At 45.9% G+C, this 115464-nt stretch overlaps 1 protein-coding gene across 3 annotated transcripts; it reads left to right on the top strand.

The window, feature by feature from the left end:
• Positions 1 to 6586: 6586 nt before the first annotated feature.
• On the top strand, positions 6587 to 110233 carry REEP1 (receptor accessory protein 1). 3 transcript variants are annotated; one of them, XM_032880630.1, is made up of 10 exons: positions 6587 to 6706; positions 55286 to 55358; positions 71525 to 71601; positions 77880 to 78000; positions 80721 to 80834; positions 96915 to 97092; positions 101034 to 101069; positions 106190 to 106341; positions 108583 to 108650; positions 109186 to 110233. In XM_032880630.1, exons 1-10 carry the CDS (start codon positions 6675 to 6677, stop codon positions 109415 to 109417), a joined length of 1083 nt encoding a protein of 360 aa, XP_032736521.1. In that variant the 5' UTR covers positions 6587 to 6674; the 3' UTR covers positions 109418 to 110233. The 3 variants fall into 3 exon arrangements, 2 of the variants coding, with proteins under 2 accessions (XP_032736521.1, XP_032736522.1); XR_004385348.1 differs by lacking the exons at positions 101034 to 101069; positions 106190 to 106341 and having other exon boundaries at positions 6588 to 6706; positions 109186 to 109204; XM_032880631.1 differs by lacking the exons at positions 101034 to 101069; positions 106190 to 106341; positions 109186 to 110233 and having other exon boundaries at positions 6588 to 6706; positions 108583 to 109182.
• Positions 110234 to 115464: the final 5231 nt, after the last annotated feature.

The following is a 115464-nucleotide window of genomic DNA, read 5'->3' on the forward strand; positions in this document are numbered from 1 at the left end:
TCACCCAAACCATTCAATTTTTCCTGTTCTCCCTTCCTCCTTTCCCTCCTAAACTCCTTCCTTTCTTCTGTCTAAAGTTGTCAGTAGCCCTTAAAGAAGTAACTTTGATGTATCTTCTTAACTGTTTTCTGAACCTAGAGGTATAAATTGGCAGGCAGAGTGGGGTTATTTCAAGGAAGTTTCAGAATTGCCATTGGGTATGGAAGTTGACAGGAGCTAAGCTATGTAACACGTGGGTGAGTCAAATACTCTAGAGGGGGCTCCAGGAGACGATGGAGGCTGGGAGACTGGCAATAACAGAGCTTCTTTCAGGGAAGCAGGCGGAGTTTTTAGAACATGAATTATTAAGGCTGCCATAATGTGGAGTAGGGTACGTGACTGTTACAGCTGAGACCACTGGCAGTGTGTACTAGGCTCTGTTCTCCCAGCACTGCATCAGAGATTTGGATATAGGTATAGATGGTTATTGTTGGAGTTTGAATTTTGTTCCTCAAAAGATGTTTTGAAGTTCTAACCCTTGGTTCCTAAGAATATGACCTGATTTGAAAATAGGGTCTTTGCAGATGAAATGACTTAAGTTAAAATGAGGTCATATTGGATCAGGGTGGACCCTAAATTCAATAACTGGTTTCCTTATAAGAAGGCCATGTGAAGATAAAGTGATAAAGTCATAAAAGTAAAAAAACAGTCATAAAACAGTCATAAAGGGAAGATGATCACATGAAGATAGAGGCAGAAATTGGAATGATGCTGTTACAAGCCAAGGAATACTAAAGACTGCCAACAACCATCAGGAGCCAGGAAGAAGTAAGGAAGGATTGTACCCTAGAGTTTTTAGAAGGTTCATGGCCTTGCAAACCCCCTGGTTTGGGACCTCCAGTTTCCATAACTATGAGAGAGTAAATTTTTGTTGTTTTAAGCCATCTGGTCTATGAGCATTTGTTATGGCAGCCCAAGCAAGCTATTTTGGTGATCTTATCAATCTTATAGATTAAAACACTGTTGGTTGCCTACCCAACTGCCAGTTCACCATTGTTTCCGCCTATCCCAACCCCAATTTTCTTCAAGGTCAGAGAGCAAGGTGCTCTAAGAAGTTGGTTCTTGAAAAAAAAAAAAAAAGAATGAGTCAAAGCAGAGTACATTTATTCCCCTTTTGCTAGGGATTAGTTAGAGTGACCATCTGGTCCTGCTTTGGCATCTTGTAAGGGGGAGTTCAGGGTTGGGGTGGGGAAGACTGCTTCTGGGAAATATTTCCTCCATATTAAAAAGATGAGAGGCCTCTGCACTTTCCTTCTTACCTTTGGACATGTTTGTGTGAAGGCATATTCCTTGATGGGTTGCAGCCCTCTCCTAGCCATGAGAAAGGCCAAGTGTATTGCAGAGAGGCTGACCTAAGGCTCAGATCTCACTGAGCTGTTAAATCCCTAACCTCTGCTGTACTTCTTCTTATGTGAAAAAAATGAACTCCTATTGTTTGGTTGGGTGTTCTACTTGCAGCTGAAAGCAATCTAACAGACACACTAGGAATAATAGTTAATAATACCAATAATTGGATTAAAAATAATTTGATTTGACTGAAACCCTTGCCCAAAGTAAAAAAGACAAAACAGAACAGAGATAAATGTAAAGTTTCTTCATTAGAGATAAAGATTAATTGCTGATTAGCATAAAATATAAATGAATATAATATATATTATATATAACACGTATATATAATATATAAAATTACGTTTGTCAAAAATATGGTAGATGTAAAAGGCTACTGGCAGAGTGGGAAAATTCTAGCATACACGACAGAGAAGAGGTTGGTATTCTTACACAAAGAACTTTTGCAAACCAGTAAGAAAACGGCAAAATCACTCCAATAGAAAAACGGCAAGGAATAAGAAAAAGCAATTCTCAAAAGAAGAAACATAAATAGCTGACTAACGATAAAATTCAGTCTCACTGTCCACAGTAGGGAATGCAAATTAAATACAATAAAACCTGCAAGGGCGGGGCGCCTGGGTGGCTCAGTGGGTTAAGCTGCTGCCTTCGGCTCAGGTCATGATCTCGGGGTCCTGGGATTGAGTCCCGCATCGGGCTCTTTGCTCGGCAGGGAGTCTGCTTCCCTCTCTCTCTCTCTCTCTGCCTGCCTCTCCGTCTACTTGTGATCTCTCTCTGTCAAATAAATAAATAAAAAAAAATTAAAAAAAAAAAAAACCTGCAAGGGCATATGCAGGCCTGAAACTCTTGGGAGCTGGGTCCTCCAAACTATACATGCAAAATTAAGTCTGAATGTAAATTATAAGTAAAGCTACAATGAATGAATCTTTTTATGGACATGCGTATGCCGTACTCTTTGCTGAATAAAAACATGGAATTTCTGAGTCCTATATAAAGCGTATGTTTTACTTTAAAAGAAACTGTCAAACCATTTTGGAAAAACCATTTTACATTCTCGTTGGCAGTGTATGAGAGTTGCTCCTCACTCTCATCAGAACTGGGCAAAATCAGTCTTTAGTTTTAGCCATTGTAGATGGGTAGTGGGATCTCACTGTGGTTTCAAGTTGTATTTCCTTAATGATGTTGAGCATCTTTTCACATCTTTTTTTTTCTTTTTCTGTCATTTGTATATTTTCGGTGAAATGTCTTCAGATATTATATATTTTAAGATCTTGGCTAATTCCATCATTTCTGTCATTTCTTGGTCTGTTTCTATTGATCTTTTTTCTCCTGCTTATGAGTCATGTTTTTTTCCCTCTTTTCTCTCTCTTTCTCTTTTTAAGGATATTATTTATTTATTTGAGAGAGAAAGAGAGAGAGCACAAGTGGGGAGGGGGGGCAAGGCAGAGGGAGAGGGAGAAGCAGATTCCCAAATGAGTAGGGAGCCTGAGAGTGGGCTGGATCCCTGGACCCCAAGATCATGACCTGAGTCAAAGGTAGACACAACCAACTGAGCCACCCAAGCGCCCCAGTCATGTTTCATGCTTAATAATTTTCATTTGCATGTTGGGCATTATACATTTTACTATAGTGAGTATTGGATTTTTCTGTTTTTCTTTAAATAGTGTTGAGCTGTTTGTTGTTTGGTTGGTTGGTTTCTCTGGAGCACAGTTATGTTACTTGGGATAAATTTGATCTTTTTGGCTCTTGATTTTAAGCTGTGTTAAGGTAAGTCCAACTCAGTTTTTAGTCTTAGAGCTAATTTGCCCCTAATACTAAGTCCCCTCTTGAGAGCCAGTGTTTCATGTATTAAGAGGTCTCTCCATTTTGGCTTGTGTGCAGGTAATATATTCCCAGCTCTGTGTGAGCTCCAGGAATTATCCGGCACACTGCTTTTTGATGGTTCTTCCCCTGGCTTCCTGTAATTTCACCCATGCGAGCTCTGAATTGTATTCAGTTAAAGACTTGAGGGGTTCCCTCTTTGGATCTCTGGATCTCTCTCTCCCCCCCCAACTCCTTCCTCTCTGATCTTCTGCTCCCCCAATTCTAGCCGCTATAGATCCTGAACTCTGATCTCTGTCTTTTGAGCTCTTTGGGATTGCTGGGCTCTGTTCAGGTCCCCTCCCCCCCAACCCTCCCTGTGCAGTAATACCTAGAAACTGCATTGAGACAGCAAACTAGAATAATTGTAGGACTCACATAAGTTAGTTTCCCCTATCATAGCTGTCATAATCCCTGGCTGCCTGTTGTCCAATGCTTACAGTTGCTTGGTATATATTTTTTTCCCTTAGTTTTCTAGTTGTTCACAATATAAGGACCATTCCTATGGCAGTTAATGCTTCATGGATGAGAGTGGAGTCTCTCTTTCCTATTTTCAACTTTAAAAATCCTGGGGGAGAACTTTTACCCAGCTTATGTTCAGTGATCACCCAAGAGCCGATCAAAGTAGTAAGGACTACAAAAGAAAATGATGCTTTTTAAGACTGAAGTATGGGGAGAATCATTTTCCAATACAAAATGGAGAGATCTTCTTAGAAGAAAGGGGGAGGGTGTGGGGCAAAAACAGAGAAGCAGCATCCATTGTAACAACAGTTGGTGTGAAAAAGAATAAAAAGTGAAACAACTGATAAGACCAAGAGTTCCGTTGTTGAAAAGGCTGTGTCCAATCCCTGGCCTTGTGCATTCCAAGGTCAAGGACAAACTGGAGGGGGGCTAGGGAGGAGAGATGTAATATGTGTAACAGTTGGCCTGAGATAAAATGAAGTAAAAACACTTTCTTCTCTCTCCAATCTTTCCCCTCCTCTGCCTTTTAAAATTTGCTGTGTGGAACATTTTTCCCAAACCTTGACTGAATTCTGGGGTTTGTCCCATTACTTTTCTCGTCTTTTTCAGACAACAGAGAGACCTCCAGATATTTTAATCCCATGAATGGTCTCACTTCATGAATTAAACTGTCTGGTTCTGTGTAATAGTAAAATTCCATTTATAGAAGAATTCCATTTATAGGAATAGGGGACATGCTTCAGAAGGAAAACAGTATGCGGAGAGATTCTGTTTCTCCACCAAAAGGAAATCTTTGAACCATAATATTCAACTCCCTACGATAGCTAATAGCATATACTGACCTTTCCAGGGATTTGGGGTGGAGAGGCGAAGGGCATGGATGGAGAAGAGGGGTCTCACAAAGGTCCTATTTACTTGTTACTGTCCTGATCTACCTAGTAGATATTTCAATCTTTTTCTTACAGGGTATTATCTTAACCGTGTTATCTCGGGTAAGGCCTAGTGAGGCTAACACAGATAAAGAGAGAGAAACCAGAAAGTTTTACAGTTTTGTTACCCTGCAAGTTCCCCGGACAGAACACAGCATGCCATAAAGGGTGTAAACCCTGGAGTAGGTTATAAGGCAGAGGGAGAGAGGGGAACTGTGGTTTCTGCAGCAAATAAAGAGCGAGGCAGAACAAGCAGGTTTAGCATTGGCCTCTCTGAATAATTTCATTGGGCTCTAGGGCAAAGGAGCTGTCTCTGGTAGTCTGGTACCTGATCCTGGAGCAATTAGGCCTGAAGTGTGAGAGCCTCATAAGGAGGTGGTTCGGGTGTGGATTTAATGGGCTATGCAAGAAGGGGAACTAACCAGCTTCTAGCGAGGGCCTCAAAACTGGGTCAAGACGGCATTTAACAACAACTAAACTAAGCTAAATTACAGGTATTTTATGGGTCCTTTGGAAACCTCTTGTCATAGATGTCTCACCTCCGTCCCTTTTTTATGGGTGAGGTCTTTCTTCTTCCTGCAATCTCTGTCTCTGTTTCTCTCTCTCTCTCTCTCTCACAAACACACACACACACACATACACACACACACACACACACACACACATTGCTAGCACATTTCCAGCCTCTTTCTGTCAAAGTCTGAGATCTGCTTGCCTCTGCTAGTAAGCCATGTTGGGCAGGGCTCCTTTAAAGAAAGCTTCAAGCTAGCTCTCTCTGGTGCCTCTCACATCTGACACTGAATTATACATGACATGAGCATCAGTAAAGGGGAATAGTGCTCTGGGAGAGCACCATGGAGGGGGATGAGAAAGGCAGAGGCAGAACAGAGGAACAAAGTGGACAAAGGTTTTCCAAGCATAAGGGAATAATGTATCAGAACTTATATAATAAGGGCCAGGACCCAGGTGAGGAAAGTGAGACATTTGCCTTAGGGGCAAAATTTAAGGGCGTGCCATAAAAAAGTTATCAAGATAAATAATATTTAATGCAATTTAAAAAAATATCTAAGGACCTGTGTATAGGATACCATTTCCCCTTTTGCTTAAGGCACCAAAATGCCTCAGCAGGGCACTGGTGCTATGCCGTAAGCAGCTTCTAGCTTCTTCCTGGCCAGATTGTATCCCTGAGCCAATTCTACAAAGCAATGCTGGAGCGGCCCCCTAGGAAAGGCCTTCCTCAACAAATAACCTTTTATTTGAGTCTTGAAGAAGGAGGTGAGGCATGGAGTGTATGAACAGGAAAGAGGGAACAGCATACCTGCAAATCCAAAATGCCTCAGTTGGAAAGAGTTAGATGGCTCTTTGGGGAATGGTGGTGGCAATGATTTTGCAGGCAAGGACCAGATTATGAAACAATTCTTTAGTATTTTAACTAGGGGAGACAAATGCCCAGATTTGTTTCTTATGCATATGATGCTTTGTTGGGGGACAGATTGGAGGGGTCAGGCCTGAATACAGGTAAGTTCCTTAGGAGGCTAGCGCAGGGTCCAAGTGAAGGGATGACCGCATCCCCAACCAGAACAGGTGAAGCTAGATTCCCAAGGTCCAGGTCCAGGCCTTGGTTCCCCCCATAACCCTGAGGGTGGGGCGGCACCCGGGTGTCCTGCCAAAGGGGCCACCTCGGGGTTCCATTGGAGCGCCCGGTGCACCAGGGCGCGGAGGAACCGCCCAAATTCAGCCTCGGGCTGGGGCGATCGGGTCGGGGCGGGTCCCGCGGGTGCCCGACCTGCTCACCGCCCAATCGCCGCGGGCCCGCCGAGCCCCGGGGGGCTGGGGCCACCGCCGCCGCCGCCGCCGGAACGTGCCGCGGCTGCGCTGACGCGCGAGCGCCGGGCAGGGCGGCGGGCGCGCTCAGTCTGGTGGCGGCGGCGGCCGTGCGCGGACGGACGTTGTCGGAGCGCCGCAGCCGCCCGCTCCGCCCGCAGACGAGCCGAGACGCGCCGCGCTGTCCCGGCGGCGCCCGCTCGCCCGCCCGCCATGGTGTCATGGATCATCTCCAGGCTGGTGGTGTAAGTGGCCTTCCCCGCGCCCTTTCCTTCCCCTCCTTATCCGCCCCTGGTTCCCGGGCTGCGCGGGCCCCTGCAGCGCCCGGCCCCGTTCGCTCCGGCTATTAATACCCGGCGGCCGCTAAATTTAGCAGGTACAGTAGCTGCCGAGGACGCCTGCAAGCGGGCGACACAGGACGCGGCTGCTGCCCTGCGGGCCCGGGCCCGGGAGCGGGGGACAGGCGGGCGGGGCGGCGAGGGCGGGGGCGCACGGGGACTGCGCTGGCTGCGCCCCGCAGCGCCCCGGCCGCTTTTGTTCCCCGGGTGGGTGGGATTTGCAGAGGCCCCGAATGGGCGCGCCGCGGGGACACGCGTCTGTCTCCTTTGGGAGAAACGCCGGCGGGGTCTGCCGTCGCCGCGCCGCGCCGCCGCGCTTTTGTCAGGTGAAAATGACAGAGCCCAGCCGAGCCTGGGGCGCTGCCTGGAGGGGTCGGCGCGGAGAAGGGTGGAGAGATGAAGGCGGGGCTCCTACTGGGATTGAAAGAAAACTCCTTTTTCGGTTTCTCAGATTGACAGCGGTAAAGACAAGTAGGACACAGCGGGGACGTGTAGGAATCTTGGGGCAGACGCCTGGCGGACCCCATGTCTGATTCCTTTGGCGGGGGTCTGAGGGAAAGATAGGGGCAGGCAATCTCCAGAAATTCACGGGAAATTTCTAAGTGACAGCCGCTCAGGTGGTGGCAATGACACCTCCCAGGCCTTGTAGGAGAGCGCAGAGTCATCTGGGGTGAGGCCTCTGTGAAGTCATTGGGGGTGGGTGTGGGGGGCGTTTTTCTCTGTCAAGCCCCAGAGCTGAGTAGACATTTGAAGAGCTCCTTCCCTCGTGGATTTATTTTCCTTTGGAGCTACACATGGCTGTAGCAGTTCCTCTCCTTCCCTAACCATTTTTGCCTGAGTCAGGACAGATTTGCCACCTGCTCAGGGGAGCCAGGGCTGAAATTGGCCTGGAGAGTGTGGGTGGGAGGTGCACCTCAGGCTCTTTCTTTGTCTGGGAAAGAGGGGCTCCAGACTCTGGTTCATTGTGCACCATCACTCCCAATGTTGTGAAATATCTCCCATCTCCTGTCCTTCTTTACTGATTTTCTAAGAAGCCGCCAGAGGCAGCCTTCTGAAGTCATTCTCAGCATTGTAGCCCTGCCATCATTCTGGGCTTTCATCCCAAAGCCAGTGTTTGTGCCTCTTGGCCCCCAAGTCATCCATTCTATGCAGCGCTCTCCACAGCTGTTGCGGACTGCTGGGGTTTGTGCTGTATCTCGAGGTGGCATGTTAAATATTTAGAAGATTTCTGAGGGCAGAGCTGGCATGAATAATACAGGGAAGTGACTGGAACGCCTTGCCCCACCTCATGCCTGACCAAGGCCTGTCTTGCCTTCAGGGTGGTATTTTTTTCTCCTGAACTAGTGTGTGATCTTCATATTTGGCAGTGACTTCTGGGGAGCCCTCAGGGTGTGGCCGGAGACTCCCATTGGCCTGGCTGGAGAGCTCATTTTCTATAGGTTCTACTGCACTAGGCCTGGCCCCCTGGAGAGTGAGGGCTTCTAGTCTGGGGTCCATGTGACCATCTTTAATTTTATGAGCATTCCTCCTCTCCTACTACACAAGGCAGCTGAGTGGAGTAGAGAAAAGAGGCATCTCTTGGGAGGGGTCTCAGTGTTGCTGTTATTTTTAAAACCATGCTCCCCAGAAGTGAAGCTTCAGAGAACTTAAATGACAGGAGAACTGCCCCTCAGGTCAGCCCAGGACCCTCTGCCCCAAGGGAGAATTTGTGGGATTTGGGGGGTGTTATTTCCTCCGTCAACTCCAAAAGGTCAGGGATACCACCTATCTCCTGATCACTGTCTTTATAGAAACCCAACATGGAAGTGTCAGGTGTCAATTATTAAAAGCCAATTTAGTTAGCAGTACCGGTTTCACTTAAATAATAACCTGCTCGTTATAGGAAAATCAGAAAGTATAGATAAATAGATTGAAGATCATCTACATTATCACCACACAGAGATAGCTAATGGTAATTGTGAAAGGTCTCGTCTTCAAGATGTTTTTCCTATGCATATATGCACATACATTTATATTTCTAGTTCAAGGAATTTATTGATTCAGCCCAAATTTCCGCATCCCTCTTAGCAAGGAATAGGAATACTGAATTTGGAGTCAGAAAACCCTCGGTTCAAATCCCAGTTCTGTCTCTTGCCAACAGATGCCAGTTCACAAGAGATCCTAGTTCAGGAGCTAGTTAACCTCATGTTGCCGTTACAAAGATTTCAAGAACACGTGATTCATAAATTGCGGAGCATTTCCGTTCCTCCCACACAACAGATAATTAAGAGAGGGCCGAGGTAAGAGCTCTGGAAGGGGATCTCAGACTTAATCTACTCCTGTGTTTTGCAAACTGGCTTCCCTGAGGGCCACCCAGCCTGAGTGGGTGGGCTCTGGGCTCCCAGCCCTGATCAATGGGAGTAACTCTCCCTTTGGTGGTTTGTATATTCGGGTTCTAAATAAAAAATAATTTGAGAAATATATGGATTTTAGCACTAATGAAAACCACCCATCCCTTCTCCCCTCTCATCTGTAAAACTGTAGGGGGAGTGTGCCTTGCCCAAGGACACAAGGTGAGCTGGTGAAGAAAACAGGCTCTGGATTTTTGGTCCAATGCCCTTTCCACCTGTGCCCGTCCTTGACAATTGTCTGAAATTGACCTCTTTCAAGCTCCCAAGACCTCTGCTCTGGCATCCTGTGATTTTTGTCCACCAGTCCCGTTTCCTATAAGAAACTTTTTCAAGGCTTTGTAAGCCTCTGTGACATGAAAGAACATTTAAGGAAGAACATTTAACCTATCCCTGTGTTCTGAGGATGGAAAGGGAGTGTCTTCCTTCCAACCAGATCCTTCAAGACAAGCTGATGGCGTCCAGGCAGAGCCACATGGTGCTTGTAGATACCTATCTTGCCATTGGCTCCGAGTGTTTTTAGGACTGTAACCATGGCTTATTTCCCTTTCTGACCCCTCGCTTGCTCCCAAGGCCCTTCTCTGAAGTTCCTGGCACATTGTGTTCACTCAGTGAAGGCTGGTTGTGTGGGAGGAGCTCAGAGGTCCTGGGATAAGCGGGGGAGCCAGCCAGTGTTATCCCCTGAGCACAAAGGTTAGTGGGCATCAAGACAGGCTTGCGCCTACTGGGAAAGCTCTTGGAGTGAGAACCAATTGGAGATGCTGCTTTTTTGCTAGTTGTCTTCTTCCTAACTCCATTGGCTCAGGCTAGGAAGAATTAAAGATGAAATATTCAGTGTAGTGGCAAAGCTGGCTTTGTTAGACTCTAGCTGATATCTGCATGGAACACGGGGCTCATTTATGACTGGCCTGCTTGCCTCATTTACAAGACTCAGTTTTCTTTACAAAGAACTCAAGCCTTAGGCACCAGTGAATTTTAAACTGGGGAGAGTAGGTTTATGTGCCCTGGAGGATTCACACAGAGGTTGCTTTCTGCCTTCTTGGGAGAATGCACTATCTTGAAGCATTTATTCCAAGGAGCAGGTGTTGGTCGCATTGTCTTTGGACAGAATTTTGGCTGAGGCCCAGGATGTTGGCTAAATGAATCCAGAGCTTCCCCTTTGGTTATTGGACCAAAACTCCAGTTCGCTGTGTGGGGCAAAGAGAGTTCTAATTTTAACAATTCTCCAAATAACTAAAAGCTGTACAGAAAACCCTTATTTTCACAGTGCACTTCTTTAAAAAAAAAAAAAAAAGTCAGTTTTTAGAAGGTCCAGTCTGATGTTTAAGAGAGTCTTAGTTTAATGGCTACAGATCTGGCTATGTCCCAGGACTGTGATTTGGAGCATAAAGTCTATCTGTCCCAGTCAAGGATGTACAAATAAAGAAGACTAGAAAGAATGTGAGTTGTCCTCAAGATATTCTCCAACTGTTGCAAAACAAATGGAAATAAATGAAAAGGCCATACATCCTTAAACATGGACTTGCCTTTCTTTGGAGCTTGCTTTTAAAAAGCGGAATGCAGAAAAATGATCCCATTAATTGGAGGTTTAGGTTGGTTGAGGATTTATTTCCTGGCACTCTGGCATGGTAGAGGGTAGGAGCTGGGTAAATCTTTCAGATGAATCATGAGAGGGGGAAATGTTGAGCTGGAAGTCAGAGGATTTGGGGTCTAGTCCCAGCACTGGACTGACCCACTGTTATGATCTGGAGGGTACCTGCTCCCACCCTGGGGCCCTGCTCCTGGTCTGTGAGATAAGGCTGTGGACCAGTATCACGTTGGAGGTCCTGGTGCCCCTCTAGACCCCTTTCTTGTCCCCTTCTCCCCCAGCTGGCCCACATGCACCATGTTTATAAACAAGAGGAATATCCTCAGAAAGTGAAAAATACCAACTTCAATTTCACTGCTGTTCTGCTGCCTTGGTCTTTTGTTTATTAATCCTGCCTGCCTGCTGGGAAATTGCTTCTGGGCACTTTCCTCTGTTGTGTCTTCTTTGAAGGATAGCTGACAAGTGAGGGTTTTACCTGGTTATGACTGGCTCAGTTTCCCCTTCCTTCTGAAGTGAGCTATCGTTTTTGGAGCATGTATTATTTGCAAGAGGAAGAGAATGACAGAAGAGGGAGTCAGGCCCTCAGTGGCCACCTAGTGAGGCTGCCATTTTGTTGCATCTGTGTGTGTGTGTGTGTGTGTGTGTGTGTGTGTGTGCATGCGTGCGTGTATTTTTCAAGGAGGTTCCAGAGGCCGGTGGGGATGGGAAGACAATAGTCACAGAGCGTGGCTTGTTTGGATTTTCATCATCTGGGATGAGCCACGCACATGCCCAACTGGTTGCCAGGATTCTTGGTGTCTGTGAGAATTTTTCCAAGAATCAGCAAGAGCCCAGGGGGTTTGCATTTGGGTTATGAGGATGTTTTCCTCTCACTTCTGGGCCTTGGGTGGATTGGCCCCGATGAATTGGAAGATGGATCGTTCTATATGTTTGTTTTGAACTTTCAAATCTCATGTCTTCACACAGAATCACATTGTTTTCCCTTTGGGTTTTCTTTAGTTGCACCCAGGGGCTTTTCTGGGATTACAAAAAAAAAAAAAAAAAGAAATATAGATAAAGGACCAAGTACTTGGCACCTAGTCAGGATGTCTGAAGGATCTTGGCAGGTAATCTGGTGCAGGCCTTCAAGCATGGTGCGCATACCTAGACCAGGAATTGCAAGTGAGTTTCATCTCATGATTGATAGGAGGCTGCCTGGGATACTATCGTGGCAAGTAGGACTCTGGATGGGACTCCATGGGGTAGGAGTCCCATGAATGTTTCGTGCAAGGAAGAGGATAATGAGGGGCACACCTGTTGGTTCAGTATTGGCTCTCCCAGACTTAGTCCATTTTTGATCTGAGAACCCCACTGTCAGAATTTTATACACTGTCCTCAGTTAGTAAACAGAGCTGCATTCTTTTTTTTTTTTTTTAAGATTTTATTTATTTATTTGACAGAGATCACAAGTAGAGAGGCAGGCAGAGAGAGAGAAAGGGAAGCAGGCTCTCTGCTGAGCAGAGAGCCTGATGCAGGGCTCGATCCCAGGACCCTGGGACCACAACCTGAGCCAAAGGCAGAAGCTTTAACCCACTGAGCCACCCAGGCATCCCTAGAGCTGCATTCTTTACCTAAGTTTGCATCCCCTCCTAAACATCCCACCTCCAGTAGGCCTTGTCAGTCACTGGCAGTTCTAGGCCAAAGGTGCCTTCTTCTTGCCAGTACCTGGGCTATCCAGCCTGGTGGCTCTCTCAGCTGCCTCTTTCCTCTTAGGGCCATCATTTATATACCACATTTTCCCTTTTTTTCTTTGCCTTTCTCCAGTCATTAAATTCTACCCTGGCCTTCTCTTGGGTGCTCATGCATTCACATCCTTTCTACCTCCTTGTAGGGTCCCCTTCCCTTCTTGGCAACATACCCCATCATACTGTCCTCCGCTCAGCCACAGGAGTGGGCATGTGACCCAAGCCTAGCTGCACATTTCCCTGGGCGCAGAGATTGGTCCAGAGGTGGGTGTGTGACCTAAACTGAGCCACCAGGTCTTTCCCCAGAGCATGTTGATTTGGAGCTAAAAGAAAACAGCCTTGCCTATAGGGTCCAGAGCTGGAAAGATGTGAAGGTGGGGCTGTTGGTGGCTAAACCCCCTGGCACATGGAGAAGTCCTGTAGGCCAAAGGGGAGAATTTGGCAACGCACAGGTAAATGGAGAGAAGATACTGGTTTGTGTATGTACCTCTCCTTAAGGATCATGTCTGCCTCACACCTTTCTTCATGTGTAGTGGGTGCCAGTGAGTGAGTTAGGACCTGGCTACTTAAAGAATGTCTGTGTACCAGTAGCACTGGTATCCCTGAGAGCTGGTTAGGAATGCAGAATCCCAGGTCCCACCAAGACCTAGTGAATCTGCCTCGTATCAAGATTCTCATGAAGCTCGGGAATCACTGAGTCAGATATCATCATCTCTCCTGTGAAATTAAAGAAATGGACTTGTCTGAGGTTCCCATCACTGGCTGTAGAACCAGAATTTAACCCCAAGTGAGCCATTTGTGCTGGACTGTGATTCATCCTTCCTGGTTCTGAGTGGTCAAAACCCTGACTTTTTATGCATTCTGAATGGCATCATTGGACTCCCCCAACCAAGTGCCCAACCGCAAAACTTGCATGGATGGGCTACCTAGTTGTGATTTGTGTAGAATTTAGTTTGCCTGACTTTGGGTTCAGGCTGCCAAGACAATGCCTGTCAGATGTAATATTAGGCTGAGCAGATCATGCTACTCAGAGGAGAGTGGGATACAGCCCACCTTGAGAAAGAGACATGGTAAGCACAGTCAGCTGATGCTGGGGACTTAGAGTGGACTTCAGGAACAGGCAGGGACTTTTTCTCACGAGCAGAAGAGGCCGAGAACCAGTGGTCCCCATGTGTCCCTCTTGAGGAAGCTGCAAGGATACAGCGGGATCTGTAACCTCTTCGAGCCTGTGTCCTGTGGAATCCAGTTTTATCAGGGAGCGCTCTCGGCTCTGTCTTCAGACTGCAGCTCTGTCCAACTGACTCCTCCCTCCATTGCCACCATCATGTTCCACCCCATTTCTGCTCTCCCAGACCATTTCAAAACCCTCCTAATTGTTTTCCCTGCTTCTATGCCTGTCCCTCCAATGATATATTTCAAATATAAGATAGCTTATAGCGTTCCCCTGCCATTTAAAAATTGTCCAGAGAACTCCCGTGACGTTAATTATAAAATTCAGTTTCCTTACCATGTCATGAGACTCAGCAAGGCCTGGCCCCTGCCCACTGTCCTGAACTTACCTTGTGCTGCTCTCCCCACACTCAGCTGTGGCTTCCCCACGATTCCTGGAAGGCGGCAGGCTTGTCTCACTCAAGGACCTTTGCCCTTGCTGTTCCCCCTGCCCAGGACACATTCGCCTAGGTGGTCCATGGTCGTCACCCTCTTTCCATTTAGGTCTCTGCTCAAATGTCACCTCTCTAGGCAAGAGTTTTTCTGACCCTCTTCTCCAAAATACATCTCACATACCACTCAATCCCCTTCGCACTCCCTGAAATTATGCTTTTAATTCAATTATTAACTGACTTGTGGTCTGTCTCTTCGCATAGAATTTGAGCTCTACGACTTCTGAGACTCTCATCTTGTTCACAGCTGTTTTTCCAGTGCCTAAAGTACTACCGTGCTCATACTAGGTGTTTAAAACATACTTGTTGAGTTAATGATGACTCAGTATTCCTTTTGGGGTGAGAAGATCCTTTTTTACACCCACATTGGTAGAACCTTGATTTGTGACTATGGCAAGTGACTTGACCCTCTAAGCCTCCGTTTTCTCATTTGTAAAATGAAAGACTGAATTCCTGTTTCTGGCAGGATGAAAAACTAAATGGTTTGGAAGTCTTCTCATAATAAAACTGAATTTAAAAATTTACAAAAGTTTTGGATAAAATATAAGTGTTCCTCTCAATAGCATAGCTGAGGTTTTAGGTGAATAAGGGAATTTGCCAAAAGACAGAGCAGAGGGGGAATCATTTCACAGGGGTGTAAGCTAGTGCTGCAGAAGGGGCTTACCAGACTTTACCGGATTGTCCTGAACGTAGCTGGAATCAGCAGTCATTTTGTTATCCTCTCCCTGGCTCTGTGGGGCAGGAATTTGGAACAAGATGCAGGACACATAACTCCTCTCCACTCCAAGATGTCTCGGTCTTCACTGGGATGCTGCAAATGGCAGTGGCAGACTGGACATCTCTTCCTTTTCATGTGTTCCAAGGCCTCTTCATGTGGTCTTCCTATGTGATTTTTCTAGCACGGAGGCCTGAAGACCTCAGACTTCTTATGTGGTCGCTTAGGGCTCCAAGAGTGAATGTCCAAGAAGCAACAGTAGAAACCCTAGGACTTCTTCTGACTTGGCATCGGAAGTCCCAGGATGACACTTTTGCATTCTATTGGCCAAGCACATACTACGGCCAACCTAGATTTGAAGGGAGGCAGACTAGACTCCACCTTTCAGTGGGAGGTTTAGCAAATAATTTGCAACCATCTTTAATATACCAATCAAGAGGATTGGCTTCGCTTGGCTTTAATATCAACATAGAGAAAAGAGGGGCCCAGGGGTCTGTGGAGATAATAAGTCAGAGCTGAACCCTTGCATATAGCTGAATTTTGAAGCACTATTCTGCAGTGAAGTTCTGAGTAGAAGGATAGACCCATAAGTACAGGGAAATTGACAGCGAAGCTTGTCTGTCTTGCCCTGGGTTCTTGGTGGGGGAAAAATCTCTCTCGGGACTTTGAAACCATCCATGGACCTGTCCTCATATGGGTTTGGGGTCTTAAATGATTGCATCCTGCACGGTCAGAATATCCATGGCTGAGAGATTAACATAAAAATTAGTCTGGCCAGGGTTACTCCTGGATTATTTTGCAGAAATTAATCCAGTCCCTCTAAGGGCCTACCATATACATTGGATTAGCTCAAAGACCATGAATTCGCACTTCAAAATTACAAAACACCTGAAGTAACAGCCACTGTTAAGCAGGAGTTAAATGCTACCTGCAGCAGGCTTAGCCCTCTAGATATAAATAAATGAATAACACACATATATATTAAAAAAATATATATATATAATTTATTTACAATAAGTATTACCTAGAATCCTTTGAATAAGCCTTCCTAAGTGAAAAAATAAAGAGCTGAAAATACAAGAAAACAACAGATCCTGGGGCTGAGAATGGAGAGGAATGGACCCACTGGAAAAGAAGCAATTCCAAAAGTAGAAAATAGAGCACCTGGGTGGCTCAGTCAGTTGAGCATCTGCCTTTGGCTCAGATCATGATCCCAGGGTCCTGGAATCTAGTCCCATATCAGGCTCCCTGCTCAGTGGGGAGCCTGCTTCTCCCACTCCCTCTGCCCCTGCTTGTTCTCTCTCTCTCTCTCTCAAATAAATAAATGAAATCTTTTTTAAAAAAAAAGGAAAATAAAGTATTGAAATAAAAACTCAGTGGATAGTTTTAAATGATGAGAGATTGAACACCGAGGGAGGAATGTTTTCTACACTACATCTTAGAGCTGGAAGGCATTTTAGTGACTCAGGCTTTTGTTTGATTGAGAAGGAAGACAGGACCGAGGGCTTAGGTCATTTACCAAGACCTGAGGCCAGGTCTTAGTTTCTGAAAGTGCTTAGTTTTATGTTGTTAACAGGGGTTGGATTAAGACCAGTGGTGACTAGAAGAGCAACATTTGGTTTGATAGGATAGTATTTCTAGTAATTGTTGTTTTGTGAGGCAACAAGTTCTTGGCTTCCAACCCTAAGACCTTCCAACTCTAAGACTATGATTTAAATATTTTCCCTTACAGTGGTAGAGGAAGAGGGATAAGGGTTATTGGAAAGATTCTCTTTTTCAGTGGATAGGCCTTCTGTCATTGTATAAGACTGACTGATTCATTCATTCATTGATTCACTATTTATTGACCATTTGCTTTGTGCCAAGCCCTACCCTGGGTACCAGGAATATAAAGATGAATGGATTCCAGTTCCATCTTTGAGAAGTTGATGAGGTCACATAGCCAGTCAGTGGGAAACTTGGACTTGGATTCAAATGTCCCCCACCCAACCAGCACTCTTTCCATCAAGTGGGTCTTTTATGGGCATGTGTGAGTGAGTTTTCTGGCTTTGGTTGGAAATTGTAAGAAGGAGCCCTTTCAGCAAGGGAAGTGGTGCATCTGACCTATGAAGGCATTGACCCACCGCTGCATCTGTCTGCCTGGGGAACTCTGTGGCATCCAGTGTTGGGAGAGAAGAGGCAGAGGAGAGAGAGGGTGTACTAAGTGAAGATGGGCTGGGACACACAGATGGGTGAGGTTGAGCATGCTCACCCATTATATTAGTCGGTAATTGCTGCTTTAAGAGCTATAAACTTGGTGGCTCAAAACAACAGAAATAAGTCTCTTAGAGTTTTGGAGGCCTGAATTCTGAAATGAGTCTTTTGGTGCTAAAATCCAGATGTTGGCGGGAGTTCTGGAAGCTCCAGGGGAAAATCCATTTCTTGCTTCTTCCAGCTTCTGGTGGCTGTTGGCATTCTTTGTGACCACAACCCTCCAGTCTCTTCTTCTGTCATCGCTTTGCCTTCTCTCTGTCTTCCTATCCTCCCCTGCCTCTCTCCTACAAGGACCCTTGTGATTACCTTTACGGCCCACCTAGATCATCCAGGATCCTCTCCCGTCTCAAAATCCTTACCCACACCTGCCATGTTTCTTTTGCCATATAAGGTAACATTCCTAGGTTCTAGGGACTAGGCCCTGGATATTTGGGCTGGGGGATTGTTATTCAGCCTCCCATGGCTGCTGGTTCTACTCGCTCCCACTAAGCTGAAAAAAGCTCATCTAAAAACAGACTAAAAAAAGGTGAACACTCTGGGGTTCTAAGATCTTATTTTGTCTCCTTTTCCAGACTTACCTTGACTTGTAAAATGCAACAGAAAAGACTGCTAATAAATGGTGAGGGTATAATGGGTAACAATGCAATAAACACTACTTTACTCAGTGCCTGTTGAAGAAATAGAACATTACGTTCATTGGATCAGTATACCCAACTTTTGATGGACGTTAGGGTTCTTTCTAGATTTTTGTTTTTCTCTTTCATTCTTGTGAAGAGTGCTGCAGTGAGCTGTCTTGTTTCTAGGTACAACTGTGCACAAATTTCTTTAGGAACAGAATGATTGAGGCATAGGGTATAGGCTTTTTTCACTTGCCCAAATAACATAAATTAAATTTTCATAGATGTATAAGTCTATTTCTGGGCTCTTTGTTGTGTCCCATTAACCAATCTGACCCCGCACAAGGACCACTCTGTATTAATTATATAACTTTATGAAAATTCTTGATATCTAAACTGGCAAGGCCCCTGCACATCTTGTTCTTCACAAATTGTTTTACAAGATGGTTTTCCTTCTGCGATAGATATACATATATATTTTTCATTATATATTGATTCCATACTTCAATATATATTCATATTCTATATACATTCATATATATATATATATTACGCATAATTATATATATATATAATTTCCGTTGCACCAGGGCTTTGCTGTCACTTGATATTGTCACACTTTAGAATTTTTGCCAGTCTGGTGGGTACAAAATGGAATCTCATTATGGTTTTAATTTGCATTTCCCTGAATACTAATGAGACTGAACATCTTTTCATATGTTTATTGCCCATTCATGTTCTCTCTCCTGTGAAGGGCCTGTTCAAGTCTTGCCAAATTTTCTCTTGTCCTTACCTTATTAATTTGTAGGAGTTCTTTAAATATTCTGGACCCTAATCCTCTGTCACTTAAATGTTACAAATGTCTTCTCCCAGTCTGTGGTTTATTTTTCCATTGTCTTTATGATGTATTTTGATGAACAGAAGTTCTTAATATTAAGTAATGGATTTATCCATTCTTTTCATTGATAGTTTAGACTTCTTATGTCCTAGGAAAACCTTGCCTACCTGACATAATGAAGATATTCTCCTATATTGCTCCTAGCAGTTTCATTGTTTTGCCATTCACATTTAATTTCTTGCTCCATCTTGAGATGATTTTTGTATATGATATGATGAAGGATGCCAGAATTTTTTCTTTTTTTTTTAATAATAAAATGTTGTCCTAGCACCATTTATTGTAAAGTTCATCCTTTCTGTTCACATCTGCAATGCCCAGCCTTGTCAAAAATTAAGTTTCCAAAGATGTGAGAGTTTGTTTCTGAGCTCCTTCTGTTCCGTTGAACAGTTTGGCTCTGCGACACTACCACTGTCTTAATAGCCCCAGCTTTGCGAAAAGACTTGGTGTCTGGAATGGCAAGCCCCCACCTTCAAGAGTGCCTTAGCACTTTCCTTTTTTTTTTTTTTTTTTTTTTTAAGATATTTATTTATTTGCCTGAAGGGGAAAAGAAAGGGAGAGAGAGAAAGAGAACACAAGTAGGGGGAGTGGAGGGCAGAGGGAGAAGCAGGCTCCCTGCTGAGCAAGGAGCCCAATGTGGGACTTAATCCCAGGACCCTGGGATCATGACCTGAGCTGAAGGCAGCCTCTTAACCAACTGAGCCACCCAGGTGTCCCGTTCTTTCCTCTTTTTTATACAGTTTAGAATTATGTGTTATCGCAGACATACACACACACTTGCTCTAAAATCTGTTGGGAGTTTGATTGGAATAGCGTTGAATGTATGGGCCAATGGAAATTTGATGTTCTTAACATAATGAGTGTTCTAATCCATAAACATGGTACCGATCTCTTTATTTAGGGCTTTAATTATATTCAGTAAAATTTTGTGAGTTTTGCTGTGTCTTCTATGTCGTTTGTTATATTTATTCCCAAATACTTGATATTTTTTGATGCCAGTATATTTAGCATCTTAATGAAATTTTCATCTTGCCGCTGTTTGTTAGAAAAATGAAAGCTTGCTAAACTGTAGATTCTTTTAGGATTTCCAGATAAATAGTCATGTCATCTGAGATTATAGCACAGTGTTGTGTCTTTGCAGCAATTATTCCCTTTTTTCCCTTCCGCTTATTGCAATGGTAAAACTCTCTAATGCGAGGTGACTTAAAGTGGTAAAGGCAGGCATACTTACTTTTTTATTCCTGATTTTAAAAGGAATGCATCAACCTTCCCCTGTAAAGTATTGTGCTTGCTGTAGGAGTTTCAGAAATAAACTTTATCACTCTAAGTTTCTTTCTATTCCTAGTTTCCTCTAAGTTTTTATAATGAATGATACTGTATTTTCTCTAATGCTTCCATTAAGATGACAATATATTTTTCTGGCTCTTAATCTATTAAGTGACAAGTTGTAATAATTATTTTTGCCATTAAGCCAACCTTGCCTTCTGGAATAAACTGAATTCAGTCACACTTTTTTTTTTTTTTTTGTATTGTTAGAACAATCCTGGGTTCAAATTGTTAATATTTAGTTTAGTTAATATTTAGTTAATATTTAGATTTTTTAAAAAATTATGTTTGTGAGTGGTATTGGCTATCATGTCCTTGTCTGGTTTTAGTATTAATATTATGCTAGCCTCATAAATGAAGTTGAGGGTGCATCCTCTTTTTCTATGCTCTGGGATAGTCTATATAAGATCTGATTTCTTTTTGGGATAACTTAACAGCTAGGTGCTTTATATATGGGTAGATTTTAAACTAGTTATTCCATTTCTTTAATGATTATAGATTTTCTCTATTTTCTTGAATCAGTTTTAGGTGAGGGCTTCATTCATCTAAAACATTTTTCCAAGTTATCGTTAACGTTGCTTCTGCATTCCATAACTTTTGACCTCTCTTCTAGCACACTCATTAGACTTAAGTTACATGTTCTTATTCTATCCCCATATGTCTTCATTTATTTCTGATTCCTTCTTGTGTCATTGCATTATGAATAACTTCCTTCATGTCTGTCTCCTCAACCATTTCTACTCAGCTGCTGAATATCCATTGATTGTTAAATTTCAACTATTATATTTTCAAAATTTTATTTAGTTGTTTCAGAATGGTGTGGACGTGTTTTATGGTTTGTGTTCCTTCCATCTTTTTTTTTTTAAGATTTTATTTATTTATTTGACAGAGAGAGATCACAAGTAGGCCGAGAGGCAGGCAGAGAGAGAGGAGGAAGCAGGCTTCCTGCTGAGCAGAGAGCCCTATGTGGGGCTCGATCCCAGGCAGCCAGGATCATGACCTGAGCCAAAGGCAGAGGCTTTAACCCACTGAGCCACCCAGGTGCCCCTTCCTTCCATCTTTTAAATTCAAATTTATTCCCCTACACATATATATTTTATGTTCTGAGTCCGATAATTCCAGCATCTAAATTCTTTTTTTAGGTCTAACTCAACTATCTATTGTTTCTTTTGGGTACATTGTATGTTTTCCAATTTAAAATCAATCTTCCTTTCTTTCCCTTCCCTTTCCTTCCTTCCTTCCTTCTTTCCTTCCTTCCTTCCATCATTTTCCTCATAAGCTTGTATTCTTTGGGACTTTATCTGTAGGAATACTTTGAGGCCTGGGTTAAAGGTGGGTTTCTCCAGACGTTTGCATTTGCTTCTGCTGGGTGTCTAGAGGCATTACCAATATTAGAGCCCTAGAAAGTGAATTATTGAGATTTTTTAATTTGACCACTTGGTTAGTATAAATGTGGGCTGCAGATGGGTGAAGGCAGGCTGTGGTTACAGATTACCGGAGGGAAATACTGTTTTCTCTCCACCTACTCTCATGACTGAACAGTGGGTTCTGGGGCCTCGCAGGAGTCTGTGGATCATCTTTTTTTTTTTTTTTTTAAGATTTTTAAAATTTATTTGACAGAGAGAGAGATCACAAGCAGAGAGAGAGAGAGAGAGAGAGAGAGGAGGAGGAAGCAGGCTCCCTGCCTAGCAGAGAGCCCGATGTGGATCATCTTTTGAGCACGGCTGGCTCTTCTGTACAAGTGAAAACCATTACCACACTTAAGAAAACCAACTCTAATTTTGCAGCAGCATCCAAAATGTATGTGGTCTGTACTCAGATTAACCCCAGTTTTTAAAAGTGTTTTGTATATTTTTTCTTGTTACTCGGTGGATCCAGTTCAAGTTACACATTAAATTTGGCAATTGTGTCTTTTGACCAATCTAGAACAGTTCTCTCCCCTACTTCTTGCCTCCCCCTGACTTTCTGAAGCGTCTAAGCCAGCTGTGACAGAGACTGTTCTGGATTTGTCAGACTTGTCCTCTTGATGAGAGTGTGGTCAAATATCGTGCAGATGATGAGGGGTACCTCCTACCACCTTCTGTCAGGAGGACAGAATGTCAGACTCTCCCATAATTAGTGACACTAAACTTGACCACTTGTTAAAAAGATGTACAACTTATTTAAATCGAGAATTTTTAGTTGTTTTCTGTGGGAGGGTACATCAGAACATCTTATCTGACACTGTTAGATGGTCTCTTCTTGATTCTTCGTTTTTGAAATTTGAAGTTTCTATCAGAATTCTTTTGGTTCTAAGAGGAAAAATACAATTCATGCTGGCTTATGTAACTTAAAGTTTAGATTGGCACTGACTTCAGGTGAGGCTTGATCCAGTAGCACAAGATTAGCAGTGGAGCAGCAGGTTCTCTTGGTCTGTGCCTGAACCCGTGGTTAAGGCTGGCTCCCCTCATGGTCCCAAGAGGTTGCTGGCAGCTTCCAGGGGGGTTGAGTTTCTCACTGATGTCCGGCATAGGAGAGCATCTTCTGTGGGACACAAGGAAGTTTCTTCCCCCAGAAACTCCTAGCAAGCCCCTTGCTCTCCTGACTTTGGTCACACATCTGTCCCTGAGCCAATCCCTGTGGCTGGAGGATGGGATGTGCTGATTTATTTATAACAGCCAAGACCCACTCTGGAGCTGGGGCTACGGTCAACTTCTCCAAAGCACAGGGGCTACATGGGACTCGGGGAAAGGACACAGGCAAATATCCACCAAGGTTTAGTTTCCATGACAATGTAAAAGACTCTACTGAGCACCCACTACATGACAGATCTCGTGCCAAGCCATTCTTTGTTCACTCAGCACGTGTGCTCCATCACCCGGCATTTAGTGAGATGCGACTATGGGCTGAGAGTTGGGCCACAACAAGAGAAATGGAGTCATTTTCATCAGAGCAGTTTTCCATAAGGCTCTGTGCTGTCATTAACACAGCACGCATACAATGTGAGCATTACCATCTCTTTTCCAAATGATAAAACTGAAGCCCAGAGAGCTAAGTAGGCTGCTCCAGGTTCCCCAGCAAATTAGTGGTGGAGCTGTATGCTGAGAAACATGAGGTGGCCAGCAGCACCTGCTGGCCCCGGCCTGGGTGGGACTAGGAGTGTAGATTCTGGGCCCAGCTCTACCTGCATGGGCTGGATGATCATGGAAATCTCTTCCTCTTTGTGGTGCTGGGTGGAACCTCCTGGCATGTAGGTTCTCTGGTTGTTCACACCACCCCCCTCCTCTGCTTGTCCTAGAAGTGTTGACTGCTCAGAGCAAGGTAGACCCTGTAACACCTGCTCAGCCCCTCCCCAGGGTCTCAGGGGCCCTGCAGGGTCATCAATGTTATGATGAGGAGCTGTGGGACAAGAGACTAAGGAGGAAAGAGACAGGACCTTCAGGAACTGCCTCCTCCCACCCCTATGAGGGGAGAGAAGTGGGGATGAGGAGCACTGGACGGGCTGGTGAGCTGTTAGCGTGGCTTCCATCCACCCGAACCCAAGAGAATCAATTTAAGGAGCTGCAGGATATGCTTTTGTCCTTCCTTGGTAGCAGTCTAGGCCGGTGACTGGGTTTCCTGTCCTGGCCAGCCTGGCCCGGCCCGCCTGCTCACCACACCTGTGCCCGCCTCATCTCAGAAGGGGCCGGATCCAAACTCTGAGGTCAGCCTGAGCTAGTCCAGCCCTGCAGTGGCCTCTCCGGCCTGATGGAGGCTCATCGCTTCCCTTAGGCAGCTCATCGTGCTTAATGAGGCTCTGGGTGGGGAGGTGGTTTCCTGGCAGGGCATGGGCCACTCCCCAGCTGCCATGGATGCCTGGGAGCCTAGCTGCCACCATGGGCTGGCGGGCTGGCGGGCTGGCAGCAGGATGAGGTCAGCTGTGGTCACAGCATGCCCGCAACAGGCAAGAGGCTGTGGGGCTAGGTGATGTCGCTTGGTGGGGAGCTCTGATCTCCGGGTGGGGGGGCAGAAGGGGGGACTGGAAGACAGCTTCCTGGGTAACTGAGCTCTACCAGTCCCTGAAGGTCAGTCCTTCCTTTACATGAGTGTGCTATCTGATAGTTTTCGGCCTGCTCTCATGTCCGTTGTTGGATATTGGGTCCTAAATGTGGTGGTTTCCAAGCTGAGAGCAGCCTGCATGTGCTTGTTTGCCTTACATGCTGTGTTGTATTTTATTTTACTCTATTTTATTTTATTTTAATTTTTTGCCTTGCAGTATTTTAGATTTGACTCTGTTACCAACCTTTAACATTGAGAGATGAGGCACTTCAATCTAGATTTCTGTCTTCTGTTGGAAGAAACACGAGATCTGGCACCCCAGGGTGATTCAGCTGGGGTCACTCAGCCCCACAGCTGAGCTGAGCAGGGGCTGCCCGTGGACCTCATGCTCCCAGGTCTCCTCAGCCTCTGCTTGGCCCAGTTCCTCGATGGTAGTTACCATTTCTCATCTTACACCTGGTTATTTCCATCCCCAGTATTTCCAGAGCAAGCTGGGGAAGTGGGTATTAGTATCGCCGTTTTGCCAGTGAGGTAACTAAGGCCCAAACTGGTTTCAGCATGTGATGCAAGAACATAGTCATGGCCCCGTTCAGTCATGCCACTTAATAGTTCTGTGGCCTTGAGTGAGTCACCTGCCCTTCCTGGGTCTCAGTCTCCCTATTCATAAAATGAAGTGTGTGAGGAGACAGGGGAGCAGGTAGCTAAATGTTTCCTGGAGTCCCACCTGCCCTGACACCTGTCACTCGAAGTCATCATTGACATTTTGCTGCTAGGTGCTGGAGGGACGCAGATCTGTGCCTTGTTCCCTTAACCTAAAGGTAAAACTTAGATCCATTTTACCATAATACAGATAAGCGCTTCTATTGACATGCCCGCACTCTGTGTCAGATGTTGCTTTGGCCGTGTGCATGCATTGTTTCACTTACTCCTGACGGTAGTCCTGTAGGGGAGGAAGTAGTATTTCCATTTTCCAGATGAGCCATCTGAGGTTTTGAAAGGTGAAGGAAGTTCTTAAATGTTAGAGCCTTGGATCTGTCCCGTATCACAGCCTTTGTGTTTGCTCAGTGTTGCTGTATCACCTGTGTGTGTGAAAGAATCATTCATAGTGGAAGGCAGTGAGAGTAAGGGTCCAGTGAGACTCAGGGAAACTCTGAGGTCCTGTGGGCTGGACGGGCTGGTCTGGGGAGACTGCATAAAAGAGAATGGTCATGCAGAAAGAGAACAAATGGTCATCCAAATGCACTTTGGATATCCTTCTGCAGGATGGGAGGCATGTCCCAGGTGGGATGAGGTTAGGTGGAGGGGTGAGAATGTCCTCGTTGTGTTTAAAGGACCAGACTGGCTTGAGTAGAGAACTAGTGTAGTGACGTCTTGGGAGTTCAGCTGGGAAAGGTAGATTGGAGGTTCAAAATACAAAACTTTGCTTTTAGGCAGTGGGGAGCCATGAAGGGTTTTTGTAAGGGGGGTGGTGATGTGAGAGCCCTGTATTGGAGTCAGGCTTGTCACAACAAGGGTGGAAGCAGAGTCTTGGCAATGGAAATGGGAAGAAAAGGGCTAAATCGGTGAATCAGGAGAACAGAAATAATTAATAGGACCTTGAACTACACACATGCAGAATCAGGAGTTTTGGAAGCCAGCTGGTCCTGTCCTGTTCTGGTGCAAGGACTGCTTTGGTGACATCTCTGATGGCTGTGCAGCAAGGCACTACCAGTGCGTGATGGCAGGACAGTTCCTTGTGTGGCTGTTAGCTTCTAAAGCCAGCATGTAAGGGTGAGGGTTGCTCAGTGTCTGCACTGGGGTAAATAGTGTCCCTCCCAAAATTCATGTCCACCTGAGACCTCAGAATAGGACTTTATTTGGTAATAGGACCTTTGCCAATGTAATCAAGTTTGGATGAGTTCATACTGCCTTAGCGTTGGCTCTAATCCAATGGCTGGTGTCCGTATAAGGAGAAGGAAATTTGGACACAGACTGAGACATGCAGGCAGAATATAATGTGACAACGGAAGCATTTTGGAGTGATGCCTCTACAGGCCAAGGGACACCAGGGATTGCTGGCAATCGCTAGAAACTAGGAGAAGGCAAGGAAGGATTCTCCCTCAGTCTTTGAGCATGGCTGTACCAGCACCTTGGTTTTAGACTTCTAGCTTCCAGAACTATGAGAGAATAAATTTCTGTTATTCCAAGCCACCAAGTTCAGGGGACTTTGTTACAACAGCCCTAGGAAAGGAATGCAGTGCCCATTACCTCAGATAATGCATAGTCCCTTGCTGGCCTCCCAGCATAAGACAAAACAATGGCTACCCAGCGTGACTTGTCCTTAGAACACCCATGCAGTCTCCAGGTTCTTGTCTCTTCTCTCTCATACATCATCTTAATAATCCAATGTAGAGTTGTGCTCTGGTGTTCAGGCCCTCCATAATGTAGTTCTGAATGACCTTATTTTTCACTGCTCCCCATGACCATGTGCTATGAGCTTCCTATGCTCTCACTTGAGTCATTGCTTCCTCTCTGCTCAATGACACTCCCCAGCCCCCAGCTATATCCTGTCTGTCTTTAAGGCTCACTTTTTCTTCCTAGACCATTTAATGATAGATTCTTGGTTCTTTAAGTTCAAAGCATGCACAAATAGCTATCATCAGTCATTGGACAGTATTCTACCCTGATGTCCTGAGACACGTTTTTGTACTTCTAAACTCATAAATTTGTTTTTTTTTTTTTAACTTCACCAGTATTGATGACTTGTCTCTTGGGCTCAGGTCTCAGTCCCTTGAAGGTAGGCAGCTTATCTTTTGCTTCCTTTTGTCCTCTATACACTTCGTGTGTGTGTTTTTTTTTTAAAACTCAATGTACATATAGAAGAGTTTCTAAACAATGATATATGATAGTTTTCTTTGTTTGGGAAAGATTAAAAAGAAGAAAGGTTGACTTGAAGGGAAGTCTTCTGAGCTTTAGGGTAGAAAACATACTCTGGGTCCTAGAAGGTGATGATATGTCTGTATATATCCTTGGAGCACAAATTCTTTATCCTTTTCTCTGAACGTCCAGCCTCATTTAACCAGAAAGCAACAACAAAGTCATTGAACGTCTCCTGTGTGCCTGGTTCTGTGCTGGGTCCTGAGGAGGTCATAGTAAGTAAGACAGGTATAACCTTTATCCTCAATGAGTGTTAGTTTTTCGTTTTGTAGGAATACTGACGAAAAGGAAATGACCTACTTGTGATCTCTGTCAAATAAATAAATAAAATATTTTTTTTTAAAAAGTGGGCGCCTGGGTGGCTCAGTGGGTTAAAGCCTCTGCCTTCGGCTCAGGTCATGATCCTGGGGTCCTGGGATCGACCCCCGCATCAGGCTCTCTGCTCCTCAGGGAGCCTGCTTCCTCTTTTCTCTCTGCCTGCCTCTCTGCCTACTTGTGATCTCTGTCAAATAAATAAATAAAATGTTAAAAAAAAAAAAAAAAGAAAATGAATACTTTTTGACCTGCTGCCAGTAGCGTTTCGTTCAGGTGTCAAGGTTAGTCCTGGAGGTCATGCTAGGCTCCAGCAGCCATGGTTGTGCTGAATGACCTGCCCTCTCCACTTGGCTGTGGCTGATTGGCTCAAAGTGGACATCTGACTCAGGCTGAGCCAATTATATTTTTCCTCCCCTGGCAACACAGTAGGGAGAGTTCGAGGTAGCCAGTTGCTATGGGCTGAACTGTGCTTCCACAGAATTCATATGTTGAAGCTCTAACCCCAGTGTGATGAGATTTGGACATGGTGCCTTTGGGAGATACTTAGGTTTTGATGAGGTCATGAGGGTGGAGCTGCCCCATCGTTCGAGCAGTGTCATGAGGAGAGATTCCGGAGAGCTCTCCCTCTGCTATGCGAGGACACAGGGAGAAGGCAGATGTTCGTAGGTCCTCAGCAGAACAGGGCCATGCCAGCACCGCGATCTTGACTTCCAGCTCTAGAACTGTGGGAGAATAAATTGCCCTTGTTTAAGCCACCTAATCCATAGTATTTTGTTATGGTAGCCTGAGCTAAGACACCAGTTACTCAAGAGGCAGGAGAGGTAAGAGTAAGAGTGAGGAGGTGTGAAGGCTGCGTTCTGCCATGGGGAAGGTGGGCCAGCAGAGAAGGAAGAAGACGGAGATGTTCAGAGACCTGAGGTGGCAGAGATGGCTTCTGAGGACTCTTCAGTCCCTGGTTCCAGACACTTGCAAGGCCCAGCTGCCTTGCGGGTCTTGTACTACCCCAGTTTCCTCCCCACAGATTCCCTTTAGCTAATGCTGACCTGAGTCCATTCCTGTTCCTTAACAGCCAAAGTACCTCTACCTTCCCATTTTACACAAGATGTAAATGAGAGCTTCGAGGCCCAGGGCTACACTATTGAGTGACAGAGTTGAGGTTGCATTTGAGGTCTTCAGACAAGGTCTCTGCCTTTCCGGTCCTCCCAGGCTAACAGAGAACTTGTTCAACAGACCCAGGGGGTTCTGAGACCCTAAGGAGATGGGCTGTTATTCTTCTGCAGCCAGCCTTTTAAAACGAGACTTGTGTCACACTGGAAAGTGCCTTTCCCACATCACATGTGTTTTCCCCCTTTTTTCCCTGTGATCCCACAGGGCTGTCACCACGTGCAGTTTTGCCTTTGAACCTTGCGTCTAGGAGATTCTTAGCGGTGCACACTGGCTGACGACAGTCCTTCTTCGTGTGTTCTTTGCATTTGTCTTCCTTTTGTTCTTGTCATCTGAGACACGTGTCTGTCTCGAGCTGGTGATCTTCTCTGAGCTCTGTGACAGGGAGTGCCTGACACCTGTGCCCTGTTCGGTTTCTATATTTGTCTTATGATATAGTTTTAAAGTGAGCTCGTCATTAATTGGAAAATAACTTCAGATAGAAAGGAAAACTACTATGTGCACCATTTCAGCACAGCTGTCAAAAACGAATAGTTGTCTGCCTGTGAACTTAATTTGTAAAATTATATAGTTGCAATTACAGGTAATAACAGTGTTGTATTTCACTTTTCCCTCAACATGATAATGTAAACAGTTTCGTGCTATTTCACACTTTTTAAAAGATTTTATTTGCAAGAGAGGTGGGGGGGAGGTCAGAGGGAGAAGCAGACTCCCTGTGGAGCTGGGACCCGGATGCAGGACTTGATCCCAGGACTCCGGGATCATGACCTAAGCCAAAGGCAGTCACTTAACCAACTGAGGCCCCCAGGCGCTCTATACTTACACATTTTGTAAGTATCATTTTTTTTAAAGATTTTATTTATTTATTTGACAGACAGAGATCACAAGTAGATGGAGAGGCAGGCAGAGAGAGAGAGAGAGGGAAGCAGGCTCCCTGCTGAGCAGAGAGCCCGATGCGGGACTCGATCCCAGGACCCTGAGATCATGACCTGAGCCGAAGGCAGTGGCTTAACCCACTGAGCCACCCAGGCGCCCTGTAAGTATCATTTTTAATGGCTGTATCCGTTCTAGGATGTTGGGCACAATTCACTTAAGGGTATAGCAGATCCTTTTTGGCACGAACGGACGATAATGTGAGATGCCTCTCTGGGAGACGTTTGGTTTGTTTCTGATTTTGTGTGTGTGTGTGTGACTGTAGGTAATGGTCCAATCTTTGTTTTTGTTTTTCAGATGTTTTCCTTATGTTAGGTTTCATAAAGTGGAATTATGGATAAACAGGTGTGACTCTTGGAAAGGCAATCTTGGGAGGTCTCAGTGAGACTCCTTTGTTGCAGGTAACAGAAGGCTGCTTCTGGTCAGCTTTAGCGAGAGAGGACATTTATGGGAAGGATGCCTCAGCAGATCCTGGAATATGAGGGTACAGAGTCCGTAAGTGATGAGGGAGCAGAAGGCTGGCTGGGGACAAAGCAAAAGCGGGCACCTTTCACCCTCTCTCTACCTGCTCCCCTCGGTAATATGTGTGACATTCCTCAGGCACCCCTGGCTGCCCTAAAAGAAAAACAAATAGTTAACTTGCAGAAATCACAATCCTGCAAGACAGGAGTCTCCCTCCGTCTACAAACGTCCTAGTGATTTTTTTTATTTGTTGTAAAACAAAGAAGCTATCTTATCAATAGCCCAATTTCCAGAGGCAAATAACTCAGTTCCTCAAACCCTAATGTTGCCCTCCCCTCCATAAAAACTGAAGGAGGCTGAGGTAGAAGGAAATGTAAATAAAGTTAAATTTCTTCTAAACCTAAATCTCACTAACAAGGATGTTTGATAGGAGGAATGTGACATTCCACCAGGAAACTCCCAATTGTCTTCATGTTAGTGCCTCATTAGAGGGAAAAATGGCCTTGGCTTGACAATAACCAGGCCTTCAATATCCTGACAGCCTTCTTTACCCTGATAGCCCTTCTGAACACCCCCTTTGTCCTCACCTACCCAACCCCTGTGTATATAATCAGCCACTCCTCAGGATAGCAGGGCAGCAGCTCTTCCTGCCCACGAGTCCTGTCCCCATGCTTTAATAAACCACCATTTTGCACCAAAGATGTCTCAAGAATTCTTTCTTGGTCATCGGCTCCGGACCTCATCCCACCGAACCTCACCTGTCTTCTAGAACTTCATCATAAGAATCTCACGAGGGACTGAAATCAGGAGCTGAACACTAGTGAGAAAGTGGACAGCTCCTCTCTCTCTCTCTTTTAATTCAAGGCATTAGTATCTATTCAACTCCTAACTGTATGCCGATTTTAGGTTACAATGACGAATTAAAAAAAAAAAAAAAAGACTTTAGCTCCTGCCCTTATAGAGCGCGCCTGTCTGTCTGTCTGCCTGCCTCTCTTCACAGGAAATGTTGTTTCTGCCTCTCTGTGCTCCACTCCTCTCTCGGTCTCTGTGGACATTCATTTTGGCTTTGGTGAGCATTTGGCCAGGCAGCTGCTCGTCCACAGTCTTCATTTTAAGTAACCTGCAGAGCCCCCAGCCCTGGTTCCGAATTCCTGGGGGAAAGCATGTGAGATGCTTTAAACTGCCTCCTGCTTGGAGGCAGGGTCCTTGGTACGTGCCCTGGGGTGGGGCTGAGTGTCCTAGGAGGGGAGGGGGCAGCACTGCTGTGCCAAACTATCTGCTTCATTGTTTTCCTCTTTACTAGTGTGACTGGGGGGAAAATGATTTTTGTTTTCTTTCATAATGAACTTCTTAACAGCTCTCCCGCATCATTGCGGCTGCTTGGGGGGGGGGCGGGGAGGAGGATGGGCAGGCCCATTGCGGATTTGTTTCCACTAATTAGAAACCTTTGTTGGGGAGGAGCTTGTTGGCACGGAGGGTATTGATGCCCTCCTTTTTTTTTCTTTCACTGGGCTAGTAGAGAGCCAGAGTGTCTGATTCAGTGGGTCTAAAGTAGGGCTTGGGAGCCTGCATATCTCACAGTTTCTCAGGTGGTGCTGTTGCTGCTGGCCCAGGGACCGTGCTTTGAAGACCACTGCCCTATTTCCGTCCACTCCGATGCCACCATCCGCCACTCATTCAGAATTTCTCTTTCTCTTTCTCTCCCTTGGCACGCACACAGAGTAGGCTCCAAGCGCCCCATTATCCTCTGATGTGACTATCCTCAGTCCTTTCTTATGCGTCTGACCACACTACCTGCTCTCCTCATCATGTCTGGGGGACTTTGAGAACCTTCTAACCATCTCTTCTTGCCCCTCCTCTGACCAAGAGCAGCTCACCTTATACATCCTAGCCAGACTCATCTGCCCGGCGCACGGTGCTCCCTAGGCCATGATCCTGCTCATATTCCCTGGCTATTACAAATAAAGCTGCTGTGAATGGTCAAGCAAAGTCTTTGTGTGGACATATGTTTTCATTTCTCTTGGGTAAATGCTCAGGAACAGGACTGCTGTGGGGGTGAGTAGATAGCCTCAGTTGCTCCCCCTGCCCTGGAGTCTGATTGAAATAATAGCATTTGGGCATCCAAGCCTGAAGGTTGGATTCCTGGCTCAGAGAGGAGAGAAGGGCATCACAGTGGCTTCTGAGTTCCTTGCTCTTAGAGCAGACTTATCTTTCATCTAGTTAGTGCTGTCTCTGGTAAGTTTGGATGCATTCATCTCTCTTTGCCATGAAATCTGGGGCTTGGTTGCTAATGGTTTTACAGGAATCATCTTTGTCGTGTTGGAATCCACTGGTATATTTATGCCACAGGGCAAATGTTTGACTGGATCTTTACCCACGTTCCTTAGAAGGGAACTTCTACTCACTGATTTCCTTCGGTGTCTCTCTCTCTTTTTTTTTTTTTTAAGGCTTTTAAAATTTTGTTTTATTTATTTATTTGTCAGAGAGAGAGAGAGCACAAGCAGGGAGTAGCGGCAGGCAGAGGGAGACATTAGCTTCCCACTGAGCAAGGAGCCCAGTGTTGGACTCGATCCCAGGACCCTGGGATTATGACCTGAACCTAAGGCAGATGCTTAACTGTCTAGCCCCCTAGACATCCTGGTTTCATTCAGTCTTTTAAACTGCTGCTCTAACCTCCTCTCTGCCCCTGAGCATTCATTCATTCATTCATTCATTCATTCATATTTAATGCATGTGCACCGTTTGCCAACCACTGTTCTAGAATTGGAGTTCTTCCACTTCACATCTTCAGTCACTCAGGTTTGCCACTGCCCTCTTTAATTTTCCTTCTCCTCATCACCCAGCCTTTGGATGGATGCTGGCCACATGTGCTCTGGGGAGAGGTAGCTCCTCCCAGCTGCCCCCAGCCCATGATCTGTCTCCTGTTTCTGGGGTTTGCTCATGCTGTTCTCCCTTTCTGGAATACCTCGCCACCCCCATCTTCCCCCCAAGTCTCCCAACCCCCTGCTCATTTTTCCGGATCTGCTGGAGCATCCTCTGCCTGGGGACGTTGCTGATTTGGAAGCTTAGCCTTGGCTCACAGAGCAGGATTGTGGGTGTGATGGTTTGCTTCAGGGTTGTCCAGCTAGACTTGAACTTGGCGATGTTTAGGACTGTCCCAGTCATCTTTGTATCACAACACTAATGGATAAGGGATGAAATGCTATTGTGGGCAGTAGGATGGGAGCAAAAAGGAAAGGATATAGAAGAGCATAAAAACCACTCATGATTTTATCACCCAGAGATACATTCTGGAGGGATCTTAAAGAGTTTTTGAGCACATTTTGTGTGAGGGGTGCCTGGGTGGCTCAATTTGTTGATCATCTAACTCTTGATTTCAGCTCAGGTCATGATCTCAGGGTCATGAGATTGAGCCCTGCATGGGGCTCTGCACTCAGTGGGAAGTCTGCTTGGGATTCTCGCTCTCCCTCCTCCCCTCCTGCCACCATGTGTACACACATGCACACACTCTCTCTAAAATAAGTAAATATTAAAAAATTATATGTGAGGTACAGTGTATCTTGCTTTTCTACAGACGTTAATATATTAATATTTTCTCATGTCCGGGAGATTTCTAAAGAGGATTTTAGTGACCTCTTAAAATCTTATAATCAATTCCCCCCCCTTTTTTTTTTATAGTTGGGCATTTATATTATTTTCATTTTTTTGACATAATAAAAAACCCATGTAATGTACTTGTGCCTTAATCTGTTTGCCTCTGATGATTTTTTTGGATGGATTCCCAGGAGTACAATTACTAGGTCGGAGGGTAGCAACAGCTGTTAAGACTTGAGAAATAATGGCAACTTGCCTCCCAGAAAGATTGTAGCAATCTCTGCTCCCATCCGCAGGTTTTGATGGCTAGGCTTTAAATTCTTAAAGAAGATGGAGGCAAAAAACAAGACACTGATGGCCTTGTAGTTGTCTATGTCTTCAATTTGGAGGAAACGGCAGCTCTCCCTGCTACAGGAGCTGAACTGGGGAGCAAGTCCTGTTGCTGTGCAGAACCTTGGCTGGGAGCTTGGCCTTTCGTGACAAGGGCCAATGCTGTCAGCACAGTCGCTCCTTTCCAGGCAAGACGCTGGGACTCAGGGGCCTCCTTGGGGGAGAGCACAGGTTTCTGCAGCACAGAGAGAGAGAAGCTGCTTGCTAACCTCTGGGCACCAGGCTCGAGGCAAGACTCCATTAGCCACACATCTATTAATGAGCAACTCAAGCTTCGGGAAGCACATCTGGTTCTGTAAAGCCTATCAGGAATGAAAGGAAAACAGAGTGTAGATGAAACGTTTATTGCGTCCCCGTGTAGGGAGATCACTGTTGTGCATTCATCTGCCTCAGGCCAGGGAAGCCTGGCAGCAAATGTGGTTTCTAAGAGGTCAGTCACTTGCCTGACGGGGAACTGGAAACTGAACTTGCAGCCTCTTGGACGCGTGTACATCTGTTGAAGTATTACGCGTGCTCTGTTGGTATTGCTTATTCCTGGGGACATACCGCTGGCACAGGTGCTGCTTAGAGGGCACTTAGGAAATAAAGTCAAATGGACCCTCATCAAGGTCGTATTTTCCAGCCGATGTATGTAACAGGGGCAATCTCTCATAAATTATGTTTTTAAATTGTATGTTGTAAAACTGAGTGACATTGTATTGTCACTTAGCCGATTGAAAACGTGAATGAAGGTATGTAATGTGAACAGAATGGGAGACAGTAAACTAGTACCCAGTGAGTGTAAAACTCTCCGGTGTTAATACTCTGGTCCTTTAAAACTCTCTAGTTCATTTAATCCTTAAAGTGGGAACTACTGTCATTTCTTATTTCTGTAGATGAGGAAACGGAAGACTTAGAGAAGTTAAGTAACTCGATCAAAGTCATAAATTCAGTAAGTGGTAGAAATGAGATAAGAATCTGTCCGCTCCAGAAACCCTGCCCTTCTCACTACTGGGGGTTGGTGGGCAGTGATTTTACATCTGGCTTATGTAGGAGCTGGAAGAAAGGGTGATGTGAGCTGGCTGCTCTTATGCAGCCCTAGGAAAGACAGGGCTGCGCACCCCTGGGAAAGAAAGCCTACATGGCTTCTGTGCTCTGAGAGGGGCTTAGAGCCTGCTGCAGAAGGGAAGATGGATGGAGAAGCATAACAGCTCTCAGCTTTTCTTGCCCGAGATCCTCCCTGTGGGTGCTTGGGGTGATGTGAGTTTTCATGCAAGCATACACTTTTGGTGGCCCCCTTATTCAGTCCCGGGTAATGTTGGACTGGAGATCCCCACCTTCAGTTCCGTCGTAAATCGGGTTTATTGGTGCTGCTGAGGTGTGAAGGGCTTTGTGCACACAGACGCATAACCTGCCATCGGGGAGGCCCTGGTCAGTTCCGGCGGATGTGCATTCAGGTTGGAGATATGAAGGCTAAAGGGGCCTAAGCCTTCAAGCATCAGTTGTCAGAGGTCTGAGGGGCTGTGTCTTAGTCAAGATCTCTTCCCATTTTTGTTCTTGTTTCATGAACCAGGATAGGCAAAACCAGCAGGACTAAGGGGAATTCTTCATTATGAAGAGTCAGAGAGCTGCAGCTAGACTGCGTGGTGTACTAGAACCTGGGCTGGGAAGCTGTTGGGAATCCTGGTGTTGTTACTTCCTGTCCCTACCCCCAGACCCCAGTGTCACCACTCTGACTCTCTAGCCACGTCTGCTTTATTGTGTGTCTGTCTGTCTGTCTCCAGATTTTCACTTTTCATGGGCCCCCATCGTGGCAGTCAGTCCCCCCTCCAAGTATCCAGAAATGACTTACTCAAGTTTCTCAGCCCTAATACCAGCCCCTGGGAGATAGAACCTGACTGTTCAGGATCGGGAGAAACAGATAGCCGGAACCTGGGTGCTGGAGCCCATGCCAGCAGTTGGGAGGGGAAGTTCTCAAAAGAAGGGAGAAAGGAGGGCTGGATGACAGCCTGTCATTGGGAAATAGACTGAGTAGACCAGTTTGGCTAAAGAGGTAGAATCTGGATTGGACCAAGTAATGGAAGCTCCTGGGTGAGATGAAAGAGCTCTAGCGTGGACAGGCTGCTCTGGGTGATAGCCGAGTTCCTACGTTTGCAGCAGTTCAAACAGAGTCAGGACTAGCATCCTGCAGGGGATCCAGGCTTATGCCAAGGAGGGAGGGGCAGATGGCCCTCGGGCTCCCCTGTGGTCTTGACAGTCTGGCTCTGAGTGGTCATCGCTGCTGCAGGTGCTTCTCCTCTACTACTCTCTGTGTACAGAAAAAGATTGGAGGGACATACACAAGTATTTTATCTGTAGACCAGTATTGGAGGGACGTACCCAGGATAGCAGTTTTTTGGCTACTGTTATTGCTAGTGATAGGATTGTGGGTGATTTTTATGTTGATTTTATTCTTTTCTATAATTAATTTTTAAAATAATTTTTAAAAGATTTTATTTATTTATTTGACAGACAGAGATCACAAGTAGGCAGAGCAGCAGGCAGAGAGAGAGGGGGAAGCAGGCTCCCTGCTGAGCAGAGAGCCCGATGCGGGGCTCGATCCCAGGACCCTGGGATCATGACCTGAGCCGAAGGCAGAGGCTTTAACCCACTGAGCCACCCTGGTGCTCCTAAATAATTTTTTTAAAAATAATTTTTCTATAATTAATTTTTTTTCTAGAGTAGACATAAGCAAGTAGCATAAACAAGTTATGTTTCTGTTAGCAGTAAGCCAGTTAATCCCAGTGATTGAATTTCCCTAGACCAATATGTATTGTCTACTCTGGATGGTATCGTTGCTTGTGTAAGATGAACAAAAGGTGCTCCTTGCCCGTAAGAAACTTATGGCCTAAAAGGAGGGGCTGATAGAACCGCATGTAAGTCAGGCTGACAGGAGACCCCATTAAATGCTAGTAGAATATAACGATGTGTGTGGAAGGCACACATATATGATACAACTCTCCTTCTAAGAAGCTCAGAGAAGCATTTCTTGAAAAGTGTAGCCCTGGATCTGGGTGTTGAACAGGAGTTCTCAATCAGAGGCTCTTTTGCCCCGAGGGGACATTTGGCAGTGTCTGGAGACATCTTTGATTGGCACACCTGGGATGGAGGGAATGTTACTGGCATCCAGAGCTACTGGCATTCAGAGCCTCGGGGTACTGCTGAACATCCCACCGTGCTCAGGACAAGCCTCCTCCAACAAGGAATTATCTGGCCCTGAAGGTCAGTAATACTAGGGCTTCTAATCCAGTGCGTTAGAAACGTGTGGGATGTTGGCAGACAGAGGCGGGGAGGAGCGTGACAGCAGAGCCCAGCGGCGGGAGCGCAGGAGGTATGTGCAGGGCTCGTGGAGGACACGTGGAGCTGGGGCAGGGGGTGGGCTGTGGCTAGATGGTGGAGGCCCTCACTTGCAAGGTGAGCAGTTTGGCTGTTTTCCAGAGGGCAGCAGGGAGCCACAGAAGGTTTTTGAGTGGTGCGCTTGCTCCGTCAAGAATGGTGTCCGTTCTTGTCACCCCCACTTCTCTTCCTTGCTCATCTGCACATCCACAGAGACTAACACACACCTCTGTTTTCCTGTTTTCCACCCCAGTCCATCCATTCTTTGTTTTCCTCCCATCTGAAGGAAAGCTCTGTCAGCACTCTGCCTTGCTGACCATTGGTTCCCATCTGCTGGTGACAAACGGATACAGAAAAAAAAAAGATCCCCCTTTGACCACACTCCTTCTTGCTGCAGTTTTCCGGGAATATGCCACAGTGAGAGGTGACCATTCAGGTCTATTCTGATGGCCCTGTAAGCCGCTCTGGTTTCTGGCTTATCACCATGCAGTGGGTGTGGCTTACATGCTCAGACTATCTCAGGATGCAGAGTTAGGGTGGGGGGACAGTTCGTGTCTGGACTGTGCGAGCGGCTAAGCAGAGACCGGGACCTTGGACCTGGGTCAGACTGCAGTCACGGGACAAAAGAATGCCTGAGCCAGGGGAGGGGGTGCCCCAGAAGGCCACAGCATGCTCTCCCCATCTGTTCACTGCTGGCTCACCAGCAACAGAACAGTGCTGGACACCTAGTGTACTAGGTCGGTATGATGCGTACGTACCAGGGCAGTAGGGCAGCGTTCTTCTGAATGAAAGAATGAGAAGCCCCAGGTCTGGAAGATGGGGGTGGGGAGTTGTGATGCCACAAGATCATGCTGCCAGCTGGGAGCAGAGCTGAACCTAAAACTAGGGTTCCTGACTTGCACTTGGGAGCCCTTCTCCTGTGCCACTTCCTTCAGTGCACAGGGACCTGGAGGGGTCATCCTGAGGCCTAGTGACTACAGATTCTCCTGAGGCCGGGCCCCTTTACCCCGTGGTGTATGCTCCAAACCCCTCCTGTTCCTGGAGTTCCACAGCTCCCCAAACCAATCAACTAACCAGCCAGCCCACCCTAAGAAAAAACTTGCCTTCTCTACTGGCTGCCAAGGCAGAGGAGCTGGAGAGCCACTATATGCTGAGATGTCACAGACGGCCAGTTACTTAGTTACACCCCTCAGGGGTCTCTCCGGGATGCCTCAGCCCAGGCATTTCTCGACAGACCAGCTGGGGCGGGGGTGAGAGGCAAATAGCCTAGAAGCACTCAGGCTCGGGCCTTCTCTATCATTTACAGTAAAGCCTTCTTGGATCTCCCAGGGGAACGGGAGTGGGGTGGACTTCCGAATTGTTTTCTCTCTTTATTTGGGAGGCACCCAGACTGGTGTCCTCTGAGATCCCCCAGAACCTTCTGGGAAGAGGCATTTCCCTGATGTCACACACCCAGAACCAAGCGATAGATTGGGGTGTAGAATACTTTGATGATTCTGCTGAGACAGTGGGACCCCTCCCCACAACCTCCAAAAAAGGTCTGCGTTGAAATATCAGTGTTCTTTTCCCCACACCAACCCCCAGGGAGAATCTGCCTTGTGGGCAGTGGCTGTCCTTGGTCTTCCGGCTACAGGGCATTCTTGGGTCTTATAGGCCTAAGAGCTTGACCCAGCACCACCCAGGGCTAGTTAAATAACTCCCAGTGCTGAGGGCCCTGAACCTCAGAGGTGGTTCCTGCTTTGTGGGCAGCTTAGGGTGCAGGCAAATGGACAGCCAGGCCACATTCCTCCCTTCACAGGTACTGACCAGCTGCGTGGTCAGGGAAAGCCACTGGGCTGTGAGTATGGAAGATCAAGTGAGAGCTTTGTAGCACAGTGTACAGCCCAGAGTGGGTACTGGGCCTCCATGTCCAACAGGTTTGTGGCACCTACTCCCATGGGACATCCTGGGGGAGAAGTGTCTGTCCCTGACACAGTCCTTCACCCTTGTTTGCTTGCAGCAGGAACCAAAAATTATGTTACTGCTGGCAGGATCCTTGGTGTGTGGACCTCTGCTTGGACGATCTCATTTTAAATGACCAGTCCTCGTGATCAAATGAAAAGATTTCCTCAGCAAAGCCCAAAAGTAATGTAATACACGTAATGTGTGATTTCAATATTTTATTGATTTTGTGGCATCAAAAAAGTGGGGACCTCATTGGTTCTAGCATCCAAGCTTTGAAATCTCACATTCAAATTTCAGGGCAGCCACAGACTCGCTGTGTGACCTTAGCCCAATTGTTTAACTTCTCTGATTCTTATTTCCAGTCTGTGAAGTGGAGATTGTAATCATGCCTGCTTCACAGAGTTTTCGTACAGTGGCTAAACCCGTGCCCAGCTCGCTGGGAGCATTCAGTAGGGCACTGGTTACTATGTGACTTTAAAGTAATTTTTTTTTTAAAGATTTTATTTATTTATTTGACAGACAGAGATTACAAGTAGGCAGAGAGGCAGACAGAGAGAGGGGAGGAAGCAGGCTCCCTGCTGAGCAGAGAGCCCGATGTGGGGCTCGATCCCAGGACCCTGGGATCATGACCTGAGCCTAAGGCAGAGGCTTTAACCCACTGAGCCACCCAGGCGCCCCTACTATGTGACTTTAACTTGTTTCTCCCAACTATGAAGCTTTCCTTCGTAGGCCCGCCCTATGATTGGGGGCCCACAAATGGAAAGAACGCATATTGCTTTCATTCTGAAGCAAACAAAATTTCTTCTATATCCAGCCTCAAAGCCAATTCTCCCAATCTGGGAATCTTTCTCTCCTTCTCAGTGACCTAGTTTTATCTGTTCTTTTCAAATCTGCAGAAACAAATGGCACAGTCCTTTAGGAGTAGTTCTCGGGGTGCCTGGCTGGCGCAGTTGGTGGACCACACGACTTGGTCTCAGCATCATGGGTTCGAGCCCCATGTTGGGCATGGATCTTACTTGAAAAACAAAAACCTGGGGAGCCTGGGTGGCTCAGTGGGTTAAAGCCTCTGCTTTCGGCTCATATCATGATCCCAGGTCCTGGGATCGAGACCCACATCGGGCTCTCTGCTCAGCCAGAAGCCTGCTTCCTCCTCTCTCTCTGCTTGCTTGTGATCTCTGTCTGTCAAATAAATAAATAAAATCTTAAAAAAACAAAACAAAACAAGAACCCAAAACCCCAGTAGTACTCATTATGTGGTTAGGAGGCATATCTTTATTTTCTAAACAAAGCAAACTATGTCTTATATTCCAATTTCTTAACTATTAGGTAGGTGGTATTCCATTGTACCTTGTAGAACAGTACCAAGGATTACTTTTACAAGCATCAATAACAGTTATTACCCAGACCAGGGCCTCACCGTCCTCACCAGGGTTGGGGTGCATCTGGTGGTGGTCAGAGCCCCTGGAGTTGTGCAGTCAGCACAGCCAAGGGGTCCACATTTGCTGGCGAGGTCACAGGGAAGCAGGCTCCGTGCTTGCGTCACGGGCAATGCTGGTGCTCTCCATGCAGGGTGCAAGCTGGCCAGTCTGGAGGCACTTTAGGAGAACACCAGCTGGAACCTGTGTCTCGCAGCCATCCTCTGTGTTTGTTCCCTCTCTGCCCCTCATAATTAATGTAACTCCCTCATAATTAAGACATGTGCTGGAGAGTCTCCTCTTAAAGCTTAAATTTCTCTCCCCAAAGGAAACCTGGCTGTTTCCTAGCTTGCTTTCTTTTCTCGGGCTGTTGGGATTGAATCAGGGAGTCAGGAATTCTGGGCAGGCCAAACATCCTTGTTTCAGACCATCTTTGTTCTTCCGTGAGCATAGGAGTCAGGTGTAGACAAGGTCTGCCTTCCTCTAGCTCCTCCCTCCACTGTGGGTGGGATGACAGCAGTGACCATACTACCTGCCCCAAAACGTTTTTTGGACAAGCCCAGTGGCCAGGAATCATAATTTCTTACGAATCACATGATTATTTATAACCGAGCCTCCTCAGATCCTTTCTGGAACAAATCAAGGTATAAAAAAATAAATATTTAAGATATCAACAGCAGGAACCTATTTAGTGGTGTAACTTCTGGAAAGAACATAATATACAGCATTTTCTTTCTTTCTCTACCAGCAGACCACTTAAAAAAACATATTTGCATTGCTTGCTAATTTTCACTCATTTTATGTCATGATATCCTCTAATGAATTGAGAGATGACAGTGCCTTCTAAAATTGGTACATATTTTTTGGCTTGACAATTTCATTAAATTAAGTAAATAGCATTGTACCATGAAACAGAACAGGTGTGACTTGAAAGGTTATATATTCCATTTTTTTATTCCATTTTTTCTAAATTTGTTAATTTTTTGTTAGAATTTGTTAGACTGAACCATTTGTGGATTAAATGAACTAATGGCTTATACAAAGTAAATTCTGTTCTTTTAAATTTTCAAATATGGATGATTTTAACAAATATTCATGTCAAGATTTTTTTGGTTCATAAACATCATACATTTACTTTAATTGTGGTAAAAAAACCAACAACAATATTTACCATCTTAATCACTTTTAAGTGTACAGTTCAGTGGTGTTAAGTATATTTGCATTATTGCTCATCCAAACTCCAGAAATTTTTCATCTTGCAAAATTAAAAATTGAAGTTCTATACCTATTAAACAATGACTCCCTATTTCTTCTCCCCCCACCAACCCCTGGCAACTACAATTTTACTTTCTGATTCTTTGAATTTGGCCTATCTAGAGTAGTATCTATGTAAGTAGTAGATTTATCAGAGGGAGTCTACTCAGGGAAATGAAATCATACAACATGTCTTTTTTGTTTCTGGCTTATTTCACTTAGCCTGATGTCCACAAAGTTCATCCATGCTGTAGCATGTATCAGGATTTCCTTTATTTTTTTAAAAGATTTTATTTATTTATTTGACAGACAGAGATCACAAGTAGGCAGAGAGGCAGGCAGAGAGAGAGAGGAAGGGAAGCAGGCTCCCCGCCGAGCAGAGAGCCCGATGTGGGGCTCGATTCCAGGACCCTGGGATCGTGACCTGAGCTGAAGGCAGAGGCTTTAACCCACTGATCCACCCAGGTGCCCCTGGTTTTAAGGCTGAATAATATTTCATCATATTTATGTTTATTAGTCTCACACATCTTGTCACACATAAAATCACATTTTGTTTTGTGTGTATCTCTTAGGCTATTATGAATAATGCTGCTATGAACATGGGTGTGCAAATACTTCTTAAGACACAGAACCATTTTTAATCTTAGCTGCATTCTACTCTGTTAACTTGGCTTATTTTAACCATCAAAAACTCAGTAACTTGATGTATGGGGCCGGCCTCTTCTGGCAGTCTGTGCGCACTTGGCATCGTGGGATCGTGAGCTTGAGGAACACAGCCTCCGTGTAGCTGAATGACAGAGTCAGAAGGATCTGGTTCATACCTGAGCAGGTGTATCTGCCACAGGCCCCCATCCCTGCTGCAAGGGGAACTGGAAAAGTGAGCATTAACCATTTTCAGCTTCAGGTATGTAAGGTTACAACGTCACTACACAAAGCAGCGGGGGTCATTATTATTCAGGGAGCCAGAAGAATGATAAATGCTTGTTACACCAGCTTACCAGCATCTAGAATTTTCACACACATTAGGTCACAGCTTTCCTACTTGCCTAGAATGGCTTGGTGTGGCTGAGGAGACCACACAATGACAGATGGGTCTGGGGTAGTGGACGTATAGCGTAGGACCACCAAATTCCTGGTGCTCATGTCATCTCTGGAAACCCTGGAAAGCCTGTGCACTTTGGTCCATGCCGGTTCCTCTTTGTGGGTTGTCTTCTCCACCTCTGTCAACTAAAACCAGCTCTTTCTTTTCTGTCAGGTTCCACTTGAGTCCAATGCCTTGGGAATCTGCCATCCTTCCTCTGTGCATATTTTCTTGCACTTGTTTCGGGGTGGGTCTAGTTTTCATGGGTTCTGAAGCTTTTACAGTGGAGAGCAGGACGTTTTTCAGAAAAAGTCATAAAAAATTTGATAACACAGGGATGCCTGGGTGGCTCAGTCAGTTAGGCATCTGCCTCCAGCTCAGGTCATGATCTCCAGGGTCCTGGGATCCAGCCCCTCGTGTGTGACTTTCGGCTCAGCAAGGAGCCTGCTTCTCCCTCTGCCTGCCACTCCCCCTGCTTGTGCGTGCTCTCTCTCTGACAAATAAATAAAATCTTTTAAAAAAATTGATGAACATGTTGCTAGGACCCCTCCCAGGGCCCACGCAGTTGAGGAGCCCTGAAGCTTTAATCTGATTAACTTCACTGTAAATCTACTTCTGCTAGTATTCATTCTTCCCACGCCCTTCTTTCTTCCCTCATTTTAAAAATTAGAGGGGACACCTGGCTGGCCAAACAGTGGAGCATGTGGCTCTTGATCTCGGGGTTGTGAATTGGAGTCCCACCCACAATGGGTGTAGAGATTGCTTGCATAAATAAACTTAAAAATCGGTTAGAGTATTATTTGCATACAGTAAAATTCACTATTTTTATTGCGTAGTTCTGTGAGCTTTGACAGATGCGTATACTCCTGTAGGCACCGTCACAATATAAGTATAGAAGGTTCCGTCCCTGCACCCAGAATATGCCCCAGGCCCTCCGGTAGTCACCTTCTCCTCCCACCCTAGCCTCTGGCAACTCACCTGTCTTCTGTATTTACAGTTCTATCTTTTCGAGTGCCATATAAATGGAAACACACAGCGTGTAGCCTTTTGCCTTTTGAGTCTGGCTTCTTTCACTTAGGCTAGTGCGTGTGAATTTCGTGTGTGTTGTTGTGAGTGCCACCTGTTCTGTGTTTAACACAGGAGATGCTTAGATGGAGAAGGCCCCATCCTTGCCCTCAGAGAGCTCTTAGTCTAGTGGAGGAGGTACTTGGGCCCATCATCCCAGGCTTTTCCTTTGATTCTTAGTATACACACAGCTTTGCCCTACTGCCTATCTTGTTCTGATATACCTGTCAACCCAATCACTTTGTGGTCATCCTGAGAATAAAATCTCTGACCTTGTCGATATACTGTATTGGAGGGGAAAGAGCAAGGTGTTTGAAGCCACGTGGACTTTGAATCCAGCTCACCCACTAAGCAGCTCTGTGACCTTGTGCTGGACTTGGAATTTGGCATAGAATGTACTGAATAATCTGCTGAATGAATGAATGAGACCTCCTTCAGTCTCAGGTCCCTCCTGTGTAAAAAGGGAAAAGCAGTCGCAACTTCACCTGATTGCTGTGGGGATCAGTTCCTGGTACAGTGCCTGGCAGGCATCACTAAAGGTTTGTTCCCCTCTCTATCCCTAGAGCCCTATGATATCCTTCCCCAGGCAGGTCCATGCGCATTGTACAAACCTCCAAGTGGGCTAGGCGGGATGATACCAGCACCTGCTGTGCGCAAGCCAGGAGGGGCACGAGCTGAGCAGAGAAGTCCCCAGGAAACCCCACAGGTACTCCACAGGTGCCAACCCCAGAAGTCCACCTCAGAGAGTCCCTCCCACTAATTCCTGGACCCTATCAGTCCTTTCCCCTCACCAAATACATTCCTTGTAGGGGCTTCCGAGGAAGTTCGCAGGAAGAGAAAACCATAACCCTTTACCTGGGGACCCTCTGGCTGAGTGTCCGGTTTCTGGCTCTCAGACACAGGGTTGGGGGAGGGGCAAGAGCTGGGAGATGAGCAGCCACAGGGCAGTTATTGTGAAGAAATTTGTTTTCTCCTTCAAAACATACTCAGCATAACTCAACACAGTGATTATTATCAATCAGTTATTTGTATAATTACCTGTGTGCTGGCTGCCTTCCCTACAGGAGGCCCCAGGGTATGTACTAGGTGCTCAACAAATATTTAATATTGAACAAAAAATATTTTGTGGTTAAGAATTGGCATCTGAGGAGCATGTGGGTGGCTCAGTGGGTTAAGCCTCTGCCTTCTGCTTAGGTCATGGTCTCAGGATCATGGAATCAAGCCCCACATCCGGCTCTCTGCTCAGCGGGGAGCCTGCTTCCCCCCCATCTTTCTGCCTGCTTCTCTTCCTACTTGTGATCTCTCTCTCTGTCAAATAAATAAATGAAATCTTAAAAAAAAAAAAAGAATTGGCATCTGAAGTTACAATTTCTATAGAAAAGAAGGGAATTAATATTTGTCATTCGTCTGTGGTGTTTCTGGTTTGTTAAATCTTTACCTACAGCCTCATTGAATCTGCACGGTGGCTGTTGGAAGTAGGTACTTTGATCTATACACTTAGGGAAACTGGCTCAGAGTCACTGAGAAATGCACCTGCAATTCCGCAGGTGGTCAGTCATGGAGCTGGAGTCAATCTTAGATCTGATGCCAAAGCTCAGCCTCTAGATTTTTCAAGAATGGAAATTTCTACAATTTAGACTTAAAAAAATATTCAGACTGATACTTGAGCAGGATTTGAGTGGGTTGGCTTGCAGAGTTGAAAGCTTAACAGCATGAATTAAAAATTTGCAGAGTGTTTGTTCCGTTTTGTGCTTTTCTAAATTGGGTTTGGGAGTAATTCTGTAATGCAATTTAAATGGGGGTTTTTATCACACTGATTACAAACAGCTCTAAACAAGCTGTACAACCCCTTCTCTGTGCTAAGGGAGGCAATGTGGGCTGGGAAATGGTTGTGGACTTGGAGGCAGGAGGCCTGGGTTCAAGTCCTGTTGGATGTGGAGGGCCTTCTGCAGACCTTGAAGCACTTTAAACTTCAGTTTGTCATTGTTTTCCCTGTCTTCATGTTCAATGGGAAAGGAACCCCGGTGATCTCAGAGATTTGTGGTGTGCGGCAAATAAGCAAATATGCAAATGGGGTGTTTGTGAGAGGCATAACCCCAGGAGGAGTTTTGTGTATGTCATTTGTTCCAAATCTGGACAGGAGTAGGGTGTGGAGGAAAGAAAGACCTCAGAGAGAGGTCAGCAGAATCCCTTGCCAAGGCAGATGTGGCTTGTTTCTGTTTGGCCCAGATCAACAAGAGAGTGACTTGTTTGTATAAACAGTGTATGTACTTGGAACCCTGTAGTTATATTTGTCACCTGTGTCAATAAATATATAATACAGGGCCAGAGTTGAGTTCTCTTAGGCAAGAAAGCAGGCAACATTCACTCTTTCTCTCTCTCTGGTCCCCATCCATCCATCCATCCATCCATTCATTCAGGGATCACTGTAGCCTCTGAGCCATGCATTGTGGTCAGGTCAATAAAGCAGCAAATCATGAACAGTGGAACCAGATAGACCTGGGTTTGAGTCTGGCCTCCTCCCCTGACTAATGTTAAACTCAGTTATTCAGTTTTCACTAAATCCCAGTTTCCTCATCTGCAATACAAGAAAAACAATAATACTTGTCTCATAAGTTTAGACAGATTAAAAGTGATAATGCTTATAATGAAGTTTGCGCAGATCTTGGCACATAATGGACATTCAATAAGTAAATGGTAGTTTATACATCTTTTTTTTTTTTTTAAAGATTTTATTTATTTATTTGACAGACAGAGATCACAAGTAGGCAGAGAGGCAGGCAGAGAGAGGGGAGGGGGGAAGCAGGCTCCCTGCCAAGCAGAGAGCCCGATGCAGGGCTCCATCCCAAGACTCTGAGACCATGACCTGAGCCGAAGGCAGAGGCTTAACTCACTGGGCCACCCAGGTGCCCCGGTAGCTTATATATCTTAAAAATATAACTGCCAAGAAGCCAAAATGCATAATGGGCCAGTTCTGCTGTTTTTGTATTTTCTTCTCTATCCTCTTAGAAGGTCACAGTGGGTAAGCAGAAGCAGAGGCCCAAAGGTTGGGAGCCATGGCAACCAAAGCCCAGGTGGTTTGCTGTGCCATGGGAATCTTGAGCTGTGCGCCCAACCTGAGCAACTGTGCCCAGGTAAGCTTCTGGATCACTACTGTGAGTGAGGATGTGCTCTGCAGCAGCGTGGTAAAGATCAGGCTTGCTTAGCTGTGTTTAGAACCCAGGCCCATGGTACATCTTTCAGGGCTAGAGTAGTAACAGGGCCTGGAGGTGCATTATGGTTTATGTGAGTCCTGTTTCATCACATATGGACCCTCTGCTATCAGGAAGTTGTTTTAGAGCTGGGAGGCTGATGCCCAGGTTGGCTTTAGCCGTTTTTGGAGACATACACATACACTCACACTTATGAGTGTGAATTCCTCCAAATGCTTTTTTTAAAAAAGGCCATGTTTATTGAGATATAATTAGTAAAAGTCACTCTTTAGTATGATTTTTCTTTTGTGAGTTTGAATTCTAAGTTTTAATAAAGGCATACAGTGTGTAACCACCATGACAATTAAAGTGTAGGATAGATCCATCCCCCAAATTCCTTCACTCTCCTTTGTAGTCAACTCCTCCCACTCTTAGCCCCAGCAACCACTGATCTGTTTTTTTTGTCTCCATACATTTTCCTTTTTCAGAATAGCATATAAATGGAATCATACAGCATGTTGACTCCTGAGTTTGGCTTCCTTCACTTAGCATAATGCATTGGAGGCTCCCAACTGTTTTTGATTATAGCAAGATTAGTAGTTCTGAGCTTAACATGGAAAATCAAAAACATTCCTGTATACCGTTAGTAACCAATAGAAAATCTAATTCAAAAATTCACAATACCACCAAAAATCCCAGAAGTAGTTAGGAATAAATAAAACAAAACATGTCCAAGATCTTTATGGAAAAACTTATAACATACCATGAAAAGACATTCAAGATGACATATATAGATGGAAAAAATGATGTTCATAGAGAGAAAACCTGATAACAAAGATGGTATTTCTTCCTGAGTAAATCTATAAATACATTGCAGTTCCAACCAAAATCTGAGTAAAGTTTTTCATGGAATTTGGCAAGCTATTATGAAATTTGTATAGAAAAAAGCTAAGAGGGCGCCTGGGTGGCTCAGTTGTTAAAACGTCTGCCTTCGGCTCAGGTCATGATCCCAGGGTCCTGGGATTGAGCCCCACATTGGGGTCCCTGCTCCATGGGAAGCCTGCTTCTCCCTCTCCCATTCCCCCTGCTGTGTTCCCTCTCTCACTGTATCTCTCTCTGTCAAATAAATAAATAAAATAAAATAAAATAAAATAAATTTTTAAAAAAAGAAAAAAAAATCTGAGAATAGGCCAGATGATTTTAAGAACATTAGAATTTATTATAAAGCTCTGAGAATTAAGACACTGTGGTAAAAGTGCATAGTCAGATGGTAGACCAGTAGAACAGAATGGAGAGTTGAAATAACACCTGACCATGTTGGGAAACTTTACATGTGATGGGCAGAACTGAAACCCAATGGGAAAGATTAGGTAAATGTTACCAGGACAATTGGGATCCATACAGAAAAGAATAAAATTGAATTCTGAACTCACAACATACATAAAGATATATCCAGATGAATTAAAACCTAATAGTGAAGAAGCAAATGTTATACAAATTTATGGGAAAATATATGTGATCAGGATTTCCTTAACAAGTTACAAAAACAAGCTATAAAATCAACGATTGATATGTTTGTCCATGTAAAAATTTAAAATTTATACAGCAGAAGGTGCCACAAACCAAGTTAAAAGATTTTTTTATTAGAGAAGAATGTTTGCAATGCACATGGAGGGAAGGATTTATACCCAGAATTTTCAGAGGAGTCCTAAAAATCAGTAAGAAAAATACAAGCTAATGGGGGGTAGAAATAGGTCAGTTAAGCAGCCCAAATGGCCAGCAGAAGGCATAAGATACCATTTCTCATGTTTCAGACTGGCAAAAACTTTAAATCTCTATCCATTTGGCAAGAAGGGGAACACTGGAAGTCTTCTACACTGCAGGAATTCAAGTCAAAACTTGAAGAACTTCCTCGGCAAATAGATTTGCATTGTATGGTGCATGGTACACGGTGTCGTACCCCACGATTCATAGTATGTATCTACCCTAAAGAAAGTTTCACATGTGCACAGGAAACATGTAGTAGAATGTTTATTACAGCCCTGTTTGAAATAGTAAAAAAAAAAATTGGAAAGTACCTAAATATGCCTGAATAGGTACATATTTATATATGGATAAATGAATTGTGATATATTCACATGACGAAATACCATATAGTGGTTTAAAATGATCTAGAAAGATTTGTGTCAACATGGACCAAATTTCAAAAGCACAAAGTGAAATTAATATATTTCAATGGAATACAAGGAGTATGATTCCATTTATATAATGTGTAAGCAAGTATAACTTTTTTTCATTTATGCCCGGTTAACATAGTTAATAAAAACATGGTGAGAATGATAAACACCGGGTTCAGGTTGGTGGTTATTTTGGGGAAGAAGGGAGAGGGTCTATATCAGGAAAGAATATATAGGAGACTTCAAATATATGTCATGTCTTAAAGGTTTTTCATATTAAAAATTATAGTGTATTTATTTGAATGCCAGTAGGAGCTCAAAAAGAAAGGAACATCCTTCTATTAGAATGGACTACTAGAAATGATCTTGGGGATTAATTCTCATAGAGACTAATAAAAATTGACTCATAAGCTTTTAGAAAAAACCTCCAGAGAACAGCAATTAGAAATTACATTTTTTAAATTAGTAACAGAAAACACAAAATGTAATCAGTGTAAAATTTAATAGCCTTTTAATGCTCAAAGGAAATAGTATACCTTCCTGACTTAGAAGACCTTTCGTGCAAATTCTTTTTTTTCCGGATATGGGACATTACTTTTAAAAATTATAAAATATAACATTCACATACAAAAAAGGTGCATAGAACATATGTGTGCAGTTTAATGCACATTTGTAATTACAAAGCAGAACTCTGTGTGACTACTGCCCAGGTCGAGAAATTTTGCATTCTAGAAGCCCCTGAGTGGTGTGCCATTCCTTGAATTCAATCTGTTTTATCATTATACAAATAACTGTACAGTAGGCCTGTTATTTTTCTTATATTAAAAAAATTAATTTTAGAAAAATGTTCCTAACATTGATTTTTAAATTTTTCAACACAGTTCATGGGAGCTCCCAGGTGGTGCAGTCGGTTGGACATGTAACTCGTGGTTTCGGCTCAGGTTGTGATCTCAGGGCCATGAGCTAGAGCCCCGTGTCGGGCCCCACGCTGAATGCGGAGTCTGCTAGGGATTCACTTTCCCTCTCCCTCTGCACCTCCCGCTCATGCTTTATGTCACTCTCTCTCTAAAATAAATACATCTTTTCAAAAAAATTTTTTTTCATCATATTTTCGGATTGGGAAATGTTACTCCAATACTAGGATGCCTGAGAAGCCTGTGAAAAACACTGTGTTTCATTGTTTGCAGAAGTCTTGGCCAAGGTTAGCAGCCACCTGTGTCACAGCTTGTACTTGAGCTGCAGGCCAGCACTTGCTGCCCTGCAGGCTCCAGGAGTGGTAAGCACTCCTCCTTGGTGAATGTAACTGGCATTGTAGTTATGGTCTATTCACGTGAACAATACCTCTCTTCCCTTGGCCAGAGCTCCAGGAAATTGATAAGTAGCTGCAGAGTTGCATTTTCCCTGACATTGACCTATGGGATAGGTATGTGGTCTTTGCCATTTGGGATTGTTTCCTCCTATCTGAGCATCTGTTGTCTTGCCTGGGACACTGGGCATTTAAAAAAAAAAAACTCCTGGGAGTGGATTGTCCTTGATGACTGGGTGAAGAATCCATGGCCAAGGACTGGGAAATAACACGCTAGACCAGGGTTTTTCCACTCTGGAACTTTTGGCTTTGGGGGCTGGATTGTTCTTTGTTGGGTAGGGGGAGGGGTTCTGTGCAATGTGGGATGATTAGCAGCGTCACTGGCTTCCATCCACCTCATGCCACTGGCACTCTCTCAGTGTGGGAACCAGCGTATTTCCAGGCATCACCCAGATGTCTGGGGGAAACAAAGTCACCCTGGCTGGGAACCCTTGCCTTAGAAGATGAGACTCTCGGTCCCTTGTAGATATGACAGCTGTGGAAGTGGTTGGGGAGGCAACCCCTGGATGAAGACCCCTAACTTAGAGCAAGAGACTGAATGAAGGGCAGAGACAGGAGAAATGTGTCAGGCAGGTAAATGGAGGCAGTAAGGGGTGAGGGCTCTAGGCGAGTAGTAAATGACAGTGGTGAGAAGGGAGGGTGGGTGCAGGGCTCTGAGGCTGGGGGGTGCGGTGTGAGCTTCTGTCCAGTAATAACTGGGAGGAGTATGTTAGCCAGAGCCTGGTCTCCTCTCCAGAGGGAGGCACTCAAGCCTTCCACTGTCCCTCTTCTGGGATCAGCCTTGAGCGCTTAAGTACTCTAGATCCTCTTAAGTATGTCAGTGCTTTCCTCCTGACCTTGTGGGGAGAGGGATGTGAATCTGTCAAGTGGGTTAAGCTCCTTGGAGAGCGATTGCAATTCTTTGATCTTTATTCACTCAATAGACACTTAGCAGGTACCCACTTGGGGAGGGGCTGTGCCAGGCACTAGGGACCCCACCTGACTCTACCAGGACTGCGTGGTCTGGCCAGAGAGACGACTCAGCCAGTACAGGCCACCCCAGAAGGAGAAAGGAGAAGGGCCCTATTGTCAGGCTGCCTCTCGTCAGGTTCACATCCCACCTGTCTTCCTGCCTCCTCTGTCTCCTTTGGCCTCGGTGTCCCAGTCTGTGAGATGGAGTAGTGAGAATTCTTACCCCAATTGGGCACGGAGGGACTGACATGCGAGAACGTGTCCAGCCCGTACAGCAGTGCCTGGCATTAGTGAGCACTCAGTGATATTGCCATCATTATTGTTAACGATTTATTATTAAAACTCCTACATAAAGTCTGTAGTAGAGCGCCCAGAAAATTCTGAGGGACAAGTGACCAGAGATTCACGTGGCTTTTTTGAGCTGGGTCTTAAAGGATTAGTGGGACTTTATCAGGAAAAGCATTGTGGAGTTGTGGAAAGATCACGCACTAAGACGGGGGCAGGAAGTCACAGATTGTGAGCAAGACAGCACGGCTTAGAGGGGACAGCTGCTGGCCGTGAGATTGGGAGGCTCGGGCGGGGGGGGGGGGCCCATCAGGCTGGGAAGGAAGGCGCCTGGGGCTGCTGGAGAAGGGACTTGGTATGAACGGACCTAAGTGCCCAAACCCTTTGGCTTGGATTGTGCTTCATTTGTTCTTTCTTTTCTCCAGAACGGGTTAGGAAGAACTTGCCATTTGAATCCCACTCTCCTTTCCCTGAGCAGTGAAGTGCTAAGCTCACCAGGAGGCATTATTGAGCCTTTGGAGACTGAGAAGCAAATCCGTCTTGCTGTCCCCGTGCTGTCATATATGGGGTGGGGTGGCACACAGGGGGACATGGGCGGCCACTTCACGTCAGGAGCCCGGCAGACAGAGCACGCCCTCTCTTGTCTGGGTGCCCTTGGGCATTTCCAGTTATGTGACCGCTCTAATGGCATTGGTGTTCCTGTCTCCTCACTGGAGCTCGCAGAGGAACAGATCATCCAGCCAGCCTGGGGTCATGATGGATTTCCCAATTCTCTTTTTTCGGCAGCTCACATGCTGCCTCAGGGCAGGGGCTGAGAACCATCCTGGCAGACGTGCTAATAACCGGGGCATCTGTGCCAAGGAGCGGCGTGTTTATTTCTCCGGAACCTGTGGCACCGTGCCTGAGGCTTTGCTGAATCAGCCTGGTGCCGTCTGGCGTCCCCCGGGATGCTCAGACCTCAGTTCCAAGGTCACAGGTGTCCCCTGGAGGGCTCTGGCTTTTGCTTCACCACTCTCTGAAATGTCACACAGTGAATATGTACTTCCTGAACACTTGCTAGGCCCCCCAGGGGCGGTTATGAATGAGAAAGATGCCATCCTTGGCTTTGGGAAGCGTATATTCTTATAGGAGAGACAGACACTGAATAAACCATGGCAAGTGGTGTGGATCAGGGCTAGGAAAGGGCGACGTCCAGAGTCACGACGCTATGGAACAGCGAGAGGAAGCTAGTCTTGGTTGGGGGGTATGACAAGGTCAGGAAAGGCCTCCTAGGAAAGTAAGACTCCCTGATATCCGAGAATGCTTGGGGCTGGGGCAGGGTGGAGTGGTTGGAGGGACCTCCCTCACCAAGCTGCCTCATGACTGAACCCAGCAGGCTCCTCCGTGAAGTGTTTTCCCCTCCGCCCGCCCACTGCCTTTGACACTGTTGCCTTCTCTCTCTTTCTTAAATTCTTTTCCTCCCTCTCCCTTGTTTTCAGACTACTCTTTTGTCCCCTTTGCTGGCTTCTCTTGCTCCCCAGGCATAATTCTGGCCTTCCCAGAGGATGGCCTTGCTCTCCAAAGCAGTAGACAGTGGTGGTGAGAAGCCAGGCTTGGAGGAGGCCAAGCTGGCTGGGTCTTAGCCCCTGCTTTTCTCCTTATGGTCCCACAACCTTAGTCAAGCAAGTGACTAAGGGCTCCACATGTTGGTATCCTGTCTATAAAAGAGGTTCCTTTACCAGGCCATTCTGAGAACTGCAGTGATGCCTATACAGGACTTGGTGAAAGGCCCGTGTGAGTCAAGGTTACAAAACCCTTTCTCTTTCATCATCAGAAACTGACTCAGTTCCATTCACCTTCTGTTTTTCCCTGGAAACCTGATAAATATGGAAGGTCAAGGTGTCACCTGGCCACAGATCTTATGGGAAAGCCGACCCCTGCTTGGTACATTGAATCTGGCCTGGGTTCTCTGTATGACCTTTAAATAACCTGATGAGGAAGCCATGGGTTTGGGCTTCCGGAGTGTGGTGTCTCCTTGCAGGGACCTCCTTGCAGGGGTCCTAGAAGCTCCATCTGTGGGGCTGTTACAGGAGATGTTGGCTCCTGTGAGGCCTGGGACCAAGGTGGCTCTGTTCCCAGACAGCTTACACCTGGGAGGTGACCTCATCTGTCTTATGAAAGGATTAAACCCCTCCAGCTCTAACATTTTGTCAGTTCATTCACTTAAAAATATCCATTGAGGGGCGCCTGGGTGGCTCAGTCATTTAAGCCGCTGCCTTCGGCTCAGGTCTTCATCCCAGGGTCCTGGGATGGAGTCCCATATTGGGCTCCTTGTTCATCGGGGAGCCTGTTTCTCTCTCTGCCTCTGCCTACTGCTTCCCCTGCTTGTGCTCTCTCTCTCTTCTGACAAATAAATAAATAAATAAAATCTTTAAAAAATATATATCCATTGAGAGCCTTCCATTGGATAGGCACTGAGAACACATTGTTGAACAAAGCGGATTCATTCTGCGCTCCGAAGGCACTGATAGTTCAATTGGGAGAGGCTGTCAATCAGAGAGCGTCACAGCTAGTCGTAAAACAGCATTTTGATAATGTGTACCTTGTGTCATAGGAGATTTGACCTAGTCGGAGAGGTCAGGGAAGTCTTCTATGAAGAAGGCATGATGGAGCTGGGATCTGAAGGATGAACAGGCATTAACCAGCAAAGAAAGAGAAAGAGACAATTCCAGAAAGCGAGAACAGCAGAGGCAAAGGCTTTGCGAGGGGATGGGGCCAGGTGGAGAGAATGAGGGCTGGGAGAACTATGGGGGCTGGCTGAGAGTCAAACCATTTAGTGATCTCGTGCAGCCATGGGCATGGCCAGTGAGAGCTGGTACCTAGACAGTCATGTGCTGTCATTTTATTTCCTCCTCCTTCTTAACGGCAGAGAGAAGCCAGTCAACGCAGGTTTGGGATGTGTGTCTAGAATTTAAAAGACTGATTCTGACTGCAGGATGCTGGAATCCAGTGTGAGGGGAGGGAAATTTTGAAGGAACTTTAAGTGGAAAGGTTTTTTTTTTTGGAAAAGGAAGCCGACGGTGTGGGTGGGCTTTACAGAGCATCAGTGGGGATTAGCAGCAGGAGAGGAGAGTTTGACCTTTAATTTCAGAGGCCACGGGCTGCTCAGCTTGGCTTCCCACCCCCACTCTCACCTCCATTTTTGGCTTCCATGACCCCGAATCACTCTTTTATGTTGCCAAATCACAGACTAAAGGAAGATGGGTGTGAAGTTGAAACGGGACAGAGGTTCCTAAGCACGGCTCAACCACGAGAAGAAACCTTCAGCGCATTCATAAAGCTAGATCAGGCCACAAATCCGCATCTCTGTTGCTTGGAGAACTGCTTTCGGCATTGAAAACAGACATTTTCCATCAAATAGGATGAAAGAAAATCACATTTCTCTTTTTTCTCCCTTTTCCCTCCAGGCTTATATTTGGCACCCTTTACCCTGCATATTATTCCTACAAGGCTGTGAAATCGAAGGACATTAAAGAATATGTAAGTAGCACTTATTGGTGGGGTCCTGATGGTCTTGGAGAAGCTGGGTGTGAAGTAGTGGGAGGAGGAGGATGGCCTGTGATGCAGGCACTGGTAGCAGGGCAAAGGAACCCTTCCTTTACCTTTCTTCTCATGAGACTTGCCTCATTTGGTCCAGGAGTCCTCCCCATGTCTAGACCCCTGCAGAACCAGAGAAATGGAAGGGAGGTATGGCAAAAGGAAATGGAATCAGGGATCACAGGCCACCCAGGCTGCCACATACCACTGTATGGCCTGAGACAAATGACTTTACCTCTTTGAGCCTCAGTTTCCTTGTCTAGAAAACACTGTGTAGACCACGGTTACTGGGAGATGGTCCACCACAGGGCCCTCCTGCCTCTGTGACTTTGGTGATGATTCCCATTCCAGTTGTGTGACCTGAGTACCCTGTGATTTAAACTCTGTTGCTTTATAAGCTTTTCAAGAACAAGAGCTGGTCATCATCTTTCATCCGATTCCCCAGCACCCAGCGGAGGGCTGAGCATGTAGGAAGGGAATCTGGAGTACTTACAGTTGAAGGATTGTATTGTTGCTGGATGGTTCCTCTAAGCAGGAGAATCATCAGACACCTGCATGGGGTGGCTGATGAGGAAAAGACGTCCAGGTCCTGTGGGACAGAAACCCAGGTCAGACTACAGAGGATGTGGATTAGGGCATCAGGAGTCTGAAGTCAAGTGCGGGCTCTGACATTTGATGGATGATATACTGGACAAGAAGCTTAACTTCTGGGCACCTGGGTGGCTCAGGTGCTTAAGCATCTGCCTTCTGCTCAGGTCATGATCCTGGAGTCCTGGTATCAAGTCCACATCAGGCTCTCTGCTCAGGGGGAAGCCTGCTTCTCCCTCTGACCCTCTCCCCTCTCATGCTGTCTCCCACTCACTCTCTCTCGCAAATAAATTAAAAAAAAAAAAAAAGAAAGAAAAAAGAAAAGAAAAGAAAAAAGCTTAACTTCCAAGAGCCTTGGTTTCCTAATCAGAGGGGTGGATATCAGCAATCCTGGCCCCTAGTGTTGTGAGGGACAAAGGGTCTTTGCTTTCCCTCTTTTACTCAGAAGTCATTTTGGAAGTTTGCCACAGGTAAAGAAATAAAGTGTATCTGAAAGTCACTTTCTTTCTCAGATTTTCCAGGATGTCTTTATGATGAAAACCAGCCACCTCCAGGTCAACTGCAACAGGAACTCACCCCCTCATTCCCTCAGTTTCCCTGAACTGCTTGCCTGGTCTTGCATCTGCTAAGCAGGGCATCTAGACAGGGCTGGGTTCTCTGGAAACAAGGTCCCTGGTATATCTGAGGGAATCTCAGTGTGAACTATAAGTAGCTGTTGAGTTGCAAGCACACAACCTCCAGATTCTCTACTGGCTTGGCGCAGGGGTAAAGCAGGAGGCAGCCTCTCCCACAGTCTTTCTCCCGATCCCTTCCAGCCACGGGTGCAGGGAAGCTGTGCCACGTAAGGAGGCATAATTGGGGTCACCGTGGTTCAGGGTCTGATACTCCACTTTGCAGGGGCAGAAACTCAACTCTGTCAGCTCATCTGGGAGAAATCAGACCCTGGTAAATTGTTTTGGTCTGACCAAACTCACAGGAGCCTGGTTTAGGACTAAAATGGCAATTCATTAATTTAGATTGAAAAATATAACTGACAAGCAGAGCAGCTGTTTGTGCTGGCTGGTGAGCATGAGTTTTTCCCCGTAGGGAAAGCTTGAGAGTTAAGATTAGAAGGTTTCTTGATAAAAATGGAATTGAAAGAAAGGAGCTGAGTAGTATGAGAAGAGATCTGCCTCCTTTTCCTGTACTTGCTCACACGCATGCACACTCTCATTCACTCTGTCACACATGCTCTCACGTGCTCTTGCACACACCCTTACACACGCTCTCCAACACTTTCTCACACTCTTGTGCTCTCACACACGTTTTCTCATTCACACAGCCATAACTCACTCACATGTGCTCTCACACACTCACACTCACATATTCTCTCACGCATGTTCTCCTACTTACACACCCACACACACTTCTACACTCACATGCTCTCTCACTCATATACGCTCTCACTCTCTCACACTCTCACACACATCTCTCACTCCCACACACTCACACGCTCTCTCATTCAGACACACGTGCTCTCCCACTCCCACTCACATACTCTCTCACACATGTTCTCCTGCTTACATAACCCACACACTTCTCACACTCACGTTCTCTCATTCACCCTTACGTAGTCTCACACACAACACTATCTCTCACACATGTTCTCTCACTCTTATACTCACATGCTCTCTCACACACACACTCTCACACTCACACATACTCTCACATGCACTTTCACGCCCATTCACACTCACCATTACACTGGCCTCTTTCCCTCGTTTTGACCATTTGTCCAAGAGAGAAACCGGGAATTGCCTTTAGCTTCTGTCTGGCCCTCACCACCCAACCCTATACACACCCCTGGTTCCTGACTGTGTCCTTCATCTCTATCCCCTTAATGGTCCTTCAAACCAGGTCTCTCCTCCTGTGCTGCCACTCTCTTAAATGTTGTTCTTATCAGGTTTTTCCTGGAATGTTACAGTAGTCTCCCGTATTTGTTTTCTGTTACCACTGTAACAAATTACCATGAACTTAGTGCCTTAAAACACACAAAGATATTATCTCCCAGTCTAGAGGTCAGAAGTCTAATGGGTCTCACTGGGCTAAAATCAGGCAGGGCCACATTCCTTCTGGAGACTCTAGGGGAGAATCCATTTCCTTATCTTTTGCAGTTCCTAGAGGCCATCTGCGTTCCTTGGCTCCTGCCCCTTCCTCTGTCTTCAGAGCCAGGGTAGCATCTCTGAGCTTGCTTCCACAGTCCCATTTCACTTAGATGACAGCCTCTTGGTGACAGCCAAGTTCACATCACAGGAAGGCTCTGGTTAGGAAGTTGATGAGGAGGTCCCCACCAGGGACACTGGCTGCCAGCTGTCTGTGCCTTTGGAACATTCCCTGCAGATTCAAAATCCTAAATACAAGCATTTGACTTTTTTAAGCCTATATAACTGGCCTTGTCTCCCACAAAGATCCTTATGCTAGAAGACTGTCCCCAAATTAAATGGCATTGGACGTTGGTAGTAAAAACAAATAAATATAGATACAGATATAGATTATATCTGTTATATTTTTGGCTGCTCAGCACCCACATCCACTCCTTTGACCATATTTTGGCTTTAAAAAACTTTCTAACAAGAATTCTGTATGATTTATGTACTTGGTAAATCCAGTTTTTTTCAGCTGAATCCAGCACCAGTCCAGTATCTCTGGCAAAGACCTCTCCTCCTCTGGCTCTGATCTTAATATTCAGCACTCTAAAAATTAAATTGTCAAGTGAACCATCACTGACATACCCCTATAGTATATAGACATATGCTATATGAGGGGGAGAAAGAGAATACATAAAAATAAAACTAGTTAAAATATTTAAATCTATACATGATACAGAAAGGAAGAAAATATGGATAGAAGTTATAGTTCTTAGTCATGCAAGTAGTCTTGAGTTCATAGCTGGTATTCATGTTTTGTTAAAAGATGATTTTTTAAAAGGGTCAAATCATGACTCTTGTACAAAAATAAAGTTGACACATGTTGAAAGTTTTACTTAACTCATTAATTAATAAGGGAACCAATAAAGGTATTTAAAAAAAATTCAAAGGAGACTCCAAAGAGCAGATGTATCTAAGAAATCAGGAACGATTAAATGAATTTGTTAATAGATATTTAGCTGATTTTGGAGGAGGGTAGGGAGATCAGTTGCACCTCCATTGGACAAAATTTATTTGCACCTCTAGACAAAATCATTTGCATTGCAGTCAGTTTTCTGTAACTTAAAAAGTTGTAAAATAGTTCAAAGATATTGAAAAACAAGACACCTATAGAAGCAAGATAATTCAGAAGGAGGCTCTGGACAGCATCTAGCATTCTACAGATCACCCATTCTAAACTCTTTCACAGTTTTTCCTATTACTTCCCTCTTCTACCATCTAATTCATGTTCTTTTTGTCTTCAGTTAGAGCTTTAGTGAGTGGGATTCCTTACCCAGGGCTGTGGCCTGAGTCTTCCTTTGTGGGGAGCCGGAGGCCTTAGCAAAGGTCTTGCCTGTGTAAGGTTGTAGTGATGATCCATTGACTCTCACCTCTGAGCAAGGCGGTACTCACTCACACAAGGGATCCCACCCAGATCCCTCCAGAGGCTCCTTAATTCCCATCTACCCTCCTTCCTGCCACATTGTGTAGCAGCAACCCTGTTCCCCCCTGGTAATCAGGATCAGTTCCTAGAGACATCTATTTCCTAGAGACATCATGGTCCTGAAATGGCCAGGTAGGAGTGTCGTTTCTGCTTCCACATCACTGGAATCATTTTGTATCCCTGGTGAAAGCACCCACCCTTCAGGTACTGTAAGAATTAAACAGCAGAACTCAGAGATTTAAAGGTAAAACACAAAAATGTTGTGAGTCTGTTAGACCAGTGATTCTCAAACTGCAATGTGCACATGGAATGACTAGAGGATTTTATTAAAATGCAGGTGCTGATCCATTAGGTCTGGGGTGAGTTCTGAGATGCTGCATCTCTAAGAAGCTCCTAGGTGATTCCAGTGGTGCTGGTCCACGAACCACAATTGGAGTTGCACGAAACTGGCAGTAGGCTTACCCATAACCAACACCACTCTCAGTTCCTTGGTCCCTGAACCTTTAGATTCTGGCTAAGCTGCAGAAGCAAGTGTTGCTTCCTGGTTCACGGAAGAAACTGCATCCTCCAGGTCAATGCCTCAACCCCAGAATGCTGACTCTCTTTCAGAACTCTCCTATAGCTGTTGCAACACTTTAAAGTCTGCTGCCTGGGGCGCCAGGGTGCCTCAGTGGGTTAAAGCCTCTGCCTTCGGCTCAGGTCATGATCTCAGGGTCCTGAGATCGAGCCCTGCATTGGGCTCTCTGCTCAGCAGGGAGCCTGCTTCCCCCTCTCTCTCTGCCTGCCTCTCTGCCTACTTGTGATCTCTGTCTGTCAAAAAAATAAATAAAATCTTTAAAAAAATAAAATAAAGTCTGCTGCCTCAGAGCATCTGGTGTGTGGGGGCACGGTAAGATCGTGACTCCCCAGCCCCTCAGCCTCTTGTCTTGGGTTTCTTTTCCTGTAAAAGAAGGTCCTTGGTTAGAAGGAGTGTTGGGTGGCAGGCATCAAAATAAAAAGGACACTGAGCCCACAGCTTACTCTACATGCTGCCGGAAATATGGCAGCAGGAAAAGCAAGTCCACATGCAGAGTCAGTGAATCTTTCAGAAAAGACGCTGCTTCTCCTTCTGTGAGGGAAGGGGCCTGGTGTGATGAGCCTGCTCTAAGGAGTCTGGCTGGGGCCATGAGACATGGTATCATCATAGACATGCTTGTGCTACTGCCGGCGACTTGGGCTCTGAGCTGTGGCTGTGGCCAGGTCAGCCTTGGTGAGAGGGATTCCACAGTGCCAGGGCCACCTGCTCCCTCTGTCCCTCCCACGTGGCTGCTGGCACGTGAGCACGTTGGACATGCACAGTCATCCCGAGGAAGGTGTCTAGCTGACATCCACAGGGCTGGTCACCTCATCTACTTGATTACCAAAGGCCTCCTGTGCCATGGGGACCTTGTGGTGAGCAGGAACAGGCGCCACATGGGTCCACATTCCATGGTCCTAGTCACGTCATTCCCAAACCCCTTCTTTTTTTTTTTTTTTAAGATTTTATTTATTTATTTGACAGGCAGAGATCACAAGTAGGCAGAGAGGCAGGCAGAGAGAGAGAGGAGGAAGCAGGCTCCCCGCTGAGCAGAGAGCCCGATGCTGGGCTCGATCCCAGGACCCTGGGATCATGACTTGAGCCGAAGGCAGAGTCTTAATCCACTGAGCTACCCAGGCGCCCCTCCCAAACCCCTTCAACACCAGTCTTCAGTCTTGTTCCTTCCAAGGACCTTGCCATCTAGCCAGTACTTACCTGGGGTTTGAAATGTACCTGGGATTTGTTTTAATTGGGTATGGTAGGGCATGCCGACACAGAAATGACTACCGCGAAGGAAGAACATCTTACAGTTTTCCCAGAAGGAGGAGGCACAGCAGGCTGTGGAGGGCCATATGGGGGAACACCTGGGTCTGTTAGGAGTCAGAGGCAGTGACACTCTGCATTGTGGTGTCTGTAGGAAGGTCAAGGCTAGGCAGTGCAAGCAGGTTTAGGATTGGCGAGTTTGAATAACTTTAGCAGGCTCTGGGGTGATTAGAGCTGGGGAATATTGGCTCAACCTGGGAGAGCCCCATGAAAGGGGGAGTTTAAGAGTATGGGCTCTGGACTGATCCTGTTTGCCTATGAAAGGTGTGCTGCAGGGCATGTCCTTTGCTCTCTCAAGACTTGGTTAGTCCTAGGAGGGGCAGTCTCTCCCCAGCCAGTGAAGCTACAGATGCCAGAGCGTCAAGAACACAGGAAGTAAGAAAATATAGTTACTATACCTGGTGACAGTGTAAAGGCATTACCTCAAGGCATAAGTGTGCTCTTCAAAGTTCTGCCTGCCGGGGACTGTCGCTTCTGCTGCTCTCTCCGGACTGCCCCTGACTGCGCAGCGGTCCGCGCTGAGCTCACCCTGGCAGATGGTGCAGAGCCATCTGTAAACCAGGCTCATGTTTTTTCCTTCTCAGTCACAGGTATAGGTGATTCTCTGTGAGGCTGAAGCAGGACTCAGAGGCTAAAGAAAGCATGAAAGACTTAAGTGGTATTAGCGTGGCTGGCGTAGGAGAGGATCCAAAGGTGGGGATAAGGCTAAGGAGGTAACTACACCTGCTGCCTTCCCAGCCCATGTGGAAGGTTTTTGCAGGCTGCCAGGAGCCCTGGGGGAAGAGTCTGACGAACCTCTGGGGTTCATGAAAAGCCTCCAGGCTCTGCCTCCCATGTTCTTGCTGTGGTTTAGGGTCTCGGCTTCTCTCTATCTCCTCACTCCTGGATCCTGCCCCTGACCAGGGGAGAGGGACTTCCCAGTCATGCGGTCAACTATCCGCTCTGACGTTGCTCCTGAATGTTACTCCTCAAATCAGCCATAGCTTCCTCTCTCTATCCTGGGTGCTCACCTACCCAAGCTCCCCCTCATCTGACAGGAAGCATTACATAGAATCCCTCAAACTTGGCAAGTTCTATTTCAAACCTTGGGGGAAAAAATGGGCATTCTTTGGTTTCTGTATGGCATGATGGGGAAAACCATTTCCTGGTAATTTATGGTTTCCATCTCTGAGTCACATATTCCCTTTACCCTGTTGGGGTCAGCAAACCATTCTCAAACCCTTCTTTCTGCATGACAGTATTTATTTATTTATTTATTTATTTATTTGACAGAGAGATCACAAGTAGGCAGAGACAGGCAGAGAGGGAAAGAGGGGGAAGCAGGCTCCCCGCTGAGCAGAGAGCCCGATGCGGGGCTCGATCCCACACCCTGAGATCATGACCTGAGCTGAAGGCAGAGGCTTTAACCCACTGAGCCACCCAGACACTCCTGCATGACAGTATTTAAAGTGGAGGAGCACAAGATAGAAACTTCTTTAGGTGAACACTTCAAGTCTCCTCTTTACTACGGCTCCCTCATCTATGTGCATAGTTTTGACCTCCTTTCTGAGAATTGCTCTTATCTTTTCAGTGACCTGTTAGACATTCTTCATGGATGTTCTGAACCCTCAGACTCCCCTCAGCCTTATGGTGCTCTCTTCTCCCTAACTTGCCTCTTTCTTTACCCTCTTGCTGGTGTGAGTGGTTCCATATCACACCAGGCCCTGACTTCAGTAAGTCCCTTTCCTCCTATGTATACCCAGCCATCCATTCAGCAAACCCTTGTGGGGAACATCTATTGCCCTGCAAGCTAATTTTGCCTTTCTTCTCAAAAAGCCACCTAAACCAGTATTTCCTGAAGTATATTCTTTTCTCAACATATGAAAACCCTCCTTTCTTTCCCATTTACAATGTCAATGTTCTAATTGAGTCATTCAAAACATATCCCTTGAGTACCTACTAGGTGCCAATAATTGTTGTAGGTACTAGAAATACGGCGATGTGTAAGAATAACTTGTCTCCACTCTCAGGGAGCTTACAGTCTAGTAAGAAAAGCATAGGAATAGACAGGTACTGTCAAAGCAGAGTAACAAGTGTTATGACAGGGAGCATGTATGAGACACTGTAAGAGGAAGAAAGGAGAAGGTACTTACCCAAGCTTCGGATACTTCCTGGGGGAAATGATATTGAGGTTGCTATCTGAGGGCTGAATCCTGGAGGCAAAAGAAGGTACACTGTTCAGAGAACTGAAAGAAGTTCTTTTAACTTGAGTGAAAAATTCAAGAAAGTATTGGTGTGGGGGAAAGCTTTTATAAAGATAATTAGGGTTTCATTCATGCAAGGACTTGAAAGCCAATTTAAGGAATTTGGGCCTCATCTTAAAAACAATTAAGGAACTGTTGAAGACTTTGGAAAGGAGAATTATCAAATTTAGATTTAAGAAGATCGTTCTGAATGGAATATGGAGGACAGATTAGTAAAGGGTCAGAGGTTTAGAGACCAAGCTAAAGGCTGTAGTTCTATTTTATAGGAGATGTTGGTGGTCTGAAGTAAGTAAACGACAGAAAGGATGGAGAGAAGAAGATAGGTTCAACAGAGTGGAAGTGACAGAACTTGGTGATTGGTTGCTGATGAGGAATGCAGAGTTTTCCAGGGGAAAATGTCTTGTCTAGAGTTAAAAGAGAATGTCTAGGGATGCCTGGGCAGCTCAGTTGGTTAAGCGACTCCCTTCAGCTCAGGTCATGATCCTGGAGTCCTGGGATCAAGTCCCGCATCAGGCTCCCTGCTCGGCAGGGAGTCTGCTTCTCCCTCTGACCCTCCCCCCTTTCATTTTCTGTCATTCTCTCTCTCTCTCAAGTAAATAAATAAAATCTTAAAAGAGAGAGCGAGAGAGAGAGAGAGAGGGAGGGAGGGAGAATGTCTAGAACAAAGCCTTGTGGAGGAATTGATGAACTTCAGAGGTAGCCAGAAAATCAAGAGGGAAACCAGAGCAGTTGTGGTGTTGGGGGAGCTTTTCAGGAAGTGAGAGTTTCATGTCCATCTGAAAGTCAAACAAACAAAAAAAAATTTTAAGATTTTATTTATTTATTTCACAGAGATCACAAGCAGGCAGGGAGGCAGGCAGAGAGAGAGGAAGGGAAGCAGGCTCCCTGCTGAGCAGAGAGCCCGATGCGGGGCTCGATCCCAGGGCCCTGAGATCATGACCCGAGCCGAAGGCAGCAGCCCAACACACTGAGCCACCCAGGCGCCCCTCAAAATTTTTTTTTTAAATGAAAAAGTGTTCTTCATTCTCCCCTGACCTGATCATCACAGGGCTTCATCTCCTGACCCATGAGATCATGACCTGAACTAAAACCAGGAGTTGGTTGCTTAACCTACTGAGCCACTCTGGCTCTTCATCATTATCCTCTGTTTTTAACTGAAGATATTAGAGCATGGTTTGAATACTAAAAAGAAAAAGACAGTAGAGCAGGAATTCAGGCTTCTGGCAGTGTATCTGGAAACCAGTTTGGAATTCCTGGGTCATGGGCCCCAGCATCCCATGAAAGTTACAGTTGGAAAGACCTTCTTTGCCCCCTGCCAAGGAGCCCGTTCTGCTGCAGATAATCTTGGCAGCATATGGTCTCTCAGACAGCAGTTACTTTTGACATATTAAAACAAGGTGGCTCCCAAGGGACAGTCTCATTTTTCTGAATGAAGAAGACCTCTGAGTAAATCTGTTGAGACGCATGTTTCAGAGTTACAAAGACAATGGGCATTCACCAGAACTGCCTTTTCTTTTCTTTTTTTTTTTTTTAAAGATTTTATTTATTTCACAGACAGAGATCACAAGTAGGCAGAGAGGCAGGCAGAGAGAGAGGGGAGGAAGAAGGCTCCCTGCTGAGCAGAGAGCCCAAGCGGGGCTCCATTTCAGGACCCTGGGTTCATGACCTGAGCTGAAGGCAGAGGCTTTAGCCCACTGAGCCACCCAGGCACCCCTGCCTTTTCTTTTAAAAGATATTTTTGCTGGGAATGGAAATACAGGTTGACATGTTTTTTTCTTTCAACACTTTAGGTATGTTATTCTGTTTTCTTCTGGTATTCGTCATTTCTGATGAAAAGTCATCTATTGTCATTCCCTATATGCAATATGTTTTTTCCTCCCTCTCTCTCTCAAGATTTTCTTTCTTTTTCAGCAATTTTACTGTGATATGCCTTGGTGCAGTTTTCTTGTATTTATCTTCTTTGGGATTTGCTGGACTCTCTGGTCCTGTGGATTTGCTATTTTTGATCAGTTCTGGAAATTTTCAGTCATTATTTGTTCAAAAATTTTTTCTGTCCCATTCTGTTTTTACTCTCCTGTGAAATTCCTATTCCATATATGTTAGATATATGGAATAGCTCGATGCTATTTCATGGGTATTGAGCCTCTCCACTTTTTTCCAGTCTAGATTTCTGTCTTATTGACTCTATTGTCTTAAATTTCATAGATTTTTAAAATTTTTTTGCATCCAGTCTGCTCTTAATTCCGTTCAATAACTTAAAAAAAATAAAATATTCTGTTTTTCGATTTTAGGATACAATTTTAAAAAGTTTCCTTCTTGGGTGCCTAGGTGGCTCAGTTGGTTAAGTGTCTGCCTTTGGCTCAGGTCATGATCCCAGGGTCCTGGATCGGGCTTCCTGCTCAGCAGGGAGTCTGCTTCTCCCTCTACCCGCCCCCAAACCCTGCTCATGATCCCTCTCTCTCTCTCCCAAATAAATTTTAAAAATCTTTTTTTTTTTTTTAATGAGTGAGAGAGAGCATGAGAGAGGAGAAGGTCAGAGGGAGAAGCAGACTCCCCAAGGGGCTGGGAGCCCGATGCGGGACTCGATCCCGGAAGTCCGGGATTACTACCTGAGCTGAAGGCAGCCGCTCAACCAACTGAGCCACCCAGGCACCCAAATTTTAAAAATCTTTTAAAAAAGCTTCCTTTCTCTTGAAATCTCCCATCTCTTCACTCTATATGTCTATCTTTTCCTGTAGATTCTTTAACATATTTGTACCTTTTCTTTTTTTTTTTCTTTTTAAAAGACTTTATTTATTTGACAGATAGAGATCACAGTAGGCAGAGAGGCAGGCAGAGAGAGAGAGGAGGAGGAAGCAGGCTCCCCGCCGATCAGAGAGCCCGATGCGGGGCTCGATCCCAGAACCCTGAGATCATGACCTAGAGCCGAAGGCAGAGGCCCAACCCACCGAGCCACCCAGGTTCCCTTATTTGTACCTTTTCAAGAAAAATAATATTGAATCTGCACCTGTGTTCTTAGGATAAGTGTCTTGTTAAGTGGTGACAAAAGAAAATTTAGCTTTTATAACAAAAGCTTTGTTATTAAGTTGCTTTATATCTGTATATCTTTTTTTGGTGAGGTGTATGTTCAGATCTTTTGCCCAGTTTTTAATTGGATTGTTTGTTTTTATTACAGAGTTTAAGAGATCTTTGTATATTTCAGATATTATTTAATCATCAGATATATGTATTGAAAATAGTTTCTTCTGTTCTGTGGCTTGACTTTTCATTTTCTTACCAGTGTCTTGCAGAGCAGAAGTTTTCAATTTTAATGAAATCCAATTTATCAATTTTTTTCTTACATGGGTCATGCTGTTGCTGTTGTATTAAAAAACTTATTCCCAAGCCCAAAGTCACTTAGATTTTCTTCTATGTTATCTTCTAGAAGTTTTATAGTTTTGTATCTTCTTTTAGGCCTATGATCCATTTTGAGTTAATTTTTATGAAGGATGTAAGACCAGTGTTTAGAGTCATTCATTTACTCATTTTCTTACTTATTTACTGATTTATTTATTTCATGTGATGTCCAGTTATTCTAGCACCATTTGTTGAGAAAACTATTCTTTCTCCATTGAATTGCCTGTCCTCCTTTGTCAAAGATCAGTTGACTATAATTATGGCATCTCTATCTGGGCTCTCTATTCTATTTGTCTTTTTTTTTTTCAAGATTTATTTATTTATGAGAGAGAGAGAGAGAGAAAGTGGAGGAAGGGGCAACAGGAGAGGGAGAGAGAGACTCTCAAGCAGACTTCCCACTGAGTACAGGGCCTGATGTGGGGCTTAATCACACAACCTGAGATCATGACCTGAGGCAAAATCAAGAGCCAGACATTTAACTGATTGAGCCATCCTGGAACGCCCCTCTATTTGTCTATTCTAAGATCTATTTATGTATTCCTTCAGCAATAACACTGTCTTGATTATTGTAGCTTTATATTAAGTCTTAAAGGGAGATAGCATCAAGCCTACAACTTTATTCTTGCTATTCTTGGTCTTTCACCCTTCCACATAAACTTTAGAGTCAGTTTGTTGGGATCCACAAAAGAATATTCTGGCATTTGATGTGGATTGCATTGAGTCTATAGATGAATTTTGGAAGAAAGAAATGATGTGTTGACCATATTGAGTCTTTCTATCCATGAACATGGAATATCTCTCCATTTGTTTAGATCTTCTTTGATTTCCTTCATCAAAGTTTATAGTTTTCCTCACATAGAACTTTTACATATTTTGCTAGATATAGTCCTCAGTAATTTATTTTTTTGCTGCTAATGTAAATGGTATTTTAATCTCAAGTTCCATATGTCCAGATATGTAGGAAATCAGTTGACTTTTTTAAGACTTTATGTTTAAGTAATCTGTACACCCAATGAGGGGCTCAAACTCACAACCCTGAGGTCAAGAGTCAGAGGCTCTACTGGTTGAGCCAGCCTGGTGCCCCTGACTTTTATATATTAACCTAATATTCTGCAATCTTGTTACAATGTTATGTTACGTTCTTGTAAGGAATGTTGAGTTTTGTTCCAGTAGGTAGTTAAATTCTGTAGATCATCTTGACCTTGTGGCAGTTAAATTTTGTGTTTACTGGGGCAGGAGTATTTCAGTTTTGTCCTTAGTCTTAGAGCTGATCTCTTAGTCCTGGGATGTAATTTTTATTACTAAGGTATGCTCTTTTAGATGTTTCACTGAAAATTCCCAGATGTTTACCAAGCTCCTCCACTTGGTAAAACTCAAACTCTAAACTTTGTTTCTACTACAGTGAGAAGATACTAGTCTTCTCAATTTTTTCCAGCTTTCCAAATTTTTTTTTCCCTCGGCCACCTTGGAGTATTGCCTGATTCTGTGCAACTCAGGGGCCAGGCAAATACTTAAGGGGAATTTACATGTGGATTTTGGGGCCTTCCCCTTTATAGCTTCCTTCTCTGGGATTTTTCCCTCTTAATTTCTAGCTTCTCTAGGAATCTCAAACTTCATTCTCCAGTTCTGCAGGCAAAAAGACTATGTGTTTCTTTTTGAGTTCTGTCTGCCCCTGATTTGCAGGCTGGGGATTGTTCCCAGGCACATCAACATGGATCTATCCTGCTGTGGTTTTCTTCCAGTTTCTACCAACTTTTAAAAAAAAATTAGTTTTATTTTTTCAGTGTTCCAAGATTCATTGTTTATACACCACAACTAGTGCTCCATGCAATACGTGCCCTCCATAATACCTACTACCAGGCTCATCCAACCCCCTACCCCCTCCCCTCAGTTTGTTTCTCAGAGTCCACAATCTCTCATGGTTTGTCTCCCCCTCCAATTTCCCCCAACTCCCTTCTCCTCTCCATCTCCCAATGTCTTCCGTGTTATTCCTTATGCTCCACAAGTAAGTGAAACCATATGATAATTGACTCTCTCTATTTGACTTACTTCACTCAGCATAATCTCCTCTGGTCCGGTCCATGTTGATACAAATGTTGGGTATTCATGCTTTCTGATTGAGGTATAATATTCCATTGTATATCTGGACCATATCTTCTTTATCCATTTGTCTGTTGAAGGGCATCTTGGTTCTTTCCATAGTTTGGCTACTATGGCCATTGCTGCTATGAACATTGGGGTACAGATGACCCTTCCTTTCACTACATCTGTATCTTTGGGGTAAATACCCAGTAGTGCAATTGCAGGGTCATAGGGTAGCTCTATTTTTAATTTCTTTTTTTTTTTTTTTTAAAGATTTTATTTATTTATTTGACAGACAGAGATCACAAGTAGACAGAGAGGCAGGCAGAGAGAGAGAGAGGGAAGCAGGCCCCCTGCCGAGCAGAGAGCCCGATGCGGGGCTCGATCCCAGAACCCTGAGATCATGACCTGAGCTGAAGGCAGCGGCTTAACCCACTGAGCCACCCAGGCGCCCCTATTTTTAATTTCTTGAGGAATCTCCATACTGTTTTCCAAAGTGGCTGCACCAAATTGCATTCCCACCAACAGTGTGAGAGGGTTCCCCTTTCTCCACATCCTTTCCAACACTTGTTGTTTACCATCTTGTTGATTTTGGCCCTTCTACTTGGTGTAAGGTGGTATCTCAATGTGGTTTTGATTTGAATCTCCCCAATGGCTAATGATGATGAACATTTTTTCATGTGCCTGTTAGCCATGTGTATGTCTTCTTTGGAGAAGTGTCTGTTTTGTCTTCTGCCCATTTTTTGACGTGACTATCTGTTTTTTGAGTGTTGAGTTTGAGGAGTTCTTTATAGATATTGGCTATCAGCCCTTTGTCTGTAGTATCATTTGTGAATATCTTCTCCCACTCCGTGGGTTGTCTCTTTGTTTTGTTGACTGTTTCCTTTCCTGTGCAGAAATTTTGATCTTGATGAAGTCCCAAAAGTTCATTTTTACTTTTGTTTCCTTTGCCTTTGGAGACATGTCTTGAAAGCAGTTGCTGTGGCCAATGTTGAAGAGGTTACTGCGTATGTTCTCCTCTAGGATTTTGATAGATTCCTGCCTCATGTTGAGGTCTTTTATCCATTTTGAGTTTATCTTTGTATATGGTGTAAGAGAATGGTCAAGTTTCATTCTTCTATACATAGCTGTCTAATTTTCCCAGTGTCTTTTATTGAAGAGTCTTTTCTTCACTGTATATTTTTTCCTGCTTTGTTGAAGATTAGTTGACCATAGGCATTTTTCAAAGTGCTGGAACAAACGATCCTAAAATTTGTATGGAACCAGAAGAGACCCCGAATTGCTAAGGAAATGTTGAAAAAGAAAAACAAAACTGGGGGCATCATATCGTCTGATTTCAAGCCTTATTACAAAGCTGTGATCACCAAGATAGCATGGTACTGGCACAAAAACAGACACATAGACCAGTGGAACATAGTAGAGAGCCCAGATATGGACCCGCAGCTCTACCAACTTTTGATAGCTTTCTAGTGGCTTCAAGGAGTTGTTTTTAAATATTTTGTTCAGAGTATGTTATCATTGTTAGCAGGAGGGTTAGTCAAATGCCTTATTCCACCATCACCAGACACTACATGGAGCAGGCTAAGGAATTTGGACTTTATTCTGCAGGCTGGAAGATTTTAAATCAGGGAGTAGTCTGGTAAATTCTTGATTTGGGAAGATTAGCATAGATGTGGTTTATAGGATGAGTTGGTGTGGAAGAAGCCAGGAGACAAAGGAAGCAGGTGGAAGACTTGCAGTGGTTTGGAAGACAGGGGTCCAAGGGCTCTACTGGAGGAGAGAGGCAGTTGAAATGCATAAGGTTGGTCACATGGGAGAGATTTAAAAAAAAAAAAAAAAAGGATCTAGTTTCTGTGAGGGGATGTGAGACTTTTCCATAGGAAAACATTCCTAAGTGACCACATTCCAGAAAGTCTGGCCTGATTAAAGGTCATTCCAAAGTATATCTCTGTTAAGACTTGGAGAGTCTATTATGTGGTGTTAGTCTTGGTAAAATGACCTAACTGAATCCTGAGTCCCTCCTGGTCTGCTGGTCTCCCTGGCTCACGTGAAGCATAGATTGTCACCAGGATCTACTTTGACCTTGAGTCTGGGTTATTTGTGGAAGTAGCTTGTTTGCCTCCAGCCCCAAAGTCTGGAGTGCAACTGGAAACCAAGCTGTGGAAGGACAGGGAGAACGGGTTACAAATGCAGGATATGCTGCCTGGGCATGCCTCAGCATCCACTGTCTGAGCCTCTTGTCCTTGATGTTGGGCAGCCAGCCATTTATCCTTGACCTTATCTACTAGCTTTTTTGTTTTTTCTTTCAACAGGTCAAATGGATGATGTACTGGATTATATTTGCACTTTTTACCACAGCAGAGACATTCACTGACATCTTCCTTTGTTGGTAAGTACTCCAAGACATGGGACTTTTCAAGGGAAGATGTTGCCCAGTATCAGTGGAGAGGTAGGAAATTTCTAGAAGCAGTCTCAGTCTTACTGGGATAGTTTTAATAAATTAAATCTATAAAGTTGCTCTTCAAGTAAATATTTGTTCAATGACCTTATAAGAGCAGGTATTGTTCTTATAATATAATGATATAACGGTGGACGAAATAAATAAAGTTCCCCAACTAATGTAGTTGGTAAGGAAGCATTTATATATCAAAACAAAACAAAACAAAACAAAACAAAAAAAACACCAAAGGGAAGAAACGGTACACACAAGTTTCCCTTTGACTAATAAAACTAGGTTTCTCTCAAGCACCATTCACTCTCACTATTACTACTGTTCACCATTGTATATACTTTTAGCATATTTATGTATGTACATATATACACACATATATACTTTTTTCTTTCTTTTTTGTTAAGATTTTATTTATTTATTTGATAGAGAGAGATCACAAGTAGGCAGAGAGGCAGGCAGAGAGAGAGAGGAGGAAGCAGGCTCCCCGCTAAGCAGAGATCCCGATGCGGGACTCGATCCCAGAACCCTGGGATCATGACCTGAGCCGAAGGCAGAGGCTTTAACCCACTGAGCCACCCAGGCGCCCCGATATATTGCATCTTTGAAGGTGAAAGAGGCTGTAGATAATGTGTAGCATCTTATTTCTCCTTAATGGGCCTAACTTTCTCTGTACCATATGTGAATGTATACTAAATGTATAGTACTAAAAGTAGTTCAGAAATACCCATTCGTTAACCAATTTTATTTCTACAACTTGGAATCATGGGGTTGGTTTTTTATTAGGCTATGTTGTATGAATGTTTCACCATGATCAATTATCATCAGAAAGAATAATAAAAATATTTCCACTTTAGAGAAACTCCTTACCCAAAGAGCTTCAGTATGAACTTACCCTCTGGGATGTCATAGGCCAAGAATGAGACCCGAATACCACTTCTGTGAATCTTGTTTTGGATCAATGGTCTTAAAGACCTTAGTGTGTAGTCTTCCCCCGAAAGGAGGCTGGCTTCATCCCCACTAGGAGACATAGATGTCTCAGCCATTATGTAGGGAAGAAATGTGGATTACCTAATGTATAATGTTGGTGCCATGTGCCCTAATAAACCACAGACTCAGGATGGGCTAAGTCTCCAGGAGTCTCCAGGAGTAGAGAAGGAGCTCTGCTGAGCATCCTTTGTCTTCCCCAGGCTGCAGGGTCTGGTACCAGGAGTAAGGCCCCATATTGGGTAAAGCCACGTTGCGGGGGGTGGTTCCTGTACCCCATGGGGAGATGAGGGAAACAGGCCAGGCCCAGTAAGGACTGTGTCGTCAGTTAAACATCATGGCCACCACCTCATGTCCTCTGGTCTTCCCTCTGAACAGTGTCCTGTGTGTGGTGCTGGGTGGCCTTCTGCTGTCCTTCTGTCCCTCCTCGCAAATATCATGGGGGACTAGTGTTAGTCTTATGAGCTCTTTCCAGGGGTATTGGTATTTCTGTCTCACTGCTCTTGGCCAAGTAGAAATCTGGTCTAGTGATGGGTGTACTGTCCCTGGTAATTGGAGTATATTTTTACTCATGGCCCTGGGACTTCAGAGTTTCATACTTAATAAATGCTTATCAGCTATCTCTGGAATTGATTTGATTTTGATTTGGGGGGAGTGAATGAGCTTTCTGTTGCTGCTGTAACAAATTGTCACAGGTTTAGGAGCTTTAAAACCACAGAAATTAAGTATTTCAGTTTCTGTGAGTCAGAAGTCCAGGTAGAATCCACTTAGTCCTCTGCTCAGGGACCCATGAAGCCAAAGTCAGGGTGTGGGCCATCCTGAACTCTTCTCTGGAGACTCTAGGGGAGATGCCACTTCAGGCTTATTTGGAGAGTAGGCAGAATTCAGTTTCTTGTGGCTGTAATACTGAGGTCCCCATTTCCTTGACAAGTGCCTCCCACTTCAGCTTCAAGCCCGCAGTGCCTGTCAGAGCCTTCTCAAGCTTAAAATCTCTGCCTTCTGCTGCTGGCCAGAGAAAGAGCTTGACTTCTGCTTTTAAGGGATCATGTTATTAGATTAGACCTACCCCCAATAATCCAATATAATTTCCCTATTTTAAAGCCAACTGGCTGATAATCTCAATTACGTCTTCAGGATCCCTTTTGCCATGGGAAGGGAACATATGGATGAGAAGGTCATGGGACCAAAATTCTTCCCACCGCCGGAAGGCCTCTGATACCTGGGGTTTGGGTGCCTATGTGTGGGTGCAGGTAGACTCCCCCTCTTCCTGATCCGTGTGGAGGCCTCAGCTGGCCCAGCGTAGCAAGAGCTGTCCAGCGGTTTATGTATGGGATGTGAGGGTCTTGACAATCTTCTGCAAGAAAGAGGTTGGGAACCTTCACTGCCTGCTTTAGCCCATAGTCTGGTCCTGCCCTCAGCCTGCTTTCTCTTTCTCTGCAAACTTGAAGGCGTTATAGGTCACAGCTGTTTTTGGGCAGAGTCTTCCCACTCCCTCCTGCCTCTTGCTCAGGGAATGGCACAGAATAGGCTGATCAGACAGACAGAGCCCTATTTCCCCCCTTCCAGGGACATGGACACCAGCTTGGCAGCTCTGCACTCTCTGTAATGAGAGAGAGAGAGAGAGAGAGAGAGAGATTGAGAGAGTGAAGCTTCTGTTCTTCCTGGAGGCACCTTCTGTCTTCCTGGGAAGCATCGTTAACACTGGTTCACTTCCAGGATTGGAGATGGCCCCTTCCCTTTATCTTCCTCCCCTCCTCCCTCCTCGCTCATCCCCACTGCCCTCTTTCTACCACTCCCCTAGGGCAGTTTTCTCTTCATAGTTAACTTCTTTTAAACTTTCTATTGATGTAAACAGCAGTCATATATGGTCACAGGAGACAGAGGATGGTGACTTCTCTCACAACATTCATAGGTGATTTCACCTAGTTTTTTAACATTTACAAAACACTGTATCACATGGCAAAATGAAATTGAAACCGTACACTAAAAAGTGAGGCCCTTTTCCCCCAGGCCTTTATTCTCTCTCCCCAGGGATGTGACTGTTAAAAGTTACCTGTGTGTTCTTCCAGAAATTTTCTGTGCACATTAATTGCATGTGTTTTGGCAATTTCATCATGTGTCCAAGCCTCTGAGGAAACAGTTACCCCTCAGGAGTGTGAAGGTAGATCATCGGAAGGGTGGGAGCCTTCACCTCCCCCATGCACTCCAGAGCTGTGCACCTGTATCTGGGGAGGCAAATATATCCTAGCAGTCAGGACAGTTCAAGGACTTATCATCAAGGAACGAGCATGGTCCTTCTCCACCTCTTGGGTGAGGCTGGGACGGTGGTAGGTCAGGTGAAGGTGACTTCTCCTTCACCTTCAGCTGGTTGGTGGTAATTGCAATGGTAGAGCCAAGCGAACCCAAGGCCTCTGGGTAACAGGGTCTGAGTGGCTCAACTGGGAGACCCTTATGATACTTCACAAGGGCCTAGTTCTGGGGTGATGATTCCAGGGATAGCTCAAGATCATCCCCCAAAGTATACTATTAGGGGTGTGTTCTTGATGAGGGAAGTGTGGTGTGGGAAAGGGATTATCGAATATTACCATGTGCGTTTGGGGTTGCTAAAGGAGTCACGTATACCCACATGATTGTCTATCTTAGGTGTCTGAAGTCTACTACTGATAATGCTTTTGCTTTTGGAAAAGGGACTAAAAGTCTAGGATGTGAAGAAGACTCTTTGTTGTATACTCTTTTGGATATTTGAATTTTTTAAAACTATATGCATGTATTACCTGTTACAAAAACATCTTTCACATAGCCAACAAAAGCAGTGCCGTGTGATAGATCCCTTGGGACTGTGTATCTTGTACTGATGCCTGAGCTTGCTAGATTCATTTGCCTTCCCCTTGGGGCTGGTAAATAGTTGTTTTCAAGACAAAATTTCCTTCATTAATAATCAGTGGAGGGTTCCAGTGTGGCAAAATCATGCCTCTGTTCCTTCAGCCTCTTGTCTGATGGCTGTGAAACATTCAGCAGTCTTGACATGACAGTGTCCTGGAGTTGCAGAGGGAATGTTCGGCAAGAGCCTGCCAGAGGCCAAAGGCAGCGGACCAGGGACCTCGATGAGGAGAGCAGGGTGGCTGGAGCTGCTGATTTGGGAGTCTGTGTGAGAGTTGGTGGCTCTGAACTGACTTGCCAGAAATCACTCTTTATTTTCAGCTGCGTTATGGGGGGCGAGAGCGTGAGTGGGAGGAATTTACTTCTCTGATTCTTGAGACTAACGCGGGTGTCCTTTTCCCTCAGAGGATCATGTTCTAAGGGTACCCGGGATTTGTTTTAATCCAGCATGGTAAGATGCACAGACTCAGGAATGACTGTCATGAAGGGAGCAGGTTGTTAAACTCACAGGTCCCTAGAAACAGGAGGCACAGCACGCGTGAGGTCAGTCAAGAAGCAGAGGTAGGAAGTGTGGGCAAGAATTTTTATGGTGGTTTCCATGGAAGGAACAGGCAAGGCAGAGTAAACATGTTTAGGAGCAACTAGTCTGAATAATTTCTATGGGCTCTGGGGTATTGGGGCTGTCCCTTGTTGGCTGGTACCTGGCCCTGGAGTGATTAGAGCAGCTGGAGAGTGGGCCAGAGTGTGAGAGCTCCTAGAGGAGGTGGTTGGGATATGGGTTCTGGATTGGTTGGTTTACATTTGAAAGGCTTGTTTGTGGGTGAGTTGTTTGCTATCTTTCAGAATTGGCTAACCCAGGGAGGGACAGTCTCTTCAGAGTCAGGAAGGCCCCAAGATGCCAAAGCATTAGAATAAAGAAAATAAAAAGACATGGTATTAGTACACAGCAGAACAGCCAAGTATTGTTGCACAGGTTGTACATAGCACAAGATATCTGGCCAAGGTGGCAGGTGGGGCTGAAATTCTAATGAAGCCCTGTTCACTAGTCATGCTCGGACTGCCTCCAGTTGAAGGGGCTGGCATACAAAGGCACCACATGGGCTGGCAGAGGCCCATTTTGACACTTGTCTCTGGTTGCTGTTCTGTGTCTTTTGCAGTTGTTTGATCAGTCTCTGTTTTTCTGCCTGGACATCAGTTCCAAAGATACAAGACACTCTTATCTCTTTCCCACTAGACTGAAAGCCCCAAGAGAGCAGGGATCAGTCTTTTTTATTCACCATTGTGTCCTCAGTGCTCAGCACAAGCTAACACGTGTTGGAGTGGATAAGTGTTCATGTGATGAATGAATGAATAGTACTCAGGACTTCTGACTCCAGGATTGTAGGTTATCTGCGCTCTGAACTCTTCTCTTGGCATGAATCTGTTCACCTGCCGTAGGATATATTAGGGTGAGTAGCATCCTTTTTGCTGGCAAGAGTTTGGCTCCTATCCCTGCCTCTTTTGAGACCAAAAAGACAGCCAAGAAGGGGAAGCTTTGATTCTGTCTGGAGATTCTTGGTTAGCTCCTCCCTGTTCTAAATCCTCCAGGGGTTTGTGCCTTCTTGGCCACCAGTGAAGAGTCAGTGGCTCGGTGTAGGGCTCAGAGGGCCATGGCTGTGGCTGGAGCCCCGGCTCCCACCGCAACAAGTGGAACCCTGCAGGAAGCCCCAGCAGTTGCCAAGCATGGCCGCAGGGTGGTTGCTGGAGAGAGCCTCGGTCCCTGGCTTGCTTTGACAAAAAGAGAAAACAAGAACCTGCTTTGAAAAGATGCCTTGTGTGAGGGGAGGAGGATCATGGGGGAGGGGCAGCAGGTGCTGGCTGGCTCAGTTGGTGGAACGTGCAAGTCTTGATCTCAGGGTTGTGAATTTGAGCCCCATGTTGGGTGTAAAGATTACTTAAAAAAATAAAATCTTAGGGCACCTGGTGGCTCATTCGGTTAAGTTTCTGCCTTTGGCTCTGGTCATGATTCTGGAGTCCCAAGATCGAGTTCCGCATTGGGCTCCCTGCTCAGTGGGGAGTCTGCTTCTCCCTTTAACCCTCCCCCGTCTTGTGTTCTCTCTCTTTCATTTTCTCTCTCTCAAATAAATAAAATCTTTAAAAAAATAAAAATAATAAAAAATAAAATCTTAGAAAAAGGAAGGGAAAAAAAAGGCGGCTTTGGGCTTTTGCTCTGTGTTGGCAAGTGCGTACACCCTTCACCAGTGGCGGCAGGAGGGATCCGGAGGCCTGCAGAAGAGGCATTTGTGTAGCTGGGTCTCGCGGCTGTGTTGCCGAGAACCGAATAGAACGTGTATTTTCTCATCTCTCTCCAGGTTTCCATTCTATTATGAACTAAAAATAGCCTTTGTAGCCTGGTTGCTGTCTCCCTACACAAAAGGCTCCAGCCTCCTATACAGGAAGTTTGTACATCCCACGCTGTCTTCAAAAGAAAAGGTAATTTATGCTGCTCAGGCTTTCACTCCTTCCGGCAAGTAAAAAATTTAAAAAGCGATCAGTAAAAAGGACAAAGTGTTGTAGGAGACCCTCGATTTTCTCTTATTTCCCTCCAACAATTTGTTCCTTCTAATCTTCTTTTTTTAATGTATTTTTCTGACATGTTTAGAAATCGTGGTGAGATCCTCAAAAAGATGTTATGTATCATTACTGATTGAAAAGCATTTCCATAAATTGAAACAAAAAACAACAAAAGATTCACTCATAATTCAACTCCCCAAGCTGAATTTCCTTCCTTTCATCATGCTCAGCTCCCATCCTTTTGTAGATATGATTTTTACATAGACTATTGAAAAATACTTTTAAAACGTACCATAGGAAAATGGAACCATAATGAGATTAAATGACTTGAACTAGTGCCCAGATAGCTACGGACAGACACTGGAAGATAAGAAATTCTTGTGCAGTGTTTGCTTTATTGTTCCATGATAAATACATGCCTACCAATGGAATCCCTGCTATTTTGGTAATTATCAGTTGGTAAGGACTAGTGAGAGCAGTCATAATAATTTGTTTCATGCTATTTACCTTCTGTGTTTATTTTGCTTCGAGTTGCTTCACAAACATCTTTGCAATGAAAATATAGATTTGTCTAATGCCAGAGATGGGAAAAATAAGACAGGGAAAAATTACAGGAAAGGGTCAGCAACAACTAAGAATTCAAGTAAGAATTACAACTTATATCTCTTGAAGAGAAATTTAATTATAAGCTACTTATAATGGCACTGTCCGTAAAATGATTTTTTGTTTAACATCTCTACTGAACTTAATTTGCAAGATTTGCTTTCACTGGATTGCTCTACTGTTTTTTTTTAAGATTTCATACAATAATAAATGCATTACCTTTGTCTTACTAAATTGCTTTGATAACTTTGTTTTTTTTGCATACCAGTCTTTTCTTTAAAATTTTAAGTATACCAAAAAACCCCCAAATAACAAAAAACAACAGAAACCCTTAATATATATTTAAATTCTGAGATCTTAAACATGTTTGCGCATAACCTATTTGTACTTGATCCTCATAAAGATTCATGAACCCCACAGTACCTTGAGATTAATTTCTTCTTTTGACTTATTATCTTAGAATAAATTGCCAAGAGCGGGATTACTGAGTCCAATATTGTATAATTCATTAATTCTATTACATGATCTTCTAAACTGATTAAGATATGATTCTTAAAATAGGAGCCCTGTAGGTGGCTTTATATATAAATTTCTATTGTTTCTGAAAGTTGAGTACTTTGGCCTTCTGCGGGGAGATTTTAGGGGAACATAGTAATTGGATGAGCAGACTACTATAGACATTTCTGAGAACGCTTTTAGGAACCAGGATACAGCACTGCCTGTGTCGGAAGGGTGGATTTTGGGGAATGGGAGCTCTCTCATGACCTGGTTGACAAATCCCTATTCTTGGCACTTCCCTTTCTTGCTGGGCTTACCCTGAAGCCACCAATGTCATTTCCAGTAAAGTGAAGGTGACTGACTCTTATGAGCTGCCAAGAATCCCCACCAGAGTCAGTCAGGGGTCACAATGAAAACTTAGTGTGGGGACTTCCTGGGGAAGTCTTAAACAAGGAATGCACAGGGGTTGACTGTCCCACTTGATACCTCAAATCAAAGGAAATGCACTGATGTGCTGAACTTCAAATGAGTCCAAGGACAAGTGTCATTGTATTACTGAACTCCGAAATGAGCTACTGTGATGTACAAAACAGCCGTTCTTTAAACAGTGACAACAAAACAACCCAGCCCAAACAAACAAAAAGAATAAGCCAGACTCGATGCAAATTTGAAGTAAACCACTGTTTTGGTCCCTCAAGGAAAGAGACTTCAATCCTCTTTCCAACCTCTCCCCTGACCCTGGGGATATTGTTGGATGACTTCTCATTTCTGTTTTTATTTCATTATCCATAAAATGATCTCCCTTATCAACAAAAATAGCACTTACCTCTTTTTATGTCATCTCTCCCCCTTGATACCTACATGGGAGGGATTTGGATATAGTATGAAATAGCTATAGAATAGTAGGATTTCAGAGCTGCAAGGGCCTGACCCCCTTGAGATAGGAAGATGACAGTGGTCCTCACTTACTGAAACCAGCCACTGTGTTAGATCTTTACTAAAATTGTCTCATGTAATCCTTGTTGTGCTCCATTAGTTAGATACTGTCACTGTCCTCATTTTTCAGATGCTAAACACTTGCCGATCCCTGACAGCCAGTTAGTGGCAGGTCTGAGGTTAGATGCTGGATTCTTGGCATTCTCTCCTTCAGTTCTTCTGTTCCTTCAATGTCTTGGAGAGTAGCTGTGTGTAGAATGCAGGGCCGTCCACATCCAGGACCCCTGGAGCCTTCCTGGAAGGTTAGAGGACTTTAGGAACAATCCTAGGCTATTGCTCAAAGAAAACCTTCCTAGATCAGTAAGTCGCTGTGTTGTTTTTTTTTTTTAATTCCTCTTTCACTTCCCTGTATCTCTTCTGTTTCCCCTCCTCCTCCTGTCTACTCTTCCTCCAAACACACACCCCAAAGTGTCTATGACTTTTCAGTCTCAACGAGAATCCGTGATTGGGCACGCTGCCAAGCCCAGTGCTCAGAAGGGAGGAAAGAACAGAGATTTATTTGGACCTTCCAACTCAGTGTGCCTCTGCTTTTCCTTCAACAGGAAATTGATGATTGCTTGGTCCAAGCAAAAGACCGAAGTTACGATGCCCTTGTGCACTTTGGGAAGCGGGGCTTGAATGTGGCGGCCACAGCGGCAGTGATGGCTGCTTCCAAGGTACTGTGCGGGGGACTGGGGTGGGGGCCTGTTGCTGAGCATCACAACGTGTGAGCATCTCCAGCCCGCCCACCCACACTGTTCATCACCCACACAACTTGCACAGGACAGGCTCAGGACTAGGACCAATCAGTGGTTCCTCATCTTTTGGGGGTCCCTTTGAAAATCTGATGGAAAAAAATTGGTGCATCTTACCCCCAGAAAATTGTGCCCATGCACACACACATGCACACAGACACACACAAACACGCTCACACACAAACGATGTGTGCAGTATTAAGAGGTTCCCAGAGCTCCGGAAACTCATGGTGGGTCCCAGATGAAGACCTCTGAATTACTTCAGAGCTTCAGCCTGAGGGAAAGAGGAAACAAAAAGGGAGGAGTGAGCTCTTCTCTACAGTTTCCCAGGGTGCACTGCGGGAGACCCCTAAATCAAAATATGGCCAGGTGGGAGACTACCGGCGTGAGTGGGTGGCTCTACGCACACGTGGCACAGCAGACCCCAGGGAGGAGCCCAGGGTCCCACAGGAGGTGAGTGGTTCAGACACGGAGGGGGAAGATGTGTGTAGCAGCGGCAACAAGAGCTGGAGGAGGTTTGAAGTAAAGACTGGTCGCGTGGGATGCTGGGATGGAGACCTCACTTCCTTCCCTTTCCATCCAGCCCCGTTCATGTCCTCTTGTGGTCCTCTCTAGCTTCATCTGTCTCACATCACATTCTCCTTGTCCTTGTGTCCGTTTCTCATCATGTGCTCAGCTTTGAAAAATTAAATTGGTAGACATTTCCCTTGGAGTAAATCCAGCAGATTGCCTTGTGTATCCTGGTGACAGTCCTTATCCCCAGTCCAAATGTGGAGGAGGGGTCTGCCTTCAGCTGAGGTGGAAGAGAGGAAGTTATACTAGTATTTGGGAAGACCCACTGGCTGGGAGGTGAGTTGTGTGAGCAAAGGGAAGCCCTATGTCCTAGGTGGTGACTGAGGGTTTTAGGCAAGGGGGAGCAGAGTTGTGAAAGGCTTTGGAGGATATTTGATACCGACCTTCGTGGTCCATGGGCCCTGAGTGGATGGTCACATGGAGTGTATCGATAGCCTGCTGGATCAGGGGACCGAGCCCGGTTTTCTGTGCCCTAAACCAAGAAGCACATTAGAAGCATTTCTGGAAAAAAGGCTTACCTCTTGGGGTTGAGTGTTTGTTTGAAAAGTACCATCCACTTGAAGCCAAGGCATTCTGCAGACAAAATCTGAGAGAGGGAGAGAAGGAAAACCCAAAAGGAATGATCCCTATTCAGAGAAGCACCAGCTCCTTCTATAACACAGAAACGTAGTGTGGTGTCCCCCATACTCCAGTAGCTTCTGGTGAGGTGACGGATCCCAGTGACTATCCTGGGAGGGGACATTCCGCTTTGGTGTGCCAAGGAGAGGTATCAGGATTTACAAGGAACAGTGAACGCTGAGATCCTTCTGTTTGAGATGTAACCATTTCGTGCTTTTATTTTCAAAGCTAAAAGATAGAACTCAGCATTGCTAAACTCTTAATTCATCAGGCCAACTTTGCAACATGAAGCTACAGAGAAACCTTCTCTTGGCCCCTCCGCCCCATCTCTTCTGCTTCTGAAGCCTGAAGGAAGATGGGTCACTGTTTCATGTCCAAAAAATGTGAGATATTCATCAGTGTGGGTCTCCTGACCGTATAGCAGCGTGTGTGCAAATGTTACTCTGACCGTAATTCGGCAGGGCCGTCCTTTTCCAGGTCTGCCTCAGGCTGGAGCCTCTCTTGATGCCATCTTGGCCAACCATCCGCCAACCCCTCAGACCACTGTGAGCCCAAGCCTCCAGCCAGGCGTCTCACATTAAGGAAGCTCCAGACGGTCTGAAACTTGCCTCAGGAAATACTGCTCATTAGTTCTTTCTGGTTGTCCTACAGTAGTGAGGGATGCCCACTTCCTGCTGAATTTGGTTTCAAATGGGAAGGCTTTCTGCCTTTTGGGGACTTTGCTTCTCCTCTTTAAATATAAATATCTTGAGAGGGAAAGCACATCTTCTCTTCCAAAAATAATGCCCTCTATTTTTGAAACAGATGTGTACTTTAAAAAAAAGAAGAAGAAGTAAAATCCAGTCTGGCTGAGGGGTAAATCAGTGGTTTCCACAGCAACAAAGGGTCACTCTAGGCAGGGGTCAAAGGATGATGACTCACCAGTGAGTCCAAATCTGGCTTTCATGTCCAAACCACCTGGGAAGCCTTGTTATCATTTTTTAATAGATTCTCAGATGTGCTGATACAGAATCTCAGGCAGTAGGCCCAATCTCTATTTTTAACAAGTTCCCCAGATAATTTTTAAACAGGCAGCTCTGCCCAGGTCTCTGCCTGAGGCCCCTTCCAGAGTCAGAAGCACACAGGTGATTAGGGTTCGAGCACTTTATTGGAACACTCCTAGGATGCAGAATTAGCTTCTTAGAAGCACTAGCCTGGAGAATGAGAAAGTGTGTGTGTGTGTGTGTGTGTGTGTGTGTGTGTGTGTGTGTGTTTCATTTCCTTACAACTTCATGCCAGTTCAGAAATATTATGGTGGGAAGACAAATTCCTCTCCTTCTTTGTAACGCTCCTAAGAGCCTGGCACAGTGCGCTGCTCCCAACTGAGCCCTGAACAACCTTGGTGACCCCCTCCACCCCCCACCAGGGGAATAGTCAGAACAATTTTATGGGGAAAAAAAAGACAGCCTGCCAAGTCTCCCACGACTAGGGTGACTGTACGGGTTAATGTCCAAACCAGGACACATCTGAGAGGGAAAGGGGTGCTGGAATAATTACAGCAGGAATAGGTATACATGAGGCCTGTTCCAAGCAAACCAGGACTTGGGGTCACCCTACTCATGGCCCCCATTTACAACTCTTGGACCCTGCCTCTCTCCTCCTAGAAAACACCCTCAATTCACAAATCAGTTCTCACTCTAAATATCTACTACATTTAACCAAATGGACACACAAGAGAGTGTGAGCTACATGAAAGACTGTCTCTTACTTCAGACAGACGAGAGTTCAAGTACCTAGATGAGAGCTCACACCTCCCTGTCTTCTGCTCTCTTTTCCATCCTTCGAAGGCTCCCCAGAGAGGAAATACGGAACTTAAAAGATCTTTTATTTATGCTTTTTTTTTCTTTCCTTTTTTTTTTCATTGAAATGTGATCAGCATGTAAGATTATATTAGTTTCAGGTGTACTACATAATGTAGCCACACTTTGAGTTAATAGTTTTTTTTTCTTGTAGTGTTGAGCCCTGAGCCCTGTCTGCCCCCTCCCCCCCCACCAAAAAAAAGTTTGCAGAGTTTTTGCATCATCAGGAAGAGTAAAGAAACTTTGTACACTATATTGTACCAGTATAAGTTGTTATTAATGTTAACATTATTTTGTCTTAGAACTGGAAAAAAAAACAGCACCACAATTACACATGGGAGATTCCCCACCAGGCCCACAAACCCCCATCTCACTCCCAATCCACTCCCAATTTTTCCCAGGGTCTAATCCCTCTCTCTGGAAGTGTGGATGCATCTTTTCTTTCTATGAAAACTGCTCTGTCTCCTTCCTGAGGACAACTTTCTCTGGGACGATCTGTCTGAATGTCCCTCTTCTCCATGTTGGCTCTGTGCCTAGATGGGGGTTGTTTCCTAGCCAGTAATTCCACTCAGAGGGAAAAGTGAGCTCCAGGGTTTTTTTAAACTAGAATTGGAAATCTCTCTCTCTTTAAAAATAATACTCTAGAATAAGCAAAACACACCCTTACATGGAAGAGAAACCATAGTGAGAAAAACCAATTGAACATAAGTTGGAAAACAGTGAGGTGTCCAAGGCCACCCTATGCCTTTTGAACTTGGAAGCACATCTAGGTTTCTTCTACCTGCCTGGTTCTTAGACCTGGTAAACCAGCCTTGCTTGTATTTGTCTCATAACCTGAAAAATAATGTTGTTTTCCTCCCCCTAGAGATCCTATCCCTAAACCAGTTCCACTGGTACCCATACCATTGGTAAAGTCACTTGGTAACACACCTGCTCCAGGTGGTGCTGACAGTCTGTGAATTCGGGATTTTTCTGCCCCAGATTGTATGCGCGCTTTTCTCCCTGGAATCTAATATTTCCTATTTAAATTGTTAGCTTCTGGAGATGAGAGGATCCAGATTATTTTCCTTTGTTTCTTGCTTAGGGAAACGACAACAACAGAATAAAGAGCCCAACAGTGCCTACTTGGTTAGTATTCTGCACATGTATCTACTCACCAAACCTTCTTGAATGATCTCAAGAGTAAACTTTTTTGATTCTCTAGTCCTGCTCTTTCCATGCTGCTCTTTCCATGCGAATTAATTAGAAATAAGTACATTTAGAATACAGTTCCTCAGTCATACTAAGTCACATTCCCAGTCCTCAGCAGCCATGGTAGCAGATGGCTGGCATGGCCACAGAATGTTTCCAACATCACAGAACGTTCTCCTGGGAAGCCCTGCCTCAAGCCCTCTCTGAAGCCTTTTGGGTTCTCCTTTGCCTTATTTTCAACCTTCCACCTGCAGGGCCCTGACTTTGACAGGCCCCCTCCCTTATCCACTCAGCTGATCTGAGGTTCAACGGCAAAATAAGGAGAAGGAAACTTAGCTTACAACGTCACCCTCATTTCTCCAGTGTCTTCCCTGGTCCCACCCCACTTTCACACTATGACTCCGTTTCCTCAATTTGCCAGCCAGAACTCACTTTGCCTGCAGTTATGGTCGTGGTCAACAGGCACTAAGATAGAGCCAGGCCTTGGTTACAGCCCTAGCATCTGAACAGCTGGGCACAAGACACAGAGCGACAAATTGTAGTGTTTTCCCACTCATTTTTTAAATTCCCACTCAATTTTGCCTTGAAAATAAAACTCTACAGAACAGTTCATCATAGTTGTTGTTTTTTTTAAGTCGTCTCTCAATTATCCTTATCTTTTATCCATCGCTGGTTTTTCTAAACCTCTTGCTTGGAAAAAATACTGTTTTCAATCCACCAAGAAACTTTATTTTTGGAACCAGAAGCTCATTCCCAGAAGCTCATAAGACTAGTGACTTGGGGCTTCTGGCCAGACTGGAGTTGTTCCCTGTTGTCCTTTTTTTTTTTCTTCCCTAGCTACCTTTGTATACTAATTAATTGTAAACTACCTGTTCACAGTTAATCAGAGGGCAGGTATTGATTCCCTTTTATAAAACTTCCCTGTATGGGCTCCTGCTCAGAAGATGCTTCCCAGGAAGAAGACAAGACTGCTGTCCCCTTCAGGTCCCTGTGTCTCACTTCACTGTCACACCCTCCAAGTAGCTGAGGAGCAATCCCCAGCCATTGTGCTAGGGTTACATCAAGTTAGCCTTCTTCCCTCTGTTTTAGCCAAGGACAGTGTGACATAAAATTAATATTTAGAATTCACCACGACAACTGGTGTTAAACACCAAGTTTATCTAAACTGTTATGGACAGCCCGCTGAAAAAGTTTGGAAGTATTGCTGCCCTCTAGGTCTCCCAAACAAATGGACTCACATCCCAGCTGAGCTTTCTGCAACTTGTCAGAGCAGAGCCACTCAAGACTTCCCGCCAGAGCGGGTCTACCATCTTGGCTTCGTCGCGCAACAGCCCATCTTCCTGAATTCCTCTTCTCTGGTGTTTCTACCAAAACTGCTGCCTGTTACCTCACTGCACCTGGTAGCTGGCCAGGGAGAGGACAACCAACCGAAGACGCAGAGCCACCAGTCTGCTGAAGAGGAAGGGCTGGGAACTCATGCAGATGTCTCTTGCCGCCTCTCTGTTCCAGGTTTCCCTGTGGAGGCTTTATGTAGCCAGAAGTCTAAGTGGGAAGGAAAAGCCTGCCCGCTTACCTGGTCTCCGAGAGGAGGTTTGAGAAAGTATTTTCGAGATCACCTGTGAGCAGGAAGGAGCTGCTTCTTAACTGTGGTGATGTGGCACCTTCTTGGTTTCCTCCTCCTCCCTGACTCTACTCTCCTGCTCACTCTGTCCCTCCTCCCATAGCCACCCACCCCAACAGTGCTGCGTGGGATTTCTCCAGAACCCCACCTCATTCTCCTCTCCCTCCCAGGATCATCTCATTCTTTCCCTCACCTTCAGCTGTCCCCTGATGCACTGGTTCTCAGATGGACTTCTCTGCCAGGGGCTCAAGAACAGTGTTTCTGATTCTCTGCTGAACTTCTCCTCCCCTTGGCTCCTTGATACCTTTAGTCAGCATTTCATTAACCCTGAGTTCACCCTCCTCTTGTGTCCCATCTCTCTGATGACAATGAAATCATCATCCACCCTCTCGGGCCTTCAGGCTCCAGATCTCAGTCATCTTTGATGCTCCTCCTTCTTCCCAGTTACTCTTCAAGTACTGCCCATTTGGCATCCCTTCCCTTCCTCCAGACCTTCTTCCCCACTCTCTTCCTCAGGGCTTGGACGATTGCAGTAGACTCGCAGATAGTCCTTACTCCTCTCCCTTCCTCTTTGAGCCCTGATCCCAGCTCTTCCGCCTTGTCTGGTCTCTCCTTACCTTTCTGGCTCCTCTTGTACTATACTCACAGCACCATCTTCTGTCTTATTCCAGAAATAGCAACTCTGTGTGCTATTTCTAGACTTTTCTCTTTCCTGCCTCTCCTCCTCTCGGCCTTCATCTGTCCCTGTTGCCACCGTTTGAAACCCTGTCCACCTTTTAAGGTCAAAAGCCGCCTTCTCCTTGGAAACCTCTTCTGATTCCAGGTGGAACTGTTCTCTTGTGTCTTGGTTACCATATGGCACTCTATTGTGATCATTATAATTCATGTCTTATCTAGTAGGTGCTCAGTCAATGTTAAAGGAATGAAGTACTGTTGTACATATTTTTTGCTGTTTCAGCTAATAGAGCAAAGCTTCACATCATGGGTGGGCCATGGAGGTAAGCAGAACCAGATTAAAAACCCCAGCTCCCACACTTATAGCTTCATCTCTGTACATCTCAGTTTCTTCATCTGCAAAATGGGCATGACCGTGGTACCTGCCACAAAACATTTATGGGACAGTGTACCTGGAGACTTCGCAGAATGCAGAGCTCATACTACATGCTTCATGAAGGTTGCATATTACTCACTTCTCTATGTTGGATTCATCTCGAGGTTGATCGTTATTCTGTTGAGCAGAATAAAAGGAACGTCAGATGCTGGCATTGGGAAGCTATTTACAACTCAGACTCTTCTGGAGAGGAAGCTGAGTTTCCCTCTCATGTGGATCTAGACTCTTCCCATCTTTTCTCTGTGGTGTGGTAGTGAACACAGTATCTGGTGCTACCTGGGCTCTTGTCCCAGTTGGCCTTGCCTGTGCTGGGTCTCCCTGGGGCAAACCCTCCAGCCCTCAAGTTCAGGTCCCTCATTGCTCTCCGCCTGGCTTTCCATTCCATTGTTTCCTCCTCTTCGTGTCTGGGGGAGTGGGTCCCTGAAGTCAGCTTACAATGGTGAGCACCTGCCCTCCCCCAAGAGAGAAGGAGTGTCAAACCTGTGGGTTGCTAGAGCAGGCAGGGAACTTAGATGCCATTTTTGCCCCCCCTCCCTTACTTCACAGGACTAGACACTGAGGCCTGGGTGTTGAGTGGCTCACCCAGGGTCACACAGCTGGGATGTGCCAAACTGGGTGCAGAGGGAGACTGTTTAGTTCCCAGTCCATAGTTCCCTGCATCACTGTAAACACCACGGCCCCTCCCCAAACCCCCTACTCCCCCCCACCCCCCGCGCACACACGCTGGGCTGCCAGTTCCTGATTAGTGCTTGGGGTATGTCACCAGTCCCCGAGAACACATGGCTGAGTCCCTGAGAGAGGACTGTCTGCCACTGAACATTTTAGAGTCATTCTCAGCCCTGGATATTTCTCGGGCTGTCTGCCAGCTCCTTTTGACCATTTTATATCAGACATCCCTCGGAATGAAGAAGGCACGTTTATCTGCCAAAGGCGGCCAGCAAATGGCACTAAGGCAGGCTCCCTTCTTTGCCCTGAGGCAAGGCTGGGGTGACACTTAAATGCGGGATATGGTGCGGACTAGGCTGAAGGAATTTGGATCACAGATACATGTTACTATAAGATCTAGTTCCTTTAAAGCTTCATTGCTTACGATACTGTGGGCATATTTGCAAATGTAACTGTAGCTCTACTTCTCACTAACAGTGGAACACATGGGTCTTTGGGGATGCTGTCCCCCCATCTCTCTCCAACCCTAGTCCTTTCTCCCCCTCATTGTCCTTTGGCAACATCCCTCCCCTATCCCCTCCACTCCCTGCCCAGGAAGAGGGGTCTGCTCCCACATCAGCCTCCCCTCAGGGCCTCTGGCTCTTCAAGGAGGAAGCAGACATGTGGCCCTGGCTTCACTCAAATTTGAGCTCTCACATGAGTCTGAGACTCCAGACCGCTCTCAGGTGTCAGCCAGCTGCCCTTTCTCCCTCCTCTGAAAGTTGGCCCCACACTGTGTCATCTTTGTCATTTGCTGCCTGTGTGCATTTGTGCCTAGAGGCACAATGGGCTAGACTGTGAGCTCCTTGGGAGTAGGAATCCCATATCGTGTTTCATATTCACCTTTGTTCCTCTGTGGGGGCTTCACACAGAGCTTTGGAAACACTCCCTCTGCATCTGCTGCGAATGGAGGAAGGAAGAAAGTTGAGTGAGCGAGCGAGTGTCCTAGGTGAAGACAGTATGGCGCCCTTCAACCCTGTTTTGGAGGCTTGGTGCCCATGGCTTTTTTTCTTTTCCCCTTTGTCAGGTGGCTCGACTCTTTCATTTTGTCTTCTCTTTGGACCTCAGAGAAGGGCAGGTAACCCCGTTGAGAGGTGTGACTAACTCCAAACAGATCCAGTCGGGTGGAGAGGCCAGCAGCCCCCTCAACCCACCAGCCCATGGTCTGGATCCGAGCCAGGTGTTTCTTCTCCCGACACCTGTGTGTGTATGTGTGTATTAATCCCAGAGCCAGTCCCTCTTCAGTGTCCTTTCAGAGCCTCTTTTTTGTGTTAATTTGGTAGCATCTAACATGTGATTAACTTACTTGGGTTTTTTTTTTTTTTCTTTGTTTAATGCCTGGAGAATGTTGAATTTGATAATTGATGCTATTGGAGAAATCCTGTCTCTTTCTTTCTTTCTCCTTTGATTGTTAATCTAATATTATGTCACAGTCAAGGCCCCCCATCTCCATCCAGCATGTCGAAAAGGAGCCTGCTTGGCATTGATGTGAAGCATGTGTAGTTAGAAGGGTTAACTCTGTCAGTGAAGTGGGTAGCTCTTTAGAAGGAAGCACTAACTCGTTCTGAATTACCAGTGGGAAATGTGGTTATGCTGGTGGCTTTCTTATCAATTGCCTGGCTCACTAAAACCTGTTGTCTTTATTCTCTTTGTCATTAGTTACAAGCATTTGATATCTGGGAAGGCTCTGCTGGAGCCTTCCCCTGTGACTTGTTGTGTCCCTCTGGAAAAGAGGACCTTATCAAGGGCTTGCAGCCAAGCTTAGCTGCTTGCTGAGCCTGGGCTCTGTGGGCCCTAATGGCAGGCATCCTGTTAGTGGTAAATTGTTTTACTTGGAATGCCAGATTATTAAAGGTCTGGGTTTTCCAGGAACACCATGCCCCACCCCCGACTAAGAAAAACATCAAAATGGGCACTTTGTTGACACGGTCAGTGGAGCGCGAAACTCTTGATCTCAGAGTCATGAGTTTGAGCCCCACATTAGGGGTAGAGTTTACTTAAAAAAAAAATTTTTTTTTTTAAACATCAAAAACATACAGAATTTGGTGTGTGTTAGCAAAGTGGCTTTCTCATTCCTTACCAGTTGAGGGAGAAAGTAAAGATCTCAGATTAATAGAAAGTTCAGTGACACAGTTTACCTCTTCAAGTCCAATTTCCTAAAGAGTTTCAGCCACAAAAAAAAAAAAAAAAAAAAAAAAAAAGATTAAAGAATCAGGAATGGATTACCCTCCCTTGTCCCCAGGCACATCTGTAGGATTTCTGGGGGTTCTAGAACCCCCAGGCCGTGCTGTGCTGACGTGCCCAGAAAGCAGCAAGGTGGGTCTGTGAAAACAAACAACAGGTAAAGAAAGAACAATAACAAAGTTGGATAGATTTGCTTTCACACCATAGCGAATGGAGAGGTCAGGAGGGCAACAGATTATAAGTCAGATTTGTTCTCATAGAAGGCTGAGTATGTCTCCCTTCCCAGTCCCATGATGGGGGGCTGTGGAGAGGGTCTTCCAGAGGCAGGTTGATAAGGATACTACTGTCATGTAGTATGATAGCCCCAGGACAGGCTCAGATGTACTCAGAGTAGGCTGGCCTTAGTTCATGAAAGGGCTCCGGCATTCTAAGCTTTTCTACGGCTCATATTCTGAATTGAGTGTTGGCTGGGGAGGAAATTGATACAGGACTTTAAACAACACACACACATACACACTAGACTCTATTCCACCATCAGAGTTACCATGGGAGACCCAACATTTATTTTAGAGATTTTCAAATAATTCTAGAAACCCTTATTTTGGAACTGCAATCAGAGCCAGCTAATGAGCCACAGAAGAGGGTCATAGATTCTTGAACTCAGAGTTTTCCAGTTTGAAGGGAATCTTGTTTGGTGTTTTAACTTCCCAATGAGGTTGCAAGGCTGAGAAGGACCAACATGGCTTGGTCAAGGCCCCTCATAGCAGAGTTGAGCCTAGGCTCTCGGAGCTGGACAGTGAATGCATTGCAGTGTCTAGAGCCACCACTTCTTCTTTCTCTGTTCTCATTTGTTTAAAAAAAAAAAAAAAAAAAGTTCCGTGTCATTCTTTTTTGGTCTAGATGGCATTTGTCAGCATCCTGCAAGCCCTGTATTTATAAAAATGGGATCCTCAAGGCGAACTTGGGAAAGTTCTGTGTTTCTGAAAATGAAATGGTAATGATTTCTTCAAGGTAATACACGTTTATGGTATAAAGTCCTAAAAGCACAAAAGAGGGCATGCAGTAAAGAGTAGGTCACACCCCTGCCCCTGTCCTCCACCCACCAGCTGTTCTGGAAGAAACTTGTGACCTTTTAGCAGGCCCTTCCACCAAAGAGTTCATTTGGGCACTAACCCAGTGTGAAGGTGATACCCTTGTGTCCTTAGCATCTCCTCTGGCACGGAATGAAGTGGCAGCTCGGAGTGGTGGCTGACTAAGAAATCTACTTCTATCACTTGGCCCACATCTTCACCCACGCATGTCCTCTAAGGCCAGCTCATGTGAAGTCTCCTGTGGGGAGCTTGGCCTCTTTGACCTTTGGACCCTCCAGCACTCCAGCATTTCTCCTATACTCCTTGAGGACAGAGCTAGAGTCTCTGCCCACAGGGGGCTCCTTCAGGGGCGGGACCATGACCCCTTGACTCCATGCACTGGGTGGAGACGGGGATTTCCTGTTGCTGCCCCTTACCGAGGGGATTGCTTGGTAAACGGCTGCATGTTCCTTCATTCAGCTCCTTGACCCCTAATGTGTATCACTGTGACAGACACCAAGGCTGTACTAGTAAATAAAACAGTCTGGAGGACAAGACAAACCCACCAACAATAGCAGTACTTTAATTGTGTGAGGTGCTACAGAGAATCCCAGACTGCCCTGAGCGCCCAGTCAGGGAGCTTGAGCTGGTCAGAGAAAACTTTGTGGAGACTGGCAGCCATATTGCATTGAGCTTAAAATGCTGGGTTTCTAAGATACATTGTTATCTTATAAGGAAGAACATGTCGCCAATTAAATTAGGACAGAAAGCTTTTTACTTCTACTTATCCAAAGGACTTAGACTTGTTTGCACATTGAATCTTCGTGCGTCACTTTTGTACACACATTAAAAGGAACGTATAAGCACGATCAATTGGTTGTGGTCTTCCTAACCTCACTTTTTCACTTTCTGAGTCTGACTCCTCTGAATCACTTTTCCCCTGAGCTCCTCTGTATCCATTTACGACCACGCCATATCACTCTCTGCCTTCCAGAGCACTGGGGATTCAGAGCTCTTGTCTCTGGGACTTTTATCCGCGCTGCTGCTACCCATTCTGCCAGGTTGGATGCTGCCACTGTCTTGATCTTAGCAGAGGTCTCCGTGGAATGTGCTTCAGACAACTGGAACCCATATTTCTTCTTTGGGTAGTTCTTGATGGTTTGTGAGTTGGGCACTCAGTTCAGTTCGGGTGTCCAGTCCATGCCTTGGGAAATGACAACCACGTGCATTCCTATGTAGGAAATGACAGTGATGTCAAGGCAACAATAATTGTAAGACACACCCCTGTATCAGTGATGAAAAAAGAATATACGTCTTGAAATTGATGAAAATCATTTACAAGAAGTCTGGGTGTAAGAGAGGGCTGTCATTATTCTAGTGAGGGAGTGATGTTGAGGCTCTGGATGAATGTTTCTGTGAGTCTCTTATTCACAAAATGGCCCCTCCACCAGGCTCAGAGGCAGAAAACAGGGAGCAGGGTCGGGCCTTTCTTCTCTTAGCAAGAGAAAGTTCCTCTCCCAGAAATTCCTTAGCAGATTTCTCCTTCCATTGGGCAGAATTGGATCACATAGCCATCCATCATTACGAGGGAGATTGGGGAATCTGGGTATTTTTTCACCATGTCAAGAATGGGGTGGGGGATGATTTTTGGATGGCCAACTAACAGTATACCCCACTGTGGGCAAATTCATTTGAGATACAGTGAGTTAACCTAAAACACTGTAGGACTTCTCAGAGGCTTTAATATAGTAATATGGCTCATTGAATTATGGAAAATATGGTATTAAGCCTTTTTTTAAAAAGATTTTATTTTTTGAGAGAGAGAATGAGAGAGAGAGAGAGAGAGAGGGAGCATGAGAGGGGGAACAGCAGAGGGAGAAGCAGACGATGCCATCCCCCACCCCACCCCACCCCCGCTGAGCAAGGGAGCCCAATGTGGGGCTCGATCCTGGAACTCCAGGATCATGACCTGAATCGAAGGCAATCACTCAACCAACTGAGCCACCCAGGCGCCCCTGGTTATTAAGCTTTAACAAACTTAGGGGATCCAACTTAATTTTCCCAAAATAGGGAGCCCAATTTTGCAGAATACCAGTGAACAACTCTTGGCTGTTCCCAGAATAATAAAATGGAGGTTCTCCAGAGCAGAGCCCAAGTGGCAGGGTGGATTAGGGTTTGTGGAAAATGAATGGGAATGAGGTTTGGAGAGGAGTCTGGGCAGGGCTGAGAGGTTTACAAATGAGAGAGCCATATCAATTCTAACCATCTCAGATTGATTTGACAGATAAAGGCTGATTTGTTTTCGAGATCCTTGAATCCATGCCGCTCTGATTTTGCCTGAGTCAGGACTATGTTGATACAGAGCTATTATTACCCCTTTTCTTTGCTAACCTCTGCCATTTCCAGTCTTCATGATGCTAGTGATATTGGAGCTAGGTTGGCTGGATTCTGGGAGTGGAATCTACTGCTTTGCCGAAGAGGCCATGTATGGTGCCTGCTCTGCCTGCTCTCAGATAGGTTGCTGAGCATTTGCAAGAGCTGGCAGACACATTGATGGAGTTCGTCCCTGGCCATTTATTTGGGCTTGGGGTCATGAAGCCCCCTGTGTCCTTTTGGTCAGGTGTAGTCTTTTCATTTTTTTATTCCAACAGCAATTTGTGTGTTACAGGAGGCAGTATCATCATCAACACCGTCGTCATCACCATCATCATAACTGGCATTTTTTGAACACTTACTTGGCATTGGGCTTTGTAATGGATATTGTATGGGCATAATCTCATGTAACCCTCCCCATATCCTGCCATGTGGATGCTCCTTGGTGGAGGAGAATATTGAGGTGCGGAGAGATTAAGGTCACCCAGCAATCCGTGATAGGACTGTAATTTGACTCTAGGTCTGACTCTAGAACGCTTGCTCTTCATCCTCGATTTCTGTATCTTCTGGTCCGGCAGCTCTGTGTGGTTATTTGTACATTTGTCTTTTTAAATTTCGTCCAAAATCGAGCTGTATTGTTGGTATTTCCTAATAACACCTAGCACAGCATCTTGCCCAGAGAACGTCCTTGATAAATTGTTTCTTGTTGGACAAGAGTAACTGAATGGAGGAAGACTGAAAGTGAGCCAGTGAATGGGCTTCCTGGGCATGAAACTAACACTGAATTATGGCATTGTCCATAGCAATATTTCCCCCCTTCTTTTCAGAATCAATTTTTGTTCTTCAGTCCTCTCATTTCTTCTGAGTTCTGGATGTCACCTAAAATGCTTCCAGGTGAAATAATCATGGATTTTTGGCTGATAGCTCTTGGAGGGGATTATACTGGGCAGCTAGTCCCACCTGGTTTTCATGGCGCAGACCACCCAGTTGTTCATGTCTAGAAGGTGAGCCCTTGACCTCTTGGCCGCCATTATACAGAGTGGTATCTGAGGCTAACAGGGGAATTTCCATCTCTTTCTAACATCAGACTCCCCTTTGCCTGGATATACAGTTCTAATTTTATTTGATTATTAAAATAGTTTTCTATTTTATTGTTAGTTACCTAGAGACGTTTTTATATCTTTGGTAGGTTGAGAACTGGTCTTTTTCATATTTTCATGCACGTTGTTTTACTCTGACATTTCTTCTAGACCTGTCTGCAAGCTCCTTTTGTTTCCCCCCTTCACTCTAACGAACTCATTCTGCATTTGCTCCTTTTTCTAACTGGCTCTTTGACTAGTCACTTGTATGGACTGCTCTGCTTTGCTGGCTGTTTTCATTGCCTTTTTTTTTTTTTCTTTATTCTCCTCAACTGAAATGAAAAAAGTCCTCCAAACCCTCTGCCATGTTGAAAGCATTCCACTAAGCCGTTGTAGTCCCTGTTTGTTTCATCCATCCCGCCCCCAAACCAGAACCTTCTCGTTAACTGTTCCCACTGATTTAGTGCTTATTTGTTGGTTCTGTTCCATCTGTTGTGCCTTATTGTCCGCAAGGCCTCCAGCCCTCTAGAACCACTCTTTCCTTCCTTATCCAAGTAGAATATGTCCTCCCCCACCCCCTGCTGTCCCTTGCCTCTGTGGGAAGTCTACAGGCCCTCCAGTATTTCTGACGACGCCCAACTTCATCCATTTGCCTAGTGGTTACTGGCCCGTCTCCTTCTCTTCAAATCCCAACCCCATTCTCAACAACCCCAGTCTCCTACCAGACCCTGGCCTCCCTCTCAGGTCCTTCTCCCCCAAACACAAGCTCCCTCTCCAGCCCCTGAGGCTCCCCTGGGGCAATATCTCTCTCCCTGAGCCTTCACTGTGATCCTTTTCATTCTGACACAGATTCTCTCATCCAGACAGCAAGGACCTTCCCTTTCATAAGTATAATGGATTGATCTTCCTTTCCTAAACAAAAGAACAATTTTCTCCTGAGATGAATTCTGTGACTCTCTCAGAATATGAAATGGTTATAGTCAGCAGGGCTTGCTTTTTTTTTTAAATATCATTTTCCCCCTTCCTGATTCATTACCTTTTGCGTATTTTATGAAGCTCAGATGCTAGAGTAGAAGGAAATGCGCCTCATAAACAGTAACATGAACAGATAAGAGAAATCGCTGTTGTCAAACATTTAAAAAAAAAACACTGGCTGAATTTTATTTCCTTGGAAAAGAGGAAGGCCCAAGCACACAGAATATTAGGTTTTGCTCTTTCTGACCAGATTCTTGTGTCCTGGGAACTGAGCAAAATGTGGCTACGTAGGGATTTTTATTCATGTTAAAGCCAGAGAAGCAGCAACGGCAGGCAGCCGTCCTTTCCTCAGCCCGGAGTGAGTCTGTCTCTGGCTCTGGCTCACCCTGTGATGTGGGCGTCTAGAGGAGAGGAAGGAGCCTGGAGCCAGAGGAACAATTGCTGGGACCCACAGAAGGCCCTGGAACATTCTAGACCTTGACCCTCTCGGTGCTTCCAGCAAGTACACCCAGCCCCGGGCCCTCTGCAGAGTCCTTCCAGCTCTTGAGTTCCACCTGGCTGACTGCCAGAAGCCCCCTGTGTGGTGTCTGCCTGCCCCCTGCCCCGCAGCCTGTGCTGTGTGGGGCAGGCCTCTGACCTGGGCCCCTTTCTGTGTTGTCTCCAGGGGCAGGGTGCCTTATCAGAGAGACTTCGCAGCTTCAGCATGCAGGACCTCACCACCATCAGGGGTGACGGTGCCCCTGCTCCCTCCAGCCCGCCCACACCAGGGTCCGGGCGAGCCACCGGCAAACACGGCCAGCCCAAGATGTCCAGGAGCGCTTCTGAGAGTGCTAGCAGCTCAGGTAGGTGTCATTTCCCTCTTCCCCCTTTCCAGTTCATAGGTCTTGCTTTTGTTGCCAGCAGCCTAGTCCACACCACGTGGCATATAACCTGGCATTGCCATCCATACAGATGTCCATCAGATCATTCCAGGCCGGCTGAGAGGCAGAGCACCACTCAGGCCAGCATAGGAGGCTGGCCTGGGGACTCTGATCAGGGGAAAGGATTAGACCACCTGCACCAAAGTGTCTTGCCTGCTCCATCTGATGATCTGAGGGTTTGGGGATGGTTGGGGAATAGTGCCTGAACCAAGACTGGAAGCCATGGGCACAGCTGGCCCTCGGCCAAGGCAGCTTTCTTCCCTCTTTTCCTCTCTGACCCCACACTCCCATGAGGGCTTACCTGCACCTGAATTTCTCTTCCAGGGCTTACAGCTCCTGTGGTCCCTTTTCCCTGCCTGAATGTCTCCTGTACTCCCTCACTCCACCATCTCCTCCCAGCCCTGAGCCCCCATTCACCACGCACACCCTCAGCCACGATGTGCCAAGGGCCACACTAGCTCCGAGGTCTGATTCCTGCGGAGGCCATGGCTTTAGGGAAACCCCACCTGTATCCCCAGTGTCTCAGGATGCTTGTATTAGCATTGACCTTGGGGCCCCGTTAAACATGCAGAGCCCTGCGCCCATGCCCGGAGGGGGTCAGTGAGTCTGGGACGAGACTCACATATGTGATGGTGTTGAGGTACAGCCAAATTTGGGACCCACGGGTGTCTGACCCATTAGTGGGTTTCAGGCTTATGAGGGGGCGTAGTTTGGGGGTTTATGAGAGGGTAGGGTGCTGGGCCAGGACTCACATCTTCCAAACCATTCCTTGGAGAGCTTCCAGGGCCCTTGGCTCTCGGGGGCTGAGCATGGCCGGGTTAATGGTGAAGAGGGTACAGGGGCCAGTCCTGGATTGCCAGCTCGACTCCTCACCCTTGGTGGGAAATCCAGCCTTGCAGATGGGAATTGGACCACCCTTTTGGAGCCTGTCTGTGACATGTGCTGGTAGCAGCCCTGCTCTTGAACACAGAGCGGGGCCCTGACCCTGTGCTGTGAGGTGCAGCCCAAGCCTCAGGGACCCCGCCTGACTTTGGGGATCATGGACAGGTTTGGGAACAAAGGGGCCCTGTGGCTGCCCTAGGAATAAAGACTCACGTGCCCTGCCAGGGAGAGGGGAACAGCTCAGAGCCCCGTGTCCATCAGTTTCCTCCCTTCTGAGGAATAGTCCACTTTACCCTGGCCCCGGGTGTGAAGACTGTTTTTCTTGGAGGAAGATGGTTTAACTCCGGCGGTGTTGGGAAGGTTGAAGCTTGGCCATAGAGGTGAGGATCATCTTGGGTCGGGCGTTATCTCCTAAGTGAACCCTCCCCCAGGAGAGTTCAGAACGAAATCCCAGAAGGCCAGGCAGGCAGGGACCTCAGGATGGTTCAGTCTGACCTTCGGATTTTACTGAAGAAGAGACAGGGGCCCAGGGAAGGGAACGGTATCCAGAGTAACCCACTGACTGGCGTTCTCCGGGGTCTCCTGACTCCTGGGCCCAGTGCCCTCCAGATGCTCACCCCTCCACCATCTAGATGTCCTTGAGCATCTCCAGCTGCTGACCTACTGGGCATTGTCTCAGAAATAGGGCTAGAAACTGGAATTAGGGGTCACCTCCACCTTCAGTAAGCTCATGGGCTACAGAACCTCAATGTGAACTGTTATTTGGAAGAAAAATGGGCCCCAGTTCTGGGAGGCTCAGAGGACAGAGCAAGAACCAATGGGATAAAGTTGATAAAGTCCCAAGGGGGCAGCTGCTTACTACCTGTATGACCTGGGCTCAGGTTCCCTATCTGTACACACGGGATGACCATACCCATTTGTAGGGGTGTCTTGAGGATTCAAACAAGATAATCCGTGCAAGAGTGCTTAGGATCATGCCTGGCATTTTAGGTAGTAGCTGCTATTGTTTCTGTTGTTATCTAACCCACCCATGAAAACGCTTTCTAATGGGAAAGTGTCCAGGAGACAAATGAGCTGCCTTGAGAGGTCCCTGAAAATTGGAAGGAGCCAAACCAAAGCTGGATGGTCATGTACTGAGGCTCTAAGGAGGTCTTCCTGCTTTGGCCAGCAGGTGGGCCTCAGCGGCCCCATAATCCCTCGCCCTCTAAGATTCTATGTTGTCATTATAAAGTGAACCAAGTAGAGGAAGTATGTTCAGAGAGGTCATGTACGGTGCCAAGGCCACCCAGGACCAGATCGAGGCGTCCTGCCTAGACTGCTCTTTGGTGGATGATTCAGGGCAGCCTCAGAACGTGGGAAAGGGAGAAGTCTGGTAAGGTCAGAAGGCAATGGGAAGCATGTGCCTGGCTTCCACTGTTTTCCCAGACCAGCACTCGATAGACACGGGTTTGGGATGCTCTGTCTCGGTGCTGGTCCTGCCGCCTCCCATTAGCTCTGACGCACTCTGTGGCATGCCGGGACTCAGGCTGAGCCCTCGGAGCTCCCGGAGAAGCAGAGAACCTGAGATGCTACCACAGGATGCCGCCTGCTCTCCCTGCTGCTCCCCTCGGCCACAGCACCTGTGATTCCAGGGGGCAGAGGAGGGAGGTGCTGACCCAGCAGGAAGGGCAGGGACCATGTGGCACTTGCTCCAGCTGTCCTGGGGCCTAAAATAAAAGTCCTCTCAGGAAGAGAGACAGGTGAAAGATGACCTGGGGCCTGGGCATGCCGCAAAAGCACCCAGATCAGAGGCCCCGGAGCAGTTGGGGATCGAGGTGCCTGGAAGGAAGTCTGGCAGAGGAGGCCCAGCTACAAAGGGCTGGTTTTCCTCCCTCCTGGCCTCGTGGGCCTTGGACACTGGGCATGGTCGGGTGGGGCTGTTGTCTGGGCTCCCATTCCGGCAGGGCGACCGTGGGCCTGCAGCAGACATAGTGTGAGCAAGGCAGACATCCTTAGGCACTTTCCACATTGTTCGCATTGGGCCCCCGACCCTTTCTTGGAATGATACCCCAGGCAGTCACTACTACAGAATAAGACCTGGGCATGGAAGACGAGCACAGTTCCCTCGAGTGCTCTCCTCTGGAAAAAGGGTACCGTAATCCCTATTCAGCCTATGTCTTAGGGTTGGGAGGAGAGCAAACAGGAGAATTTGCGAAGCCTGGACAGCTGTTGAAGGCAGCCTAACAGCGGACAGGTAAGAGGCGGTGGCTGGACCCCATGGAGATGTGCGCAGCTGTGGGAGGCAGTGGTCTCAACGTTCATCCAGGAGGATCTCAAAAACACGATGCCTAGTGAAAAAAGGACAAAACAGAGTGAGATATTGTGGAACAGTGTATGTAAAATAAAAATACATATCCCTGGTGTGAAATAATAATACAGACTTTCCAGGAACATATTGCCCTCTCTACAGAATTTTGTTAGACACCATTTATTGAAAGCTTGGCATTGAACCCCAGGAAGGGTGCCAGAGGGTGTTGAAAGAATGATCCTTGCCTTCCATGATTTTGGAGACACTCAGCATGTATTTAGTAAGCACCTACTGTATATCAAGGCCCAGATGGGCACCGAGACCAGTGGAGTTTGCAAAGCAACAGCCAAGTGACTGACCCTAAGCACTCCGGAGAGCCAGAGGTCAGTCTGAGAAGGTTTCCTGGAGGCCATTCTGAACTGGAAGGCATCCAGAGCAGGGATGTGGGGGCAGGTGCAGTGGCAATTATTTTTTGGAGGATTTAAGGACAGACCTCTGTGGGCCAGGCACGGGTATTTTTTAGCCCCTGAGAAGAAGCAGAATCTGGGATGATCTCCTCCCCCAACCTTGGTGTCTCTACAGAGACCCACAGTCCTGGGACCCCTATATTGAACCCACTGGGGCCTCCCCGCTTGCCTGGGGCTGGTTCCTGTCGAGTGCGGGATATCACTGATGATGCCCCCCATCCCCACAGTGTGTACCTGCTGCTCCACCTGCAGGACCCGGAAAGGTGAGTAAGCAGCCAGCCTCCGTGCAGCGTGCTGGGCTCTCGCCTCCGGTGGAGGTTCTAACCAGAAGCTGGCGCCTGACCCTGGGGCTCCCTTCCAGCTGCACAGTCTGTGGGGAATTCAGGAGGTTAACTCCCTGAAATAACAAACCTGTGTTATCTTACAGTGTGTGCAGGCTCGGAATTCAGGAGCAGCTGAACTGGGGGGTTCCGGGTCAGGGTCTATGAAGAGTTGTAGTCAGGATACTGGCAGGTGCTGTGGTCATCGGAAGGCTTGACTGAGCTTTGAGGATCTGCATCTAAGATGGCTCTCTTGTGGCTCCCAGCTGCAGGCTCAGGTCCTTACCACATGGGTCTCTCTGGGGCTGCCTGAGCATCCTTACAACATAGCAGCTGGCTTCACCTGGAGTGAGTGATCCGGTAGAGAAAGGACACTCAGGAGGTTGCAGTAGGTTTTAGGACCTAGTCTTTGAAGTCACACACCACCACCTCTGCCTTCTTTTGTTTGTTGGGAGAGAGTCATTAGGTCCAGCCCCCACTCAAGGGGAGGGGAATTAATCTCCACCTCTTGAAGGGAGGTGTATCAAAGAATGTGTAGAGATCTTCTGAGACCTCCGCAGGGCTGTATTTCCTGGTGCTCTGTGATGAGGACACAGGAACTTACCCTGGTCCTTGGAAGTGACAGATCCCCGTAGCTCCAGGGGTCTCGGTCCAGGTGCAGCCAAGGGAGCCCTGGCCCTGCTTTGACGCTTACTAGCTGTGTAACCATGCGTGAACCACCTAACCACGCTGAGCCTCGACTTCCCCTTGGTAAAATAGACATAAAGATCCTGCCTCCCCATCTCACTGCGTGGTTGTGAAAATGTCCGTGAAAAGGCTTTGTATTTCAGCCCAGAGCAGCCGGGAAACCTCCAGGAGCAGGGAGGAAAACAGGGTTCCCCAGTCCTGGACAGGAACTCGTGCTCCTGCCTTTCCTGTGAGCAAGTGATGGCTTGATGCAGCCGTGGCCGCCCCGTGGTTGGACGTGTTCTCTCCTGACCTGCTCCTGGTGTCTCCCTGACCCTGAGTAGACACGTGAGGGACTGGCCATGGTGCTAGACCAGCTCAGCTCCCCTTGTACATGGGGAGGGTGTACACATGGAGGGTGTCCCCCATGGAGGAGCTGCCTTTGGCTCCAAGGCAAAAGACCACTGGGCCTACAGCATCTAGCTGACGTGAGGGGAGGAGGCGGCAAGCACCGTCCTCCCTACTGCCTGTGCTCCCAGTGCTGGGGCGGCTAAGGCATGGCCATGCCTCCCATAGTGGTGAGAACAGAGGGCGTGAGCTGGTTTTAGGAAGTGTCCTGTTTTCCCTTCAGTTCTTCATTTGTAAGATTTCTCTAAAGCTTTTGAAAGTCCGTGTAAAACCTGGGGGTTTTGGAGACCATAAACCTAGTGCGAACGTCATGACAGTCAAAAGAGTTCGGTGTCCTACCCAGGGGTCTAACTCTGACCAGCTCTGCATGCCTCAGAGGCCACCCAGTCTGCATCAGAAACAGACACATACGTATATATGTATATACACACACATGCATATATATATGCATATATATATATATATATCACAAATGATTATATTGTACACCTAAACCTAACATGTTATATGTCAGTTATATCTCAGTTTTATGAAGGGAAATTGCATTGCAGTGCTAGAGGCTAGTGCTTGGACCTAGTGGACATACTGGTTCATGGCGATCTTGAGGTCCCAGCAACCCCAGGCAACTGTGGTTATTTCTAACCACTCACCAGTTTTGAGTTCATAAATTCCGTGAGCCATTCTGAAAGCCTCTAATTCTGGCATATTACTCCTTGGGGGACTGGGGAGAAGATAGCTGCCTTCTCCATTCCTTCCTCATGGGACTGCTTTGTGCTGTTGCCTGGGATGTCCTCACCTTTTCGTGACCGCTGATGGCTTCCAAATCAGAGGCTGCATTTCCAGTGCATTGAAATAGAATTTCAGTCGACTGTAGGGATTTAGTCAAGTTTGCTCTCCCCAGGACCTACGGGAATGGGGGTGTGGGGGACTGCATAGTGGGCCAGGCTGGGTGGGGCCTCGGGCTGGGGTGACTCTGCTCAGAGCTATGATCTGGGACTTTGCCGCAGCCCTCCCTTTCTCGAGCCCTTTAACACCCAGTGCCCCAGAATTCTCCCCCACACCTCCAAGTCTCCCCAGGGTCTGCTCGCAAGGAAACAGGTTGGTCTACACCAGGCCCTCTGTGCTGGTGGGAAAGTCCCTGAGTTGTGCAGGTCTCTGTCCCCTCCTCCATAAAGTGTGGCCATCTCTGCAAGTGAAGGGTACTGGGTGGGAAGAGTCAGCAGATGGTGTTGGGGGAGGTGGAGGCTAGCTCCGGCCAGTGACGCTGTGGGAGAGGATTTCAGGGGATCACAGACACTCTGGTCAGAGGGCCCCTCCTGGTCCCTTGAGATGATTTTCCTCTGTGCATCTCAGACCCCAGTAGAACATTCTCTCCCCACTTCGGCTCCATTTCTGCCCCTGTCAGTCGATTTCCTGCTGTTTCTGGCACAGGTCTCCTCCTTCCTCTCCTTATTTTTATTATTTTTTCCTCTCCTTCCTGCCTGGCTGCTCCTTCTCCTCCCTCTTCTCTCTACCTGCCTCGATGTAATATAAAACTCAAGTCTGTATTACCGCTCAGAATTAGTCATAGAGACATACTTTTTTCTTAAAAAAAAAAAATCAAGTGCATGGGACATTATTTTAAAAAGCAAAGTCATGTCTTTTATTCACCCTTTTCAAAGAGAGAGAGAATTGCATTGGCCTGGAGTGTGGCCCGGGCTGCGTGTTTCCTCCCGCAGCAGGAGCTGTCCGAGGTTTAGAGAGTGAGAAGGGAGGGAGTGTGTGTCCGGGCGTGCACCTGTCCACAGGCATGCATGCTCACACGTGTGTGAGTTTCATCCCTGAAGACCTTTTCCCTGACAGAATCTTGTTTTCTCTCTCCTCGGTGGCTGTCGGGGACGCGGATGTAAGTGTTCCAGATGGGTGTGCTCTTCTGCAACACATTTGCTGACTTCCATTAATGGCACCTGCTAATGTGTGCTGTGTGGGATGTGTTCGCTAACCTGGGGGTTGTTTGGCACTATGGGAGCGGGGGTGGGGGGGCGGGGAGAAGGGCCTCTGGCTCAGTGCAGATGCATCTACTCTGGCCTCCCTGCCTGCCCCACAGAGAGAGGAGGTGGGGCCGCTCCCCAGCCTTCTTAGTCCGGCTGACACATTTGCTAATATGGAATGTCGTGAGACTGGGGCAGACAGCAGGGGCTCCTGCACTTCCCTCTAGGCTACTCAGCCTTGGGCAATAGGACAGTCCCTCTGCTGGCTCTGCTGGCTCAGGGTCTTGGCCGCCATCACCTGAGGTTTGGACGTGGTGGCTGTGGCCATGAACTTGCATGAGAGTCACTCTCCCCGCCCAGAGTTCGTCTCTGGAAGTGATCAGACTATTAAGGAGTGGATAGCATCAGCACAGGGAAAGCCCTGGACCCAGATTTGGAGGGAACAGAGGCACGGATTCAAACCAGTCCCCAAGCCCACTCCCAGGATGCAGTTTTGCACTGGGGCTGAGCTGGCCAGGCTGCGTCTGTGGTTTCTGCCCTAGTCCAAGGACTTCGTGCTCTAGGAAGGCCTGTTTCTTTTCCCTCCCATCAGACAAGGGCTATCTGTGTCCAGAAGGAATTTCTCTGTGATGGTGTCAAGGTCTGACTTGAGATGAGATGAGGCTCCCAGATGACTTCCGGATTCCACCTAGGGTGGAACCAGAGGATAACCTAAACCTACCCACCCCATCCCCGGGGTTGGGGGATGCACAGAGCAAAAAACTCAAAGGAAGATTAATGATCGAAATCTTGGCCCTTACCAAGGAGCTCGCTGTCAGAGCAGGCCATTCCCAGCCTACAGGTCTACTTTGCGACTGACAGTTAAGACAGCTAGCTCTCGTGCTGCCTCCTGATGGCTGTTGGGGAGTCCAACAGCAGTGCCTGGAAAACCCGGTCAAGGTTAGGGTCTGTTGTCATTTTTGCTTAACCCACACCTGGTTAAGTTGGGTGTTGTGTTATAGTCTAGTGAGTCCCCTGTTGATGGGGAGAACACATCTGACTCACTGTGTTTTTAGGAACAGTAGCAGGGCGTTCCAGAAGGAGTTCCATTTTCTTTCCGCAGGCCATGGGGTGGTTGACCAGATGATCTGAGGGCCCCCTACGTCTACAGTCTGTGTTTCTAAGTAAAAACAATATATAGATCATAGAAAGCTATCTCTTTGAGTGTCAGATAAGCTGGGTATGTGCTGACCACCTGGCCAGATGACATGGAATATGTTTAAGAATTGAACATTTAAAAAAAACACTACGCATTCAATGACCTGAATTAATTCTGGAATTTTACTTGTGGATTTAATCAAGGTAGACTAAAACAGGAATCTTGCTGTCTTGTGGGGGGAAGAGTATTCCTCGATTTTCTTTCCACTGGGCATCTTTGCTTCTCTGGGACTTGGCCTTTGAAAGGAAAACAATCTATGTAACTTTGCTTAAGGTTCTCCCTGAAGGCTTCCTGGCATTTGACATCCTGTCTCAAAAAAGGCTCGGAGCTGAACATGCAAGTATAATGCACTGTCAACACAGCTTGTCCATGGACTAGAGGAAGCCGCCTGGCCCCTCTACCATCACGGCATTTATCCATTCTAGAGGACATTCTTTCCCTGAGTACCCTTTTGTGTGGCATCACGGGTCTCAGCACCAGGGTTTGACACTTCTCAGCTAAGGCAGTGTTCTCCTTCTGTCAGGGCAGCAATTCCCCCACATTCCTTGGCAGCTTATCCAGTAGGTTCTGGAACTTCTGCTTCTTCCTGTGCATGGTGCCTGCCAGTTTCCAGCGGCACGCTCATAGCCCAGGACTGCCCTGCAGGGAGGCCCAGAGGATGCGGGCTCCTGCTTCACACACCGGGGACCTTGGCTGTCCTAACAGGCTTGTGGTGTGGTGTACCTAACCTTGACCTTGCCTGCCCTTCCTTGCTCCTTTCTACACTGATCCCTCCCTGCTGTACTTTGTCTCCTTTGTGTAGATTGTAAATGGACATTAAGTGGTTGAGGGAGATGTGAATGAGGGTGGTGTGAAGGCTTGGGACCCCCACCAGGTCCAAAACCCACTGGCATTTTCGGACGAGGAGGAGGAAGATCTGCTGGATTTCATGTACAAGTATAAGGCTCTTCGAAAGACGGAAATCCCCTTGGAGGTACAAGGGGTCTGGGGCTGCGGGCTGGAGCATGTGTTTGCACAAGGGCTTTGCCCTGGAGATATGGGGTCCTGAGAGTGGCAGCTCTTGGGACCCCAGCATCTCTTGAGGGCCTCTCTCTCCATCAGACAAAAAGGACAGAATGCTAGGTAGCATCCAGATCCTTCCCTAAGGGCAAAAAAAAGACTCTGCTCATTTTATTTAGATATTGGAGAGGTGATATAGTACCTAAAATAAAACTTAAAAATTTGCAAGCACTAACCTAAGATGATATGTGAATGAAAAGCAAACCAAATTTGTGTTTTAGGGGGAAGAAAATATGTTATTTGACACGTTTTTTAACGGAAGCTGTTCATCACTGTATCTCCAAGACACAGCAATAGTGCCTGGTACAAAGCAAATCCTGAGAAAATTTTATTGGAACGGCACAGCCCTCTAAAAAGACCCAAACCAAATGTACCCGATTGCTGTGGATGTGGGTGGAGTGTTGGCAGTCGGAGGGCCAAGCCTAGAGCCTCAGAGGCCTTGCTTTGTGATGTGGATAGGGAGTCGCCAGCCTTGGGCCCAGGTACGGGGCTGGCTGGCAGAACTGGGGACTCCTGAGTCTTCTTCTCTGCCCCTCTCGTCTCCTCTCCTGGGCCCCATCTGCTGAATACTGTGGCCTGAGCGTTCATCTGAGGCAAGTTGGGAGGCCCCCTGTCCTCAGTGTAGGGACCCCCGTGAGACTTAGATGAGGGAATGCACTGAAATGTTCCCCTACCTGAGCACCTTGGCCAATGGACCCCTTTCAGATAGGACTGTGGTTGTTACCACTGGGCGAACCTGAGTTCATCAGAGTCCTTTCCAGGGTGGGGCACGCAGGGTCAGTTTTGAAGTTGGAGGTTTTGGTAAAAGACGTTCTGGTTTTGGACTCTGTTGGGGCAGTCTGTCAGAGCCTGGGCCACCCTGTGACGGGGAGAGGGGCTCAGCCCTCCCAAGGAAGGTGTCCAAAACGCCATAGGGTCTGAGGGTTTATGTCATTTGGGTTTTGTTTTGTTAAAGCTGCACGAGCTGCTTTACTGTTTACTTCAGCCTGAGACAGCTAACTAACTACTAGTTAGTTTTCTCTGATTCTTCTTTTACTCTGTGCCTAGAGGCAGCTGGTAAACATTTCCGAGTCAAAAAGGTGTCCTGAGGACTCAGGAGGTGGAAGGCCAGAGCTTTCTATCTCCGCCCCCCCCCACCCCCTTGGTTGTCTTTCTCCCTCCCTCCCTCCCTTCTGTGTGCCTTCTGGGCACTGAGCTACTTTCTGGGAAATGGAGGTGGGTATGCCCCTGGAAAGTTCTCAGTGAGGAGGGGGGAGACAGGGCAGAGTCCTCTCATGTCCTCTCTTGTGCAGAACACTAGGAGAACAAAGAAAGTGACCCCGCATCTGTGTGTCTGGGCTGTGGGGAGATGGGCTCAGGAGGGACTTTTGAACTGGGTCCTAAAGAGGACTATAAATAGCAAGACAGAGAAGGGAGGGAGGGGCTTCAGGTCCGAAGGAATAGAGGTGTAGAGGATGCCATAGAAAAAGAAATGACTGGAGAGAAGTGGACAGGGACAGGGGTTGGGGGTAGCTTGGGTCAGTTGTGTTAGTGCCCTCTGCCCCTTCCTGCCCCTGGCCTTGAGGGCTCTGCCGAGACAAAAATTTCCTTTTCTTTCATTGTAGAAGTAACTTCTGTGATCTATGTGTTCCATCGAAGGAGGGCTCCCCCCCTTGATAGCCATTTGTATGGGAGATGAGGTGGAGGACAGTGTTTCCCTTTGCTATGGGGCTTGCCGTGCTTTTTGTATTTCACATTCAGAAGGAGGACTGGGAACTTGGCAATGGGAATTTTAGGCACGTACCTGGAAACATGAGGCTTGTTTCTCAAGGAAAGAACAAAGACAAGGGAAGAGATGGGGAAGCATTTCTCTGTGCTGAGTCACTTGCTAGGATCACTTTTCTCCCAAGGCAGAAACAAGAAGGGTGTGTGCCATCCTTCTGTGCAACCAGGGAGACCCAGGGACTTAGGAGAGGGTGAAGCGGGAGGGAGACGGCTGCCTTCTCAACTGGCTCAGCATGGGATGCTTGGGATGTGACCCGGTTCCCAGATTCCCAGCCAGCTGCCTCACACACGTGTGCGTGTGTCTCAACACAAACCCACACAGGTGCTCGCCTCCAACATTTCCACGCTTAACGCCACATTCAGGGATGCCTTTTTCTGTTTCCTCTGGCAGGCACCGCCTAGAGTTCTTCGATCCCGCTTTAGGAAGAAAAGTACCTCATCCTCAGCCACTGAAACCACGTGAGTGAGATGAGCCAACAGCACCGGACCCACAGAATGTTTCTTCTCTGCCTTAAAGAGCTAGTCACTAATAACGTAGAAATCCGCAAGCTGGCGTGCTTTGAGTATGCAGCCTCACAGACACAGCCTTTTCTCTCTCCCCTCTTCCACTTGAAAGACTTTAATTTTCCTTTTCTTTATGTTGCTGGGGAGAGGCTAAAGGGAAAGGTAGTGTGAGGGGGGTGACCTTTAAGTCTTCTGAGGTTAGTAATTTTCCACAATTGGATTGTCAGCAGTGTGTTTTTAGAAATATAAGAGATCACCCTCACACTGCCAAGATGTACATTTGTAATTTATTTGTCGCATACTTCGTTTTTAGTCCTGTAAATGCAAACAGAGCGATTTTTTTAAACTTTTTTTGTTCTTGGTACTAATACTTTGGACTACGATGTACATATTTATCGGTTTTGGCTTAATCAGATGGACTCGCAAGGGCTGCCAGAGGTTCTAATATGTAAGAAAACTACAAGATGTGTAAAAATTATTTTGATTCTAGAGAATGTCTCAGATGTGCTTCTGAAGCTTCTAAACACAACTCCAGTAGAACATCCCTTTTCCAGCAGGACGACGGTCCATCTTCTTCAGACAGATGTTTAGCCAAAACGCCAGAGATGCTTAGCATGAAGAGACAATATTGTAATGACAGAGATGAGTGCAATGAGGCCAGGGGAGCAGCCCAGAATAAGAGAAATCACAAGACGCTTGTCTCCCCCTGGATTCTGGATTAAGAGCTTCTGAATCATTTCAAGGGATTTACCAAAGCTTTAGGCAGGTGGCTCACCCTTGGTGAAACTTTCTGGGGATGTGAACTCACAGGCCTGTTGAGGAGAATCGTTTTGAGTGTTCCAAAAGTGCTGGAAGAATGACTATTTCTCCTTCATCATGACCGGTTCTGTGACTTATTTCCCCAGGTAGAGGAGCCTGTAACCTGAACATCTTGATTAAGAGAACACTAAGCAAAAGCCAACCAGTCAACCCAACCCAAACCAAACCAAACCTAAAGCTATGTTTCAGATATGCCATCAAATACACCTGAGACACCTGTCAAAATGCTGGGTTCTAGAAAGGTTTCAGAGCTTGAGATCTTTACGGACTGACTTGCTGCTCAGCGCCCTGGGTGGCACCCTTCTGTTCCCTTCCTGGCTTGTGCAGAATGTGAGTGAGAGAAGTCGTGCACTCATGGGCACTCCGTGTCTTACTGGACGTCTTATGCAGGCCAGGATCGCTTAGTAGAGTAGAGCACTGCTGAGGGGACTCTCTACTTAGACTGAGAACTTTATCTGAAAAGAAGAATCTGGTTTAGGTAGCATTTTGGCCCAAGGTAGCTCCTCCCCTCTGGGAGAGCTGAGCCTAAACGTAGGACTTGTATATTTGTGCTTAGAGTTGGTGTTTTCTTTCAGTGTAATGCATGCAGTGGTCACAACGCAGTCACTTATAATACTTGGATTGTGTTTGTTCATAGATATGCTCTGAAGACTAGAGAATTAGTGTAATGTACCACATAGGACTTACTGTCAACCAGCTATAAGCAGACCTGGTTCAAGACTGTTCAGACCTGAGCTCGGCGAACACACATCAGTAGTCTTGGCTGATGACACACTGGCTGGATCTTAGCCACCTGAGAAACGGTTTTACCTGAAGTTGGTTGTTGCCAGATATGCATATTTAAATCCCTTCTTCCCACAATGTCCCTGAAGGTGACTCTGTAATTTACAACAGGTTTTAGGAAAACAAACCTATAAACAAATTCCTGGTTCAGAGGGCTTTTCATTGTCTGTGCCCCACACCCACCAATACCTAAACCCCTTAGGGAAGACAGAACATCTGTTTCTTCAGGCTCACTGAATAGTTTCAGAAGAAAAATATATATGCTTTAAATGTATTTACCTGTTAGTTGGGAGTACCCAGAATTATCAGAAACAGCTTCACTTAAGCAGCTTTTTAGCAAAAAAAAAATTTTTTTTTGCCAAAACAATAAATGCCTTTAGCAGCAGAGATCCTTCGTGAACAAACTGTATTTTCACCATTTTACAATGTAAAGTTTTAACAAGGACAAGCTACCAAGTTTGCACTCAACTATGCCAAAAACAAGTTTGAAGCACTCTACTCTCAGACACGCTGTATTACTTCTCATTCAAGATTTAGAAAATAGAAAGGTATCCAAACTGCTGTCTTAATGTAAATGGAACTATTTTTCCTTCAACTGTTGATGAGGGAGTTGGTTTCTCTCTTAAAAACACTCACTGTACAAACGAGAGCCGCTGTCCTATTTCTGGCAAAATGTGTTTACTCCCCCAACGAGCTGCATATTCGTGTATGGACTGACAGGAAATGTGAATGCCTCCGAGTGTACATGCAGTGGTGTGCTGCTCTGTCTAGAGGGCATAACTGAACACCTTTAATTTGCTGATTTACAGACACAGGCCGTTTACAAAATGCTAGCTCAAAAGTCTGTAATTTTCACGTAATAACTTTTAGTTCTTTGCCGTTGGGCACCTGTTCTGTTTCTGAAGAGGTGAGACGGGGCGGTGTACTTAGACCCCGGAGAGCTTTGTCATAATCCCTCCTGGCTTTGTGTGATTAGCTTGCTCACTCCACTGGCCTCTGAAGTGTACGTTCTCTCCAGTGAACTGTCTGTGTGTTTGTGGTAACAGTGCTCGTCCACCATGATCACAGCGGAGTATCTCCCTAGTCCTCCCCTTGCACAGTGTTTGACCTGCAAAGGACGTGCTTCATTCTCCAACGGTGCACGCTCAGAGAGCTGACCTTCCGGATGGTCCTTGTGCATTCTCCCTAGTTTACTCCTGTAGTCCCTGTAGAATGATCTGTAATAAAATAGTATACTGGACTGTGCATCAAAGGGGTGTAAAATTACAGTATTCCAAAGGTTGAAGTTCTGCTGTTTTGTTATAATGCCTGATCTATATCTTGAATAAAGTCTTAACATTTTTCTTTTAAAAAACATCTTTGTAATGTTGAGCTTATGAGGAAAGAGAAAACACTTAAAAAAAAAATTGTGGAGGGTAGCAAGGATGAGAAGCTGAGTGCTCAGGCACTAACCGGCTCCGGTGCCTTCGCTCCAGGCCTACTGCCTAGAATTGTTGCTGGGGAAGAAAATTCAAACGGTTTTGAAAACCAGTTGATCACATAAATGTAACCCCGGTAGTATGTTTTATGTTTTAAAAGCCACAAGTGGAAACTGTGTAGCTATAAAAACAGAGCAGTTCATCTGGTAGGCAGTTTTCATTCTGCAAACAGAAAATCTGGTCTGTCGTTTCCCTTCATGGTACCTGTTCCCTTACCTGAAAGTGAGAGAGTATGTGTGAGGTCAAGAGGGTGGTACGTGCAGAGGTGCACTGGGTGGTGTGGATGCCCTTTGACCACTGCAGCCCTTGCCTTTAAAATATGAATGGGCTGAGGGCCTGGCTGGCTTCATCAGGAGAGCATGCAACTCTTCTTGATCTCAGGGTTCTGAGTTTGCCCCAGGCTGGGTGCAGAATTTACTTAAAAATATGCATATGTGAACAGGTACACATAAGCTTCACTGGGTGCTCACGAAGACTTGGACACTTAAAATGAAACACTCATTTTCTTTGCCTATATAGTCTTCTAAAATAAAACAGCAGAAGGTAAAGAAGCACGTTCAGAAAGCTGAAAGGAAGATGAAGAGATGGAAAAGCTGAAAACCCATTCATGTATTCATTGAGCCAAGTCCAATGGCAACAGAACTGAGATTAACCAGATTAAGAGCTGACAACAGAAAAGCAAAGTTAGGATTCAAAGGCTGACTTGGTATGGTGTCAGGAAAAAGTATTGCATATGTAAAATGCTAGATTATAGTCACTTGTTGATTTAGATATGAATTTTTATGTTGAAAGACTCCAGGAAATGCTCCAGATTCCAAGATGTTAGACCTAGGTTCTATGACTTACTAGCTATATTTTGGGTAATTTATTTAACCTTGTATAAGCTACGGTTTCCTCAAATCAAAACCCCAGATAAAATAATCTCCCCTGGGGGCGCCTGGGTGGCTCAGTGGGTTAAACCTCTGCCTTAGGCTCAGGTCATGATCTCAGGGTCCTGGGATCGAGTCCCGCATGGGGCTCTCTGCTCAGCAGGGAGCCTGCTTCCTCCTCTCTCTCTGCCTGTCTTTCTGCCTACTTGTGATTTCTGTCTGTCAAATAAATAAAATCTTAAAAAAAAAAACCAAAAAACAATCTCCCCTGGGCACCTGGCTGGCTCAATTGGAAGAGTATGAGACTCTTAATCTTGGAGTCATGGGTTTGAGCTCCATGTTGGGTGTAGAGATTACTAAAAATAATAATAATAATAATAATGATAAACTCAAAGGAAAAATAGTATCTTCCCCGTAAGGCTGGTATGAGGATTAGCCATTTTGTGGGTATAAATACCCGTCCCTATGCTGGGACATAGTTGGTCTTCAATAAGTTATATTATTACATAAATTTCAATGTCATTTAGGTAGACTCTTTAATGAAAGATGTTTGGTTGTCAAACTATAAAATCAGTGTTGATGATGAGCCCTGCTATCCATAAAACAAAAATTATATATATGAAAATCCTCTCCGAAATCATATGCCTGTCAGTCCGTGTCTGGATGCGGAGGCCTGGTTGCCAGTCCTTATCTCTACCTCTCCTACCTCTGGTCTACAGGAAAAACCAAGGTGCTCTGAGGCCCCTACAACAGAGATCTTTTTTGTCCATGACTGCACTAGAGAACTCATGGAGGCAGTGGGAAAGTGGCCTCCTCAACCTCTTCAGGTATCAGTTCCATCCTGCTACCAGGGGTGAGCTAGAGAGGCAGGGGCCAGCCGGCTAAGAGATGATGTGGGGGCGCCTGGATGGCTCAGTCAGTTAAGCATCGGACTCTTGATTTCAGGTCAGGTCCTGATGTCAGGATCGTGTGAGATTGAGCCCGGTGTCAGGCTCTGCACTCAGCACGGAGTCTGCTTGTCCCGTTCCCTCTGCCCCTCCCACTTGTACGAGAGCTCTCTCAGATAAATAAATAAATTCTTAAAAAAAAAAATGATGTGGAAACCTTGTGAGTGGTTGGAGTCTGCCACCTCAGAAGTTATGAGGAAATTGGGGCACGTGGGTGGCTCAGTGGGTTAAAGCCTCTGCCTTCGGCTCAGGTCATGATCCCAGGGTCCTGGGATTGAGCCCTGCATTGGGCTCTCTGCTCAGTGGGGAGCCTGCTTCCCCCTCTCTCTCTCTGCCTGTCTCTCTGCCTACCTGTGATCTCTGTCTGTCAAATAAATAAATAAATAAATCTTAAAAAAAGAAGTTATGAGGAAACGAAAACCAATCAACAGAATGCCACTGCATGCTTCAGAGTTCTACCCCATCTCAAATCCAGTCTGTTCTTTATTAAATGGTCACATAAACAGACATATAGGAGGCCTTCAATTTTAGAACCTTCTATCATCACCCTTTTTCTTCTAAGGAACATGCCCTGGTTTCAAGAAATTCCTCTAATAACCCTAGCCTGACTTGCCATAGAATTTCAATTTGGTTATCTTTAACCTTATTCTATTAACAATAGAGAAACTTCATCTTATCATCATCAACTACTATATTAAAGGATTTAAAGTAGTAATTGAGGCATAATTCTACTTAATACAGACAGTCCCTGACTTATGATGGTTTGACTTAGGTTTTTCAACTTTACGATGGTGTGAAAGCGACACATTTGGTAGAAACCATACTTTAAATTCAGATTTTGATCTTTTCCTGGGCTAGCAATAGGCAGTAGGACACTCTCTTGTGATGCTGGTTGGTGGCAATGAGCTGAGACTCCCAGTCAGCCATGTAATCACAAAGGTAGACAACTGACAGATTAACAGTCGAATATTCTGCACACACACCTTTTTTCTGTTTTTCACTTTCAGTACAGTACTCAATAAACATGAGATAGTCAACACTTTATTACGAGATAGGCTTTGTGGGGCGCCTGGGTGGCTCAGTGGGTTGCCTCTGCCTTTGGCTCGGGTCATGATCTCGGGCTCTCTGCTCAGCAGGAAGCCTGCTTCCCCTTCTCTCCCTGCCTGCCTCTCTGCCTACTTGTGATCTCTGTCAAGTAAATAAATAAAATCTTAAAAAAAAAAAAAAAGATAGGCTTTGTGTTATGTGATTTTGCCCAACTGTAGGCCAACTTAAGTGTTCTGAGCACATCTAAGGTAAGTTAGGCTAAGCCATGATGTTTGGTAGTTTAAGTGTGTTAAATGCACTTTCAACTTAACGGTATTTTCATCTTAGAATAGATTTATTGGGATGTAGCCCCATCGTAAGTTGGTTAAGATCTGTAATGGTTTTTCAACCAGGCCAAGCGCTCACATGTTGTTTGAAAATGGTTCCCAGATGACTCTGGTGGGATAGCTGAGGACCAATGCCCTGGGCTTTAACCACACAGTGAGCAGAATTTTCCTCAAAGCCTCTCATCCAACCCTCTTCAAATGAACAATGCTTAGCTCTTGCATCATTTCCAAAATAACTATTTTCCCTTAGTTCTACAAAGTGTCTTTGGAAAATGTTTATCCTCACGGTTAAAATATGAAATCTCAGGGGGATAAACTAGCTTTAGGATATACAGTGCCTTGGAGAGCCTGGGTGGTATAGTCGGTTAAGTGTCCTACTCTTGATTTAGACTAAGGTTATGATCTCAGGGTCAAGACCGAGCACGGCATCAGGTCCTGTGCTCAGCATGGAGTCTGCTTGTCCCTCTCCCTCTACTCCTTCTCCTTGCTTGCATGCTCTA

This window comes from Lontra canadensis, unplaced genomic scaffold, assembly GCF_010015895.1.
Source record: "Lontra canadensis isolate GAN:19392208 unplaced genomic scaffold, GSC_riverotter_1.0 scaffold71, whole genome shotgun sequence".
Taxonomy (NCBI): Eukaryota; Metazoa; Chordata; class Mammalia; order Carnivora; family Mustelidae; genus Lontra; species Lontra canadensis.

Coding starts and splice junctions, on each gene's coding strand:
- REEP1 (XM_032880630.1), top strand. CDS start 6,675: ATGGTGTCATGGATCATCTCCAGGCTGGTGGT. Junction 71,602..77,879: donor ACTGACATCTTCCTTTGTTG/GTAAGTACTCCA, acceptor ATCTCTCTCCAG/GTTTCCATTCTATTATGAAC. Junction 106,342..108,582: donor AGACGGAAATCCCCTTGGAG/GTACAAGGGGTC, acceptor TTCCTCTGGCAG/GCACCGCCTAGAGTTCTTCG.